Source organism: Eutrema salsugineum, unplaced genomic scaffold, assembly GCF_000478725.1.
Source record: "Eutrema salsugineum unplaced genomic scaffold, Eutsalg1_0 scaffold_11, whole genome shotgun sequence".
NCBI classification, from domain to species: Eukaryota; Viridiplantae; Streptophyta; class Magnoliopsida; order Brassicales; family Brassicaceae; genus Eutrema; species Eutrema salsugineum.
The window spans coordinates 797,535-924,594 of NW_006256901.1; the positions used below are offsets into that span (position 1 = coordinate 797,535).

The 127,060-nt window shown below is 34.8% G+C and overlaps 15 protein-coding genes, 1 long non-coding RNA gene and 1 other non-coding gene across 22 annotated transcripts; 7 read left to right on the plus strand and 10 right to left on the minus strand.

Moving 5' to 3' along the window:
- The first annotated feature begins 34,972 nt into the window (after positions 1 to 34,972).
- On the plus strand, positions 34,973 to 35,046 carry TRNAN-GUU. The gene has a single exon. It is a non-coding gene; the product is annotated as a tRNA-Asn (tRNA).
- A 2,109-nt stretch (positions 35,047 to 37,155) lies between these two features.
- Positions 37,156 to 40,989, minus strand: LOC112089947. The gene is made up of 3 exons (XR_002901315.1): positions 40,856 to 40,989; positions 37,576 to 37,807; positions 37,156 to 37,497 (listed from the first exon to the last, which is right to left on the minus strand). It is a non-coding gene; the product is annotated as an uncharacterized LOC112089947 (long non-coding RNA).
- On the plus strand, positions 37,211 to 39,211 carry LOC18026384 (transcription factor HBI1). The gene is made up of 6 exons (XM_006409107.2): positions 37,211 to 37,832; positions 37,913 to 38,131; positions 38,215 to 38,349; positions 38,440 to 38,511; positions 38,602 to 38,745; positions 38,846 to 39,211. The coding sequence occupies exons 1-6, from the start codon at positions 37,443 to 37,445 to the stop codon at positions 38,912 to 38,914; spliced, it is 1,029 nt and encodes a 342-aa protein (XP_006409170.1). The 5' UTR covers positions 37,211 to 37,442; the 3' UTR covers positions 38,915 to 39,211.
- A 3,379-nt stretch (positions 40,990 to 44,368) lies between the features above and the next one.
- On the plus strand, positions 44,369 to 46,201 carry LOC18026385 (anaphase-promoting complex subunit 10). 2 transcript variants are annotated; one of them, XM_024160636.1, is made up of 6 exons: positions 44,369 to 44,710; positions 44,798 to 44,858; positions 44,967 to 45,032; positions 45,116 to 45,186; positions 45,605 to 45,709; positions 45,806 to 46,201. In XM_024160636.1, exons 1-6 carry the CDS (start codon positions 44,532 to 44,534, stop codon positions 45,873 to 45,875), a joined length of 552 nt encoding a protein of 183 aa, XP_024016404.1. In that variant the 5' UTR covers positions 44,369 to 44,531; the 3' UTR covers positions 45,876 to 46,201. The 2 variants fall into 2 exon arrangements, with proteins under 2 accessions (XP_024016404.1, XP_006409172.1); XM_006409109.2 differs by having other exon boundaries at positions 44,378 to 44,710; positions 44,940 to 45,032.
- On the minus strand, positions 46,176 to 48,583 carry LOC18026387 (tubby-like F-box protein 2). The gene is made up of 5 exons (XM_006409108.2): positions 48,183 to 48,583; positions 47,474 to 47,827; positions 47,311 to 47,398; positions 47,103 to 47,232; positions 46,176 to 47,027 (listed from the first exon to the last, which is right to left on the minus strand). The coding sequence occupies exons 2-5, from the start codon at positions 47,804 to 47,806 to the stop codon at positions 46,400 to 46,402; spliced, it is 1,179 nt and encodes a 392-aa protein (XP_006409171.1). The 5' UTR covers positions 47,807 to 47,827; positions 48,183 to 48,583; the 3' UTR covers positions 46,176 to 46,399.
- An 11,216-nt stretch (positions 48,584 to 59,799) lies between these two features.
- Positions 59,800 to 61,099, minus strand: LOC18026386 (syntaxin-112). The gene is made up of 3 exons (XM_006409110.2): positions 60,976 to 61,099; positions 60,832 to 60,891; positions 59,800 to 60,734 (listed from the first exon to the last, which is right to left on the minus strand). Exon 3 carries the CDS (start codon positions 60,706 to 60,708, stop codon positions 59,800 to 59,802), a length of 909 nt encoding a protein of 302 aa, XP_006409173.1. The 5' UTR covers positions 60,709 to 60,734; positions 60,832 to 60,891; positions 60,976 to 61,099.
- A 231-nt stretch (positions 61,100 to 61,330) lies between these two features.
- On the minus strand, positions 61,331 to 63,040 carry LOC18026388 (phosphopantetheine adenylyltransferase). Its single transcript, XM_006409111.2, has 6 exons — positions 62,837 to 63,040; positions 62,674 to 62,745; positions 62,111 to 62,170; positions 61,860 to 61,954; positions 61,693 to 61,762; positions 61,331 to 61,576 (listed from the first exon to the last, which is right to left on the minus strand). Exons 1-6 carry the CDS (start codon positions 62,942 to 62,944, stop codon positions 61,451 to 61,453), a joined length of 531 nt encoding a protein of 176 aa, XP_006409174.1. The 5' UTR covers positions 62,945 to 63,040; the 3' UTR covers positions 61,331 to 61,450.
- Positions 63,041 to 63,207: 167 nt separating this feature from the next.
- LOC18026389 (transmembrane protein 53) lies at positions 63,208 to 65,550 on the minus strand. Its single transcript, XM_006409112.2, has 4 exons — positions 64,849 to 65,550; positions 64,594 to 64,696; positions 63,729 to 63,922; positions 63,208 to 63,648 (listed from the first exon to the last, which is right to left on the minus strand). The coding sequence occupies exons 1-4, from the start codon at positions 65,478 to 65,480 to the stop codon at positions 63,375 to 63,377; spliced, it is 1,203 nt and encodes a 400-aa protein (XP_006409175.1). The 5' UTR covers positions 65,481 to 65,550; the 3' UTR covers positions 63,208 to 63,374.
- A 453-nt stretch (positions 65,551 to 66,003) lies between these two features.
- Positions 66,004 to 67,377, minus strand: LOC18026390 (protein RER1D). Its single transcript, XM_006409113.2, has 3 exons — positions 66,808 to 67,377; positions 66,529 to 66,709; positions 66,004 to 66,381 (listed from the first exon to the last, which is right to left on the minus strand). Exons 1-3 carry the CDS (start codon positions 67,167 to 67,169, stop codon positions 66,310 to 66,312), a joined length of 615 nt encoding a protein of 204 aa, XP_006409176.1. The 5' UTR covers positions 67,170 to 67,377; the 3' UTR covers positions 66,004 to 66,309.
- A 5,840-nt stretch (positions 67,378 to 73,217) lies between these two features.
- Positions 73,218 to 76,034, plus strand: LOC18026391 (soluble inorganic pyrophosphatase 2). Its single transcript, XM_006409114.2, has 9 exons — positions 73,218 to 73,458; positions 74,298 to 74,451; positions 74,615 to 74,643; positions 74,720 to 74,785; positions 74,993 to 75,100; positions 75,201 to 75,266; positions 75,362 to 75,482; positions 75,599 to 75,680; positions 75,781 to 76,034. Exons 2-9 carry the CDS (start codon positions 74,310 to 74,312, stop codon positions 75,821 to 75,823), a joined length of 657 nt encoding a protein of 218 aa, XP_006409177.1. The 5' UTR covers positions 73,218 to 73,458; positions 74,298 to 74,309; the 3' UTR covers positions 75,824 to 76,034.
- Positions 75,979 to 80,113, minus strand: LOC18026392 (nucleolar complex protein 2 homolog). 2 transcript variants are annotated; one of them, XM_024160656.1, is made up of 14 exons: positions 80,019 to 80,096; positions 79,879 to 79,929; positions 79,697 to 79,737; positions 79,500 to 79,607; positions 79,304 to 79,413; positions 79,142 to 79,213; positions 78,492 to 79,049; positions 78,101 to 78,403; positions 77,663 to 77,989; positions 77,369 to 77,575; positions 77,153 to 77,239; positions 76,957 to 77,051; positions 76,710 to 76,844; positions 75,979 to 76,426 (listed from the first exon to the last, which is right to left on the minus strand). In XM_024160656.1, exons 3-14 carry the CDS (start codon positions 79,707 to 79,709, stop codon positions 76,111 to 76,113), a joined length of 2,331 nt encoding a protein of 776 aa, XP_024016424.1. In that variant the 5' UTR covers positions 79,710 to 79,737; positions 79,879 to 79,929; positions 80,019 to 80,096; the 3' UTR covers positions 75,979 to 76,110. The 2 variants fall into 2 exon arrangements, with proteins under 2 accessions (XP_024016424.1, XP_006409179.1); XM_006409116.2 differs by lacking the exon at positions 79,879 to 79,929 and having other exon boundaries at positions 80,019 to 80,113.
- Positions 80,114 to 84,467: 4,354 nt separating this feature from the next.
- On the plus strand, positions 84,468 to 85,112 carry LOC18026393. Its single transcript, XM_024160816.1, has one exon. It carries the CDS (start codon positions 84,609 to 84,611, stop codon positions 84,960 to 84,962), a length of 354 nt encoding a protein of 117 aa, XP_024016584.1. The 5' UTR covers positions 84,468 to 84,608; the 3' UTR covers positions 84,963 to 85,112.
- A 9,338-nt stretch (positions 85,113 to 94,450) lies between these two features.
- LOC18026394 lies at positions 94,451 to 94,973 on the plus strand. Its single transcript, XM_006409118.2, has one exon. It carries the CDS (start codon positions 94,550 to 94,552, stop codon positions 94,910 to 94,912), a length of 363 nt encoding a protein of 120 aa, XP_006409181.1. The 5' UTR covers positions 94,451 to 94,549; the 3' UTR covers positions 94,913 to 94,973.
- A 4,185-nt stretch (positions 94,974 to 99,158) lies between these two features.
- On the minus strand, positions 99,159 to 102,816 carry LOC18026395 (DEAD-box ATP-dependent RNA helicase 56). 2 transcript variants are annotated; one of them, XM_006409119.2, is made up of 12 exons: positions 102,717 to 102,816; positions 102,420 to 102,544; positions 102,150 to 102,250; positions 101,551 to 101,723; positions 101,218 to 101,449; positions 101,006 to 101,124; positions 100,412 to 100,468; positions 100,128 to 100,312; positions 99,877 to 100,021; positions 99,696 to 99,779; positions 99,540 to 99,603; positions 99,159 to 99,452 (listed from the first exon to the last, which is right to left on the minus strand). In XM_006409119.2, the coding sequence occupies exons 2-12, from the start codon at positions 102,530 to 102,532 to the stop codon at positions 99,442 to 99,444; spliced, it is 1,284 nt and encodes a 427-aa protein (XP_006409182.1). In that variant the 5' UTR covers positions 102,533 to 102,544; positions 102,717 to 102,816; the 3' UTR covers positions 99,159 to 99,441. The 2 variants fall into 2 exon arrangements, with proteins under 2 accessions (XP_006409182.1, XP_024016556.1); XM_024160788.1 differs by lacking the exon at positions 102,717 to 102,816 and having other exon boundaries at positions 101,551 to 101,860; positions 102,420 to 102,496.
- Positions 102,817 to 103,206: 390 nt separating this feature from the next.
- On the minus strand, positions 103,207 to 109,077 carry LOC18026396 (amyrin synthase LUP2). 3 transcript variants are annotated; one of them, XM_006409120.2, is made up of 17 exons: positions 108,811 to 109,047; positions 107,003 to 107,188; positions 106,736 to 106,825; positions 106,438 to 106,635; positions 106,271 to 106,355; positions 106,035 to 106,201; positions 105,761 to 105,952; positions 105,577 to 105,690; positions 105,273 to 105,392; positions 105,066 to 105,188; positions 104,890 to 104,988; positions 104,753 to 104,809; positions 104,450 to 104,640; positions 104,180 to 104,357; positions 104,032 to 104,112; positions 103,864 to 103,947; positions 103,207 to 103,486 (listed from the first exon to the last, which is right to left on the minus strand). In XM_006409120.2, the coding sequence occupies exons 1-17, from the start codon at positions 109,012 to 109,014 to the stop codon at positions 103,340 to 103,342; spliced, it is 2,316 nt and encodes a 771-aa protein (XP_006409183.1). In that variant the 5' UTR covers positions 109,015 to 109,047; the 3' UTR covers positions 103,207 to 103,339. The 3 variants fall into 3 exon arrangements, 2 of the variants coding, with proteins under 2 accessions (XP_006409183.1, XP_006409184.1); XM_006409121.2 differs by having other exon boundaries at positions 106,035 to 106,355; positions 108,811 to 109,077; XR_002901313.1 differs by lacking the exon at positions 103,207 to 103,486 and having other exon boundaries at positions 104,180 to 104,367; positions 106,035 to 106,355; positions 108,811 to 109,077.
- A 507-nt stretch (positions 109,078 to 109,584) lies between these two features.
- LOC18026346 (50S ribosomal protein L9, chloroplastic) lies at positions 109,585 to 111,059 on the minus strand. The gene is made up of 7 exons (XM_006409122.2): positions 110,883 to 111,059; positions 110,715 to 110,762; positions 110,448 to 110,563; positions 110,331 to 110,376; positions 110,096 to 110,193; positions 109,964 to 110,011; positions 109,585 to 109,833 (listed from the first exon to the last, which is right to left on the minus strand). The coding sequence occupies exons 1-7, from the start codon at positions 111,057 to 111,059 to the stop codon at positions 109,755 to 109,757; spliced, it is 612 nt and encodes a 203-aa protein (XP_006409185.2). The 3' UTR covers positions 109,585 to 109,754.
- A 5,481-nt stretch (positions 111,060 to 116,540) lies between these two features.
- On the plus strand, positions 116,541 to 118,430 carry LOC18026348 (AAA-ATPase At2g18193). Its single transcript, XM_024160835.1, is given in 3 exon segments — positions 116,541 to 117,486; positions 117,489 to 117,613; positions 117,711 to 118,430. Coding segments are annotated over 3 exon segments (1,488 nt in total). The 5' UTR covers positions 116,541 to 116,639; the 3' UTR covers positions 118,227 to 118,430.
- Positions 118,431 to 127,060: the final 8,630 nt, after the last annotated feature.

Below are 127,060 nucleotides of genomic sequence, written 5' to 3' on the forward strand. Positions count from 1 at the left end.
CTACCCAAACAAAAGCGTCATAATTTTTTGAATTCGAATCGTTAATTAGTATATATATGCGGAGTAAATATTAACCATAATTTTTTTATTCAAATATGCAAATATAATATATATAAATACAGTTATAAAAATGTTAGCTGATATTTATAATTGCAAATATATATGATGATTGTGCAATTATAAATAATGATCAAAATTATCTTTATTTTATAATACAATTGCATGAATGCTAGATAATTATTGATTTTATTATTAATTTTAGTATTATTTTTTATATTAATAAAATTACACATTAAATTTACTAAATTAGATTTATATGTTCTATCTAACCGGTCTAACATCAGACTAAAATACTTCGCTTTGATATAAAAAAATATGAATGATAATATGTATGAAAAAATTTAGAGTTTATTATTATTAAATAAATAATATGATTATTTTTAACAAAATTAAGATTAAAGAAAGATAAGATAAGAAAATAATGTTTAGTAACATAAGTAATATTATATATGAAATTATTATAAATATGTTGATAAAAAATAGAAAGGGAGAGAGAATATTTTTACAAATTAAATGTTTGAGTATTAAATATATATTTGATATAAACTAATTTTTAACCAAATTAATGTTAATGACATATGATGTAATTAATCTAGTAAGTTGAGTCTAATTTCAAAAATACTTGAGAAGCTCTCTGAGATTGACACATCAGCATGGCAAAATTGTTAATAACACATTATATAAAGGTTATTTTTTAAGTGTCCTTCTCAAATAATAATAGAAGATTTTATCTCTAAATTTACATTTTATATAGGGCAGATCTGCTTTCGTATATACAAATTTTGATTTGGATGTGGGTATTATGGTGTAACTTAAAGATCAAAATATACCATGTTATATTTTTTTGGGATTGAAACATAGAATTTATAGTTTATTCACTTATTTTTAGAACTTTTTTTTTATTCACAAGTTTCGACTAGAAAAACCCTAAAACAATATTGTATCTTCAACCTTTTTATAAATTTCTCTTTGTCTTTATGTATAATTAATTGTTCACTTCGATTGTTTCATATCATTACTTTATATCGTTACGTAACTAATTAATTTGTATAGTTATTTCCTTTTAATCGTTGAGTCATGCTTTTGAAAATTTTTTATTGTATTTTATGCAATGTTTTTATCATGTCTCATTGATATATATGTATTTTTTTGTGAAATAATTTTTTTTAACAAAGTATGGATATTTTTATTTTTATATTAATATATTATATATAAATTTATTAAGTTAATGACACGTGATTGACCCGACTCGACCCCAATCGACCCAATAACCCGGTGATCTGGATGGTATTCCGGTTTGCTTTCTGGGTCAGGTTTAAAAACATTGGATATATATGTTATACTTATATATTAAAAATGTGTGTAAACTATTTTCTATTCAAAGAAGTTTACGTATATTTGAAAAATGACTCTGTGGAGAATGAATATCTCAACCATATCGAGTTAGCTAGTCAGTAAGCTGAAGAAATCACTGAAGATAGCATGAAGAACGGACCTTCAGTGGAAGAGAAGATCAAGCTAACTCGATTCTGATCTATTTTGCGTGAAAACAAGATACTTTCCTTGTATGTTATATCTACAGGTATAACAGGAGAAGGTAGAAACTCTAAACCCTACAAAAAAAACATGTCAAATTTTGACCTTTTTTTGTTCAAAAACTATATCTACATATTTTTGACTAATAAAAGATTGATAATGAATGGGTCGACAGTTGGTCGAACCAAAATATATAGTTGATATTTTATGAAAGCTTTTTGATTATTTTGTGACTTTTTACTGAAACAGTTAAATATAGGTCAAAAATTAATTAAATCATAAATTTTTTAACCAATTTAAATGGTCATAAATAAAATTTTGACCAAACTAGTTGGTCATAGATTTTTGACTAAATTAGTTGGTCTAAATTTTTTGAACAATTTTGACTAAAAACCGTTTTCCACTATGATTTGGATAACTCTAGGTCGAAATATAGTCAAAACACTGTTTTTAACTAAATTATAAATATCGTCAGAAATCGATATATTTTCTTATAGTAAGTTAAAATATTTCAGAGAGTCTAGAAGACTAAAGGCTGCAAAAAATTTCCTTTTGTTTATCTTCGTTTTTGATTAAAACAGTATAGTCTATTATTTTTGTGTATCTTATACTTTCTTGTTCTGTTAGTTTTTTAACCCTAGAATATCAAGGCTGTCAAACATATTTATAAGCTTTTTGCAGCATTGTATACACAATTTTTACCATATTATCAACAAAGAACAGCCGTTTTTGTCACAAAGCCCTTTTGCGTGCTGATTTCCTCTAGATCATAACATATTTACAGTATTAGAGACCTTTTTAATCATCTAGTGCCATTGTTCCACCATCACGTCCATTATCCAATTCGACAAAAGAAAGCGGAGGCCAACTTGTTCGATCCAACACTTCCTTAGAAGCCTCACGTTTGGATCTTATATCATAAATTGAAGCTTATAACTATTAATTAATAAAACAAAGAAAAAAAACTATCAATAAAAATATTTTTACTATACACAAAAGATTTTAAGGATACTACTAATAATTGAAAAGAGGGTACAAACAATTTCATACGGCTCTACAATCGGTAAACATCCCAGAAATAGAAGATAGGAAAGTGCAGTCAAAATGTAACAAATCAAGGATGATCTAATTCCACTTCATTTGAATTTTTAAAATAATAATACTTTCTATCACATCTTAATTTGCTCACAAAAATTATTTTCTTCATATTTTATGATAATTGTATATTTGAAGTCTTCTTTTTTCGACCAAAAAAATCCAACCCATATCTAGTTACGTAGACTATACTGAGAATGCAATCTTTATTCAATAGGTATCCATTCTAATATAAGGTATAGAATTGTGGTTAAAATAAACATAAATAAATTTCACTTCATATGAGTAACAAAAGATTTTCATATTCATTATTAAAAACATCTTAGATCCATTTATACTCTAACTTAGGCACCTCTTTACCATGTGTGAAGTAAATCCCATCTTCTCTAGCATCCCAATAGTTTCTTTTACCATGATCAAATGCGCCACTACTACCTTCATACGCTCTAATCATTGCATGAGGTCCAGGTTTCTGGTATAAGCTACAATCAATTATGTTCTTCAAACTGTATGTACCATGAAACCTAAATTCCTCGGTGTTTCCTGGTTTCACAAAAAAGATGCCTAAATCTCTTTTGTTGAAGGTACAATTAATTTTGAGATCGTTTGTTGGACCAAGAGAGTTCTTAAAATATAAGCGGTTTGGCGCAAATGGCTTTGCGTTACCCAACTCAACACATAGTACCATGACAAACAAAATGCATAAGAGATGATTCATCGTTTTAATGAATCGATGTATCTTTTTTTCTTTTGGTTAGGGATACTCTGTCTTTTAAAAATAAGATTTGCTGATTTATAACAATGGTGTGCTTATATATACGGGGGTGGATCTCTAGTCAATTTCCAGTTAAGGTAATTACGTAAAGTCCATGCAAGTGCATACAGTTTTAGCCTTGGTCAACAAAAAAAAGTGCATCCAATAAAAATTTGGTAATAAATGTATTTAAAGATTTAATTAGTGTCCCACTGTCCCCACAATGAAATCTGTTTTCTACTCATCGCTTTTAAAACCACAATCTTATAATATAATTGAGAGAAAAAACCATGTCAGGGATATTTATAGATAAGATTAATGATTTATCTATCAAAAATTAATTAAAATGCCACATAATTTTTTTTTTAAATAACATATAAGAAAATCATCATGAAAACGACACATCAAATTTTTGACCTCACAAATAATAGTATAAATAGATTTTGACCAATTAATTTTTGGTCAAAAACTATATCAACGAATTTTTGACGGAAAAACGGCTAATACATACCTCAATTATCCCAAATGGTGCAAATACCTACCTGAGAAATTTACTTGCCCAAATTCATACCCGAACTTTTAAATTTTGGACAATTCATACTTCAACTATCTGATTTCTGGCGAATACATATATTGACCCGTTTCCTGTTAGTCAACGGTTTTATTCCGTTAACAGAGAAGAATCCCGTGCCACGTCGACTGTACAGTTGTCACCAGAACTTAAAACAACTTCGTTTTGGCTAATATTTTTTTTGGTCGCCTTAGCCAAAACGACATCGTTTTGGTTATTTTTTTTTTGTTCGCATTAGCCAAAACGACGTCGTTTTAGCTAAATTTTTTTTGGTCGCCTTAGCCAAAACGACGTCGTTTTGGTTATTTTTTTGTTCTAATTAATCAAAACGACGTCGTTTAGGCTAAAGCGAACAAAAAAAAATTAGCCAAAACGACGTCGTTTTGACTAATGAGAACAAAAAAAGAAATAACCAAAACAACGTCGTTTTGGCTAAGGTGACCAAAAAAAATAAATTAGCCAAACGACGTCGTTTTGGCTAAGGCGAACAAATAAAAAAAACCCAAAACGACGTCGTTTTAAGTTCCGGTGACAACTGTACAGTCGACGTGGCACAGAATTCTTCTCCGTTAACGGAATAGAACCGTTGACTAACGGGAAACGGGTTAATGTATGTATTCGCCAGACATCAGATAGTTAAGATATGAATTGTCCAGAATTTTAAAGTTCGGGAATGAATTCGGGCAAGTAAATTTCTCAGGTAGGTATTTGCATCATTTAGGATAGTTGAGGTATGTATTAGCCGTTTCCCCCATTTTTGACTAATAAATGATTGATAATGAATCGGTCGACAGTTGGTAGAACCAAAATATATAATTGATATTTGGTGAAAGATTTTTGACTGTTTATTGAAACAGTCAAATATGGGTCAAAAATTAATTAAACCCATAGAATTTTTGATCAATTTAAATGGTTATAAATAAATTTTCGATCAAATCAATTGGTCATAGATTTTTGATCAAATCAGTTGGTCAAAAAATTTGACCAAATTTTGACTAAAAACGGTTTTTGATCATCGATTTTGATAACTGCGTTTTGATTGAAATATAGTCAAAACAGCTGTTTTGACCAAATTATACCTATACTTTTCGTCAGAAATCGATACGTTTTCTTGTAGTAAAATGTTTGAGAGGGTCTAGAAGACTAAAGACTGCGAAAAAAGTTTCCTTTTAGTTGAACAATTTTTTCTATGTTTATCTTCGTTTTTTGTTAAAACAATATAGTCTTTTGTGTATCTTATACTTTCTTGTTCTGTTAGTTTTTTACCCTAGAAGATCAAGGCTGTCAAACATATTTATGAGCTTTTTGCATCATTGTGTACACAATTTTTACCATATTATCAACAAAGAGCAGCCGTTTTTGTCACAAAACCTTTTTGCCTTATTAAAAAAAAATGTGCTTTGCTTTTTGTGTGCTGATTTCCTCTGGATCGTAACATATTTACAGTATTAGAGACCTTTTTTTTTAATCATTTTTGTGGTGCCATTGTTACACCATCACGTCCATTCATCCGATCCAACAAAAGAAAGCGGAGGCCAACTTGTTCGATCCATGACCTCCTTAGAAGCCACACGTTTAGATCTTTTATCATAAATAGAAGCTTATAACTTGATAGAGAGCAGAAGCTATATAACAAGGTCTTAGGCGATATCTCCAGGAGACCTCGCAAACGAACTCAGTTGTTGCCTTAGTCGAAGCTGTCGTCAAAGACAATAAGTTAAGAGTACTCTTCTTAGTGCTTGAAAAGCTCTGATTAATTTCAATATCAAATCCCAGGTATCTTACAAACGTAGAAAGCAAACATATTTATAACTAAAGCTAGAAGATCCTAATCCTATCGCTAAAAGATTTGTGATTATCCTAAAGTTAATAAATAAAACGAAACCTAGTAATGTATTATCCTAACTTGAAACGAACACGTCAAAAGCCCACGAGTCGTGTTCGTTGCGGAGGCCCAAGCTTGACGATATGGGCTGCATCAGGTCCCCCCAGGTGGAGAAGGATTCGAACACGAATCTGGAGCGTCATTGTCGCCGTGAAAAGGAGTCAGGTGCTTGACATTGAACATGTCACTGGTGCGCTAATGAGATGGCAAACGAACACGGTACGCATTAGCATTGATACATTCAATGACTTCAACGGGTCCGATCTTCCGAGACTGAAGCTTGTTATACTCCCGAGAAGGATAACTGTCCTTAGTTAAAACCACCCAGACAAAGTCGCCAGGCTCAAAAATGACCTCCCTGCGCTTGACATCGGCGGCCACTTTATACTTCAACACAGACTTCTCCAAATTGGCCTTCATCGCACGGTGAACCTCTTGTAAATCCTCCAAAAAGTCAACGACCTCACCGTGATGGCGTGTATGATCTGGTAGAGTAGTCAAATCCAATGGACAGCAAGGGACCAAACCATAAACCACACGAAATAGAGAGAATCCTGTACTGCGATTCAAAGCATGATTGTGTGCAAACTCTGCTTGACACAACTTAGAATCCCACGACTTAATGTTATCACCCACCAAACAACGCAGCAAATTACCAAGTAAACAATTCGTAACCTCCGTCTGACCGTCCGACTAAGGGTGATAAGCTGAACTCATGTCGAGTCTAGTCTTAAGAAGCTTCCAAGTGATCTCCAAAAATGGCTAAGAAATCTCGTATCACGGTCAGAGACGATAGACATGGCAGACCATGTAAACGGTATATCTCCCAAAAGAACAAAATTGCCACACTCATTGCATCAGTCGTCTTTTTACATGGAACAAAGTGAGTCATTTTTGAAAAACGATCAACAACGACGAAGATTGAATCAAAACCTCGTTGTGTACGAGGAAGGCCCAGCACAAAATCCATACTCACGTCGGTCCAAGGCTAAGTAAGAACTGGTAAAGGTAGGTACAGTCCAGCATTTGACGCCTTCCCTTTACCCTGGTGACAGATACGACATCTCTCGACAAAACGAGACACATCACGATGGACCGACGGATTAAAGTAAAATTCTAAAACAAGCTCCAACGTCCTATCCCTACCAACATGCCCTCGTTATGCAGCTCACAGATGATCTGCAGTCGCAAACTGCACTCTGAAACGCAGAGCTGAGGACCGCGAAAGAGAAAGCCATCTTGAATCGTGTAGTTGCCTGTGATCCCACGCTTAACGTCCGCAAAAATACGAGCAAAGAATGGGTCAGTGGCATATAGATCAGCAAAAAAAGCAAAACCATGGACATAATTATGCATCGTGGTGAGAAAGCTGTGACGTCGACTCAGCACAATAGCCACACGATTTGTCTTGCCTGACTGATGGCGAATAGAAAACATGAACTGTTGCAGGTGCTATCCATGTAGCGTGACGCGATGAAACCTTCGATTGGCTGTCTAGGTGACTATATCTGTGAAAAGAACAAATTCGCGATGAATCAAGTAATGTCGCCAGTGCTTGATAGCCTGTACAACCGCGTAAAACTCTACATCGTAGGTGCTGTAGCGACCGCGAGAATCATTCAACTTCTCACTGTAATAGGCGATAAATTGACTTTGTTGACTTAATACTGCCTCAATACCTAACTTTGAAGCATTAAATGGAGTTTGAATGGCAATGCAAAGTCCGGAAGAACCAACATCAGAGCTGTCGTGAGTTTTTTATGAGTTCAAAAGCTCGAGTTGCCTTTGGAGTCCACACAAACTTTCCTTCCTTTATGCAACTAGTAATGGGGGCCATAATCAAACTAAAATGGCTCACAAACCAACGATAAAATGACGCAAGACCATGAAAGGTGCGTATCTCAGAAATTGTAGTCGTAATCGGCCAGGAACGAACTGCTTCAATTTTGGAGGAGTCGACGGACAGCCCTTTATCAGAAACAACATAACCCAAGAACAGAACCTCAGAAACGCCAAACTCACACTTCTGCTTTGCGGCGAACAGCTTCTCGGCTCGTAACACCAACAATACATCGCTTAAGTGAGCTGAATGCTCTGTCAAGGACGAGCTAAAGATCAGGATATCATCAAAAGAAACAACCACGAACTTTGCCTATTAAAGGACGCAGGACCTGGTTCATGACTCTAATGTACGTGCTTGGTGCATTGGACAGTCCGACAGGCATGACCAGTCACTCAAAAAGGCCTTCGCGAGTCTTGAAAGCTGTCTTCCATTCGTTCCCAGGGCAAATATGAATCTGATGATAGCCACTCTTCAAGTCAATCTTTGAAAACACCTTCGCGGAGCCAATCTGACCCAGAAAATCATCTAGACGGGGAATAGGAAAATAGTAACGAACAGTGCTCTTGTTAATTGCATGACTTTCAATGCACATCCTCCAAGTCCCATCTTTTTGGTATAAGTAATGCCGGAACAGCACACAGACTTAAACTCTCTCGAATATGACCTTTGCAGAGAAGTTCTTTGACCTGACGACGAAGCTCTTTGTGTTCCTGCATACTCATCCTATAATGGTGACGTTTGGGCAAAGTTTCACACAGTGCGAGGTCAATTTGATGTTGGATATCGCGCAATGGTGGTAATCCCTGTGGAAGCTCCGCAGGAAACACATCAACAAACTCCTGTAACATTGCTGTAAGCTCCAGAGCAACCGCGGACGTAAGAGCGAGATCCGGTAACGCAGGTAGTAACGCCAAAGCAAACCCTTCGCTCTGTAGTTCTGAAAGAAACGTGTAGTAAGAACATAGCAAAGTAGAGTGCCTTGCAGTCGGAGACTGAACTAGAGAAGCAAATTCCAGTGGCGGAGATGGCGGTGCGGGCAGGGACGTTACACGAGAAGGCAACAACGTGATTTGATGTGTTTCCCAGATGAACTGATATGTGTTATGATCACCATCATGTATGATTTTACGATCAAACTTCTAAGGTCTTCCCAAGAGGAGGTGACAAACATCCATTGGAGCTATGTCACAGTATTACGGGCCAAGAGAGAAAGAAACCAGTGAGTGTTGAGTGATCCTAACGCTTACACCTTCGCGTAATCATCCAAGTGTGTAAGATGCGAGATGTTCCTCTCGCGGCAGACCCAGGTTTTCAAGAACTGCATCTGCGATCACATTCCGAAAACTCGCGGAATCGATGATGAAACGGCAAACACGACCACGAATCGTGCAAGTGAAGCGAAAGATATTGGTGAGGAGCCATTACGTGTCCTGCCGTTGAGGTGTCACACATGTGCGATGTAGCACCATAATTTGTCTCGTATCTCCCTGCGTGCGCACAATGTGATCCTCGCATGTATCATCATCACCGTCGTCTTGAGAGTCGTACACAGCTTCATGATCACTTGACGCATCATCAGCAACAAGACCTCGACGCGATTGGTGTGGACATGCCGTATGTCTGTGTCCATGTTCTCCACATGCGTAGCAGCGTAATGCATATGGTCGACTAGAACGTCACAGTGATTACTCCTCTGACGGAGCTACTCCACGAGACGACTTTACGACGATCTTCCCACTTTCCTTAGTTAGTGTCGCTCCATTGTTCACATCCGGAGCTCTGTTTCTGGTTGCAGCAGAGGTCCAGCTGGAGGAACAAAGCTGTTGCTCAAACAAGGAGGCACGACGAATGCCAAGCTAACTTACTGCAGTTGGATCAAATTGAGTCATAGTCGACTGCAGTTGAGGTCGCAAACCTCCGATGAACCAAGACACGAGCTGAATTTTGCTGTCATAGAGCTCGTTTCGAGTGAGCAAAACAGAAAATTCCTTGGCGTCTTCTTCAACACTGCGATTGCCTTGCCGTAAATTTTGATGTCGAGTGTACATCACACGGTCGTAATTGTGCGGTAAGAACGCTTTCTTCAAGTGCTTCTTCAACTTTTCCCAATAATGAATTGGTTCTTTTCCGGTACGTCTTCTCGTCGACTTAAGCTGCTTCCACCACGAAGTCGCGTGACCACGAAAACGCATGGCTACCAGAGGAACACGTCGATCATCAGGAACCTGTTTAAAATCAAGGATTTCCTCCACCGTAACTATCCAGTCGAGGAGGTCATCACCTCGAATTCTGCCTTGAAACTCTGGAATATCAACCTTAAAGCCTACTTCCCACTTGATGTCGCGGCCGTATCCAATGTTACTTCGATGACGAACTCTCGGGTGCTGCTCATCTTCCACCACGTCGTCATCATTGTGGCGATCAGAAAACGGATGTTCCCCTCTGCCACGACCGGGTGCTTGTGCTGGCATTCGAGCATCCAAACGGGTCATCAACATCTCACCCATTTTGTGAATGGACGCGTGAATTTTTACCTGCATGTTTTCCTGCATCACCAGGAGTTGTGTACGAAATTCAGTTCAATCTGCTGCGGGATTTTGATTGTCACTGACGTTGTTGTTGTTGTTCTTCTTCGGAGGCATTGTCGAGGACGTCCAAAAACGAAACCCACAAGAACATGCTGAGTCTGATACCAACTGATAGGGAGCAGAAGCTATATAACAAGGTCTTAAGCGATATCTCTCAGAGAACTCGCAAACAAACTCGATTCTCGCCTTAGTCGAAGCTGTCGTCGAAGGCAGTAGATTAAGAGTACTCCTCTTAGTGCTTGAAAAGCTATGATTAATTTCAATATCAAATCAAAGGTATCTTACAAACGTAGAAAGCAAACATATTTATAACTAAAGCTAGAAGATCCTAATCTTATCACTAAAAGATTTGTGATTATCCTAAAGTTAATGAATAAAACGAAACCTAGTAATGTATTATCCTAATTTGAAACGAATATGTCAAAAGTCCACGAGTCGTGTTCGTTGTGCAGGCCCAAGCTTGACGATATGTGCTGCATCATAACTATTAATAAAAACATAATTTACTATACACAAAAGATTTTAAGAATAATACTAATTGAAAAGTGGGTACAAACAATTTGATACGGCTCTACAATCATTAAACATCCCAGAAATAGAAGATAGGAAAGTGCAGCCAAAATATCAAATAAATCAAGGATGATCTAATTCCACTTCATTTATATTTTTAAAATATTAATACTTTTTATCACATCTTAATTTGCTCACAAAAAATATTTTCTTCATATTTTATGATAATTGTGTATTTGAAGTCTTGTTCTTAATAAAAGCATTTCTAAATCCACACATCTATAGTCACGTAGACTATACTGAGATTGCAATCTTTTATTCAATAGGTATCCATTCGAATACAAGATATAGAATTGTGGTTAAAATAAACATAAATAAATTCCACTTCATATGAGTAACAAAAGATTTTATATTCATTATTAAAAACATCTTAGATAATCCATTTATACTCTAACTTAGGCACTTCTTTACCATGTGTGAAGTAAATCCCATCTTCTCTAGCATCCCAATAGTTTCTTTTACCATGATCAAATGCTCCACTACTACTTTTAAATGCCCTAATCATTGCATGAGGTCCAGGTTTCTGGTATAAGCTACAATCAATTATGTTTTTCAAACTGAATGTACCATGAAACCTAAATTCCTCGGTGTTTCCTGGTTTCACAAAAAAGATGCCTAGATCTCTTTTGTTGAAGGTACAATGAATTTTGAGATCGTTTGTTGGACCAAGAGAGTTTTTAAAATATAAGCGGTTCGGCGCAAACGGCTTTGCGTTACCCAACTCGACACATAATACCATGACAAACAAAATGCATGAGAGATGATTCATCATTTTGATGAATCAATGTATATATATATTTTTTTGGTTAAGGATACTCTGTCTTTTAAAAATAAGATTTGCTGATTTAGTACAATGATGCATATATAGATAGGGATGGATCTCTAGTCAATTTCCAGTTAAGGTAATTAAGTAAACTCCATGCAAGTGCATACAGTTTTAGCCTTTGGTCAACAAAAAAAAAGTGCATCCAGTGACAATTTGGTAACAAGTGTAATTAAAGATTTAATTAGTATTCCCACAATGAAATCTGTTTTGTACTCATTGCTTTTAAAACCACAATCTTAAAATTTTAATATTTTAATATGTAAAGTCATGAAAAAAAACACAACTGGATTATTTAATTAAATGCTTATTTTTTCTTTATAAACAAACTTTTTTTTACTCCCTTTGAATTATTTGATGTTTTAGAGGTTTTTTTATTCTTAAATAATTAATGATCTCATTTTTCAATACAAAATTAAATGACTTTCTATTTTTTTTGATATTTTATATTTTGCAGATTGTTTTTTTATTGGCCGAATTTAATTTAAATGAATAATAAATGATATTTTTGGTATAGAGAAAAAAATAAAATTAAACGAATCTCTAATATGTGTATAAAAACCTTAAACATCAATTAATTAAGAGCCGAGGGAGTAGTTTCAAACGATTTTGTATATTTAAAATATTATTAAATTGTACATATATATAAACATAAATTGGTAAATAAATGTAGTATTTATATCTCCCAATGCATATCAAAATTTTGTATTTTATTAGGAATGGTATCTCCTAATCATTAAAATTTGTGTCAAAAATAGTCATGATGAAACAGTCTGAAAAACATAAAAACCAAGAACACTTTCATCACCAAAACCAGAACCAAAACAAGTTTAATGAGAAAAACACAACCAGAACCAAAATATTGAATGCAGTAATAGAACCAAACATGAACACATGTAAAACAGAAAACCGAATCATTCAAATTAGCAGAAACAAATTAATAATTGGATCATACCTCCTCAATTGCTTCTTGTGTCTTCTTCATCTTTTCTTTGGATGTGTCTAACAACTAGCTGCATTGTGGCTTACTTAACCACATTTTGAACAACAAATAATATGAACAACCCTTCCTAGCTAGTTTTCGATTTCCTTTTTTTTTCTTTTTTGGTGACTCGTGTTTGTGTTATATTTTAGGGAACTTAGCTTTCTTTCGAGAACTTAGTTTTTTTTCTTCTTTTAGGGAACTTAGTTTGATTAGCGGTTAAATGATATGTCTTTTCGTTGATTAGCTCTGTCGAAGCCTTTATTTATTTCACTTCTCTCGCATGTCTATAACAAGAATAGAATGAAAATGCAAATAAGGCTGGAGCAGCACGTGTAGCAGTCCAACTAGCTCTGGAATTGATACGGGAAAACTTGCAAAGCAATCTACACACGTGGAGGTGAGTTGGAAACTGAGCTGGAGCTGCAGGACGTGCTGGACACTTCAAGAGACGAGAGGCTGACGTGGATAGGAAGCTTGGAGTATCTTGGAGGATCTTTGAAGAAAATATCAAGTTTTTTCTATCTTAAGAGAAGATAAGGAAGGTGAAGATTCTCATGGAGATTTGGAGAAATCGCAAGGAGAGTCTGGGCTAGGGTTGGCTGCAAGTCCTATCTTGTATAAATAGGCATGTGAAAATCTTGTAGGGTTTTTAACACAACTGAGAAAATTCTTAGCAAAGGGTGAGCGAAATTCTGTGAGAGTTTTTGTGAGCTAGTGTGCTAAGGGATTTGGGTGAGAGGTTCTTGAATCACGTATCGATTCAAGAACAGGTGAGGCTAATGTAACAAATCAAGGTGTGTCTTGAGGTTGCTCTAAATCGGGTTCTGTATACTTGTAAGTTATAAACAGATTTACTAGTGAAATATTCTTGAAGAGAAAATCTCTGTGTTGTGTTCTGTTCTAGTTCTCGTATTACTACTCTTGCATTTTCATTTGGTATCAGAGCGGTCATCTGTGTGTATTACAAACATGTGAGATCCCTGCAGAGAAAATGGAGAGCTATAAGTAGATGGTGAACAACTCCAGGATCATCCTGGATGCTGGGAACTACGGGTTTTGGAAAGCTAGGATCAGATCCATGATCAAAGGAATCGATCCATTGGCATGGAAGGCAGTAATTAAAAAATGGGAAGAACCAATGGCAGCTGATGCAGGCGGAGTCTTCCATCCAAAACCAGAGGAAAGTTAGACTGAAGAGGAGTCGAAAAGGGCGAAGTACAGCTCAAGGGCCTTGACTACTATTCATACCAACATATCGAGAAAGGCGTTCGAGCTGATTCAGGGGGTTGGGACTGCCAAGGAAGCATGGGACATACTTCAGATGCAGTTTGAAGGAACTAAGAAGGTTCAAAGCTCGAGAAAAGATATGATTGCTTCTCGCTTCGAAAATCTGAGAATGGAAGAGGATGAGACCGTTGCTGATTTCAGTTCAAAGCTGAGTGCTCTTGCACAAGAGGCAGCTGTGCTAGGCAAAAAATACAAAGATAAGAAGCTGGTGAAGAAATTCTTGAGGTGTCTACCATCAAGGTTTATGGGATACAAGTCTGCACTCAGTGTGTCAAGCAGCACAGAGAACATGCCGTTCAGTGAACTTGTGGGTATGCTGCAAACCCATGAGATGGAGTTAGACAATCTAGAGAAACCAAAAAGTCTAGCTCTAAAGTGCGAAAACCGCACTACCGAAGATGAGGAAGACGATCCTATAAGTCTCCTTGTTCGAAGATTTGATCGTGCCCTACGAAAAGCTGGAAAGCCACAGAGAAAGGTCACCTCTTTCAAAAAGACAACCGAGGGGGACAAGTCAAACAGGAAGAGTGAAGTGCAATGTCACGAGTGCAAGAGATATGGACATTTCAAGAATAAATTGTCCAACCATCAAACGACAGGAGATTCACTGTTATGGTTGCAAAGGATATGGACACACTCAACTGAAATGTGTCAATGATCAGAATCGAAGAAAGGACAAGCCAATGATGGCAGAGGAAGAATCTGACGATGACTCAGATGATGACTCAATTGAAGAGACAAACAACTTTGTCACGTTTGTCGGGATCGCCGAGATTGAGGAGGGACAGGAAGAGTCAGAGTCAGAGCCTGAAGAAGAAAAAGAGGATGATCTCATAAGCAGCTATAAGGAAGTACGCCAGGTCCTGGTCAGCATCAGCAAGGAAAACAATGAATTGAAGAAAGAAAACCCGAGACTGTCCGTGCTAGCAGACAAGCTCAGCAAAGATCTCGAAGCAGCAAAAATGCTTGGTCAGGGAAGTGTCAGCCTGATCAAGGAGAAACTGGAATTAGCAAACAAAGCTGAAATTCTGAGGCAGCATGTAAAAGGAGAAAAGCAAATATCGGAAAAGCTGGAGTCAGATCTAGATCAGCTGAAGAAGCAGATTCAGATGTTCGCAGGGACCAAGCAACTAGACAAGATTCAAAGCTATGGACGCCAAGCCAACGCAAAGCACGGATTGGGATACAGTGAATGGGAACAGAAGAACTCAGATGAAATCAAATTTATCTCATCCGGATACAACCAACCTGAAGGACAGAGATCTGCCACCAAAACTCGGAGAGGCCGGGAATGTTACTACTGCAGCAAGGTCGGACACATCAAGGCGTACTGCTACAGTAGATGGAACAGGGTACAGAAACTGATAAAGCAAGGGAAGTTCAGCTGGAATGGATTCAAGAATCAAATATGGGTCAGGAAGGAGGACCTGAGGTATGAACCAAAGGGACGACTAAAGAAGAATTCCACGATGCCGAGGGAATTCATCGTCAAAAAAATCCTCAAGAGCTGATCCAATGTCAATGATGTGGTATGGATTCAAGTGCAACATGGCACGCGTTGAAAGTGATGAGGACGAGTCAGATCCATGGTACTTTGACAGTGGCTGCTCACATCACATGACTGGGAACAGGAGCTACCTCCGAAATGTCAAGAAAATTAAGGGAGGAAGAGTGACGTTTGGTGATGGAAGTGTCGGTGCTATACAAGGAAAGGGTATTACAAAAGACGAAGATCAACCTGATCTAGTCAATGTATACCTGGTACAGGGACTTAAGGCAAATCTCATCAGCATAAGTCAACTGTGCGATGAAGATCTGATTGTGATATTCACCAACAAAAGGTGCAGAGCAGTGAATGATGATGGACAGATTATCCTCGCTGGAGAGAGATCTGGCAACAATTACTACATGTGGAACAAGTCAGGGTTTGTTATGAGCTGTTTTAGTGCCTGTGACGATCTCCAGCAGTGGCACCAACGACTTGGACACTAAACATCAGGAATCTCAACGATCTCATCTCAAAGGAGAGCATAACAGGAGTTCCAAAGATTAAGGGAGGAGATAAATTTGTGTGCGGAGCGTGCAATCAAGGCAAGCAAGTCAAAGTCCAACACAAACGAGTTCTTGATGTACAATCCAAAGCACCGCTTGATCTAGTTCACATGGATTTGATGGGTCCTGTGCAGACAGAGAGCTTAAGAGGAAAAAAGTATGTGTTTGTGCTAGTTGACGACTTCACCAGATTCACATGGGTCAGGTTTCTCTGAGAAAATTCCAACACGGCAGACAGCTTCAGAATCTAGGCATTACAACTTATGAATGAACGGGGCTCCATCAAACGAGTAAGGAGTGACCATGGTGGAGAGTTTCAGAACGAGTTCATGAAGCTGTTTTGTGAGAGTCATGGGATAGCCCATCAGTTTGCTGCACCTAGAACCCCACAGCAAAACGGTGTAGTAGAACGAAAGAATCGAACACTTCAGGAGATGGCACGTGCAATGATCCATGGAAACCAAGTTCCCAAGCGATTTTGGGCAGAAGCAGTCAGCACCGGATGCTACATAATAAACCGGGTGTACATGCGAAAGGGAACATCAAAAACCCCTTATGAATTATGGAAAGAAAAGACACCTAACGTAAGTTACTTTCATGTATTTGGGTGCAGGTGCTACATCTTGAATGACAAGGATCATCTTGGGAAGTTTGACTCATGGAGTGATGAAAGTATCTTTCTGGGTTACTCAGGTCATAGCTCAGCCTTTCGAATATTCAACATAAGGACAAAGGTTCTGGTTGAGTCAGTCAATGTGGTGTTCGATGACTATGCTCATATGGAATGGGAGAAGCCTCTGATCGGGAGTGACTCTGAAAGTGATGAAGTGGACCGAGTAACACAGGCTGCAGAAGTGATGCAACAGCCGTCTGTGACAACCGAAGAACCTCAGAACGTGACTCAAGAGACAAACAAGCAGGTCCATCAGAATCATTCAGCCTCAGATATTATTGGCAAGGTGAATGAAGGGAGGAAGACTCGTGGCATCCAGCTGGATTTCAAGAGGATGGTTGGGAATTTCTCTGAAATGGTGCTATATTCGTGCTTTGTGTCAGTGATTAAACCAAAAGATCACAGACAGGCACTGCTGGACGAGTTCTGGATCATTGCCATGGAACAAGAACTGGAGCAGTTTGTTCAAAATGACGTATGGGAACTAGTGCCATGACCAATGGATTGCAACGTTGTAGGAACCAAGTGGATCTTTAAGAACAAGATTGATGAGAATGGAGCTGTGGTACGAAACAAAGCTCGTCTGGTGGCTCAGGGTTACTCTCAAGTAGAAGGGGTGGATTTTGAAGAGACATTCGCACCTGTAGCACGGCTTGAGTCAATCAGACTCTTTCTGGGCATGGCATGCATACTCAACTTCAGGGTATATCAGATGGATGTCAAGAGTGCTTTCCTGAACGGTCTGATTCAGGAGAATGTGTATGTGGAGCAGCCGAAAGAGTTTGAAGATGCAGGTAACCCGAGTCATGTCTACAAGCTCAAGAAGGCGTTGTATGGACTGAAGCAGGCACTCCGAGCTTGGTATGAACGATTAACGAGCTTCCTAGTTCAAGAAGGATACATGAGAGGAAGTGTGGACAAAACCTTGTTCTCTGGAGCAGAAAGATAAGATAATGATTGTCTAGATCTATGTGGACGACGTAATCTTTGGAGGAACTTCTCAAGAGCTAGTTGATGCATTTGTTGCGAGCATGACTAGTGAATTTGAGATGAGTATGGTGGGTGAGCTTAAGTACTTTTTGGGACTTCAGATTACTCAATCAGAGGAAGGTGTCTTTATCTCATAAAGCACCTATGCCAGAAATCTCTTGAAACGGTTCAAGCTTAACTCGGCCAAAGAAGCAAATACTACAATGAGCACAAGCACCAGTCTCACACGAGATGATGAGGGAACAAGTGTTGATCCAACCTTGTATAGAGGAATGATAGGGAGTCTCCTCTACCTCACAGCGAGCAGGCCTGATCTGTGCTTAATTGTGGGCATCTGTACTAGGTACCAAGCTAAACCAAAGCAGTCTCACTTTGAGGCTGTAAAGAGGATCATCAAGTACGTCAAGGGCACAGTTGATCTAGGTATCTGGTACTCAAAAGGGTCGAATCAGAACCTAGTAGGATACTATGATGCGGATTGGGCATAAAGTGCTGATCACAGAAAAAACACCAGTGGTGGATGTTTCTTCCTCGGGAACAACCTCATCTCGTGGCTCAGCAAGAAGCAAAATTCAGTGTCCCTCTCCACTGCAGAAGCAGAATACATTGCCATGGGAAGCTGTTGTAGCAAACTACTGTGGATGAAGCAGATGTCCGTTGACTATGGAATGGATTCAGGTCCACTTCTTGTGTACTGTGACAACAAGAGTGCTATAAGCATCTCCAAGAACCCTGTGCAACACTCAAGAACAAAGCCCATCGACATAAGAAACCACTTTATCTGTGAATTAGTGGAAGAAAAACAGGCAGTGATCGATCATGTTGTCACTGAATCTCAACTGGCTGATTTATTCACAAAACCATTGGAGTTTAACCGTTTTGTCACTTTGAGAAATGCGATTGGTGTTTGTGGAATCTAACAAGTGTTTTGAGATGTGCAGAACTGATGCAGGTACAGACTCAGGGTGAACATAAAGTTTCGATTCAGTTTTGAGGGTTAAAGGTCGGAAGAAAAGAGTTACCTATCTTGTCGTCATGTCTCGACATCAGTACAGGTTTCACAGAGAGAACCAAACAACCTGGAAGGAATGTAAGTCAGTCTTTGAGAAGTCAAAGTGATAAGGCTGAGTTACAGATCAATCAGTGCTGCTGAGACATGCTCTACATTAAAAAGGGAAACCTGTCTGAGCTAAAGGAAAACCCAAGGTAGAAAAAGAAAGGAAGCTACCAGATCAAAGAAAAAACTCAAGGCAGAAAAAGAAAGGAAGCTGCCAAGTCACGGTGTATCTCATCCAGAAGAAAATACACCGTGACAATGAACCAGGTTTCTCTCTCTGAATAAAGGTTGAAAACTGATGAAGAGCATGATAAAGACAAGGTAGTGTGAAAGCTAGTCTCAGTATCAACCCTGACAAGGCACAATGAATCAAGAAGAAGCTGAGTGATCATTCGAGTCATGTGCTGAGTCAGTTTATGCATCATCTGTGAATCTGGGTAAACAATCTAAACTTAAAATTATTTTCAAAAGCCAGTTGAGGAGTGATGGTGTGAACGATTGTTAATCATGTCAGTAACCATGAATTCGTCGGATTAAATGTGTCAATGATTGTCGTGTTCTATGTGGTGTACTAACGGGTTCCTTTTAGACAAATTTGTCATGGTTGAACAGGAAGTGGGCCGTGGACAAATTATGCTCATGCAGGTCGGCCCAACAGCAGCCCATGAAGAAAAAGGAAAATTAAAACAGAGGAGAGGGAAATTGAAGTTGCTATATTTGCGGGAGAGGAAGAGGAAGAGACACAACGCTGAATTGAGCCAAAATCCTAGGTGCCGAGAACTTGTGTGACGCAATTCAGAGCATCTCAGTCTAGATCCGTGCATAAAATGGTGTCTGCAACACGAAGAGGGCTCATCAGAAAAAAATCGAAATCAAAGATGGTACATGCAACAGGTGATGCTTCGTCTCCTCATCTAATCGACGGATCGAGTGGAGAATAACATAATCCGCCGGTGATTCAGAGTGAGGGAAGGTCTGAAGCAAGGAAGGAGGCCAAAAGCGAGAGCGAATCATTCGCTACTGCAGACGAGGGCGGAAACTCATCAGCCAAATCATCGGATGATCTAGAAGAAGAGAATCCGCTTCCCGACGAAGCCCAGGCTGAATCGATGGCACAGGAGGAGCTAAACGATGTTGTGAATGAGCCCGAAGCAGAAAAGAAAGAAAGCTCAGAAGCCGAGACTGAATCCCGAGGAATGGATCAGTTGAGGGAGGACAGAGAGTCAGCGGCGGAAACTCAAACAGAGACTGAGCCCAAGGTCAAAGAAGGGGCGTTTCCTGGAGATGAAGAAGGAAGAAGTCTACCATCTGAGACAGACGAACGACCAGAGGAGGTGTCGGTTCAGGAGCAAATCGACGAGGTCAAAAGAAAGGAAAACTTGGCAATGGTGACAGCTCATGCTGCAAAGCGAGTTCGGAAGGAGAAGAGAGGAACCACACCCGCAAATACCTCAGAGCCAAGAACCGAACCAACTCCAACCGCTCCTTGCACAGAAGCTGAGTCAAGCCATAACAAGAAACAGAAAAAGAAGAAGGCAAACCTCCGAAGCAAAAAGAGAGCGGTGGCTGATGAATGGATCCAGCTGTTCAACGATCGTCACATCTGGTGTGAATGAGTCGTAGATGTGGACGAAGAAGATGAGTGGAAGTACCATGAGGTACTGCGTGAGAGCGGAATGCGATGGACAGTGACAGAGCTCGAGCCATACATGAGCAAGGTGGTGCGAGAGTTCTATGCAGGACTGCCGTCTGATTCACCGAGTGACCCATCACAAGTGTTCGTAGTGAGAATCAGGGGAGCAAAGGTCTGAATCTCTCCAGGAATCATCAACGAGACTCTACGCCATGAGCCTTTGTCTGAAGCAGATAGAAAAGAAGAGGCAGAGGCAGATCTTGTGCCAATCTCTGAGGTATCACGGTATCTGTCACAGGGGCATCAATCGGCGTGGTCTGAACTAACGTCGAGGGATTTTCCGCCGAGGATAGCTGCTCTGATGGTCATCGCATCCTACAACTGGGTCCCATCGACAAACAAGCATCATATCTTCGAGGAACGGGCAAGATTGGTCTACAAGCTGGCCAACGGAATCAATGTTGACATTGGCCGGATGATCTTCCAGCAGATGCTTGATCTGAGAAAGGTCATCAAAGGAGATCGGCGATGGTTGATGTTCCCCTACCTCATCAGCAAAGTCATCAAGAGGCAACTCATTCTGCAGCTTGAAGAAGGAGAAATGTGGATCTTCCCAACCAAATACAAGAAGGATCCACGAAGTGGGGAAACGTTTCTCAAAAAGGAAGCAGCAGCTACAGTTAACGAGGAAAAGGCTAAGGGGAAACAGAAGAAAGAGGCTCGGAAGAAGACTGGATCAGCATCGACATCACATCCACCAAAATCGAACATGCATCCTATGACAGCTGCCCAGCCAGACACATCAACTGGGGGAATCAACAACATGAATCTGGGAGTGGTTCGAGTACCTGAGGCTCCAGCCAGTGCAGATGGAATCAAGACAGCCCTTGAAAACGTGGCATCTGTTCTTGAGCAATTGGGGGTAGTAACGGCTATGCTACGCGCTGCTGTCATAAGTAAGTCCACCTAGACCCTATTTGAACTTACACATATGTTTGCTCATCGATTATTTTTAACATATGTGCTCATAATCAGGGTGAGAAGATTGAAATCGATGGATGCATGAATTATGGGGGAGTCTTTTGGGTGTTTGGGGTTTTAGAATTCTAGGGGAGTAAGGAGAGTTTTTTTTAAGACATTGTGTTTTGGATGTTTTTTTAAAAAAAAATCTCTTTGAACTCGTTGATGTTAAGACTTGATACTCCATTGGTTTCTTGGAGTTCGTTTGATTAGTCGGAATTACCTCAGAATTATGTGTGGCTTGTAGTGCTTTGGTGTGTTGTTTGTGGTCTCAATTTCTTGGACAGGTACTTGTGAAGCACATATGCTAAAAAGGGGGAGATTGAAGATGCAAACAAGGCTGGAGCAGCACGTGTAGCAGTCCGACTAGCTCTGGAACTGACACGGGAAGACTTGCGAAGCAATCTACACACGTGGAGGTGAGCTGGAAGCTGAGCTGGAGCTGCAGGACGTGCTGGACACTTCAAGAGACGAGAAGCTGACGTGGATAGGAAGCTTGGAGTATCTTGGAGGATCTTTGAAGAAAATATCAAGTTTTCTCTATCTTAGGAGAAGATAAGGAAGGTGAAGATTCTCATGGAGATTTGGAAAAATCGCAAGGAGAGTCAGGGCTAGGGTTGGCTGCAAGTCCTATCTTGTATAAATAGGCGTGTGAAAACCTTGTAGGGTTTTTAACACAACTGAGAAAATTCTTAGCAAAAAGTGAGCGAAATTCTGTGAGAGTTTTAGTGAAGTAGTGTGCTAAGGGATTTGGGTGAGAGGTTCTTGAATCACGTATCGATTCAAGAACAGGTGAGGCTAATGTAGCAAATCAATGTGTGTCTTGAGGTTGCTCTAAATCGGGTTCTATATACTTGTAAGTTACAAACAAATTTACTAATAAAATATTTTTGAAAAGAAAATTTATGTGTTCTGTTCTAATACTACTCTTACATTTTCATAGAATATTACCATTATTGCCTTATTGGTCTCAAGCTTCATGAGAAACTTCAGGTAATACTACATTTACTGGCTTATATTGAGCATCTATAGAAATAAATGGACGACTTTTTTCGTGAATAATATTAAACCATGTTCTACATCCGATACTTTAGCTAGTCGGTGTAAGTGTACGTCAGAATATGATTCCAATTATTAGACAATAAGACAAATCTCAGACGACACACAGTACTAATATTATGTACTTTGGCATAATCAGAGATTTTAACACTCTAAAACCGTGGGTGCCACGGAATAACAATCTTGCACAATTAAGGTTCTATATTCATATTAAAGAGAAAAAAAAAACAGGATGAATCCTCATCAAGGAAAGTAGGAAACCATAATTTTTATTTTGTGTTATCTAGACTAGTTCTTCTTACGTTAGCTCTTTGATATCTTGGGGTTTTGTTCTGGCACTAACTTAATGGAAATGAGATATGGGAAAAGCAACACATATTTAGGAATATTCAGGTGTTCCTGTCTTCTTTATTTCTCCTTTGAACATGATTAAAGAATCGGACAAATTCCAAATCTTGGGATCTTATCATCGTGAGATCTTCTGCGCCTTTTCTACGCTTGTTGTGTTCCTTTGTTTTGTGTTTACGAGAAATGAAATCTTTACCCAAACAAAGCGTCCTTTTCCAGATTCGATTTGGGTTTACCTTGATTTTTACATTGTATTTTACGGGTCTTACGGTAGATCTGCGTTCGTATATAATTTGATCCAGATTTGTTTTTTTTTTTTTTTGTAAATGTAAAGATAAAAATATCAGGATCTGTTATATAAATATATATATATATATAATGTCTACATGCGTAATAATGTATACATTATATGTAATAATAGACGATTAAATTAAAATATCACCAAATAAACTTTGATATTTATTTCAACAAGCCGTAACTACTTTCAAAATGGACCACCAATGTTTTATTGATGAAAGCATGTATTTTTGTAGCCTGTAAACAATAGAGTGACTTGAAAACAAGTTTAGTAACAATATTTATGTTTACAAATATCTTTGAAATATCTACTACTAAATATTTGTTAATGAAAACCATGGGCGGACCCATGTAAAGCAAAGCAAATATGGTATCATATGACACCCCTTAAATATTTAATATTTTCTTGAAAGAATTTGCTTGTTGCCTCCATGATTTAAGTAACGTCTTTCACATCCCTCACCATGATATATATTATGTTTAGTTATTGTTCTAGTGATGTCTAGAATGGAAGTTTCTTGGAAGTAACGAATTCCGATAGGTTCAGAAGGACTTGCCATGTTACGGTTATAACTTATAAGAGGTACAATATGTACCAACACATCTTGTAAGCCTGTTAGTAGGTTCGTAGCTCCATTGTCAGAATTTGTTATGTAGACTTCTTAGTTTTCCGATGCTCTTAAACAGCCTTCGTTGGTAAAGATCCATCCTTGCTAGTATTTATTTTACAGCTAATATAGATGTTACTGGTTGTTTCTTGAACAAATGATTAAATATGCAAACCAATCATGTTTCTGAGTTTGATAATTATTATGATTTTAGAAAGAAACTATTAATGTATTGACACAATGTAACTACAGTAAAACCTCTATAAATTAATAATGTTGAGACCATGATATTTTATTAATTTATTGTGATATTAATTTATCTATAAATTAATAATTATTAATTTACAGAAAAAATTGCTTTCTGCATATAATTTTTTAAAAATATTATATTTTAAAATTTGAACAAATCACATAATAGAAATTATGATTAAAAAAGTCATAACTATCACAATAAAATAGTTTTTTACCATATTGGATTGTCCATAAAAATATATATGTTCATAAGTTTAAAATTTAGAAAAAAAAAACTATGACTACTATCAGTATTATTGATGATAAAATTGAAGATAGCACTATAATATATTTAAAAACATTTACATGTAAGAAAATCAATTATCACATCAAAAAATCATCACAAATTTTGAATGTACTAGGTGTTTAGCCCGCACCTTGTGCGGGCGGAAATGTTTCATTGAAAATACTTATTCAAAATCGTTAATTTATTCGAAAGATTTGCTCAAAATCGCGTTGCGCGGGCGGGAACATCATCTTTTCTTTCAATTTCTTTTCGTCTTGTTCTTTCGATTTTTTTTTTCTTCCTATTGTTCTTTATATAGTCTGTATTTTCCAATTTCTTATTCTTCTACATAAAATATTAAATAAACAGACTTTTTATTTTTATTTTTCTTCTTATTTTAGTTTTATTCCTTCTTCGTATTTTTTCTACTATTTATTTTTGGAAGTTTGGAAGTTTTCTATATTTTTCACATCTTTTATAGGCTTGACTATCTTTGTATAAACGATAAGTTTTAAAAAATCTTGCGGAGTGAAGCACAAAGATAACATAGACACATATTATCCGAGTATTCTAATATGAACTCTCCTCTTAAAACAAAGATGAAATATAGTTTGGAAGCTGAAACGAAGTCATTCTTAAAGTTGTTATTCTTTATTGCCTAAAAATAATCCCAAAATTATATATAAATCAAACAATTAAAACATGTTTTAATTTTTAATCATAAAAATTAGAACTGTATTCACTTCTTATATTTCGTTGAAAGAATAATCTTCACATAATAAATTATTTATTATTCGAGACATATATTCTTCCAATTATTTTCTTAGAAAATATTAGATTCTTAAACAATTATACTTAATGAGATGACTCTCTCATAGGAGTTACTCACTTTCCCTTTGATCGTTATGTAAGGTACCTACTGGTATTATCTTGATTATTTTCTGGTTTTTGAAACTTTACCAATGTACTCTGTTATTGATATTTTAATGAGATTATTTTTTCTATAAGGCGTTGAAAGAAGTAAAAATCTTTTAATTAGTGGAGTGATGTTATAGGTTTTTTTAGGGGGGAAAATATATTTTTTATTTATCTTAACCAATAGCTTCTCAATACTATAACCTTACAATTTTTCACATGTCCCTCTGAATTGTAAACCGAATACTTGGTATGATCCTTAATTTGGAAAATACCACTTGCAATAAACCATACGGTTTTTTGCACCAATAATATAAATCTGAAGCTGAAAGATCTCTCACTTACCACTTGGATCTTTCTTAGACCCTTGTCAACCTTTGTCATTTGAAAGAAGATCTAGAGTCTGTTGATTTGTGCTCTCATTGTGTTCCACATCAGCAAGACCATTCTCCAAAGCTTTCACGTGTTTTTCGAAGTAGGTTTGGTTACTTTAGTCAAATGAAATCATTGAAACTTTTGGATGGTTCATTAGTTCCATAGACAAACTGTTCCAACTACATCTCTGCACAATGATGAAGCCTCTCCAAACCAGCTCGGGCTTCCCCTTGCAAATACTCGAAAAAGTTGTGTCTTTGCATGTTCATGATGAGCAAGGTAGTATCCATATGCAAATGTCCATTTCAAGACCCTCCTACATTCCATTATCTAATCCTAAAATCAACCACATAAATACCTTGATCCGTTTAAAAAAAAATGTTGTAACAAAAGTCTCATTACTAATATTCCTAAATTAGCATGATTGCAAGATTTTACCAATAACAGTCTTTAGTGAAATCACACTTTCTGTTCAACGATTCCACAAGATTTAACATGAAAAATATAATTTTAAAACCCTGATTGGTCTAGTTTTGTTTAAATTTAATCAATAATTTCCCATTTATATTCCATTATGCATGATTCTGGTTCACCTTGAATAACCATGTATTTCGCACGACCAAGAAAGTCTGGTTGGGGAAAGAGTCATGGGCTCATCGAAATCTTTATTCCAACGATTTCTTCAGCTTTTACTATAATTAGAGTGAAGAAGCAGAGCGATCAATTCGACTTGGCTTATAGAGAGAACAGTAGAAACTCGTTCAATATGGTCTCTTTTATGCTTGTGAATATTTTGTTTTGTTTTGCTACGATTTTATGCTTGTGATTATATTCTTCACTATAACTGGACATCACAATTTACAACGCTAAATCAGTATGATTAGCATCACTTTGATTCCTCAAAATTTAACTGAGATGAATAAACCCTAAACATGAAATCCAAACAGAATCTCAAGTCCGAAGCAAAATTATTTTTGGATAAACCAGACACATTCCAAAAACAGAAACAAAGTTGAGATGGAGGAGCATAAACAGTATGGGATCCGATCGGTCATAGACTTATAGAGCAATGTCGATGGAAATTAATCGCAAAGCTTAAATACTCAATCCTCCTCATTCATCATGAACACAAACCCAAAGTTTTGAAACAAAAAAACTCTAATTCAAAAATTATAATAAAGCAATACAACTCAAACGTCAAAACACAGAAACCACCGGTTGAAGAAGAAGCTCTGACTAATCGGAGATTATGGCTAAAGTGAGAGCCTTGGGGTTTTCATATACAAAACCATATAATTTTATAGCACTAAAAGATCCAATATTAACTTAATGGTAACAAAATTTGGTATAGTTAATTATTAATAAAACTTACTTTTAACCAATTAAAGGATATTAGTGATCTTTTAGTAAGGAACACAAAAATAATTAACCATGCTGAGATTGAATGATAGGTCGTTAAAGCTAAAATTCACTTTGCTTTTAATATATACTACTATGATGATTAGTCACCTAAATCGAATAAGAGAGCTTATATCGAAAAATTTTACTTCACATATAGTATATATGATATGATTTTAATGTTTTTTTTATATTCCAATTTTTAATAATTTTTAAAAATTTAAATGTTTTTTTATTAAATTCCGATTTATCATAATTTTTTATTAATTTACAATTTTTAATAATTTTTTTTATAAAATTCCGATTTTTTATATTTTTTGTTAGTTTACGATTTTTAATAATTTTTTTAATTATTTTTCGATTTTTAATAATTTTTTATTAAATTTTATTTTAAAAATATAAGGAGGGGTAAAGGGTAATTAACCACTCTGAAATTGAATGAGAGAGCTTTAACTCAAAATTGTACTTTGCTTATAATATATATGATCTTTTAGTAAGGAACACAAAAATAATTAACCACGCTGAGATTGAATGAGAGGTATTTAAAGCTAAAATTCACTTTGCTTTTAATATATATTACTATAATGATTATTCACCTAAATTGAATAAGAGAGTTTATATCGAAAAATTTTACTTCGCATATAGTATATATGATATGATTTTAATGTTTTTTTATTATATTCCAATTTTTAATAATTTTTAAAAATTTAAATATTTTTTTGATTAAATTCCAATTTATCATAAATTTTTTATTAATTTACAATTTTTAGTAATTCTTTATTTAATTTTTTTATTAAATTCCGATTTTTAATATTTTTTGTTAGTATACGATTTTTAATAAATTTTTTTTATTAATTTTCGATTTTTAATATTTTTTATTAAATTTATTTTAAAAAAATATAAGGAAGGGTAAAGGGTAATTAGTCACTCTGAAATTGAATGAGAGAGCTTTAACTCAAAATTTTACTTTGCTTATAATATATATGATGATATAGTAAAAAAGCAATAGGAGCTACTGATATAATAATTAGAGAGATGAAAACCAATGAGATTTCAACTTTAACTAAAAACAAACACGTTAGTCATATTTTAAAATATTAAATTTGCATAAATTTATATAATTATTAATTTATGTTTTTATTGTAACCATATATTTATATAAAAGTTTAAAAAAATTATTATTTTATTATCTTATCGAATTTGATGTATTTTTACATTGGCCCGACTTGGAATCAACAAAATTTATTAATTTATAGTAATTATTAATTTATCGAATATTAATTTATAGAAGTTCTACAGTATCTCGTGCCATGTATACCTTGTACCACCACGAAATCAGACAAGATCCCTTTAAAAGCTGCATGAACCAAAATAGAAAGTATATCATAATATTAAACTGCTAATTTGTACAACTAATTTACGGCGATGACGTTTTTGACCTTGCAGTAGTCATTTATCGCCTAGTAAATTATTGCATCGATTCACCTCTTAGATATACAAATATAGTTTTAACACTTTGCATGGCTATCGAACCACGATGATCTCAACTATAATTCTGTTAATATTTTACTATTTTTGATCATTGTATGTTACTTTTTGCTCATTTTCTGCTCATTTTGTGTTACTAAATAATGATTTTTCGTGCTCACAAAGTTAAAGTGCATCTTAACTTAGATTAATATTCAATAAAATTCCATACAAACTCTAGAATCTAAGTTTGTGATAAACCTCTTCGTGGCCCGAAACCCACTCGTTGATGCCTAATAAAGAAAATTTATCCCTATCAATGTATAAAAGTTCCCAAATACAAATGTGTACCTCATCAATCAAAATAATTTTTAATAAGTGTTAATTTTTCATATCCGAACACTCATATGCAACTTCAGTTACACGTAGGGTGCACTTAGGATTTGAGGTTAATAGAGTGTAGCGGTCCAATTCAAAAATTCAGACTTTTTGTGCTAAACTATATTCTATATACCATATATACCATATGTGGTCCAAAAAAAAGACAGTTTTTTTTAAAACGTTGAAACGCCTATAATCTATTGTAATAGAATAACTAGATTCTATCCTGTGCATCCGCACGGAAACTATTTATAATTTATCAAATTTTGTATTTTATGTTTATAATTTATCAAATTTTGTAATTTGTATTTATAATTTATCAAATTTTGTAAATTTGTAATTTATGTTTTTGTTTTTGTTTAGATATATTTTTTTAATAAATGATACATTTTTTTGTTTCTGTTTATATATAATTCATTTCTATTGATTTATTTTTTCTAGTATATATATAACCATGATTAGAAAAATATTGTTCTAACCTGTCTGTTTATATTAATCCAAAAATAGAACGATTATAAAAATGTCATTATTACATATTCATTTATATTAATTCGAAAAGAACTGTGATTATTAAAATATAATTATAACCCGTTCATACATATTATTTGTATATTTTAAATATTTTTTAAGTTTGAATATTAAAAATTTTAGACTTATTTAATAAAATATAAAATAATATTTTATTTTTTATCTTTGTCATTAAAAATATTACTTAAATTTGAATATTTCAATTAAATCTAAATTAATATCAGATTAACTATTTTTAAAAAAATATAATAATAACTTATTTTCTGATTTTTGAAAAATAAATAACCTATATTTAAAGAAATCTATAACAAATCAAATTCAAATTAAAATTTTTGAATTTATTTTAAAATATAAATTAAAATATATTATTTTATTAATCTTACATTAAATTGATTTGTTTGATAACATAAATAGGAGTTATCCAAAAACAGAATAATAGAAAACTAAGTAAAATCTGTGTGGACACAAAACATGCTTCTGTTTTAATAGTATAGATAGAAGAGTATTTCGAAGAAAAAAATGATGTAAACATATTTGATAAATTTATTGACATTATTCACTATTCACAGACTCTAAACAAAACTGCATGTTTAGTCTGCATTGCAATTACGATCATAATACTAGATAGTGAAAACACTCGATTACAGATCATGACTCTAAGACTATAGTGTTCAAAAGAGTAAACATATTGTCTTTGCACTAACAAAATAAATACTAAATATCGTGCACATTTTACTAAGTCCACCTCGTCGTGTGCCACTCGATCTGGCTATTGGTTATTGCTGTTGACTCCGTCTGTAGCCCTATATCGGGCCAAATTCGCTCTGATAAAGTAAGATTTTTATATTTTTATGTGATCAGAATCCAATCTTTACATGATCCCTTTGAAAATGTCCCACATTCGACGTTGTGAAGATGCTCCCTCGTACTCGTCTGGCCACAGGAAATTTTCATAACATTCAATTTTATATGGGAAAAAAACTTGAATTACTGAGTACATTTTTCAAGTTCGATATCTTTCTGCGAGATTCTCAAGTATATGAAAAAGAAAATTTGATATTGTAGCCAGAATTTAATTTGATATTACTAATTATTATTTTTTCATTTTTCTTCAAATATCTTAGTATGTGTTAACAATAGCTACTAAATCCATTAAAAAATATTCTACATATAGTAGTAGTTTTTATTTTTGATCGACTAATGAATTTAATAGTTACTGTTAACAGATAATAAAAAAATCGTGAGCGTTATAGTTTTTGGGTAATTGGATTTTCTGTACCAAAATGAAATATTGAGATGTAATAAATTTAATAAAGTAGAAAAAACTGTACCACACCTTTTTTTTTTTTTCATCTACCCAACTAATACATCACGTGTGGCTAACTAGAGGTGTGGTCTGGGGCTCATCCTCGACTAGCTCGGTATAATAGATGTGGGAAAAGGTAAAAACCTCTAGCTCGGGTTCCTTTTGCAAGACTATCCGCCCGGATATTTTGACTCTTGGGAATATGAGATAGAGTAAATTCCAAAAAGCTTTCTCGAAAGATACGGAAGGTTTCCAGCTCTGACATGAAGGATAACCAATCCGCAGGAATTTCAGACATGCTTACAAGATCCGAACAGTCGGTCTAAAAAAAACTGAGGAAAATTGCCTTTCTCTCAAACATGACATAGCCCATAAGAGGCAATCCATCTCAGCGTGAAGAGCGGAGAGGCTTCTACGGCATATCCTTGTTGTCCATAAATCTCTTTTCCCATGCCGTTCACAATGCTCCACCTGAGACCGCTAACCGGTCCGTGGTCAATCCAAGAGGCATCAATCCGGCAAATCGGGATCCGTAAAACCTCAGGTGGAGATGTCTGGGACAGAGGGGAAGCCGAGGTCCCACCAATTCCGTCTTCGTCATCTTCGGCTTGATTTGCGATTCTCCAACTTAGCGTGGAGCAGCGTATTTTCCGGGGAAATTTCTTTCCCGTTGAAGATCTTGTCGTTCCTTGCTTTCCAAATAAACTATAGGATCCAAGGATATACATCCTTTTGTGGATCTGTCATTCCTAACTCTTTTGTTTTCCAAAAGAGAAAACTCATATTTTGGTAAATAGAGATACTCAAGAAGAAACCCGGAAGGGACGGAAAGTCCAATAGCGCCCAGACTTGTAAGGCCGGGGGACATAGAAACAACAGATGATTGATAGACTCCTCAGGATCTCCACAGCGGGGACACCGCTTGTCAGAACCCATATGTCGATATGTGAGATTTTGGCATGTAGCAACGCACCCTGTCAAGGATTGCCACATAAAGTGTTTCATCTTTCCAGGAGTACGAATTCTCCATACATGCCTTCGGAGGGCCGTAATACTTGGTTCCAGCACCGCTCCAGCTTTCCGGTCTAGCTTTGTCCTTCTGAACAGGTCATATCCCGACTTAACTGAGTAAAGTCCTGATTTTGAGTGGTGCCATGCATATCCATCCAAGGTTCGGGTCCGGCTAGGTCTCAACCCAAGGATAAGGGAAACATCCTCAGGTTGGAAAAATTGATTCAAAAGGGGAATATCCCATTGTTTCGTGTCTTGACGGATAAAGGAGTAAACCAATAATCATGGGTCTCGGTATCCTATATGCTGGGCGGCTCTTGCCGGACGAACTCTAATATCGGGAATCCACGGTTCACACCACACTCTCGTGTTTAGACCCGATCCAATCGCCTTCTTCAGGCCCATCTTCAAAATAGTTTTGCGGCCATAATACTTCGCCACCCACCCATACGATGGTGAATAGACTTTCCGATCCTCTAAAAGGTCAGATTGTCGATAGTACCTACCTCTTAAAACTCGGGCCATAATTATTTGAGCAAATTTTATTTGAGCAAATTTGAGCAAATTTTATTTTTATTTCTTGACAAAATACCCTAGGAATCAAAGTATCAAACACAAGTTTTAATGGTATTGGAGCTGTGATACTGACTCTGGAGTGTGGGCACAATAAGTTCTGCAACTTTTTTGGAACTGCAAAGGAATTTGCATTAATTCATTACCATATCAGGTCCAGAATCCCATTCATTCCAACCTTTTTATTTTAAAATATAAACTAATTCACTATAGAAAACGGAATTATCCGCTGAGAGGAGTGTGACTACTTTGTGTCTATTTTTATAGAAATGTCATTTAGATAAGTATGTTTACTTTATCGTTTTAACTTGTAATTAAAAATCATGAATCAAGTGTTTCTTCGATTTGTTGGAAGTGGTTTTACACCACCTAATAATCAAATAATCGTGGACTGAACGATTTGAATGTTTTCAAGTCTCGGACATCACAGCTTCAAAGAGGAGCTAGCTGCGAAATCTGAAATCTTAATCTTCATTTCCTATACAATAGACCTAGATGGGGTTAATTTCATCGATTGTAAAGTTTATATCTTCACTGAGTTTGGAAAATCTATATATGAATGAAAGAAGGATTAGTTTTAAATAAACCTGAGTAAATAGAATTGGATTTCCACTTGAAATCAAATTTTTTAGGATTGCACTAGAAATTTGAAAATAAAAATCTCATGGATTGATATAAAGTGTCTCATAGTCATAACGTCTGTAAGCATTAATTTCTTTTGTCTTCGGAACAAAATAGTACCAATCATTTTGCTTGAATAGAGGATTTGGGTTCGTGATCAAGATATGCATGGCTCGTCTTTGTAGATATCTATAGTTGTTAATTGTTATGAAACCACTCTTGTATTTCTCGATCTTGTTAACAGAACGTCCCAACTCGTACTAACCGGACGAGTCATAGTGATGTTGCGCCAGATGTAATCTGCTGAATTGGTTCTAGTTTGTCTTGGACCTGATATCATTTACACTTGGGTTTTAATGCCGTCTTAAACTTTTATGCCCAATTAGATAATTGACACTTAGTTGTTTAACTTGTTTTAAGTCATGTTTGGTCGCTTACCTTGGGCCTTCAAATGGAATCCCTTTCCGCTTGCAACCACATTTGTAGTGAGATAAGGCCCAAAATCATAGGGAAGAGACTTTGTTTCGGATTATTTTGTCAACAAATGTTAGTTGATAACTCTTAGTTGATCAATCGAATTGTTAGATGGCACTTCAGGGTTTAGGGTTTAGTTGATCAATTAAATAAATCATCGCATAGCCAATTACCGGGGGAAAAGACAGTATTTGAAAGTTAGTTTTCATTTTTTTTATTAAACTAAATTTGGTCTATGATATACGGATAAAGATTAATTATATTAAACCTTAAAATTGATAACTCGCATTTATATGATCTGTATAATTGTATTCTAAATGAAGCTTCATCTAATCATATAAAAAATATGTTTTATAATCCAAAATTAAGATATTATTCATATTGTATCTGTAAACATGGTAAACATTCTCTCTAACCGAAACCATGCTAGTTCATGTTGTTGCTATATCACCGTCAACCGTAAGATCAAAACATACTAACTCATGAATGAAAAAGGTTCCAAAGACAATTTTCAAATCTTATTTTTTAGTTTTTTTCTGAGTTTTTTTTCATTTGATTTTTATTAAAAAATTATCAAACATGATAACAAATTGTTGTTAATCTAATTTTACATAAATTATATTTTACATTTTTATTTTGTAGTTTCTATTTTTTCTTTTCTTTTATTTTTATTTTGTTATTCTCTATTCAAGTAAAACATATATTTTTCCTTTTTGTTATTTTGTTTTTTAAATTCATTTTTTTCTTGGCTTTCAGTTTTAATATATATCATGATCTTTATTAACAACAACATATATGGCGATCTCATGAATAAAATTATCTTACACTTACATAGATGCATTCAGTTTTAAATAATAAAAAAGAATTTCCAATATTCCAACCAGAATAAAAAGAATTATGATTTGACAAGTGATCCGGTCGGATAATGGGTTTATGTGAAGTTATAAGTTTTTGAAGTTATTTTTTAGATTAAAGAGTGTAAAAAATTATTATGGTGTTTAGGAAATAACTGAACCATAATAATAGGTCGCGGATCCACGTCTTATAATATTTCATAGAAACATAACATCATTACATTATTTTCTAGATTCGAAAACATAGTTTAAAATACAAACAATATCCGGATGTTACATTTTATTTAACAAATCAACGGGCCACCGGCTAGTTATATTAAATATACAATGAAAGATGTATAAATTTGGATTTGGGTAAAAATAAAACCTCAATATATATAAAATCTACGGTGAACAGAAAGGGACATTGAATGATGAGTCGGTATAGGAACCAACTCTCTGATCAAAAGTAATGGTCTCCTACCTTCCAATCACTTATCTTTAAACCCATTGTTTTCCTCTATATTTTAGTTTAAATATATTTTTATGTCCCTTTTAATTATTAACATGTCATGTTATATAAATTAATTTATAATATATTCAATGGTTGGTGGTATACTGTTACTTGTTGTCTTGCTGTATTATCTACTCATGGATTTTCATTTGATTCATTTATGGAAGACCCAAGATGACAATATCTTTACCATGATTTTAATGTCTTTGTTTTGGATTGTTCCAAAAAAAAAAATATATATATATATATATATTATATCTGTTTTGGAAATACGTGATAAACCAAATATATATTATATATAACTTAAACATGATATAAACAATCAGCTGGAGTAGCTCAGTTGGTTAGAGCGTGTGGCTGTTAACCACAAGGTCAGAGGTTCGACCCCTCTCTCTAGCGTTTTGTTTTTACCATCTTCAATTTTCTTAATCATTTTTTATTTATTTTTTTTTAGTTACGGAATCAAAATAGTTAGGTATACTGCTTATGAGTTATGATGATTTTCACTCTTAAAGTTGAAAACGTATAATTTCACATTCTTTTTTTTTTTAAAAAGGTATAACTTATAATTTCACATTCCCAACCTTTTTCCACACTCAATAAGATCAGAAATATGTTCGATTCGGTTCACTTTCAAAAAAATATTTTTGTAGAATTATACACAAACCGGAAATCGAAAAAATACAAATTGCTAGATAGCCGAATTTTTGAGATTTATTTATAAAACAATACAATGACAAAGTTTTAAACAAGAAAAGTATTGATTTCGTATGTGTTTTAAAAAAATAACACATTATTTTATACAATGACATCACATTATTTATTCAAAACACACATGAAATCAAACATTTCTCTATTTACGATTTTGCAACTCCGTCAAATAAACCTATAAAAATTTTTCTATTTAATAAAATTTAAAAATTTATATCTCATAATTTTAGACGAAATTGCAGAAAAATTTATAACAAATCATAAAAAAAATCTCTAAATTCAGAATTTATATATGCATTAGAAACGTTCTATTTAGTAAGATGATAACCTGTGTATGCAGAATGCAAATGAGGTATTTTAGTCAAATATTTTAAAGTAAAAAACTATTCCTTAGTTACCGTTTTATCACTTGGTTATTTACCTAAATAAATAAAGATTTATGGTTATTTAGCTAATTTACCCACTATATATATATATATATATAACTTATTCCATTGATCCAATTAATTTAGTTTGTAATGGTTTGCTTTGTGAGCTTAAGGTTTTATAGAACCAATCTATATTTAAAATTTTTGGTTTGATCTTAAATTCGATTGAATTGACTACCTTATAGTCAAGCATCCAACCCAAATACCATAAGTGTTAAGGTCTCTTTCATCGTTTATTTTCCAAATAAGCTCCTCTCATCAACTTGAAAGGGCAAAAAAGAAAAGAAAAAAAAGGAGAAAAAAAAAATAGACACACGAGAAGGGATAAAGAACCTCTAAATTTAGTGTTCGTAAGGACATGCCCACATGGTGTGGGTTATGTCACTTAGACCCCACACCTTCTCCTCTCACCTTCTTTGCTCCCAACCTTTACTTTTATCAATTTATGTCCCAATCTTCCCTTAGATACCGAATCTTTACTACTATTTTTATGCAATTTGTTCTTGGGGTCTTTTTTCTCGTAGTCACAGTCATGTCTAAACGCTGGACCCGATTTATCCACCAACACTAACTCTTAATCTGTTTTAACTGTCAACGTTCATTAAGAAAATGACATGATTATAATTTGGAAGGGTATTCAATATAAATGCATCGTAACTGATACAAGGCTATGACTTTGTGGTCATAGAGTTTATGAAAGTTGATTAGAGACGAGTGATGAACAAACACATTGGCTACATTTGATACAAAGCTAAAGAGAAAAGGTAGAGAGTTTAGGACTAGCTCACAGATTCGAATTACATATAATTTTACTATTGACTAAAAAATATACTCATTCTGATCCATAAACGTTTTAATTAAACTATATTTTTGTTTCACAATAAATATTGTTTTACGATTTTAATGTATATGTTGGAGATAAATTATTCAACTTGTTAACTTTTTTATTTGTAAAACAGAATACAAATCCAAGAATGACTTTCTTTTCAAAGGTATATATAATAGGAAATTTACATTATTTTTAATTTGTGTAAAAGTGTTAAAACTGTACTTATATATGAATAGAGGTGGTATAATTTTTCTATCTATTTGATTTACCTGTTTATCTCGATGACCCTATGACTATGATCTAACAACGGCCGCAAATGCATTACAATACAATTTACTACTAGTACGTCGAACAACTAGACAAAAAAGTTACCGGTTTTTGCTGAATATTTTTTCGGTGTACGTAAAAAAAAAAATGGTGGTACCATTTGGAGTTGGTAAGGGAGTATTTATGTATCGAGAGCTAACAAATAAGTAAATGAAATTCATCTTTTTATAAGGAAAATAGAAAACATAAGAAGTAGGGGACCAATGTATGTGGGTCAATGTTGATTTCTATTTAAAGCTAAGAAGAATGATATCAATGGATTAGTTTTTCCCACCTCTTTCATCTTTTCTAAGCAACCTACCCAAACAACATTACATAAACCTAAATCTCTCCTACTGCATACATTTATAGCAAATCCTCTTTTGCTTTAACCCACCCAAAAAAAGAAAAAATATATTCAGAGCTTTTGTTCCACCATATTCTATTCTATTTGTACTTTTGGTCTGACTTTAAAGATCATATACATATATAGAAGTTACGAGATTTCTGCAGAGAACAATATGCTGGAAGGTCTTGTCTCTCCAGATAGCTTATCCTTAAGCTCCATGGACATGTCTGTACTTGAAAGGGTTAAATGGCTGCAAAAGCAACAGCAACAAGAACAAGTTGTGTCTCAGAGCAGTAATAATTCACCTGAACTTTTTCAGATACTTCAATTCCACGGAAGCAACAATGATGAGTTGCTGCAGAGTACTTTCCACCATTTTCAAATGCTTGGATCTGATTTTGGACCAAACTATAACATGGGTTTTGGTCCTAATGAAGCTATGGATGGCTGCATTTCAAGAACAAGTAGCTGCCAGATGGATCAAGTGGATACAATGGGCATTATGTTGAAGAGCAGTGATGAAGACAGAGCCGTTGCCTTGAAAAACAAGAGAAAATCAGAGGTTTGTAGATCCAAAACAAGATCAAATTAAAGTAAATTTTTGAAACATAGGTTTTGATTATCTTTTTAACTATATCTCAGATTAAGACAAAGGAAGAAGAAAAGACAGAGAAGAAGATCAAAGTAGAGGTTGAGACAGAGTCAAACATGAAAGGAAAATCAAACATGGGTAACACGGAAGCATCTTCAGACACTTCAAAGGAAATATCGAAGGGAGCTTCAGAGAGCCAGAAATTAGATTATATACACGTGAGAGCTCGTCGAGGTCAAGCCACAGACAGACACAGTTTAGCAGAGAGGGTAATAAAAATTGTTTCAAATAAGTTTCTTTCGTTACAAGGTACAAGATAGTTCTAGGGTTTGTAAAGGATTTGGATTTACAGGCGAGAAGAGAAAAGATCAGCAAGAAGATGAAATATCTGCAAGATCTTGTTCCTGGATGCAACAAAGTTACTGGAAAAGCCGGTATGCTTGATGAGATCATCAATTATGTTCAATCTCTCCAGAGACAAGTAGAGGTAAGTAATATATATGAAAACATTGATTCTCTGTTTCACCAAATAATCAAAGAAGAAGTCTAAATCTCTCAAGTGACAAAACTTTTGCAGTTCTTGTCGATGAAACTCGCTGTCCTAAACCCAGAACTCGAGCTAGCCGTGGAAGATTTATCAGTAAAACAGGTGAAAACACACACTCTCTAGACACTCAAGATCAAATTCTCTATTACTCAAGACCTTATCATAATTATCTAGGGGTTATGAAAATTTCAGTTTCAGGCTTACTTTACAAATCTTCCAGTAGTAGTTGATTCAAAGCCACCAATAATGGTTGATGTGCCATTGTTTCCGCTAGATCAGCAAGGATCTCTAGATTTATCTGTTATAAACCCGAACCAAACAACATCTATTGAAGCTGTAAGCACATTTTATCAATCCTGAAAACTTATACCGATTATTTCTGAGTTCTTGGTACTTGTATGGAAAGTAACCTGTCTCTTGTATCTTTCTGTTTCAGCCATCTGCAAGCTGGGAAACTCAGTCACAGAGTCTCTACAATCCATCTACCATTGGTTTTCAGTACTAAGACAGATTCATTGAAGCAACATTGTTGAAGTTATCATGAGAATCAGAACCAGATTTCATTATATTTGCTCATCAAAGGGACAATTTCACAATTTAATTCTTTGGAAAGACAAAAAATTACAGCTTTTGTTCTTATCCTCTGATCCTTGTTTTCTGATATTTAAACCAGAAGAACTGGAGAATAGCAATTAAATGGTCTTGTCACCATCAATCTTTTTGTATAAATTTTGTTTTATAAGATAATATATACTAGATTCTAACCCCGTGCATCCGCACGGGAATATTTTTTATTGTTTAACGAATTTTGTAATATAATTTGTGTTTTTGAGTTTAGATATAATTATTTTTATAAATATATTTTTTAATAAGTGAAAATATTGATTTTTGTGTTTAGATATATTTTTATAGTATTAAAATTAATTATGATTATAAAAATATAATTTTAATCCGTTCGCTAATATTAATTCAAAATGAACTATTATAAAAACATAATTCTAACTTTTCCGTTCATATAACCGTATAATATAAATATTTGTTAAAAGTTTGAGATGTATTAACAGTATTATTTAGCATTATAGTTTTCTAAAATTTAATCAACGAAAGGAGTTTACAACTGGTTTTTCAAACCACATTATAGTGTATGCAATAATTTTTATTTTTTTATGTTTTCATTTTGTATGAAAAATATATTTTCGATATACATGTATAATTCAAAATTAGTGATTTTAGTTACCAAAATATTTTTAACCCGGTTTTTATATATATTTTTAGTTCTATGAAATTTAAAAATATATTTTTAATTTTTAAATTATACATTTGAATTTTACCTAATATTTTATTATTAATTTGTAAATAAATCATAATCGTAAATATATTATATAAGCAACATAAATATCATATCATTTACATCATTTATAAATATTTTATATTTCAAATATGATCATTATTTTTCATATATGAATTATTTTTTTTTTCAAAAATTCTAGATATTTTTGATAAAAATGTTTAATAGTATAGAAATTATTTAAATTAGAATTTTTAAATCAAATCTAAATTAATATCTGATTTATTATTTTTAATCAAATCAAATCATATCATATCTAAATTATCTATATTTAAGGAACTCTAAAAATATTTAAATTAATAACTAATTTCGAAATTAAATATAAATAATTATTAAAATTATTTTTAAACACTTAAAAAAAATTAGAAGTGTTTGGAAGCAAGTACTAAATGTGCTTCTGTTTTAATATAATAGATTTATAGAAAGAGAGAAAGAGAATAGATAAATGTGTTATAGAGGACTTTGTTATGTAGTAGAAGAAAGAGAAAAACTCTTGTGGTGAATTCCTGTAACCTTGTTGCCTTGTTGTATATATATATATATATATATCATAATAATATCCAAGTAAATTATCTATCAAATTTCTTGTTTATTTCTTTATTTAGAGCAACTTATAAATTCCAATCTTAGTAAGATCCCGTTGTCAACGACATATATCCATCAATACGTTCGCATTCGAATGGTACAACTATGAGAGATCGCCATGATTTTATAAAAATCAGTGAAAAATGGGGATCGAGTATTATTTCTAAATATATATTTTACTCATTTTTGTTTTTTGCCACCAGTATATTTTTCACTCATCTATTCTATTAAAACAGAAGCACATTTAGGGGGTGTTATTCAATCTGTATGTTGAAATCAACTCCACTAGATTAGAGTATATCAGATTTTAAATTTTTTAATTCATATAGAATCTAATGTATATGAGTTGTTTAAAATTTTAAATTACTTAGCAGTGTATTTAGAAAGTCACATGCAATCATTTAAAATCTAATAGAATAGAATTCTCAATAAATTTTGGATTTGAAAAGATTAAAGAAAAAAAACAATCTAAAACCACAAATCAGAACGATTGTTAATCCAGAAATATATTACCTTTTCTTTGATGATTTATGGAGATAGAGAGAGAAGAAAGAGAGATGTGTGCTAAGGAAAAGAGAGAATAGTGTGAAATTGAGTTTTCATAATAATAAATCGCTTGATGAGAGAAGGGAGAGAAAGAAGGGAGAGAGAAATGGAGGAAGAAAAAAAAAGACGTATGAAGAATGAAAAGACAAAATGAAGGAAAAAGAAAAAAAATTTTGGAGGGATGAGAGAATGATATATTTGATCGACTAATACCTGGAGAGAAGAAAAAAAAAACAAAAACTAATAATTATTTGTGTTGAATTTTATAATTATCAAAATCTGAGGGTAAAAGGTTAGATTTTGATTGCTACATTTAACACATAAAAATAGGTTCAAATTCAGTTAAAATCTTTCACTTAAAATCAGTTGTAAAAATCTGTTAAACATGAATAACATAAGATTTTAAATTGACTTATTCAACTCTTTAATTGAATAACAATGGATTTCAAACTCTATTAATAAAGAGGTTGTAAATACATGAACCAATAACATTTGATTTTGAAAGAGAAATTAAAATCAATTATTGAATAACAATGGATTGTGGATGGATTTAGACTCTATTAAAAACCATGGTTGAATAACATCTCCTTAGTGCCTGCATCCAAACATTCATAAAGTTTTTCTTATAATATTTTATTTTATTTTTATATTTAATTTCCAAAAATTAGTTATTAATTTAGATATTTTAGATTTCCTAAAATCTAGGTCATCTTTAATTTAAATGTCAAATTATTAGAAATTTAATTAAATTTAGTTACAAAAATTTGCATTCAATTTAATTTAAATTCAAAAAATTCAAAAAAATTATAATTAAATTTATTACGAAAATTTAAATAATAATTTTAATACTTTAAAATTTCTTAAATACAGGAGAGATTTAATTTAAAATTTTAAATTTAAATAATATTTTTATAAAAATGCATAGTAAATAAATATTTTATTGTATTTTATCATAATCAATTGGTCTAAAATATCAAATATTTGAGATTAATAAATATTTATATTATACAATAATATGATCGAGCTGATTATAGTTATATATATATATATATATATTTAAGGTCTATGAGTTAATTTATTAAAACATGTAAGATATTAATATGATTTGAGACAATTAAACTAACAGGTTAGCCAGTTTATATATATATATATATATATATATTTTTTAATAGCACAAATAATAAATAAATATCTTATTATATTTTTTCATAATCAATTGGTCCAAATATTCCATATTAGTAAATATTTATAGGGTTATACAATTATAATTATAGTCTTATACGGGTTAGTTTGTCAAAACATGTAAGATATTAAAAATGATTTAAGACTACTAAACGGATGGATGACAACTAAACGGATGGATTAGTAAATTCATAGATATATAGATTTTTTATGTGTAAATCTAAATTCACATAATAACAAAGTTTATAATTAACATTAGATCAATGTATACTTAATTAACGCATACTCTTATTCTACTAATATACAAATTTTACTGTTTAAAATTAAATTATGATAACAATTTTTTGATTTTAAAAAATAAATAACAAAAATAAATTATATCTAAACAAAAAAATATAAATGCAACTTATATTAGAAATAAAAAATAAAACATTCTCGTGCGGACGGGGTTAAAATCGAGTTAATATATGAAAAGTAGATAAGTGATAAAAACGAACAAAATCGGAGATTAATCACCAAAAGATGGTATTATCATATATGCGGATATGAATCAAATAGATATTTTAGGAAATTATAAAATATGAGTTATGTATGCGAATAGGAATAAAATAGATATTTTAGCTATCCACAGAACAACTTTTTTGGTATATTTCTTAAACACTTCATGCATTTAGATAAGTGAAAATGATTTAAAATAGAAGATAGTTATGTGTTTTTAACTTTTTTTTTTTGCAGTTGGCTTGATAAATTCAAATGTTTAAACATTTAAGTATATCATACAGATCTAGTATGTATTCATTTTGAAGGTACCAGATTAATTTGTTCGGGAATCACAATAATTGAATATATTTTTTCTGGGGATATAATCATATATGTGGAACCAATTACAAAAAAGAAAAATTGAATATGAATTATAAAATTTGATACCCGAATAAGCTTCTCAGACAGTCACAGAATTCTCAGATTTCTTTTCTAACTTCTATTACCTTAATTAATTCTGATTCTAAGTTTATGTTTAGAGAGGCAGACCATTTTGATAATGGTGTGAGAGCATTTTGATAATGAATCTTTGTGTTTGTATGCTTTAAACTTGGTTTATAGATTAATATATAAATTAAAATGTGTTTCAAAAAAAAAATCGTTTGAGTTAAAATGAAAAATAAACATTTCAAAAATTTTGGATGTTCGTCTTGAGCAACGAGTCTACTTCGAATATATGATCAAACATGACATGAATTATTTAGCATTTCAAAACAAACAAATTCTTCAGCTTACTATTTTCTTTTCCTACTTGATCAATAATGTACTATCTTTAAATCTATTACGATACTAGTATAGTGATATGTATAATTTTACTGATGCTGACACAATTTCTCTCTAAATATATGTCATAATATGTTTTCTAAAAGTAGCTTTCAAGGTAACAAGTGGGTCAATGTTCTTTTCTCATATCAATTTTCCAACAAATGATCTAATCCATGAACTGTCTGATTTTGACAAGATCTATGACAAAATATTATCCATAGCCAAAATTTAAAGATTGGAGGTAGTTTTTGAAGAAAGAGATCGTAGTTCAGAGATTTGAGAGGATCGCAAGGATGAAGAATGAGAACCACAAAGAGTGGGCATCATTGTGGTTGCAGAGATTTTTAACCAAAGTGGACCTTCTTTTGTTCTTTCGGTTCCTATGAGAGATTTTATTTTTCTTTCTCTTCTTTCATTTATTGGAAATCCCTTATATATATCGTCTATACTATTATTTGAAACTCCAAAAACAAAATCAATGAGATGTCGTTATCGGGGAAGAATAGGGACCTTTTTTTTTCTTTGTAAAATACATAAACTTTCATTCACTCAATCTCTATTGAAGTAATTATTATTGCATACCTAATCTTAATTTTGTAAACATTTATTATATCTTATATTATTTATTTTATACATATACAATGAGATTAATATTTTTCAAAAACTATATATTAAATTTTGAACAAAACTATAAAAAAGTTTTAGCGGGAATGAATGAGATAATGACAGAATAGTAAGAAATGCGAAAAAAAATGATTATACTATTTTTGATAATTAGAATTTCGAGTTTTCGACTGTCTTTTTGATTAGTAACAAAATGATCGGCAACTCCTTACTTTTGCGATAAGAGATTACAAATTAAAACCTTTAAAGAAAAGAAAAAATCTCATCTAAGTTATGACTGTCAGTTTTGAGTCATTCCAATTTCCAAATGTTTGCTGTTCTCTTAACACAGAAAGTAAAGCATCATGTCGTTTCCGTTCAACTGAAAAAAAACTCATGTCGTTTTAAGCGTTCCTTAACGACACGGCGTTTATTTATGAGCCACGCCCCAAGGCGAATTCAAAACCTCGTTGGAAGGGTTTTAGCGGAAAGTACTGTTAGAAATCTCTGATATCGAATCTCGGATCTCGTTTCACTGACATCGGAGATAGATATGGCGACGGAATCATCGGAATCGGAGGAAGAAGGGAAGATTAGAGGAGGAAACGAGAAGCTAATCGTAGAAGACGATCTAAGAGAGATGGGGAAGAACGCCGCTTGGAGCGTTAGCTCTTGCAAGCCCGGCAATGGCGTCAACACTCTCCGCGACGACAATCTCGAGACCTATTGGCAGTTAACAGAAAAAAACCCTAAATCCCATCTCTTTTCTCTAAGTTTTCTCTGTATCTCGCTAAAATCGGGAGTTTTCTTCATTTGCAGATCAGATGGTTTACAACCACATCTGATTAACATTCAGTTCCAGAAGAAAGTGAAATTGCAGGTATGATTATAATTATGGGGAAAAAGGAATCATATCTTCCGATTTTCGTTATTAATTTTGATTCCTTTTTGATTTAAAAAGCTAGTGTTTCTGTACGTTGACTTTAAGCTCGACGAGAGCTATACACCAAGTAAAATCTCAATTCGAGCTGGTGATGGTTTTCATAATTTAAAGGTAAAACTTTTATTTAAAGAATGGATTCTCTACTTCCATGGATAGATAATTCCTTTTGTGTCTCATTCTCTACAATTGTTTAGGAGATTAAAAGTGTGGAGCTTGTAAAGCCAACTGGTTGGGTTTGCCTATCTCTGTCTGGAACCGATCCACGGTATGTGCGCTGCGCCGTTTTTGTTTCTTATGGTTTTGTGGTGGTTTCTTACAAGAATATCGTTTCTTCTTTCGGCTTTGAGAAACTATCTAGATAGCTTCTGATAAGATGAGCAGAGTGTTTGCTATACATTGTTAGTTCTATGATCAGCTTTTGGCTCTGTTTTCTCACTTGTTAAGACTGTCTTCTTCAGAGAAGGCCTGTAACTATTGCTTAGATGTGTCTTTAGCTAGCAAGTTTCCACTCTTTGAGATATGTTGGGTTTCAATATCAGCTTTTGAGCCATTGGGTTTGAGGTTTTTTACTAAGTGTCTAAACTAACTTCTGTTGTCTCGAGTTGTTTTGCATGAATGCCTTGTTTCTGTAGGTAACTAAGCTTAAAGCTGATAAGTTTAAAACCGTTGTTTTCTATTCACAGGGAAACTTTTGTCAATACATTCATGTTGCAAATAGCCATTTTGTCGAATCACCTCAATGGGAGAGATACTCATATCCGCCAGATCAAAGTTTACGGCCCTAGACCGTGCGTCTCCATCTCTCCTTCACTGACTTAAACTGCACATTATATACTGTGATTTTGACGTTATGATTGCCTTTGCTCGACTCTTCGTGACTGCAGGAATCCTATTCCGCGCCAAACATTTCAGTTTACTTCAATGGAGTTTCTCACTTATTCCACACTGAGATGAGAACTTTGTGCAAGGAGAAGTTTGAAGACCATGGATTGTGAAAGATCAATGCTAACTTTGGGCAGGAGAAGTTTGACAACACGGACTGTGAAAGATCGCTGCTATTGGATCCCCTGGAAGAGTCTATTCTCACATTAGGTTTTAAAGCTCAGAGTATCATATGTTGTGTAATGGCTGCTGTTTAAATATTACACTGGATGTAACCATCATAACTTCATTAAGCTTATATTAGATAAGCTTATGTTTTAAAGCTCAGAGTTTCATATGTTGTGTAATGGCTTCTGTTTATATATTACATTGGATATAACAATCATAACTTCATTAAACTTATCCACCAAGAGCCCAATCAAATTTTTTTGGTCACAGTGAATTAGGAGAGGCGGTTTTAAAGCATAGTGCAAAGAGCTACAACAATCTACATACAAAGAGAGCTTCTCATGGCTTGATGATATATCAAAATCTGAAGATCAGAAAAGCCTTCTATGATGACTTGCGCAGAAATGAATTTTACTCGTGAATTTACTTTACCCTTCACACGCCGGTTTGGTGTCAAAGCTGCTGATGCATATAGCAAAGGCTTGAAAAGCAGAGAGAGGATAGCGATAATCCATGGTGAAAATATCCTTGCCGATTTTTCCAAACTGTAAGATGACTCTGTCATGTTCTTCAGGCGGCGCATTTAGAGAAGGGTCAATGTCTGCCACAAGCTGGAAATTCTTAACCGAAGCAACGGTTACTCTCCCCTTGAAGTTAAGGCACCAGCACTGCAATTGCTCGTGCCATCTTGGAGATTTGTTTTTCAGAACCAGCGGCTGGTCCATCAAGCTTGGAGAAACATCAGTGATTTCCCTGTCTGTTGAGCTGGCTTCTCCTTTTGGCGAAGGTGAGACTTCCTCTTTACTGCCTTTAACTACTAATGGTGCAGCAAGAACAGAAGAGAGGAGTATAGATTCCATAACGCAATGCATTCTTCTAGGTCCTCTTGTGCGAAGAACATTGAGCTCGTAGGTTATGTTTCCTGCGGTATAACTTGTAGCAGGTAACTTAGGGGATGCTTGCTTGGAGTGAAGTCTTCGGTTAGGTTGCGCTTGTGCTGTGGATGATGCTGTCTGGTTGTCATATATTGTGAAATTGGTTCCCAGAAAACCAGACCTACACCACACTAGACAGTTTACAACAAGGAGCTTTTGATGGCTAAACCACAGTCAAATCAATACAATTGCTTACCTTAGTTTGCCAACGTAAGTGCTGCTTCTCCGAGAGAAGTTTTTCACAGACAGTGAGATTATAAAATCCGTGCACGTCGCTCTTCTAACCCTTCTTGCTGCTAACAACAGTTTATCGTTCTCCGTCTCAGCTGAAATTCAAAAAAAGGATCATCGTTAGAACAACTGTTGAATGGCAATTTCATGAGCTCTAAATATGGATCACTCACAAGGCATCAAGCCATAGTAGAGAAGATATGTCCCTGTTGCTCTGTTCCTCTTGATAAAGCATTGAATAGGAGAGTCTCGCGGCCCTGGCTGCTCACATAATCAAGTAAAGGACTGAGAGCTTTGAACATGATGATGAACAAAAACCGGTGAAATTTTCTTTACCTGTTTCAATGAGATTGGAAAAGTGAGCTTCCCACAGTGCTCAGGGACTCTCACAATCTCCATTGTGATTCCTCTCCATGATTTACAGACAGAAGCACAAGAGACAACGGCTGCTCGAGCTGGCCAAGCGGTCTCACTCTCTTCAACTCTCCGGATTATGTCATGAAGCAACTCAGGCGGCAAAGAAGCCCACGGGCTCTGAGGGATGTTTTCCGGTGGTGGAGTCGTTTGATCAGGAGCAATGTGAGACGACTTTGACCAGCTTCGCTTCGAGATCCCTCCAAGTCCATCCCTTACTTCCTTCAGATCACGAAGGATGCTTTTCAAAGACATCTCTTTTCCAGCATACCAAAACTGAAATCAGAAAATCCACTCAAAGTTCATGTTTTAATAATCTGATCAAAACCAAGCTCCACACTTTCCACAGAGAAAATCTTCGAGTTTTCACATCTTTATTAAATGGGTAGATTCGAGTAACATCTTGAAAAACAGAGCTCTCAATAAGTTCTTCTCAGATTCATCAGACCCAATCTATCAAAATCTCAGATTTACATTACTTCCAACATATTATCCGTTGAGATTTCTCAAAAAACCAATCTTTAATTCCAACAAAAAGTGCAACATGAGGAAGAAGAAGAACCTTCTTCTCCAAATGTGAAACGAAAATGAAGTGAAAATCAAAAAGTAGAAAATGCAAAAAAAAACCAACCTCGATGAAATCGACGGATCAAACGACAAAAACTGAAAATCTCTGGACCAAAGACGAGCTACAAGATTCGATCGGCGGGGGAGCTTCTTCTTCACCGGATCCGAGAGACAAGATCGGAGAGAGTAAACGAAGAAACAGATATAACCATAGCTGATTCCTTTCGGATTCTTCCGACGCTCGTCGTCTCCGGGAAGAAAGACGGGTATCGCCGGTGACTACCTTTGCATGATTTCACCGACTGAATCGCCGTCGTGTAACTCCGCCGCCGATCTCAACGAGGCAAAAGGAGTGGTCCACCAACGAACCTCTCTCTTATTACAAAAAAAGGGATCCGAAGTCTCTGCTTTTTCTTATAGTTTTCAAAGAAAACGTTAAAGGCAGAGAGAGATCAAAGAAAAAAAAATTGATTTTCTTAATATTGAAAAAATAGTTTTGGTCGGGAAAAAAGATTAACTCTCACTTAGTCAAATAATTAATTGCCTCTATGGTGTATGGAACGACCTGATTGGTGATGACTTACTGCATGTGGCAATAACATATTTGGTCGGTAATAATGTTATGTTATATTTAGAAATTATAGATAGTACTCAAAGACAACTTTACGGAACTTTAAAAAAATTTGATTTTATAAGAAAATATAAATTTGTTTTTTACACGATACCTGTCTTTATCAAAAAAATTGTTTTTTTTTTCGTCTATCAAATATTGTTTTTATGTCAAACAAAAAAGTAACAGCGATATTTAAAAAAAAAAGAACAATACGTGTCTAGTTTTTTGTATTTACGTGATATACAAATTATTAAGTGTCTTACATTGATGTCGAAAAATATTAGTTCGTATTAGTTTATAACTAATTTATAATTAACTGAGATAGTACTTCAATTAAAACTCATTTAGTGTTTTTCCAAAATTTTCATCATCTTTTATTACTTGTCTACGAATATTTTATTTCAGTTTTCAACTCTAGGAATTAAGAAAACAGGACCTGTATACTTTTCTCCGTTAATTTATTAGTCTTAAATTTTGGTTGAATATAACATCTAGTGAACCTCTTAAATAAGTATTGAGATTTGATTCTTAGGTTTTAAAAGAATTTTATTTCATCTTCATGATTTATGTTTTTTAAAAGACAATAATTACTCTAGCTTTCATCTTAAGGCTTAAACTAATCCAATCCATATCTAAAATATATACTGGTTAATAAGATACAAATTCTCGCGCTAAGTGCAATATTCTACTAGTATTAGTTTTTAATCTATTTGGTTCCCTTCAAACAATACTTATGAACAGTGTTCTAAGATCTAGGCGGTCACCTAAGCACTAAGCGTTCATAGACCGTCCGCCTAGGTGTTAGGCGTTCATATACTGTGACAATTACTTTCTAAGCGTTTTATATTTGATATTTATAAGATTTATTTTATTTTTTATGTGTAATTTAAATTTAAAATATATATTTAAAATTTATAATATGCAAACTTTATTATTTATAAACAAACTATGTAATTTTATATATGACATTCTATAAAAATATATAATAAATTAATTTATTTTGTAAACGTTTAAAATGCATAAAAATCGCCTAAACTTCAATTAAGCGTTTTAGGCGCTAGGCGTTGTATCACCGTCCGCCTAATGGCTACCTCTTAAACACTGCTTATGAAGCGTTTTGCTAGGATTTTTTTTAATAAAAGTTTGAGATTTTTGGTAAAAATGAGTTAACTGTATTTTTTTTTTTTTACTATTTTGTTTCTGAAAACACAGTTCTTATATTCTTGAAAAGTGTCGCAATCGAGTTATACGGAGAGGTAAAGACAATAGTTAGTCAAACTTTTCTTCATCTTAAGACTTAACTTAGTCTCTAATCCGTATCTAAAGAAAGAGCTCTTTAGTAAAGGTACGTAGTCTTAAGCTAAGTATACAATACTAATCTACAATATGTTCCAAATAACATTAATCTATTGTTATGCTTTTGGACATACGTCATTTTGTTTAGATATCACATCTGTTTTGTAAACTATAAAGTTAATTGTCTGTTTTATGAAACTTATTATCAGATATTTTTGTATCTAAATAAAAGTTAATAGATTTTTGTTGTCTAACGTTTTCATAAATTTGTTTCCATTTATATGAAAATCGCAATCATGAAGTACATTCAAATAGAAAATACATAGTCTCAGGTGTGGAACTGTCGGGGCTTGGGACAGCGCCTCACAGTTCGACGTCTGAAGGAGATGCAGCGGCTGTATCATCCAGACTTGCTGTTCCTGGTGGAGACAAAACAAAGAAATGATTATGTTAGAGATATTGGGGTGCTTCTGGGTTATGATGATTGTTGTATTGTAGCGCCTCAGGGGTTAAGTGGAGGTTTAGTAGTATTTTGGAAAAAGCATGTTTCAGTTAGTTGTATATCCGCAGATGCAAGACTTCTAGATCTTGTTGTTGAATATAAATCATTCCAATTCTATTTGTCTTGTGTCTACGGTGATCCTGTTCCAAAGATGAGAAATTACTTATGGGAAAAGTTACAGAGATTGGCTGTTTCACGAACAGGACCATGGATGATGTTTGGTGATTTTAATGAAATCACTAAACAGACTGAAAAGAAAGGAGGAAGACTTCGTAATGCTAAAAGTTTTCACGACTTCACAACGATGATGAAAGTATGTGATATGGAAGATCTCAAACATAAGGGTAATCAGTTTAGCTGGGTGGGTAAACGAAGGAATGAAGTGGTGGAATGCTGCTTAGACAGAGTGATTGTAAATTCACATTGGAAATCCTTGTATCCGGAATCTGAAGCTGAGTTTTTGGAGCTAGCGGAATCAGACCATAGACCTCTTCTAGTGTCTATTGCTTATGAACCGCAAACACGAAAAGGACAGTTCAGATATGATAAGAGATTGTTCCTCCAAGAAGGATTTGCAGAGACAGTAAGAGATCAATAGGAACGAACTGACTCAAATATCATAATGCTGACAAAAAAACTTAAGGTCTGTCGAAGAACTATGGCACAATGGAAACGAAGAAACAAGACTAACTCGGCCGAGAGAATCCAAATTCTGCGGATACAAATTGATAATGCACTTCGAGATCCCACTATATCTGCAGAAGAAATACACAAGATGAGAAAAGATCTTAACAGTGCATACCGAGACGAAGAGGAATATTGGAAGCTCAAAAGTAGGAATTCATGGCTCAAGGTTGGTGATCGCAATACCAGATTTTTTCATGGTTTAACACGAGCTCGTAAACCGTATAATTGCATAAAACAAATCAAGGATGATAATGGTATGATACACAAACGAGATGATGCAATTGCTGTGGTAGCACAAGATTATTTCCAACAAATGTTTACGTCTTCAAATCCTGATTTGTTGGAAGATGTTTTTGATGCGGTTCAAACAAAGGTAACAGAGGATATGAACAGAGCCCTAACACAACCAGTAACAGATCATGAGATTAAAGCAGCAGTTTTTTTAATTGGCCCTGATAAAGCACCTGGTCATGATGGATTTACGGCTGCTTTCTATCAACAATTTTGGGAAAACGTTGGAGCAGATGTATGTACTATGGTCAGAAAGTTTTTTGATACAGGTGAAATGGAGGAAGGCATCAATCACACTAATTTGTGTCTGTTACCAAAGATATCCGACGCAATTAAAATATCAGACTTCAGGCCAATAAGTCTGTGCACAGTCAACTACAAGATCATATCAAAGATTTTGGTAATGAGATTACAGAAGTGTCTATCGCATCTGATATCTGAATCGCAAACAGCTTTTGTTCCAGGTCGGAACATAACGGATAATGTGCTAATAGCACATGAACTCCTGCATGGTTTAAAATCGAAAAAGGATTGTGCAGAGGCGTATATAGCAATTAAAACTGATATAAGCAAGGCTTATGATAGGGTTGAATGGAGTTTTCTGGAACAAGTAATGAAGAAATTTGGTTTTACAGAGAAATGGATAACATGGATTATGAAGTGTGTAAAGACAGCCTCTTTCTCAGTATTGATCAATGGTGTTGCATATGGTGATATAAAACCTACTCGTGGAATTAGACAGGGAGATCCCCTTTCTCCTTACTTATTCCTTATTTGTGCAGAAGTTATGAGTCAAATGCTAGATACTGCAGAAAAAAACAAAAGATTTCAAGGGATGAGATTAGCAAAAAATTGCCCTACGGTAACACATCTCCTATTCGCAGATGATTCCCTTTTCTTTTGCAGAGCAACAAAGTCTGATTGTGAGGTGATGGCAAAAATCATAGGAGATTATGAGCGTATATCGGGACAAAAGGTTAATTATGAGAAGTCTTCGATTATATTTGGTATGAGATTAGAGGTACATAGAAGACAATTGATTCAGTCTATACTTGGTATTCAGAGTGTTGGTGGAGGAGGTAAGTACCTCGGATTACCAGAACAGTTTGGTAGAAACAAAACGGAGGCTTTTGATTTTGTATTAAAGAAAATCCGAGAAAGGAGAACTGGTTGGTATCATCAATTCTTGACACCTGCAGGGAAAGAGATTCTCATTAAAACAGTTCTACAAGCAATGCCAATATATTCCATGAACTGTTTTCTTATACCCAAAACAGTTTGTGATGAGATTAATAGTATTTTGACTGATTTTTGGTGGAGTAAAGAAAATGGTGCAAGAAAGATTTCATGGGTGGCTTGGAAACGGATGTCATTACCAAAGAAAGAGGGAGGTCTTGGGTTTAGAGATCTTCATCAGTTCAACCGGGCTCTTCTTGCTAAACAAGCATGGAGAATCTTAAGTGATCCGAATTTTTTGCTCGCTCGTATATATAAAGGCAGGTATCATCACTCGTCGATGTTCTTACAATCTTCGTGTGGTGGACAACCATCTTTTGGCTGGAGATCAATCCAAGCCGGGAAAGACCTATTAAAGCAAGGTCTACAAGTTCAAATCGGTAATGGGAGAGATATTAAAGTAGGATGTGATCCATGGCTTCCCACTTTACCACCTCGTGCAGCAAGAGGAAATAACATTGATCCAACAATGTGTGTTGCAGATCTCATGATACAAGGACAAAGAGAATGGGATGAAGCAGCAATACATCAGGTACTAGATATAGCAGATGCAGAGATAGTTCGACGGATAATTTTATCCAAGCATGCAGTACGGGATAAATATATTTGGCCTTACTCTAAAGATACCATATATTCAGTGAAGTCAGGCTACTGGTTTGCAACTCACCAAGCAATGACGGAGGAACCAATAGAACCACCACCTGGTTCAATTGACTTAAAGATGAAGATTTGGAAAATGAAGTTACTTCCAAAAATACAACATTTCTTGTGGAAAGTACTCTCTGGAGCGTTACCGACATCAACTAGATTACGTACTAGAGGAGTTAATGCAAACCCGATTTGTCAAAGATGTTGTTTGGAGGAGGAAACAATAAACCATATACTGTTTGAGTGTCATTATACACAGGCAGTGTGGAGATGCTCTAATGTCCAAGATTTTGATAATCCATCTTCGAATCTCGAAGAGAATTTCCAAAGAATGATTGACATTTATGCGAATATTGATCTATCTATGGAAGTAAGATTGCTACCATTCTGGATAGTATGGACAATATGGAAATCAAGGAATGAATACATTTTCCAGCAAAAAGACTCAACTCCCGTGGAAGTTGCAAATAAAGGTATACAAGGATCACAAGAATGGGTCGCAGTAACCACAACAGAGGGGTTCTATGGAACAGAGGGTAATGATGATCAATTAGTTAAAAGTTCTGCTTGGGAGCCGCCTCCTCAAGGTTGGTTAAAATGTAATTTTGATAGTACTCATGTGAACAATGGTTTACATACAGGAGTGGGATGGATCTTGCGGGATCATAAAGGAACTCACGTCATTTCAGGATTAGCCAAATTATCACAAGCACAGAATTCACTTCAGGTAGAAGCACTTGGGTTTCTACATGTTGTACAAACTATTTGGAGTCAAGGATGGCGAAAAGTATGGTTTGAAGGGGATAACAAGACTTTAACTCGGATCATTAACACAAATGGAGAAAGCACAGAAATTGGAAATATCTTAACAGATATAAGATGGTGGATTGCAAAGCTTCCTCTATGTTCTTTAGACAATGTTAACAGGAAAAGGAACCAGATTGCAGACCTTTTAGCAAAAAAAGCTGGAGAGCAACATGTATTATCTTTTATTTATAGCACTCCACCTGTTTGGATTCGAAACTTATTGTATGCTCCTTTTACAATCTGATTAATATAATAGATGTTACAAAAAAAAAGAAAATACATAGTCTCATCCATATCAACAAATTATATTTCGTTAATAAGAGCTTGGTACCCATATTCTTGTACACAACACAACTAAATTTTACAATCTTTTTTTGTCTACCACCTAAATTTTACAATTCTAACATATTAAATACCTTCCAAATTGAACATACGTACTTCCTTTTTTCATTTTTTTTTTTTGACCTTATCCAAAAATAAGACATATCCTAAAAAATATACACATCACATATGTATGATATGATGTATCAGTACTTAATTAAACTTCAAAATCTCTGTCAAAACCGCCCATTTTGACAACATATTTATTGTATATAACATTTATAACTTTATATGGGAGGAGGTCTGGGTTCAAATCCAGGTGGTTTAGATCAAACTTTAGCAAGTGATATTTTATATAATCCTATAGATTTGGGAAACAATTTATCCCACTGATTCAAATTTTCATACATCTGTAGGTACCAAATATCAAAAATCATCAAAACTTTAATGATTCATTTCATTTATACTGATGTATATTTAGTTGTTCATCTTATTCACTACATATCACCATTAAACGATAAAGGTTGAAATGAGTAAAGAACCTGTGATAGATACTAAACAAATAACTTTTTATTAAAGATGAGAATAATTTAATTTTAAAGCTAACAAAATGAATAATTGCAATTTACAGTCAGGAGAGCTGTTTAAAATGGTTCTGTTTGGTATGTGGACCACAATTGTATCCTATATATATATATATACATATATACACTTATAAATGTATCGGTACACAGATATTATGTAATGCACAAATGCATATGTTAGTTATGTGTATGGATCCATAAAACAAGCAGAAAAGCATGATGGGTATTGATTCCAGTTTGAGTGTCTGTCCATTGGGATTGATAAATTTTTGATAAGATTGGGAGCAATATGTTTTTGCCAGCTTACACATGTCAATTTTCACACAATGACCCCATCACGCTTTCTATTCAATGTCCTCGAATCTTGTAGCCAATTGAAAAATCGTTACTCACTTTACAACCAATTACTATATATGGGGTATAGTCGGATTTAATCTCTGGGTTTACTAACTTAACTAAGATGTGTTGATTGGTTCATCCGCTATCACCCGTAAATGCAGCGTTTATGGTTGGTAGCGGTTAGTGGCATTTTATCATAATTTTTAAAATTGTTGTAAACTGTTCTGTATCATTTTATACCGTTGAAATTTAAAAGCTACTTCCCGCCAGTATTTGTGATTGCGGACGGTAACAATTAAATAAAAACAAATTAAATAAAATAAAATAAAGCTAGAAAAGAAAATAAAAGATCACATTAAATACAATTATAAAACCCTAATCCTATTAATTTTCTCATATATATATAAACCCTAATCTCTCACTTTTTCTATCAAGTTCTAATCTCTAATCATGGTTTTCATATCAGTTGAAAAAAATTAAGATACAAATATAAGTGTCATAATACTTTGGTTTAATTCATTTATATTAATGGTTCTGTTTCTACTTTTAAAGTAAGAAATTATAAATATGTATCTTATTAATTATAAAATTAGTTTGTTATAATTCTTTTTTTTTGTTCTTCAGAAAGTTACATGAACAAATGAGATGACATATGCGTTACTTCAACGGATCATTGTGAAAAAAACAAACTCAAGACAAATATCCTAGATTTTTTAGTGCACTCTAGAAAGAACGTATTTTGAAGAATACTAATGAGCAATTTGGAGTTGATTTGAGTTAGGGTCGTGCAAAAATCAATTTGATCAATTGAAAAAATTTTACATCATGCATAAGACAAATCCAGAAGATCTACATATTGGAGCAAATTTTTTCCAGTCTATTACATTACTAGACACAATTTTGGGTGATATTCAAAATAATTGAAATAAAATATATTATTATTAAATTTATTAGTTTTTAAAATAATTATTTAGTATTTATTTATAATTTTTATGAATTATTTTGAACTAGTGATTTTGATATTAATCATAATAATATAGCTTTTCTGTTATATATGATATTTATTTTAGTAATTTTATGTTTAGCCGCTAAAACAACCGCTGGTTTGCCAGTCAAAAATGTTCTACAAACGGACCTGTCTTAAAAAATTTAACCAGTCGTACAAACCGCTAAATAACGCTCAAAACCACAATCGTTTGCTTCCGCAAACTCCCGCACTCGCAACCGCAACCACTGCGTTTAAACCAATCAAATCCTAATATGATTTGTATTGACTAAATTAATGAGATTTGACCCAAAAAAATATCTCACGGATTTGAGAATATGTAGGGGAATCCCTTCTTTTTCCACCTCATATATTGTATACTATAGCAAAAATTCTTGTTATCCGATTATACATACATCAATAAAATTTTGAATTTTTTTTTTCAAATCTTATATTATTAATTGACAAAAACATTTAAATAAATTTTGTTGGTCTTATATGTAACATTTACATGAGTGCTGAGGTATCAATCTCAAAAAGATTCTCATATTTTGTTTGAAATTATGTTCAACTTACTAAATTAACTAATATTCGGTAATTTACATACTCTTGCCTTATTTATATTAATTAATTTAGATGTTTAAAATAAACATATGCTATGTTACACATTGGATTTTGAAAAATGAAAGTTCATAATATCGCAGCTAGCAAATGTTTACCAAGAATAGTATATCCAAAATATATTATATGGTTCATGATTTTTTTTTTTTGATAAATAATAATCCTGATTTCAGAGTCAACCATGATTATATTACCAAAAAATTATTATTCTTTTTTTTTTGTTTAATCCTACTGTGTGGTATATCTATTTTATCACTAAAATAATATAACGACTTACAACATAATTACTGGTTATGTTTTTTTTATGATATTATGTATTTGTTTTTTTACAATAAACCAAACGTATGTTATTATTTAATTAATTTAGATGACATGTGAATATAATATAACTATATGATTTAATAATTTATAGAGAATAAAAAAAATTGGAATATTATATATGTCACACATTGATTTAATAAACCGTTATCACAATTATTATATAATTTACACTAAAATTTTTTTTTTTAATATTATGATTTAAACAACAAATCTTCTAAAAAAATTTCGATAAATCTCACCTTACACAGAGTGCAGGTTATTATATAGTTATATAATATTTTATATGTTTGCTTGTTTATATTTCAAAAATTCCTCGTACTAAAGCTTCTTACCAATAAATTAGATTAATATTATGGGATCGAATCTTGCATCCAAAGTTATCCAAAGCAGCTAAGACAATTTCAACCTCCTCAAACCAGTCATTGCCATCTCTGATAAGACATCTAAAAATATGCAGATCAATATTTCCCTTTTTTGCTTTCATTGAACTCACTAATCAGTTATTTCAAAAATTCTAAGACAACAATAAAAATGAAAAAAACGAAAGAGATTTTGTATGATCAGCTGTAATACTTGCAGCAGTAGTTGGTCTTGAACCCTCATCCCATCTTGGTTTGAGCCAGTTCTTCTTTTTTTTTTCTATCAAATTGAAAAATCACAAAGAAGAAAGCAACAAAAACAACTACATATAGAGCCCATATTGCAAGTGTATCACTGGAATAATGCACTAAAACTAGAAGGATCACAATCATTATACCGTACACAGCTCAAAAAAAATCTTTCGTGTCTATAAACATTTATCAAAGAAAAAAAGAACAAGTTAAATATACCATTAGATGGTATTTTCCAGTAAAAACAGGCCAGTAACGAATGTATTTCATCTTTCGTGTCTTGGAAATTTCTACAAAGTTTGCTAATCATTGAAACAACGATTCGTTGAAACAAACACACACTACAATGACAATGCTCTTGATAATTGTCAAAGTTGTTTGAAGCAAACAAAGTAAAACACCAAAAACTGTTAGAAGTAGAAAATCTTATTCAAACAAAAAAACTCATAGAAAGTTTGTTAATCTTTCAAACAGGATGTTTAAAAATAAGATTGCACAAAATTTGTGCAGCTTTTAATTTGTTTTTCTTGCTTGTAGCACCTTTCGATCTAACTCTGATGATTGATAAAGTATTTTGTTGACTTAGTGGTTAATGCAAATAAATAATGAGATAGTAATTGATCAGTCAATCATCTAAACTACATCAACTAACAATCAACACTTAAAAAGTTTTATAAATCAATTGTAAATATCTAATATATTTATTTTATATAATAACTATAATTGTTAATTACCAAAATAAATGATCAACTTAAATCAGTTTAACAATTAAATAACCCTTTGAGTTAAAATTTTATTCAATCAAGTCTAAGACTTGTATCACTATATATAAGGACAAACAACTATGGCTGGCTTTCAAATTCCTTGACTGACACAGCCACGATGCCAGAATTGAATTAGCTTCTGAGATAGAGAGATCAGATGCTCTTCTTCTATGTGCAATTTCAATTGAATATTTTGAAAAAGATCTTCCTTACATTCCAAACACAGGGCGTTACTTGCCTCACTCTTGATGTTGTTGAAATTAATTGGTAAGGTGTTTTTCAGAATTCTTCTTTTCAGTTTACATAAATTTTGTGTATTTATTCAATATGAATTGATTGACTTTGTATGTGTTTAGGGATCATTACTACGATTAATTGGTTGATTATTAATTAATCAAGATTTGTTTCTCTTAAGCCAAGTTTGGTATATTCTATATTTTTCTAATTTTCTTTTAGTCATAAATATATATAGCCTCAAAAAAAACCAAAAAAAGGAAATGTTGATAAAAAAAAAAACTTAAACAGAACCTGAAAATTCCTGATACACGTCGTGAAAATTTCCAATGGATAGAAGTAGAAATGCAATATCCTTTTTTCAACTACTAAGTTTGACACAATAAAAAAAGAACAACAGAAGTCTTTGTTACCTTTCATTTTCATTTGCTTCTTTGTTCTAGATTGTTTGTATCACATATTTGTCAATCTCACCAGATTTTGTTTGATTCTCGTTGAATCTCTACTAGTCAATTCATTACTATAATCTTGTCTGGATTCAGAATCTTCATGTAAGTACTAGTCCAATAGAACAATCTCAAAACATAATATCGTGTACTTGTTTCTCTTAATCTAATTAAGTTTGCGATATGACATTTTCGTTTGGTTAAGAAAAAAAAAACTAAAAGTACGATAAAGATTCAACAAACAAAACCTGAAAATTCCTGATGCACAATCATGAATATATCTAATGGAACCATAGAACAAATCTACTAAGTTTGGATCGAGAGTAATCAAAAGAAGAAACAAATCATCCTCCCAAACTACGAATCAGAAAACACTCAACGAGAAGCAATCATGGAGATCAAACACACAAGAAGAATGATCACACCCAAAACCGAAACCCAAACAACCAATTTGTTCCTCTTCTTCTTCATCTGATTAGCATAGAACAAACTGTTGGTCCCTCCACTCACAAAGCTCCCTGCATTAGCCACATTAGCTTCAATGTCATCAATCCGATCTCCTTGAGTCTCAACAAGAACAGCCATGTCGAGAAACACTTGATGAAGCCTATTAAGACTCCTCTTAATGTCATTCACCGCTTCATGTCTCTCTTTCGTCTTCAAATCCATCTCTGGTTTCACTTCAAACGTCTTCACAAACCCAGATTCTCCAGACCCTCCAGAGATCATCTTCTCCATGTCTTCGTTACTCGGTTCTTCACCAGTCGCTAAAAAGTACTTCCTTTTAAGATCTTCTCTGTAACCAGCGTAGATTCTCTCCCTCAATCGGTGAAACTCGCTCATCGTCTCTCTCAGTTTCGCTCTAACACCGTTGGTTAACGAGACCCGTGTCCTGTCCACGCAAGATCCTTCCTTGAAACTCGTCCGATTCGTGACGTTCCTCTTGTCGAGAGACTCGATTAGGGTTTTGACTGTGTTGGCCTTTCGAGAGATTGCGACGATGTTCGATTCCATCCTGTCTCTAAGCCCGCGAAGGATCTTGGTGCTGTGTGTGGATTTGGTCTCTTCGTTTAGGTTCTGGAGATCGAGTAAGAGATGAGTGATCTCTTCGATTAGGGTTCTGATGGATTCGATCTCTTGGAAGAAACCAGAGAGGTTTTCTTCATCCGCTGGGCTGAAATTGAATTCGCCTTTCTCAACGTCGTACTCCGATTCCATATCGTTCTTCGCTTGTTTCTTCAATTCGACATAACTTAAGAACGATTTCGTCATCAGATCATTCATCTTTTTGCAGATAAGAGAGTGAAACCCTAGAAACAAGAATTTGGGGGAAGAAGAAAGAAACTGAGAATCGTTTACAGAAACAGAGTAATTGAAGAATCGAACATAGAAGAGAGATGAATTTACAGTGTAAGGTTTTGTGAAATCAGAGTAAGGATCTTCGTTTCTGTTCTCCGGGAAAAAGAACTGCAAAAGAGAGAAAAAATCGACTTCAACAATGAAACTAAAGAAACCCTAAGATTACGAGAAAGAAGAAGATGCAATTATTACCCAGCGAAAATGCTTGCTTCACAAGGAACGACTCTTCTCGAGTTCGCTTCTTTCACTCTCTCTCCTCTTTTCTCGTTCTTACTCTTTCTCTGCGATTTCTCTGTGATCAGTAAAGAGAATGATTCGAATTTTGAAAGAGATGAAAGAGAATGGGGAAGTTATAAAGAAGATCTACAAGAATCCGATTATTCAGTTTCACAGATAAATTTCAAAAACTCATTTTAATCACAAATATAGCCGTTGCTTTGAAAACGCTTCTGTTCCGATTAGGCCTCTACAAGTTAATTCCTTTCTCCAAAAACGCCATCGTTTTATGACATACAACACTAGAACGACACCGTTTACGCTAAAGGAGTGCAAAGAGTCAACCTTTATTGATTGTTTCAGCCAACAATATACAGCATTAATGGCGAGGCAAAGACTGGTTCTGATGATTACAAACAAATATGATATTACAAATGACTTGTTCCCGAGTTCATGATGCTTCTTCTTTTGCGGGTTGTTTTTGTTTCTCGGCTTTCTCGGCTTCCAATTTCCTCAGAGTACTCGAACTTATCTTGTTTCCACTTGATCCATCTGAAACTATCTCCACAACCTCGACCTGCACAAGTATGTCCAAGAAAGATTGGTCAAAGAAAGGATTTAGGTTTGATGCTCGAAGCTTAAAATGCGCAGCAGAAGGTCAACCAGATAAGGCTGGAGGATAAAAAGACGAACCTTAAGTTGAGAAAGCCCTCTTTCTGCTCTTTTTCTGTTAACTGACAAGCCACCGGGTAACGTCTCTTTGCTACAGATTATGAGTAGTTAAAGCTCTCTTGAAGCACGGATGTGAATAGAAAGCAAGGAACATGTGAAAAGAGATTTAATGAGATGTAAAGTGAGACCTGACAACAATAGCTTCCAAAGTTTCATCGACAATTGAAGGACCATATGGATCAGTAATGGGTTCGGCGTGTACAACCAGCTCGGGCTTAATAGACTACATAAGAACACGAAGAAAAGTCAATAAGAAAAACTCTACGTCATCTTTTGTTACTCATTTCACGTTAATTAGTTCACATGTCATGGCAGTAAGAAGACTGTGTGAGTACATAAAAAAAAACTGATGAGAAATTCCACTTTCTGCTGTAATTACCTTGACATAGGTCTCCACATTACGCATCCTTTCTTCAATGGGTTGTATCATTTCAGAGAACTATAACACAAAAAGAGTGAAATGAGGAGAAATAAGACCTCAACAAAGCGTGTAACAGTTTCAGCTTTAAATCACAGAAAAATCCAGTACAAATACGATCAGAGAGTATTCTTTTGCCTTGAGATCAGAAGGATATCATTGCAAGTTTGCAACTCATGATAAGAACTCCCACTGAACTAAGTAGACTTCAATCTCACATAAGTTGTGAAATTGAACAAAATTTGTCAGATTTCTCGTTCTGGAGTTATTTGCTAAATCAAACTCTTTAATGCTTCAAATAAAAACGTAAAAAGTTGACATAGCTCATCAGCAAAGCATAAAAGTTTCAGCTTTGAATCACAAAAAAAAAAAAAAAAAAAATCAGTACAGGGTCAAGTATTGAACTCGAAGTTATTAAATTGAACAGAGTTTGCCAAAATTGGAATGATTTGGTAAATCAAATACTAAACTGGTCTAGGCAAAAAGGAGAAATCGAGAAGAGATTTGAGGGCGTGATTGCTTACTTGCTTGTTCGTCAACATTGGGCCATCACATACTCCAACCACTAATCGGTCCCTGGCCAGCTCCGCCGCCGCCTGAATTTTCCATCCCACCACATAAAAAAAAAATCGATAATTACTCAAAAATGGTAAAACCCGAAACATAAACAGAGAAAAACCGATTTACCTTGAGGAAAGTTCGATGCCCATCGTGCAATCGATCAAACGTACCGCCGAGAACGACAGCACCGAACGAATTCGCCGGAGAAATTTCTGAATCTCTCGCAGCTGCCATTTCCGAATATCAGGGAACGAATCTACCAATTTATGAAATTGTCACAAATCTACGTTTACTTCACCTACACAGGTCAATGATTCATGTCAGAAGTGTGAATAAAGAACCTTGGTTAATTCAACAATGAGAAATGATAAACCGGCCGGTTCAACTTTACATCAGTGATTTTTCCAGCGTTAATCTGGTTTGCTCGGTTCTCGGTTTATTATTGGGCAAAATCTTAACCCATTGAACCGAAAAAAATTTGGTTCCAAGTCGGTTTGTTCGGTTCGGTTTTAAGTATAATTGTACCATACATTCTTTAGGAGTAGATTAGAAACAGTCCGACAGTCTGGGTCTGGGTAATAAGAATCATTAACTATTTTGGACCCAAAAAAACAATAAACCCGATACAAAGATTCTGCTAAAAAAGATGTATATATGTTCCAAGTCATAGAGCTTTTTGCTGTTTTGTTGGAGTGAAGCACTCTTGCAAGAAGTTGTGAAGCTGTGAGGAGTACAAGTCACGAAAATTCCGGTAGTGATCGACATGAGGAGACGACTTGAAATTGAAAGAATGTATGCTTCTTCCCATCTTCTGTTGTTCTTTGATCCGTTGCTCTACGGAATGAGACGGAACAACTTTGTCCCCAGAGCTGTAAAGATAGAGCTGAGGACATGGAGGATGGTTCTCATAGAGTTTCTTGATGATTTTCTTTAGCCTCCTGCAAGATAAACAAAAATAACCTCAGATGAATCAAACGAAAAGCGCAGATGGATGTCTACTGTTTAGAGTGAAGCTTACATGTTGACATCTGGGAGGTTTAAGACGATGGGGAAGAGTTTCTCTAGTGATGATAGCATCATGTTTTCGAGTCCTAGAGGTTCCTTCTTTTGTGGGTTTGAAGCATCGTCTTCGTTTATGGGACTGATTGGTTCTGTGTTTATGGTGGAGCTACGCTTTTTCAATATGGCAGCGGTAAACCCAGCTGCCCAAATCTGCATGAGAATATTGACCAGAAGTTATACTCATTGATAATCAAATGCCAGTTAATTGATTAAGATGTGTTAAAGAACTATGCGACGATTTTGTACACAGAAACAAGTTTCAACATAAGTGAATCTAGAGCCATGAGATGATCATATTGAACATTAGGATCATATCTTCCTTCACATGCCTAAAACATCAAATCTCGCAAGTGAACTAGATCGCCTTTGCAAAATATTTAGACCAATGTACCATTACCCTGTGAATAATGGCTAAATAACGAAAAGATATCAGCGTTTTAACTCATGGCTACAGTCTTTTCAAGTTACTAAGTTATCTATTTACAGAGCTTATTGCTTAATTATCAAAGCCAAAACTCCCCTGGTCATAGTTCGGTATATGCATGTATCAATCTAGAATGCTTCAACATAGAATTCAATTAGTAAAGCTTTCACAATCGCGTGAATCATAATCCAAAAAACGATAGCTCAAAAAAAATATATATATCACTCTCTGGAAAGCAAAGAAACCTAGAAACCTAGAAACAATATTGGCCTTTTCTACTTCAATTTCCTTACTTGGGATATCTTCTACTTCCAAAGTTCCAATATAAGACAATGAAGCCATGGAGAAAACTTGACAAGCACATGCTTAAGAGTCTTGGTTCCATGAAAGAACAAACCTTGGTATCTAGAGGATCTGCTCCTCCCGAATCGATGATACAAGCCTTAATCTTTTCTATTAACTCTTGTCTGCCCACAAAGCTCTCGAGCAAAGCACCATAGCTGCCAAAACGAAATCACTAATGAGCTTAAAATTCCAAATCAACACTAACTTCTTCATCAGCACTTATTAGGAGATCAGAATCACAGTGAAGTGTAGCGAAGAGAGTATTATAGTACTATATTGATGAAGGAATTTGCTTTCATCAACCTACACAAGCCAACCAGTGTTACTGAAACTGTGGAACACCAAACATTTTTCTCTACCATCGTCTTCTTTCTCCGATACCCAATTGACCAATTCGTTCCCAAACTCAGCAATCCGTCGTTCAAGCCGCCGGCCAAGATCTAACCGGAGCAAATCCCTAACGTCAACGGTGAAAGTAACGGCGTTAATTCCTCTGGAATTGTACCACTCCACGTATCTCCTTAGGTGTTTTGCTTTCGCTCCTAACCAACCCAGGAGAACCACCGTCGTCTCTTTCCCGTTCCCGCCGAACGTCGTCGCGTTTCCTACTCCGTTCACGCTCCGTGGAGCTCTGTTCCAGACGGCGACGCCGTCGTTAGGTTCGGATCGGAATGGGTTGGCGTGAACGGCGGAGTTCTCGAGACGGAAATGTGACGTTAGCGAGAAGAGGGATTTGAAGGGCTTCGCATTCGGGGGGCGGGAAGAGCACCGTATACGAGCGGCGGAGATAGAGGATTCCCGGGAAACGGCACTGTGAAAGGGAGAACAGAGCTGATTTGTGTATTTGATCGAACGGGTTTCTAGATTTACATTTATCTTGGTGAGAAGGAGACGACGATTGAGAGCAGAAGTACTGAAAATTCTTGCTGTTGCTTCCATGGCCGATTTCGAACGATTCGGAAAATGAGATTAGACAAAGGAAAAAAAAAAAGATTTCTCTCGCAAAATTTCGTGGACTAGCTACTGAAACGGAAAGCTCACGACTCCATGAATAAAAATATCTGAAAAAAGGGAAATGGAGATACTCTGCCTAGCCCAGCGGGTTCGTTTTATCTGGTCAGATATTTTTTTTTTTTCAGAAGAAATAAGTGAGGTTGAGCTTCAATGCCAAAACGGTGTAAGCATTTGGAAATGACAAAGTTTACTATGTGGTTCAACGAGAAAGCATCCATAAGAAAATGAATTTGGTGTATTAGGAGCTGCTGTCTCAATCTCTTTCTCTCCAAGACTTCGAATTGTTCTCTAATTTGGCTTAAACCAGCTTCTTTTCATCGCATAATTGGACAAAAGGCTACACAATGTTCCCGAGTTGATCAAGATTTAACCTGCTTGGATTCAGATGGGAGTGATAAAGCACTTATAGAGTATAATGTTGGACAGGACAGAACAAGTTCTTGCACATACGAAACTCTTCTGTAAAATTTGCAGGCCAAAGAAACTGTCAAATGTATGTTTACTTCCTCTCACTAAACTCTGAAATATTGATCCTTCTCTACATAAAATACATTTGTTACCCTTTACAAAGAAACTTTAAGAACATAAGAGAGGTTCCTCACTTCTGTTAAGCTTCAAGAACTTTTGTTTTTCCGTTTACACCACAGCATGCTATTACAATCTACTTGATCTTTGTTCTCTTAGTTTGTAATCTTTTCTCACTTAAGGCCTATCACTACCTTGAACATGTACAGATCAGTACCATGTCTATGCTTCACGTCTGAGCCGTTTTGTCATCTCCCTGAGATGAATTACTGGTACTAGGCTTATCATTTCCACCGTGCCTCTGTCAAAACAAAACCATCACAATCTATTCTTCAGGACTCTTACTTGTTTTAAGCAAAGACTCAGGCCAAAACGAATACAAAACCACATAGTAACAAGAACTGATAAGGTCAGGGAAAGTGTACACGAGAACCTTGAGTTGCTTTACCTTCTTTCTAAAATCGAAAGGAACGTATCTGAACTTGATCATGTGCACGATTTGGCGTTTCATAGTGAGAAAATACAGAAACAACCAGTAACACAACAAGATTGGCCAGAACACAGGCACATCCAAGAAGGAGAAGAAGGTCATGACAAATGCAACAACAAAAGCTTTAGTTGCTGCATACCTGAATCAGATAAGCAAAAATAAAAACTTTTATGAGAAGTCAAACATAAAACAGATCAATCAATCGAATTTTCGTCACAGGTAAAAGAGAAATTTTACCAGAACTTGAACTCGGGAAGACGACGAACAAAGGGCTTGAACTCATCAGAATCTCGTCTGGACACAGAAGCACCATCTACAGCTTCAAGCTCTGGATCGACTTTGGGAGAGAGAAAACCGATCAAGAGGTTCAAGATGTAAGTAGCGAGGCCATAGGAGATGACGAAGAATCCATACGCATAGTAAACTCTGAAGATATAAATCACAGCAGCGACTAAAGTCACTAGCCATCTTCGAACAAGGTGAGGAGCCGATCTGTCGAGGTAATTCTGAAATGACTTTGAGAATTCGATTCTCCATCTCGCAAGCGGTGAATCGATCACTGTATCTCCGTCTCCTTCATTTCCTGGTTCGTCCTCCATGAAATTGTAGCGAAACAGAAATGGCTAAACCCTAACACACCAAGTCAATGATCTCCAAAATTGAACAGAGGAAAAGGGAGACAACCCGAATCAAAATGCAATTCGTAAAGAGAATCGACTCTGAATCGATGATTTTGAACGAATCAAATTGAATTTTTCTCAGTTCCGTTTTGACGGAAGGTAAAGTGATCTTAAAGTCGTCTCAAGTCTGCTTGGTTTCTTGGAAAGAAGGAGAGAAGAGGAAACTGAATGACGTGGAGGAGTATACTCGACACGTGTCTCGATTTTAAGAGCCTCTCTGTGGAAAGAAAAGGCTTTATACTATTGTTTAGCATGTTGGGCTTCATAAGAATTCTGTAATCCCACTTTACATTCGGCAAAGCTGTGAGAAAACTAATTACTAGTTAAATTATTAAACTAGATTACTGTAGTTCAAAACAAATACTATTAAAATTTCCTTACGTTTGATTCTAGACTTCTATTTAATGACCACCAAGAAATCACTGCTCACAGTGAAATCTACCACATCAGTGGAATCAAATCCACTTTAGAAACAAAATTCTGATGACGTGGAATTATTATTTTTAGAAAACACTAAACCTTTTTGGGAAAAACCAAAAAACTTCTCTAGAAAAAAATTAAAAAATGCTTTTCAGTTCTGCTGGTATATGCGTCAATAAAATTAGGAAACTCCAAATACATATATCAAATCTTAAGCCGGTTTGATCTGAGTCCGTCCACTCGATATAGGGTAAGGCCAGACAAGATCTTGAAAAATCCAAAACCGAATATTTTCATTCTTCCGGATCCTAAACCGAATATTATAGTTATTTGTTTTGAATCATACGTTTGATTCTAGACTTCTATTTGACGACCACCAAGAAATCACTGCTCACAATAAGACACATGGGGTTAGGCATGTTCATTTTTATTCTACCGTAACAAAAAAAAAAACTCAATAATATGTCCAAAAATGAAAATTACTTGATTTGATTTTTAACTTGCTTTTATTTTAGAAAGAGATAATTATGGCTTATTTTCAGAATATTTAACTCTATAGCTCTTTTGTTTGAAGTAGCACTTTCAAACATCTTTGTCCTGCGAAAAGACAGTTTAATCCTGTCATTCATTTATTATTAACCAAACCAAAATTAACTATCTTAAACCAAAAAAATAATTCAAACCAATTCAATTACTTATATCTCTTTTCTCTCTCTCCTACACGTGAAAATATTGTATCTCACTCCCACTTTATGAATCTTCTTCTTCCTACGAGTATCTTCCTCTCTTCCCTCTTACAAATAGTATTCTTTATGTGTATGTCTCTACAGATTCTGGGATTAAAAAGAGCTTAACCATGAAATTAATTTATCAATTCATCTGTTTTTTTTTTAATCTAGCTTGTTCTTTTCTAGATCTGTTTTGCTGTTTTCGCTTTGAATAGCGATATGTCCACGCCCACTTGTCCATGTACACATTCCCTATTTGTTCTCTTCTATACGTAGGGACTATAATGCTCAAAAACTTATGTAAAAGATATGTCCATATGGACATGTACAAGTAGATGTTATTAAAAAATTATATATTTTTTGCTTAGTGTGAACATAATATGGTCACAGATTTTTTTTATCTGGTTTTGGATGTTGAGAACCAGATTGACGTGGACAGTGAGTCTATATACATATCCATATTTAAGATGCAATATGACCAATAAATCATTGACAGATTATCATAGTATCCGCTGAGGACGTAGAAGATGAGAACCAGATGGACGTGGATGGTGAATCTATATACATATCCATATTTGAGATATAATATAACCCATAAATCGTGGACATGGTCATCATAGCATCCGCTGAGGACGTGGATGGTGAGAACCAGATGGATCTAGATTGTGAGTATATATACATATCCATATTTGAGATGCAATGTGACAAATAAATCATGGACGCAACCATATGTGACCAATAAATCATGGACGTGACCATCATGGTCGGTGGATACATCCAGATTAGGTGGAGTCTGATGCTAATTTTTCTAAAACGAGATATCGGATGAATTTGTGGATTTGTCCATAATCTCAACATAGAAGATATGGACAGGTCTATATGGACACCATTAATGTATATGGTTTATTGAACAACAACAACAACCATAACACCAAGTTACTCACATTTTTACTCACACCAGATTGAGCAACATTCTACAAGCGTCCATATTATCTTACTTATTCACTTATATTAAAACATGAGAGCTTTCTCTCTAAAACTTTCAAGATGAATATCTTGTCTATATAAAGATAACCATATGGAACATAGTTAATGGTCAAGTCTCAACAAGCAAATTAAAACAAGAAACAATATACAATACCGTAGGGTTGTTGTCCAATGGTCGTTTTTTAAATATAATTTATGTCCACTGTGGTAAGAACACATGGAGACGAACAAATAAGGATTGTGTGGTGTACAAGTTTACATGGACAATTAATTTTAATTGTCTGCAACTATCCAGATCTGGAGAAATACGAGTTTTGGCATGCTCATCTGGTGTTGTCGAGTTATCTCTGGGTTTAACAGCTGAAGATGAAGAGTGGTGGTGGGAAAATTTGTGGCCACCGTTAATTAAAGAAGAAGAAGAAGAGAACAAAATGGTTAAGAGGAAGAAGAGAGATCTGAGAAAGAGAAAGAGAGATTCGAAAGGAAGAGAAAAAATAGAGAAGAGGAAAAATAGAGATTTGATAGAGAGAAATCTGAGAGAAAAAGAACATGCTGGAGAAAAGGAAGAAGATGATTTGAGTGAGAAAGAAAAAACAGGTGTGGAGAAAAAATGAGAAGTTGAACCGGTTTATGTTACAAAAAGTAAACCAATATATGCTCATTTAGAATGGGTAAGGACAGCAAAATAATTTTCTTCTTCTAAACTTAAAGAAAGAGCTACTTCAAATTAAAATGCTATAATATGTAAATAAAAACTCAAAAAGAGCCATATAGTGTAAACGACTCTTTTAGAAATCTAATAACTGTAACATTATGACACAAACTTGTGACTAGACGTTTAGCTAAAAAGTCATATTAATTTTTTTTAAGAAAAGGGAAATTAGGTGGAAGAGCATAAGTCAGACACCAAATTGACACTATTATTTTATTTTGTTTAATAAGTGAGAAATTATTCAGTACTCTACCCTCACCTTTTATCAATGTTAGTCAATAATATTCAATAGCAGTCCATACTTTTTATATCTGAAAACATATTACTTTTTCGTAGGAATTCGGTCTACATTATTTACTCATTCTCTTTCTTCAAGTTTGAAATTTAAATTGGACATTATTTTCCCCTCTCACTCTCTATTCTCTCTCAATTTATTGTTTTTCACATCCACTTTGTTGCTGTCCGTCGCTGTGTCTAGATTAATCCACCGCCGCAGAAACAAGTTGACAGGTTAGCTTTTGAATCTAATATTTTTTTCGTTTCTCACTCTCTGCTTTCTAGCCAACTCGTTACCACTAAGAACATAATCACATCAACTCTTGTTTTGTGTTTTCTCGTTTTTATCGTTTCCCTGCAAAAACGCTTGTTCGTTATGTTAGATCTAGCTTTACAGAACCCTTATAGTTCGAATATCCATATAACAACTATATTGTATTTTTAATCTAGGTTTTCTTCGTTTTCTCAGCTTGCTATAAATTAAAAACATGAATCTTGTGATCTCATTTTACTTGTTTTCTCGTTTTTCCGCAAAATCACTTGTTTGTAATGCTAGATCTAGCTTTGCAGAATACTTAATAGTTAGAATATGAACAACTATATAGTATTCAACTACCAAGTAGTTCTATCGTTTCATAAATATTTCCCTGACTATTAATAGTTGACTACCTTCATGTGCTTCTAAATATATTGTGATCAACTTAGATCTTACTTGTTGTCTATTAGTAGTTATCTACTTTAGTTTGTTCATTTCGCTTAGATCTGATTTACAAATATGTCTTCTCAGATTTACGTTTTCAAATAAATTGTGGTCAACTAAAATTATATAGTAGTGTCAAATCTTCATTTTTTTATATACGTCCATTACGAAGTATTGTTATATCTGTCTATTTTATGTTAACATTGCTAATCAACTACAATAGTGAAACCAAAGACAAATCCTATGTTATTTATTGTCTACTAATAGTTGTCAACTTTATATTTATTTATTATAATGGATATCCATCTACTAATAGTTGTCTACTTTATATTTATTTATCAGAATGGACAACCTCCACTAACTAAAGACACATCTACTTCTGAACATCTCAACGTCTCGGCAGAAGGTCTTCGAGTCAGCCATCAAATCTGCTATTCTCCTCTTCTTCTCTTTGCTTACCTTCCTCATGGTTCTTCTCTTCTTGAGTTAGACCAAGAGAAAAATCTGGATGATCGTATATTACTGGATTCAATTGTACTTAACAGTAATCGATTATGGTTAAAATATAGTCAACTACATACTGAATTTATAAACTGTAATATATATTTAAGATTTGTAAACATATACTACAATAAGAGATAAAAATAGACAACTATTAAAATTCGATTACGTATGTGTTCTTTAGCTACTTCATAATTTGGATTAGGGAGGCCAACATTCTCATCGGTAACCTAAATGATCAAAAGAAATGTGAGACATAGTCGAATATATATATATCACTTAGATAGACAACTATTAATTGATGAATACAAACCTGTCTTTTGTCTAATTCGGAATTCGGATCTGGGATGTCTGCATTTCATGGGTGGACTAAACAGTAACACAAGATAAGTGAAAATAATCGATTATGAAATAAACGCCTACTAATAGGTGAATACGAACTTGATCTTTAGCGGGTTCGACATTCGGATCTGGGAGGTTTGAAACTCTTCGGTTACCTGAACATTAACATATCACCCATGAAATAAATTGATTATATAGTAGATGTCTACTAATAGATAGATACGAACTTTGACCTGTGCAGGCTCTGAATTCGGATGTAGGAGGTCTGCATTTTCGTAGGTGGTCTAAACAATAACACAAGATAAGTAAAAATAATCGATTATAAAGTAGACAGCTACTAATAAGTGAATACGAACTTGATCTTTAGCGGGTTCGAAATTTGGATATGAGAGTCTGAAACTCCTCGGTTGCCTGAACATTAACACATCATCTATGAAATAAATTGATTATATAGTAGATGTCTACTAATAGATAGATGTGAACCTTGACCTTTGCAGGCTCTGAATTTGGATCTGGGAGGTCTGTATTTTCGTGGTTGGTCTAAACAATAACACAAGATAAGTGAAAATAATCGATTATAAAGTAGACAACTTCTAATAGATGAATACGAACTTGATCTTTAGCAGACTCGACATTCGGATCTAGAGGTCTGAAACTCCTTGGTTGCCTGAACATTAACACATCATCCATGCAATAAATTGAGTATATAGTAGATGTTTTGGTTGCCTGAACATTAACACATCATCCATGAAATAAATTGAGTATATAGTAGATGTCTACTAATAGATAGTTACGAACTTTGACATTTGTGGACTCCACTACACTCCAATCGATGTGTAAAAGTTCACACTGCTATTGTTCAAAAATTAAGAATAATGTCTTAAACTTTACAAAAATTATGTATCATTTTTGTGTCAGAGAAAAGCAATGTGTAAGATAAAGGAATAAGGGGTTTATGATATTTTCCCACCTTTTATAAAGTTGATTTTGTTAACTGACCCATCTTCTATGATATTGTCATAATTGTCAAACATAAAAGTATTATTTCTGCAATTTACCCTTAAGAAACGGAAAATAATTATTAACGAACGGAAGGAAAGCGCCTAATCTCAAGACACGTGTCATGTATCGATTTGCTAATCGGATGCCTTTTGGTAACATCAATGTCGTCCTTTTTCTTTTCCTTCAATTAAAAGGTACACACATAAAAGCCAATTTATAGAAAACAATTAAAATCCTAGAGAAAAACGAAATTTATAGAATCACGTCCGTCGGATCCTATATTTTTCAAATTCAACGTACACGATTCATCGGAAAATTGATGATGAACAGCAACCAAGAAATTGGTGACGTCAGCGTCGCCTTCCTCCAACGTCCATAAAGAAGCGCCATAAGCACCACACTCACACACCAATACTCTACTGTAACTACTCTACATATATAAATAAACAAGCGGCACAATAAAGAGAGAAGAAAGATAAGAAAAAAAACGTTACGGAATCTCTTCTTCGGTTGCGTGATTGAAAGCTTGATATCGCATCTGTAAGGTCATCTTCTTCCTTTTTTTCCTTCTGTTTCATTCGAAATCCGCCGATTAGTTCGTTTGCGTTTACTTTCTTCCGTTAGTGGTGCTTGATTTTCGTTCCTGCTTGCTGAATCGGAGCGGTTTCGCCGATTTTTCGTTTTTTATGTCCGTTTTCTTTTCGTTTTGAGAACTTGGATTGTTGCGCGTATATGATCGATCCGTGGATTTACTAAGAAATGCATCAGTAGACTTGTTTTGTTGGGTTACTGCTATCAGATTTTCGGATTTGTTAAGTGTTGCCGATTAATAGCTACAGGTTAGAATAGGTGATGATTTTGAGTGTTTAGGTACATGAAATCGAGGATGGATCTACGTTTGTTCGATATCTCTGTTACTTTCAGTCCCTCGTGTTGTAAGATGACACGGAGTTGCATTAGCACAGTGAATATCGTAGATTGGTATGTGTGCTCCGATTTGAAACGGGATGTAGAATTTGAAATTTGAAACGCGATGTGGAGTTTGAACGAGGATTTGTTATTTTGGATTCTGATGGAAAGTAGAAGGATTCGTTGCTTTTTTGCTCTGGTTGTACAAGTTGTAAGAATAATTTACAGTATATGGCTTGTTTTGAGTTTAGTATGCTTGAATGAATCTATCGCTAGCGCTTTTGGTTTTTCTTTTTCAAGTTTATGGTTTAGAAGATTGAATTCTATTGGAATGTAGACGAATTTGGCTGTTTTATCCTCTGGTTATTGCACAAATTGTTCAGTTGTAAGAATTTGTTTCATGGCTTGTTTTGAGTTTGGTATGCTTGGATGACTCTCCTGCGGCTTATGGTGTTTGTTTGACGTTACAGTGAAGATTCGATATGGCTGATAACAACAATGAAGGAAGTGCCAAGAGCTATGCTTCCCCACTCAGGAACCCTAATGTTACTCTTAACGAGAGGAATTTTGCTGCCTTCACCCACAGATCAGCTGCTGCTCATCCTTGGCATGACTTGGAGATTGGTATGCTTATCTTGTGATACATGAAGTATCTTTGTTCTTGTATCCTTGTCCTAGTTAATTTACATAGAGTCATGTAATTCTAGTCATTTGCTGCGATACATTGAGAGTTTTTGGTTGGGTTGTTCATTCTTTTATGGGAATGTTTGTTTGCTGAATTTTGCAGGTCCGGAAGCTCCTGCTGTTTTCAACTGTGTAAGCTTTATCTCCTTTTGCGTTGCAGAAGATTAGATAAATTCAAGAGTGTAATGAATTTGAAATTCTATATCAGGTTGTTGAAATTAGCAAAGGCGGCAAGGTTAAGTACGAGCTAGACAAGAACAGTGGCCTTATTAAGGTAAAGTGCATTTACCCGATTGAGTATAAATTATCTTCTGATTCCTCATGTTCTTGTCTAATTCTACGGTTATATACATCATATATACACAAGTCTTCCTTGCCGGATGTATCAGAAGTCACAGTTATGCATTCGAACCAAAGATTCTTCATTATAAGATATGAAAAGTAGACGAAAGTCTGATCACTGAATGTTTTTCCGCTCTAGGTTGATCGTGTTCTCTACTCATCCATTGTGTACCCCCACAACTACGGTTTCATTCCTCGAACCATTTGTGAAGACAGTGATCCAATAGATGTCTTAGTACTGATGCAGGTGCGTTCTCTCACCTCTTCTTAGCGTTCATGTTCATGCAAACTTGACATAAACAGACACTGAAATAAATAACTTGAGATGGTTGATACCTATTGCGCAGGAGCCTGTTCTAACTGGATCGTTCCTCCGTGCACGTGCTATTGGTTTAATGCCCATGATTGATCAGGTAACAATCCTCAGACCCAAAATTATATCTTTTCCTTTCTTCGTGATGTACTAATTAGTGAGAAACCATAATTCACCTTGTTTTGAAACTTGCAGGGTGAAAAAGACGACAAGATAATTGCAGTATGTGCTGATGATCCCGAGTTTCGTCACTACAGAGACATCAAAGAGCTTCCTCCTCACCGTCTAGCTGAAATCCGACGCTTCTTCGAGGATTGTATCCACAAAATCACACCGCATTTCTTTTCAGTTTTCACTGAACACAACAAAACAGTCTGTTTTTGGTTTGGCTTATTTTTTTATATCAGTTTTCACTTAACACAAAACTTTTAGACAAGAAGAACGAGAACAAGAAAGTCGCTGTTGAAGGTTTCCTCCCAGCTCAAGCTGCCATAGACGCAATTAAGGACTCCATGTAAGTTTGTTTTCTCCAAAACACCAAAAGTATTTAGTACACTTTTTACTCTATTATCGTAGTTAAAACAAACAATGTATGGTTTTGATTTGAAATACAGGGATCTTTACGCAGCTTACATCAAAGCTGGCCTGCAGCGTTAATGAACAAACCAGTCCAGTCCGGTTCCTCCCGGTTTGGTTTGCTTTGATTTCACTAGCATTGAAGCCTTCTTCTTATACTACATGCATATTAAACCATTTTCGCAATGTACATCGAAAAACTTTGTCGACTCCAAAGCTTTCTGATGATGACGATAAAAAATTCCAGTTTTAATCATTAAATTTGGAGATATATTAGCTTCTTTTCCCAAAATTTTGTTTAATGCTGTTTCGCAAACATCCCAAAAAAAGAAGTAATTTCACAACATTTAAGAAGAAGAAGAAAAGAACTAAGCTGCTCGTGGCTTCTTCTTCTTTGTCTTCTTGTAGTTCTTATGCCAGGTCTTATAAGTACCCTTAACCTTCTTCGAGTTCTTGGTAGATGTCTTGGTCTCAGCATCTGCAATTTCATCTGTTGCATCATCATCCTCATCATTGTCTCCTCCAATATCAAACAGATCATCCTCTTCTTCATCAGAACTCAACACAAAATCCTCCACAACATCATCTTCTGCTCCGCCTTCCTCATCCTGTTTCTTCTGCTCTGTTTTGCTCTTCCTCTTCCTTTTCTTCTTCTTGATCTTCTCTTCTTCCACCTCTTTTTCTCTGCCAATTATACAAGCCGGTGAGGTTAAGACATTAAAGGCAAAGGAGACAACCCCTATCTAGATTCACCAAATTCACCGAGCAACCTGTAACTATCCAAAGTACTGAAAATAACTTTAAATTGAGACCCAACCCGACCCATCCAAGATTTGTATATGAGGATTGATTTCTGCTTACTGAACCACTACTAACTTATACACGGTTTTACCCATAATCTACCACACCATTTACAATATTATGAAACACCGAAATGAGCGCATTTTAAAGAGGAAGAGAGACATACTTGGAGTCACTTCCAGGTAACCAGGAGGAACTGAAAGCTGCAGCACCCTTTTCGATCCTATCTGCTTCATCTTCTTCCTCATCGCTGCTTGGTGCATTTTTCCCAAAGACAGCCGAGTTCTCTCCCACAATGACACTAAATAAACCAGACGGATTATATTGTCAGCAGTCAAATAAACACAACGGACCACAAGGCCAAGATTAAAGAAAACACAAGTCTCGATTTTAGAGGGATGTATGTAACTCACTCTGATTCCACCAGCGATTCATTTCTTTGCTGGGCTCTTTGGCGGATAATCTTTGCATATTGCGATAGAGGGCTTTTCCCTGCCTTCTTATCATCCTGAACAGTAAATACCGCGTAAAAACGTTCAGAAAAAGTATGTATAAAGAAAGAAACTACTTAACGAATTCAAGTAGATCAAGAGAAACGAGTTACTATACCTCAAGGAAAAATTTAGCAGCAGGCTCATTGGGTACAAAATTAATCGACGCTCTCTTCTTGTTGACAAAATCTGAGTTAGCTTCAATCTGAAAAGCAAAAAATACACAAAAAGTAAATGACAAAGAAACCAAAAGAGTCATTAAAACACAACTCATAGTTGCAAGTACAATATATACATTAAGTAAAAAGACCATTTCTCTTCTTTACTAAGGTACCTGGCTAATGAGTTGCTTCATTTCTTTCCTAAACCTCTCAGCTTTAGTGGTTTTGTAAAAGCTACGAAGCCTTATGGTCGGAATAAATGACAGTTCTAAGAACGCAACGGAATAACTCCACTGAGACAAATGCTCCACAAGCTCCTCCACTACAGAATAAACACATGCCTCCTGAAACGCTCTCGTCTTCACTGCCGGTTTACTTACCTAGAACAGAATTTTTAGCAATCAAAATGTTTGCAGGTTCAAATTTCATTCTAGTATCTTCGTTTCTAACCCAAATAATTATTTTACCTTGAGTAGCGTGCGTAAATCAACACCTTTGCCAACACCTCCAGAGGGAGGTCTATTGAGCTCTTTCATGTCTAACATGTCCATAAGAAGCATTGAGACGGGTATAAAGGTACCAGTTGAAGAAGCAATCCGGTTTAGCATACTAACGCATCTTAGTCTAAGGGGAATATAGCGAGCAGTGGGAACAAGTCGTGCTACACCAGATATTATTTGGGCTAGTGGATAAGCAACTGGTCTGAGTTCAGACTTGCTGTAGGCACATACAGCTCCTGTCCAAAGCTCAAGACAATGGATGAACTTCCATTGATACACTTTCCGAAATGCTTCCTGTAAAAACAACCAAAATGTAAATAGAGAGTTAAAGCAACTTTTCACAACATGCAAGTGTAGTGTTTAACCAGAACAACTCAATTTCTAATATCTTATTATAAACGTTACTTTTGTTTTTGTGTTAAGTGCTTCACGCAGGATCATTGCCAATTGCCTTATGAAGACAAACGCATGCTGATACGAAGCAGAGATATCAGTGCCGAGAAACTCGATGACGGAGTTGCCAAGAAACGATATGTGCTGCAGTTTAGCAGCATTTACAAACTGGCAATTCAACACATACGCTTTGTACATTCCCTTGATGCAGTCATCTATACAGTCAGTTCCAATGCGTATGCACATATCTCTCAGGAACAACAGCGAAACAACAGAGATGGCGCTAGTGCCGGTTCCCCAGAAATGAAGTGCAACCTAGATGGAGGAAGAGCAAAATGAACAAACAAAGGAGACAAAAACCAATAGGTTAAGTTGAACAGAATGATGTTTTGCTCTAACACACCTTTATATATTTCCTTGAGAGGCTTGGAAAAGCAGATAGAAAAACCGATGAGTGTTTTAGGCGACGCAGAGTAAAAGTTATCATTCCTGTGTCGGTCATCTGATTAAGAACATGAAGGGAATTCCCAAGATATGATTTGACCAAGTGATTATAGTTCTTCCAAGGCCTTGTGTTTGTCACCTCCACTATAGTATCTTTCATTCCTCCAGTTTCAGGAAGCCTTAACAGCTTACGAAGAATCCCATCCATTTCACTTAGAACAAATATCATTATCTTGTTAAACACAGCGCTCGACATAACACTGAACTTTGCAGACTGATCGTCCCCGGTATCATCACCATAGTGACAGGCAGTTCTATAAGCTCTCAAGATAGAACGCACTGCACCTAGCTTCGCGTCTTCTCGGATTGATTTACACCATGAATCAACCATGGCTGCTGTAATAGTTTTCTGCTCGTTAACTTTCTTTGCAATTTCAAGTTTCGGTGTTTCATCAACACTTTGCTTTTCAGTGTCTTCCACGTCGGTATCAGCATCAGCTTCAACATCAGCATCATCCTAACCAAATTGTTCAAAAAGAGAAGATAAAAGCTTCAAACACAATTTGCGTTAAGGTGGCAAAGTCAACAAATTCAAATCTACTGACTCACCTGAAATTCGGCAGCATCAAACTTTAGAAGCTCTTCATCATGCTCTTTCATATACTCATAAAAATCAGCTTGCTGCAGAAAGAAATCATCTTTAAGTTAAAAAATCTAGTATCCACCATATGATTACAATAAAAAGAACCAGCATTTTACAAGATGACTCACTGTTTCTTGAAGCCTCTTAAGCTGTTCTTCATGCTCCTCAGCTTCCGCTTTCTTAGATTTCACTTTCTTTCCACGCTTTTTAGCACTCATCTGATCCGGTTCTATATCATCTACTTCCAATAAACCATTCATAATTTCAAATCTACGAAACTCAAATAAAAGTACAAACCCTTTCTTTGATGCATAAAATATTCACCTTTGGTACCCATCTTAAGCTGTTCTTCATGCTCCTCAGCTTCCGCTTTCTTAGATTTCACTTTCTTTCCACGCTTTTTGGCACTCATCTGATCCGTTTCTATATCATCTACAGTCATCCAATAAACCATTCATTAATCTCAAATCTACGAAACTCCAATAAAAGTACAAACTTTTTTTTATGCATAAAATAGCCACCTTTGGTACCCATTTCCAAATTCAACACTCAGGTTAATCGCCTACAATAAAAGAAAAAAACCATCAATGGTTAGAAAAAGTGATCAAAACAAAAGTCGAAATCAGTACGGAGACTTGGAACAAACAGGAAAACGCAAATAAGAAGAAACTATGGTTTTAGGAGAAGATTTTGATTACCGTACCCTATCTCTATTATCTACCGAACAATTCGAATTGTTTCCAACTTCTCAGAACTTGGAAAAAACAGGATGAATCGTTCACGAAGAATTTAACAGAATAAGAAAAATAGAGCTCCCAAATTAGATAAAACAGAGGCATGTACCTGCGATTATAAGAAGAAGTCGACGAGAAAAGAGGAGAATAAACAAAGAAGCTGTTGTCGTGGTCGCCGAGACTGCCGTCTGAAGAGAAGTGAAGAGGTTTAGTTAGGGTTTATCTTTGTTAGTTAACAAACTTCTTTCCCAGCTAGAAGGTTTAAGTTTGACCCGTCAACCAATCGGTTAAACCAAAACTCCAATTTATGGGTGTTAACCAAATTATTTAAGATTTAACCGGATCGTGAGTTCTAGCCGGATCTTATTCGGATCAAAAAAACATTTCACAATGCGATTGCACCCACACAAAAAAAAGGATATTTTACAATGCTGGAAAAAAGGTAATCATCAATGGCCAAAATAAATAAATAAAGGAGGAATTGCTAAAAATAAGCCACAATTTGAATGTAAATGCAAAAGTATACCTCAAATTCAACCTATTGCAAAAATAGGTTAAAAGGTAGAAAAATTACTATTATCTCATACATGAGTAAACAAAAAAACGGAGGGCAGTATTACAGTTTTAACCCTGCGAAGTCTGCAAATATTAATGAAATCTGCAGACTTATAAGAAATCTGCTATATTATTAAATTTTATATTTAAAATTTAAAATTATATAAAAAATAATTTAAACTGAAATTTGTTTCTATAAATCAAATGTCAACAAGTATGATCTATATAAATTATAATTTAATAAAAATAAATCATTTTAAACCATCTAAGATAAACATCAAAAGTGAATAATTTTAAAGTAGGATTGTAGACTTCTTTATAAGTCTCCTCAAACCGTAAACGAAATTAAAATAAAATATTGATTTAAACCGGAAATAATTAACCTAACCAGATATAACCGGATATTTTTGCTCTATTATATAAATGAGATTTTACCCTAAATCAGAAACTCTCCACTTTGATCCCTCTCTCCAAAAACGGCGCTGCATTTTCTTTGTTGCTGTAATCCTCTTTCTTGCTGCTCTCCATTTTTTATATGTTCTTCATTCACTTGAGTTCGGTTATGCAATCATCTACAACAAGGACCAAGCTTGGGACGACCACGTAAGAATCTGTCCCATTTAATTATTTTACAAATTTTTGTTGATTTCATCTTTTTCTAATGCTATTTTGGTCGTTTTCTTTGTTATTGCAGTGGATTTTCTGGGTGGGACTATTCGTTGGTGCAGCTCTTATGGCTCTCTACCAACAGCTTGTCATCAGAGCAATTCCATTTATGACCACAAGCTGATTTCTTTCTTAGATTAGTCCCTTTCTTTTTTAAGTTTTTTGTTTTTTTTTTCATAGAGGCTTTTTCCAGTGTATTGTTCTCATCCTTTTCCTATTTTATTAATTTTCTTTCTCTCGGATCCATTGTCTGTAACCCATGTTCTAAAAAGCGGCCGCCAAGACCGATTAGTCGTTTAAGACTTGAAATCAAATTCTTTGAAAATTCTTTTTTTTTTCTTCGTTTAAGACTTGAAATCAATATATGTATGCCAGATCTATAAGATTTAGGTGTGAATAATAAGAATAATGCAAAAAACTGACTGATTCTGTGAAAAAATTGGCTTGCAGCCGCGAAAAAGAGTTGCAGAACTCGAAAAACCTAGATAGAAGACGAAAACAAAATTACAATTATGCCATTTTAAAAACAAAAAGAATAACCAAAATTGGAAGCATAATGGTTCGAACCCACGTACTTTGGGCAACAAGTGGGTTTGTTTCCACCAGACCACAAGAGTTTGTTAACGTTGTATGCGTTAATAAAGTAATTTATATACTATCAAGACCGTAAATGCAAGAATAACTGATTTTTCAAACTTATACAAATGCAAGAACTAACAAATAAAAATAATTGAAAGGAAGTAAACTTCTAAACTTCTTTAGAAGTCTGCAAAAATAGATAAATCAAACAAGAAAATTCATTACTTTGTAATTATAACACATAACAACGTCAAACTCATATAGATGCAACACAAAAAAACAAAAAAACATGTCAAAACAAGAAAATCATTTTTACAAGTAACAAATATTTCAAAAATGATTTTTTAAGAAAAATAATTAGGCAGACTTCTTATGCAGTCTGCTATGATATGCTAATATGTAACAGTAGACTTCATCTACAGACTTTTTTAGAAGTCTGCTTAGATGTGCTAATTACCTTTCAAACCAAAAAAATTCATAACTTTATAATTATAACACATAAACACACCAAACTCATACAGGTGCAAGAATCATACATAAAATGCATTTACAATTTAAAATTAAAAAAAAACATTACAAATACTTTATTAAATGCATTTTAAAAATTTTAAAAAATACAGACATCCGTTCAAAATCCGCCGGGGAAATTTCACGTTGAAGTCTTCTAAAAAAAGGTTATTTTGCATTTGACCAAATATTTGACTTTTCGTAGTAGACTTCTTTTTGCAGTCTGCGAGAAGAAAATGTTATTTTTGCAATTGACCAAAAGTTTGACTTTTAGAGCAGACTTCTTAAGAAATATGTTGACGAGTAAAAGAAGTCTGCTATAGTAAAGAAGTCTGCTTATGAAGTCTACTCTACAACATAAGTTTACTCAAGGTTATTTTTGCAATTGACCAAAAGGTTGACTTTCGAAGCTCGAAGTCTGCTAGGCGCAGACTTATTTAACAGTCTGCTTGTAGGTCAGATTTGCATTTGACCGAATCTTAATTAAATAAATAGCAGACTTCTAAAATAAGTTTGTTATTTAGTTTTTTGTAGCAGACTTCAATTGAAGTCTGCTATAAAAGTCAAAAGTAGTCAAAATCTTGGTCAATTGCAAAAATAACCTCTCGAGTCAAATTACAAAATAGCAGTAGAAGTCTGCTATAAAAGTCAAATTAAAGTTCTTCAATTTTTGTGGTCAAATGCAAAAATAACATTTTCTTCTCGCAGACTGCAAAAGAAGTCTACATGATTTTTTTTGTTTCCAAAGGACAATTTGTTTTAAGTCTGCTTACACAAATATTAAAAAAAAGTCAATTGCAAATCTAACATCTGCGTTGACTAGCAGACTGAAAAAGAAGTCTGCTTTCGCGAAACAGAGATAAATGTTAAAGAAAATGAAGTAGATGTTTACCTACTTCCAATTTAAACTCGATTAACTTTGACAAACACCTAGAATTTTGTATAGCACCGATAACAAACTAGCTAAGTCGTTGTGCAAGAATCTCCAAAAATAGATGATTTATGAAATTTGAATTTATAAAAATGAGCATGAAAGAGTTTTTTAGATGAAATTGGAGAGAAATTTGTAGGTAAAATGAAGTTATAAGCGACACAATAAGCATTTAGAGCTTCAAAATTGGTTGGGCAAACATTTAGAGCTTCAAAACTGGTTGGTAATGGTGGTTGGCAAATTGAAAAAGATGGCATTTTCGTAAATAAATGATATATTTTAGTATGGTTGTGTCTTTTTAGTATTTTTAAGAAAAAACAAAAATTAAAAACATAATGGCATTTTTGTGAATATATGTAGTTGTAAGGAGATAGTAGAGAGAAAGTGGCATTTATTAAAGAGGGAAAAAAAGAGGTTACTTTTGCATTTGACTTCAAATTGTAGGTTATTTGTGCAAGTACCTCATAAATAAAAAACTCAAGAATTCAATAACTGACGGTCTGATTCCAAATAATGTATTTCATGGCACATTTTCTTAATTGGATAAATTTATATTCAAAATCCCCTATTATTGCTTTCGAATTATACGTATGTTTTGTCATTTCACTACTTAACAATACTTGCAGGATAAAGAATTTAGGAAATCTTTTAAACTTTGACCAGTTGTTGAGCGAGTTTATTTATATTTTTCTTTTTTCACTGAAAATTGAAATAATTTTTTTTGTGTAAATGTTTTTTTAATGTAAATGTTAATATGGTGAAAAGAAAAAACCATGTTAATTTTTTTAATCATTCAAATTCTTTTGGATGGAGCTAAACCACATGTTATAATCAAACCTCTTCATTTCGTGATTAAAACCCCTAAGAAAGAATCAAAGCTTACAATCAAAAACTATTCGATTCTTCTTCTTTCTCGACTGCATGTAAAGACTCTTTGAGTTAGTGAGTTACAATTATTTGGTTAAGGGATATTAATGAAAACCCATCACCCATGTGGTTTTTTAGCCTTTTATTTTGTTAGTTTAATATTGATATACCATACGTACGTGTTATCTACACTCCCTGTAATAAGTCTAGTGTTTATTCTATTGTTAACGCAACGTTTATCATGAAATGCGAGTCCTAGTCTTTGTTTAGATATTTTTTTTTGTCTTTCTTTAGTTTAATTAAGGAAAGAGATAGGAATAGAGGATACGACCGATGAAAGTTTGAATTTTCAAAACCGGCAACCTAATTTAATTAATGCACGATCAATATGCTTACAATTTTTTTATAATATCAACTATATAAAAGACATCAAGCACTCTCTCTTTACATAACCACAATTTACAAACAACATTACTTCTCTTTACTTCTCTCTCTCTCTCTCATAAACTTCATAACTTCTCTGTCCCAAGAAATTTAAACTTTTTCAAGTTTGATACACCGACAAAAAAAAAAAAAAAACTAATCATAATAAAGATGCAAATGCTAAGAACCCTGAGCACGAGGTCAAGGAGCCGTCGCAGCGGATACGAGCTTGTAGGTGATAGTTATCTCGGAGCAAAGCTAAGGAGGTCGACGAGCGTCCCATACTATGCTCCATCGATAAGGCTTGGTGGAGGTTTACCGGCGGCGATCTTGGAAGAGCTTCCACGACAAAAGTCAAAGAAGACGGTGGTGACAAGCAAATCTAGTCATCCAATCTTTAGTTTATTTCACCGTAGCAAGAAGAAAGCGACGGCTAAACCAGAGTTTTCTAGGTATGCTGAGTACCTTAGAGAAGGTGGAATGTGGGATTTGAGAACTAATACTCCTGTTATCTACTTTAAGTAGATGTTTTGTGTATATCTGTTTTGGTTACTGTTCATTTATTATTTCATTTGCGATATCGTTGTTAATTATAAGAATTTTCTTTGAAGGTTTTTTTCCAAGATCAAGTGGGATGAACTAGCTAAAGCTTATATATATCACCAAAAGTAATTTTCTTTGAGTCTGTACTAAATCGTGTTACATCTTGTAAGGTGTGTTAACAGATTTACTAGCAATAAAGTTAAAGTTGAAAGAAAAATCCTGTGTTAAGTTGTGTTGTTGTTCTTGATAAGTGGCTCTTGCGTTTTCAATTGGTATCAGAGCAGTCATCTGTATTTTGCAAACAGGTGAGATCCTGCGGTGATGGAGAGCTATCAAGAACTTGTGAACCATTCAAAAGTGATTTTGAATGCTGGAAACTACGGCTTCTGGAAGGCAAGGATGAGATCGCTCATTAGAGGAATTGATCCTTTGGCATGGAAGTCTGTCTTGGTTAAGTGGGAAGAGCCAGAACAGAAGAATGACTCTGGAGCTGATGAGCCTAAACCTGAAGAGAATTGGATGGAAGACGAAAGGAAGAAGTTCAAGTACAACTCAAAAGCACTGACTGCTATTCACTGTAGCATATCAGCTGAGACGTTCAATCTGATTCAGGGGTGTGAGACAGCCAAGGAAGCTTGGGACATACTACAGATACAGTTTGAAGGAACCGCCAAAGTGCAGAACTCAAAAAAGGACATGCTAGCTTCGCGTTTTGAAAACCTGAAGATGGAAGAGCATGAAACCATTGCTGACTTCAGTTCCAAGCTGAGTGCTCTGACTCAGGAGGCTGCTACTCTGGGAAAGCATTACAAAGACAAGAAACTTGTGAAGAAGTTTCTAAGGTGTCTTCCTTCCAAGTTCATGGGGTACAAGTCAGCTCTGAGTGTGAATCAGGACACTGAATCTCTAAGCTTCGCAGAGATTGTTGGGATGCTTCAGTCTCACGAGATGGAACTGAACGGCGAAAAGAAGCAAAAAGGGTTGGCACTGTCATCGGTCCTCGAGACAAAGTCATCAGAAGAAGAGAAGTGTGAGGATGCACTAGGATTGCTGGTGAAGAGGTTTGACAAAGCACTACGACGGGTTGAGAAGACATATGATTAGAAGAAGACTGTACCTGCAAGACGGACAAAAGAAAGCAGTGAAAGAAGGGGTGATGTTCAGTGTTACGAATGCAAAGGTGTTGGGCATTTCAAAACTGAGTGTCCTACACTTAAGAGAAGGGAAATTCAGTGCTTTGGATGCAAAGGTTTTGGTCACACACAACTGGAATGTGTTAATGATCAAAATCGAAGAAAGGAGAAATCCATGCTGGCCGAGGAGGATACCGGAGATGACAGTAGTGAAGGCACTGTGGAGGAAGTTAACAACTTCGTCTCATTCATAGGTATTGCTGAAATTGATGAGAATATGGCTGTGACAGATGCTGAGTCGGAAGTTGGGGCTGATGATGAGCTAAGTGAAAGCTACAGAGAGGTTCGTGAGACTCTGATCAAGATCGGAAAAGAGAATGCTGATCTGAAGAAGGAGAATCTTCAACTTAAAGAGAAGGTGGAAGAGTTGCAGAGAGAACTGGAAGCAGCTCAGAAACTGAGTCAAGAGAGTGTTGCATTGATCAAAGACAAACTGAACCTGGCAAAGAAGGCTGAACAACTGGAGCAAGATCTGAGTCAGGAGAAAGGTATCTCAAACAACCTGATGGGAGAGCTTGTCGAGCAGCGCAAAAAGATTCACATGTTTGCTGGAACGAAGCAACTCGATCAGATCTTGAGCTATGGGAGAAGGTCTGACACTCGTAGAGGACTGGGGTACAATGCTCGAACCATGGTTGAAACAGGTACTACAAAGTTTGTGTCAGGTGGTACTACTCGATCATAAGAGATGGGCAACAGGGCACAAACTACCACAGTTAAGAGCAACGTTGCTGCGTCAACCTCAAGAAACGAAGGTCTGCCAATGAGATTGAGTGGATGCTTCTACTGTGGAAAACCAGGGCATATTAGAAATCATTGCTACAGGTTCTGGAAGCAAGTGAGGAAGCTGAAGGAACTCGGGAGATTTACCTGGAATGGTTTCAGAAACCAGATTTGGGTCAGGAAAGGTGATCTGAGACAGGCAACTCCAAGACAACCTCAGAGGAGAGTACCTACGCAGAACACGAACCCAGGAGTGGGGTTTAAGTGCAACATGGCCCTTTTAACAAAGGATGATGATCAATCTGCGACATGGTATTTCGATAGTGGATGCTCACGACACATGACTGGTACCAAAGGGTTTCTTCAGAATCTGAAAAAGATCAAAGGAGGAAAGGTCACGTTTGGTGATGGAAGCATTGGTGCAATCCAAGGAAAAGGAAGGACAAGAGTAATCGGGCAACCTCAGCTAGCAAATGTGTATCTGGTTCATGGACTACAAGCAAATCTGATCAGCATAAGCCAACTGTGTGATGAGGGACTGACTGTCGTATTCACCAAAACAGACTGCAGAGCTGTGGATGGGTTCGGAAAGATCATTCTGCAAGGAATTAAATCTAGAAACAACTGTTACATGTGGAATTCCTCTTGTAGAGAAGAGAAGTGCTTCACAGCACGCGATGACCTACATCTATGGCATCAACGGTTGGGTCACATGAATGTTAGGAGTCTTGCCAATCTGGTTGACAAGGAAATTGTCAGAGGGGTGCCAAAAGTCAAGGGAGTCGATAAATCAGTCTGTGGACCGTGCACTCAAGGCAAGCAAGTCAAAGTTCAACACAAGAGGGTCCCTGATGTACAGTCTAAGGCAGTTCTTGATCTGGTTCACATGGATCTGATGGGACCAGTTCAAACTGAGAGCTTGGGAGGCAAACGCTATGTGTTCGTCCTTGTGGATGATTTTTCTCGGTACACCTGGGTCAGATTTCTGCGTGAAAAAACTGAGACAGCTGAAAGTTTCAGAATATGGGCTCTGCAACTTCTGAATCAGCGTGGTGGCATAAGAGGCATTCGGAGTGATCATGGTGGTGAGTTTCAGAATGAATCCATGAAACTCTTCTGTGAAAGCCACGGCATTGCTCATCAGTTTTCAGCGCCCAGGACCCCACAACAGAATGGGGTGGTGGAGAGAAAGAACAGAACACTACAAGAGATGGCACGAGCAATGATACATGGGAACAAAGTATCAAAGAAGTTCTGGGCTGAAGCAGTCAACACCGCTTGTTACATCTTAAATCGAGTCTACGTCAGAAAGGGAACTAGTAAGACACCTTATGAAATGTGGAAAGGAAAAACCCCTAACTTGAGTTACTTTCATGTCTTTGGCTGCAAGTGTTACATCCTTAACGACAAAGACTATCTCAGAAAGTTTGACTCAAGAAGCGATGAAGGAATATTTCTGGGGTACTCGGGAAACAGCACTGCATTCAGGGTATTCAACATCAGGTCTAAAGTGCTGATCGAGTCAGTGAATGTGGTGTTTGATGACTATGCTTGCACTAAGTGGGAAGGAACTGCAACATGCAGTGACTCAGACGAAGAGAAAGAAGACTCATCAGTAGCTCACACTAAGGAAGGTGACCAGGCAGCTGTGATCCCACCATCTGAGGTTCAGCAAGTTCACCGAAATCACTCATCTTCTGATCTCATTGGCGATGTGAATGAAGGAAGAAGGACTCGGGGGGTTCAGTTGGACTTCAAGAAGATGGTTGGAAAGTTCTCAGAGATGGTCTTGTTTGCATGCTTTGTCTCAGTGATTGAGCCTCGAGACGTGAGACAGGCCCTTGGTGATGAGTTCTGGATCATAGCTATGGAACAAGAACTAGAGCAGTTTGTGCGAAATGACGTGTGGGAGCTGGTTCCAAGACCTCCTGAAGGCAATGTTGTGGGAACCAAGTGGATCTTTAAGAACAAGATCGATGAAAACGGAGTGGTGGTGCGTAACAAAGCAAGACTGGTCGCTCAAGGGTTTTCACAAGTCGAGGGAGTTGATTTCGAGGAGACTTTTGCCCCTGTAGCAAGACTTGAGTCGATCAGACTATTCTTGGGGATGGCGTGTATCCTAAACTTTAGGGTGTATCAGATGGATGTCAAGAGTGCGTTCCTCAATGGAGTGCTTCAAGAAGAGGTGTATGTGGAACAGCCTAAAGGGTTCGAAGATGCTCAATATCCACAACACGTGTATAAGTTGAAGAAGGCACTGTATGGGTTGAAGCAGGCTCCACGCGCATGGTATGAAAGGCTCACTGGTTTCCTCGTGAAACAAGGGTATGTTAGAGGAAGTGTGGACAAGACCCTGTTCATCTATGAGCAAAACAAGCAGATTATGATTGTGCAAATCTATGTGGATGACATTATCTTCGGTGGAACTGCTCAGTCACTTGTGGATCGATTTGTCACAAGCATGACTCAAGAGTTTGAAATGAGCATGGTAGGTGAACTGAGGTACTTTCTGGGTCTGCAAATAACTCAGTCTGATGATGGGGTGTTTATCTCTCAAAGCACCTATGCGAAGAACTTACTTACACGATTCAAGCTTGATCAGTGTAAGGAAGCCAACACCCCCATGAGTATTACAGCCAAGCTCACTCGGGATAAAGATGGAACAGATGTTGACCCCACGGTGTATCGGGGGATGATTGGAAGCTTGTTGTACCTCACAGCAAGTAGACCTGACTTGTCCTTGAGTGTGGGCATTTGTGCTAGATACCAGGCGAAACCCAAGCAGTCACATCTTGAAGCAGTTAAGAGAATCATCAAGTACGTCAAGGGAACGGTCGAATTGGGGATCTGGTACTCCAAAGGATCAAACAAGCACTTGGTAGGATACTGTGACGCCGACTGGGCAGGGAGTGCAGATGATCGGAAAAGCACCAGCGGAGGCTGTTTCTTTCTTGGAAACAATCTAATCTCGTGGTTGAGTAAGAAACAGAACTCTGTCTCACTGTCTACTGCAGAGGCGGAATACATAGCGATGGGGAGCTGTTGCAGTCAGCTGATGTGGATGAAGCAAATGTCCGCAGACTATGGGATGGACTCTGGACCACTACTGGTTCACTGTGACAGCAAAAGTGCTATCAGTATTTCAAAGAATCCCGTGCAGCATTCCAGGACCAAGCACATCGATATAAGGCACCACTTTATTCGTGAGCTAGTGGAAGAGAAACAGGTAGTGATCGAACACATTGACACTGATTTGCAACTGGCCGATTTATTCACAAAACCTCTGGATTTTAATCGTTTTGTCACCTTAAGAAACTCGATCAGAGTTTGTGGTATGTGATTGTGTGTGAAGTGTGCAGGACTGATACAGAAACTGACTCAAGGGGACACTCAAGGTTTGGATTCAGTCTGGAGTTCTGATGCGAGTGGAAAAGAGCTGCCTCAATTTCCGTCGTACCTGGACACCAGTACAGGTTTCATGTAGTAGAAGAGAAGCTGAGCTAGTTTCGGAGAAGTCAAGTGATGAAACTAGCTCATTGCACTTGAACCAAAAAAAAAAAAAAAAAAAAAAAAAAGGGAGGCTCCGTACACAAAAAAAAGGGAATCTCTTTGCCTCCTCAAAATACACTCCTCTTTGGTTCCAAAAGCTTCTTTCTCTCTCATGGATAAAGGTTGAAAACTGGTGAAAGGGGTCGATAAAGGCAGTTGAGTGTGAAAGCTAGCCCATGTGTTGGGATGGCCAGACGCTATGAATCAGAACAAGCTAAAGGTGTCTCGTGAGTCAGAGGCTGTGTTTCGTCCCAATGCACTTCAAAGAACCTGGTAAAAATTGTGCAAGTTTTTTTTCTATAAAAAAAGGAGAGGCCAGGTGCATCGGTGATAGTTCATGTGTCACTATTTGTTCTTCATCTTTGGTTTATGAGTGAATGTGCCCGTGAATATTGATGGTCTAATGCATGCATTCTTGATTCAGTATGTGTCCCAGTGTTGTTGTCATATGTGAAACAGGATAGTGGGTTGGGATTCACAAAGTCCTATGTGTGTGTGGAAGCAATTGTGAAATGGGCTTGCTGTAAAGGAACAGGCCCATTGAAACCCCTGGAAGTTGAGAAGACGTGTGAACATGGAGAGTGGGGGAGTTAAGTTCAAGAAGTGGGCATCCGAGAAATCCGCACCACTCTCTGCTGTAAACCCTAAATCTTCTCGCATTCAAAAAGGCGACTCACCGAGAAAGACATCAATGGTGAGAGGAACTCGCAGAGGGCTAATTGGTAACCGATCCAAGGCTAAGATGACGCATGCAGATGGTGATGCTCAAAGGCCTCATCTCATCGATGAGCACAGCGGTGATGACTCGAAATCCACTGAAGCAGTCCCTGACCAGACTCTTGTCGCAGGTGCTGATACGGCGGATAGTGCTGGTTCTTTTGCCACAGCAGATGATGGCGATGCTCGGAGTGGTTCGTCGGCGAATTCTTCGAAGCAGGTCGGTGACGGAGGAAACAAGAATGTTTCGGAGGCTACCCAGAAGATTGACAGTGACGAAGGCGAAGCTGATGGTGCTGAGAGCAAACAGTCGCTTGAAGCAACTCATTCTGTCCCACAACATGCACCGACTCCAACAGATGCTCCGATTCTGGTCGGAACGGCTCAAGAAGAGGGAACAGCCTCTGCTGCTGAGGCATCTCCTACCTCGATCTCCGTAAGCGCGCAAGCAGCAAAGGTGGAACGCAAACGAAAGACGCTGCGTGCTTTGGGACTTCCAGCTCCGAAGAAACGCAGACGAGATTCGTCCCCTGTTCCAGAAGCAGAACCGGAGCCTGCAACAGAGTCCGTACCACCACAACGGACCAAAAAGACTCGGTCTCGGAAAGCACAGGCATCTCCTGATCAGGCGAGGTCTGTCCACTTTGCTACACGACAACTTTGGTGTGAAAGGACTGTTGATGTAGGTGAAGCTGATGAATGGGGGTACCTTAAGATCATTCGAGACAGCGGTTTGGAATCGACGGTTGTGGGACTCACTCCGTACGTCCCACAGGTGATTCAGGAATTCTATGCTGGGCTTCCGGGTGAGCTAGTCTCTGATCTTGATCGGGAGATTCGAGTTAAGCTAAGGGGTTTTGAGTACTGCTTTTCTGCTGATTGGATCAATCGGGTACTCAATCTGACTCCACTCACTGAGGCCGAGGTTCACGAAGAATCGGTTGCTGACGCAGTCTCCCTGTCTGAAGTTGCCAAGCACTTGTCGAAGGGAGGAAGTGGTTGGAGTGGTTTGAGCACGAGGAATCTTCCACCGGTCTTTGCAGCGCTGATTGTCATTGCTGCATACAACTGGATTCTCTCCACCAACAAGCATCACATCTCTGAGGAGCGAGCTCGGTTGTTGTACAAGCTGAGTCATGGTGTAAGGGTGGACTTTGGAAGACTTGCTTTCAGACAGATTCTTCTCATGAGCAAGATCATCAAGAAGGACACTCGGTGGTTGCTGTTTCCGTGTCTGATACAGAGGATTCTGAACATTCAGCACGAACCTCAGATTGGTCAGGGGGAGACTCACATTGTACATGCTCGTTACAAGAAGGACTCCCGCAGTGGTGAGGAATTTGTTAAGAAAGAGGCTGCAGCTGCTAAGAAGGATAAAAGAAAAGGGAAGCAAAAGGCGGGTGTGTCGAAATCTCCAACTCCGCCACCCAAGTCGCCTCAGCAACAACCTGCATCATCACCAGGTGTACCCCTTCGGTCATTTCGTGGGCCACCTCCTGACGCATCCTTCCGGCCATCCGATTCTGCACCAGGTCGAACTCAGAGTGCTCCTCTCGGAGTAATTCGGGTTCCGTTGGCACCAGCCAATGCGAATGAGGTCACCTTGGCCCTGCGTGATGTGAGTCGCGCGCTGAACCATCTTCACGGGATAGTCAACATGGTGATTGACTCGTTTGCAAGTAAGTTTTCTGACTCCTTCTTGTATCTTTCTTTGGATATTCATCTTTGTTTTTACCTTCGGTGCTCACAAGCAGGGGGAGAAAACAGGTGGGAAGAAATTTCAAGAGATGAGGCAGGAGATGATGTGGGTGCTTAGTTTGTGGGGGAGCATGTGTGTTTTTGCTCTAAAAACTTCTGTTGGTTTGCTTGTTTTAAAGACTATGTGACTTTGACGTTTCTTTTATGGAATGCGTTTTGGTACTTGTCTTGGTACTTGTTTTGTTTGTGGTTGTTTGCGTGGTATGTTTTTGAAACAGGTGCTTGTGAGGCACACGAAGCTAAAAAGGGGGAGATTGAAGATGTAGCTGTGCTTGATGCAGTTGCTGTACCAGATGAAGTGAAGAATGAACTGCCACAAGCATAGAGTACGTGACGAGTGAAGTTCTCGAAACGAGGAATCAGATGAGCAGCTGAGTTGGACTAGAAGAAATGGAAGTCTTGAAGAAAAAGCAAAGCTGAATGGAAATGATGGAGCGGATCAGGAAGAATGGAAGATTTCCTTAAACAAGCAAAAGTTTAAGGAAATAGGAAATATACATCAAGCAACAAAATGGAAGCTGGGATGTAGGGTTTTTGGCATGTAGAGCCGCTGAGTTTACTAGGTATAAGTAGACGTGTTGAAGCCTTGTAGAAGCTTAACACAACTACTAGAGAGCACTTAGCATAAGGGTGTGAGATTAAGAAGAGAGAGTCTGCATCAAGGGTTAAGGGGTTTTTTAGGGGTGTTCTGAGATCAAGTATCGATCGAAGAACAGAGTGAGCTAGGGAGACAGATCAAGGCGTGTCTTGAGTCTGTACTAAATCGTGTTACATCTTGTAAGGTGTGTTAACAGATTTACTAGCAATAAAGTTAAAGTTGAAAGAAAAATCCTGTGTTAAGTTGTGTTGTTGTTCTTGATAAGTGGCTCTTGCGTTTTCACAGGTCGATGCTCCATCTACAATTACATAATAGATGTTTGTTAAGGGATAATAGTTTTCTACTCGTTTTTATTACAAATTCAACATAGCTGGTTTAGATAATATTTCGACCAATTGCTTGAGCTAGAGCTGATTATGGAAGTCGAAAGAACAATAACAAAGCCGTTTTGTAGCATGTGATACTCGATTGTAAGAAATCTACTTTTTTAGTTGATAAACACTTCTCCTGCATTGAGTAATTGCAAATGTACGTGATATTTATTTGTTTATTATGTTAACTGTTCTGTATATGACATATTCAATTCATAAAAATGCTAAAGATGCTTTTGTTGTAAGAAAATAATAGTCTAATCATCTAGTTGAGCACTCTAAATCATTTCGGTTATGCATTACTTCTTTTGTTTATTCAATATCAACACGAGCGAGTTTACGTATATCTACGTGGAAGTTTCCTTGAAGTCAAAAAGTACTCAAGTCTCAAGTCGTAAGAGGCCAACAAGAGACTCCAACCAAATATTCAAATAAACTAAACACAACGTTTAGCACTCGGTTCAACTTTTATTAATGTACAATCATTAAATTAATCATATAACACATCATTTATATAAAGGCATCAACAAAACACTCTCACTTCACAATTAACACAAACAACAACAATCTCAACCTCTTCATCTTCTTATCATCTCCCTCCAAGAAACCACTTTTCAACTTCGTTACTTCAACACACCAAAAAAAAAGATAATCCAAGAAATGGAGATGCTAAGAAGCCTAAGCACGAGGAAAATAAGCCGTCCTGGTGTATACGATGAGTCAACGTTTAGTTTACTCGGAGCAAAGTTGAAGAGGTCAACGAGCGTTCCTTACTACGCACCGTCGATAAGGCTTGGAGGAGGAGGTCCGGCGATTTTGGAAGAGCTTCCGCGCCAGAAGTCAAAGAAAACTACGGCGACGGGAAAGTTTAGCCACCCAATATTTAGTTTATTCGACGGTCGCCGCCGCAACAACAAGAAGAAAGCGACGGCTAAACCGGAGTTCTCTAGGTATGCTGAGTACCTTAGAGAAGGTGGTATGTGGGATTCAAGATCTAATACTCCTATCATCTACTTCAAGTAGATCTAGTTTTTTTATATGTTGTTCTTTCAATTGTTTGAGTTGTAATTTCATAAAATTTTATATCAATATATATATATATATATATAATCATTCGTTCTTTTATATTTAGAAATCTTATTGGTGAGATGACTAATGATTGTTAGAACAATGTTATGACTATTTTATTTGAACATTGATTTGGGATAACAAGTCTATTTTTTGTACTATTATTTGATATATTAGACGACGGTCTCTCCACTTGCAAATATGAGGTATACAGTATATCGTATACTTGACCCATGTAGTAACGTATTTCATAAAATTTTATATCAATATATAATCATGGGACATTTATTACAATAATCCTAAAAATATGAGAAATAGCTTAAATAACCTATAAAAAATTAACATATTTTTAAGACATTTTTCCTAAATTACCCTTATAATAAGTTACTTATTACAAATGTACCAACACTTATAACTAAACGAATTAATATATCTAACTAAAAGAAAAAAACGGAAAATAAATTAAAAAAGAAAATCCAATCAACTAAAATAAAATTTACATTAAAAAAAAAATCAAAACACTAATATAAAAGGAAAACATCCTTTTTTTTAAAAAAAAAAGGAAATCCACTTTTGAAAAACCCTTCTGATGGTTTCATCTTCTTCATGAGCCCTTTTATAATTTAACTATTAAATCTACTAAACAACAAAGGTATCAACAATCAAACTTATTACTCTCCAACTAAAATCATAAATTAACTTGTATTTTTTTTTTCTGTGTCAGGATTGATTATGTTTCTAGGTTTCTCAAATTGTGTATTTTATTTCTAATACTATTTTTTTTTTTGTAGGTACTCACTTTAAATCTTACAAACCATGGTTAAAAAGGAACAAAATCATCATCTCCTCAGTTTTTAGAATTCAAAGTTCATGAAGATTTTTAGAATTCAAAGTTCATGAAGATTTATGTAACTAAAACCATCTTTGTAGAAGATGAAACACATGTGAACTCTACCACGTTTTAGCAGACTTGATCTACATATTTTGATAGATTTCATAAGTAGACTTAAGTAAAGTTTATAAACAATCTGTAGACTTGCATAAAATCCACAAGTTTTTTGGCAGACTTCTATAGCCAATTTTGCAGACTCATATTTAGTCCTTGGACACTCGCAGATTCATATGAAGTCTACACAAGTTTTGGGTAGACTTTAAAATCTGATCCTGCAGACTGATTACAAGTTTGTCGACACTTGACAGACATTCGTGAAGTTTACATGTTTTCATAAGACTTCAAAAGCCCATCCCGCAGACTTACTTTTGGTTTGCTGAAGATCGGCAGACTTGCGTAGAGTCTATGTAATTTGAACAGACTTTAAAGCTCGGGTCGGCAGACTTGCATAATGTTCTCATGGTTTTGGTAGATTTAAAAGTTCTCTCTGCAAACTTGCGAGCAGTCTGGTTGATAGGATCTTTAAATATGCTAAAAATGTGCAGGCTATAGGAAAGTCTATCGAATTTTTGCAGACTAACTACAAGTCTATTGAATTTTTGCAGACTAACTACAAGTCTGCCAGCTCGGATTTTAAAGTCTGGCAAAAACATGTAGATTTCACGCAAGTCTACCGAGCATTTCCAGATTCAAAGTAAGTTTGTCTGATTGGTTTTTGTAGTCAGCCAAATATGTGTAGACTTCACGCATGTCAGCTGAGTGTTTTGCAGGCTTCTAATATATCTGTTAAAATTCGATTTTGAAGTCTACTGAAAACATTTAGACTTCATATAAGTCTACCAATTTTTTTTGCAGACAAAACATATTGGGTATTGTCATCTACCGAGAACCTGTGGACTTTATATGTCGGCGGACAAAATATGAGTCTGCCAAATCGTTATCTAAAGTCTGCCAAATAATTGTATAGGGAAAAACCCCAAAAAATACACCAATTATATAAAATTCGGAAGAAAAATACACAAACTATTTTGACTCCTTAAAAAATACATGAACTATTAATTGTTGTATGTTTAATACTCAAATTATTCATCACTTGTTCTTTAATACGTAAACTATTAAATTTCGTGTATCTTACACAATTTTTATGTGAAAATACAGTTTTACCCTCTTTTAATTTCAAAATTCGATTTTCCTCTTTAATTTATTTATTTTTTATCAGAAATTCTTTATTTTATTTAATAATAATTTTTTTTTTAAAACAAGAACAAAAAAAAATATCCTTCGTCTTTCTCCTCCGTCGAAACCCCTTCTTCTTCCCTCTCCTCCTTCAAATCCATCAACAATTGAGACCATATCTCTCACTATTTTCTACTCTCTTCCAAATGGGTCTTCTAAATTTGCCTTCCATTTCTTCTTCTTCGCCACCACACCATCGAATCTCCTCTCCAGCTTCCCACTTGCGACAAATTCGACCGGTCATGCGCCCGCGACAGGCTGTATTTGTTTCTCGACATAATTGACAACGAGATTATGTCCAATCCGAAAGAATTGAGTTTTTTCTTCGTAGAGAAACTGGGATTATGGGTCCGATGATTGGCAGAGCTAAAATCGAGTTTCTGGAAGACGAAATCACGGTTGTGATTCGGAGCCTACGGAGTCGGTGATTCACGAGTTTTTATCTTTCACACATTATACCATGTTTTTGTTATTCGGGTTTGAAGATGAATCAGAGTAAAGGAATCGACAACACGAAGAAGCAATTGGGAAGGTTTCATTGCGATTTGCGACCGAAGCTTTCATATCAGCAGTTCAATTTACATGAACGCCACCATAAACAACCCGTTATTCACTCATGTTCTTCTTTGCCAACTGTATTTCGTCGTCGGAGATTCCGAATCAGCGTAGCGTATTTGTTGAAGCCGGTGACGACCAGATCAATATTCTGTCAATACGTCTAAATTAATCTATTTTTATTTTATTTCATAAACTATTAATTTTTTCTAAACAATATAAATTGAATTTAAAAAATAAAGGAGGATAAAGTTGGATTTTTATAATATAAATGTTGTCACAACGTGTAAAATACACGAAATTTAATAGTTCGTGTATTAAAGAAAAAGTGATGAATAATTTGCGTATTAAACATACAACGATTAATAGTTCATGTATTATTTAGGGAGTCAAAATAATTTGTGTATTTTTCTTCCAAATTTTTAATAATTGGTGTATTTTTCGGATTTTTTCCCTAATTGTATATTTTATGCTATTCTCATTTGTTTTTTTATGGTTTACTATTTTGCTGGAAATTGGTGAAGTTCATTAAAAAAAAGGAACCCTTGATGAAACTAGTGCAGATGAGGAAAAAACTGGTACTATTCTGATTCTTCATAAATCTCAGCCGCAGCAAGTTCATGGCACTATCAATTGACATCTAAATAAGAACAAGTTTTTAAGATATTAAAATTCTATTGAAAACATGAATATAAAGTACATATCAAACGTAGCAATAATAGCCAGTCTTGTGGAGTTCGAATAACTTTAAAAAAACTCTACATCATTGTTCTGGGAGCCAATTGAATATTCCCTGAATAGATACATTATATAACTAAAAATCTATTTATTATCAGGACTAGTGACTGGAAAAATTAGAAACAAATAACTTACTCGTCTAATTGCAACCAATCGTCCAAATCTTAATTTTCTGCACAATCATGAAGCGAATGGATCGTAACTTTGCAAATATTATATTTAATTTAGGGTTTAACTTAGAGATATCATTAATTCCTTTTTTGAAAAAATATGATTTGATTTTCAATATTAAAACGAATTTGCAATTAAATAATAATGATAATGATAAAGGTAATTTAAGAGTTACAATCATTTAAAATTGATTAGTAGGTTATCTGGATAAAAAAATATATCATGGATTATTCTACCCATTATTTAAGAAAAAAATAGGTTATTTTAAGTAATTTTTTCTATAATCATTCGTTCTTTTATTTCGAGAAATCTTGTTGGCGAGATGACTAATGATTGTTAGAACAATGTAATATCTATTTTATTTTGAACATTCCTTGGGGATAAACTAGACTAAGTTTTGTTCTAGTTCTATTTGATCTATTAGTCGACAGTCTCTCCACTTGCTATGGGGTAATATAGTAGTATACCGTACACCCATGTAGTTGAATGTACATGATCGTTTGTCTCGGATTAGTTTCATTTTAATCATTTTTCCCTTTTTGTCTGCAATGTAGAATATGAGGGAGAAAAAGAGAGAAAAAAACATTACAGTTAACTTAGAAAGACAACAAATAGAAAAGCGCACTACGCTTTAAGATACGGAACACAAGTCAAAGCCTGAATCCTGACATAAAAAGCAACGTATTCGCTTGTACACAAAGCTGACGAATTCAAGATGAGTGCAATCTAGGAATCTCTCTCTCTCTCTTTCCTTTTTAAAAGGATACAAACAGTCTAAATATCAAAAACAAGGGGGGGCTAAGATGGTAAAAAGGCACAAAGGGGAGGGAGATGATTGCAAACTTTCCATATGACCTTTTCCCGATCACAAGGACGTAATCTGAAGCTGGTTTTAGGACGGCACTGGCACAACGAAGAGAAAGAAGAACCATCGTCAGTATCAAAACCAGACAAAACTTATGCGTAGTTGGTACAAAGGTTCACACTTACTGTATGTAGAAGTATCAAGCTGCTCAGGAAGTTCCTTAATATCAACCTCAAACCTCTCTTGTACCTGTCCACATTTACAATTGGCACTTTAGTTAATATACCCTTATCAAGCAGAGGATGGATGTGTATGGACTTCAATTAAATTAAACTCCAAACCTGATTAAGAACGTCTGAATCTGAGGTTGACGCCACAAAGGTGATTGCAAGACCCTTTGTTCCAAATCTACCAGCTCTTCCAACCTATTTTTATATACAGGGTGCAAAAGTTCACGATCATGAGAATCAATAATCTATGTCCGATATCAGGATTTTATCTATGAGTAAGAAGAATACTTACCCTGTGAAGATATGTATCAGCAGAGTCTGGCATGTCGTAGTTGATAACAATGTTGACACGCTCAATGTCAATGCCTCTTCCTACCAAGTCCGTAGCCACCAGAATTCTCTTGTGCCCCTCCTTGAAACTTTTGTAGTGAGTCAACCTGCATATTCGATCATAGTATTCTTTAAAATTGGTATCTATGCGGAGGCTTTAAGAGCAAATTCAGGGTGTTTCAGTAGGATAATGTTTTGAAAAATTATACAAACCTCTCTTCCTGAGACATGCCAGAGTGAATGCATATAGAGGGAAAATTGCACTCAACAAGCAACTTGTTCAGCTCCTTAGCTCTGTTCACGCTCTTCACAAATATGACAACTTGATTAAAGTCTAATGCATCGAGAAGGTCATTCAACTTGCGGTTTTTCTCCAACTCATTCAGTTTGATGTAGTGCTGTGAACAACGAAAAGACATAAAAATGTTCAAGCAGTCAATAATAATAACTCATATAAACCAATATGAAAGATAAGAAGATATCACACTCGTAAATACCTGGACAAGCCCATGAAGAGTCAATTTGGCTTCATCATCAACATATATTTCCATTGGCTGAAAGGAAGAGATCACAGAATAAAGTGTATTAGCAAGGCTTCCTCAGGCAATGATTTCCAGTACAAAATTGACGACGGATGAAGGACCCCCGACTGAGATCCTCGTCCACCAGGTTTGCATCCTCAAAGATGTGAGTTTCTTCATGAAACATTGAAACATCAATATCGCTCGGGAACATAAGGCCCGACAAACTGAGTACGATGAAACCTTGAGACCTCACTACGCCCCGACTCAAAACTCACCCCAGCACTGTTAGCAATCCAAGTAAAAAGAAAAACACAATGGTGATAGAAGATCCCACTACATCACTGAACCACACCAAAGCTAATTTACATCTTCAAAGTCACCCAATTTTCCAAACCCCAACAAACTACCTAAGGCTTTAATGGACTGATACCGTGCATCCAGGGATCAAATGACAGGTTTCCAGGACCAGAAGGTGCTTAAATAATCTACGATCTTCCGAAGAAGGCTAGAAATAATTAAAGACTATAGGACTTGTAAACCGAGATAGTATTGGCCGTGGGACATTACATCTTGCATAAATTTCTTGCAGACAGGGCGTATCTCTTTGCTGAGCGTTGCTGAGAACATCATAACTTGTTTGTCGTGAGGAGTCATCTTGAAAATCTCTTGAACATCCCTCCGCATGTCTGTTAGAGAAGAGTCACAAATGTTAAAACAGGCAATAATTTCAGAGGCAGGTAAAACGTCTTTATACACAAGGATGTTAGAGATCCACATACCAAGCGACTCGAGCATTTTATCACACTCGTCAAGAATAAAATGCCTCACATTCTTCAAGGAGAGATATTTTTCCCTGGCGAGTGCAAGCACCCGACCAGGTGTTCCAACAACAATGTGAGGACATTCATTCTTCAGCAAGTCTTTGTGCACTTTAATGTTGACTCCACCGTAGAACACCGAAACCTTTGTATCAGGCAGATAGGTACTGAATCGCATGAACTCATTGCAGATCTGCAAGTAATTTTCAGGGTCAAGGCGTGAGAAAACGTGGGGACAGACAACATAACTATCAGAGCCGAGAACCTGACTTGAAGAAAATTAAAAGGAAATACCTGGTAAGCTAACTCTCTTGTATGGCACAAGACAAGTGCAGAAACTTGTCCAGGAGATGGTTCGATCTGTTGCAGAGTAGACAGAACAAACACAGCAGTCTTTCCCATACCAGATTTTGCTTGGCAGATAACATCCATTCCCAAGATAGCTTGAGGGATACATTCATGTTGCACTGGTGGAGAAGCAAAGAAAATCGCAGCGAAGGAAGCCTTTATAAGTAGAATACAACCTCCATATGTTTTTTAATTGGTGGCTAAACCAAATGCTAAGCTCACTCCAAATCAACAGATTGAAATAGCGTTTATTTACCTGGAAAAATCAACCAGTGAAATGTCAATTGACATAGCAATTATAACAAAAACAAAAAATATCTCTAGCCACCTAAACAGGACAGCAAATCTGTGTTCAAACTTAGTGGGGTGATTAAATTCCAACAACAGATGTACAACAATAAAGCTTGTAAGAGACAAAGGTACCACACGAAGTGTTACAATTTTGAGTGTAATATTATGCTATATCAAGTTAATCACCATTAGAGTATGCAATATCAACAAAAACAAGTCAAGCTAAAAGCTCAGAAACAAAGAAATGTACTTGCCTTCAGATGGATGCTCAAATCCTGAGTCAACAATAGCTCGAAGAAGCTCCGGTTTCAAAAGGAAGTCTCTGAATCCAGAACTGTGTATTCCCACGTATCCTCTGAGACAAAGAAAAATAAAACAATTAGTTTATAGCAGCTTTTGCAATAAAGAACCCAACATATTACTACACGACTAATTAATTAAACCTTGGTAATCACACAACAACCTTAAATTTAAACAGCCAGTGTTGTCATGAAACAGATCGAGAAAACAAAAATAAGACTCACTTCTTGACGGCTTCGCCGTTAACTTTAGTTGCAGAATCAAGGACCTTCTCGTCCTCTTCCTCATAGTCCAGAAGCTCCTCCTCATAGGCTTCGTTGTCTCTAGCGTCTCCCATACTTGACAAGTTCTAGAACAAAAGAAAAAAAAATTCAGATCAAGTTCGTAATCCAAATCACAAAACCCTTAGGGTTAGGGGAGAAACTTGAATAGTTATTTGCAAATAGCGTTCTCAAACCCTAAGCATGCATAATTTGCTAAGAATCAGTGAGATCTGACGGATTTAGAGTGAGAGGAGATACCTGAGAACTGAACGGAGTTGGCTAGATCGCAATATCGAATTAGGGTTACCAAATCTCTGATTGTAGAAGACAACTAAAGAAAGAGGAAAATATCAGAGCTACGGTATATGTAGTGGGACTGGATAGGGTTGAACCGAGTATAAACTGGGCTTTATTAATATGGGCCTACACATCAATGAAGCCTGGCCCAACCCATTCAAATCATTTCCATTTTGTGAAATGGACAGAGAGGACATTTCAGTCAGAGCTTCCTTTTGAAACCAAGATTGCAAGTACTGTATTACCGACGTGAGTAAATACTGCTTTAATTTTTGGTTGCAAGTTTCTTGAACACAATGTTGTCAGTGTACTCACGTATTCTAAGAAACATTCTCAAATCTTCATAAATAAACTCTTAGTTTTAGATATGAATAATAATCATATGATACATGGTACATATAGTATGGTTACTGAAACATTATTAAAGTATGGTGCTCTTGGATAGATGTGGAGAAAACAGAAAATTTGATTCATCTAATAGTATCAGAGTGATGCACATTTTTCATATTTCTGTATCCTGAAAATAGTAGTAGTTTGTGACTGTGAAGGAATGTAAGTGCAGCTCTTATTTTGTTAAATTAAGTTCATGTGTGATTTATTTTTGCGTGAATGTGATCTCCATGAGTAGCGAACGTAGCTTTCCTGTATTCTGCAAGTGCCCACAATGGGAAGGTGTTTCTGTATGTAGCATAGTGTAGCATGCAATTATTCATGAACGCTCCTGTCATCTCCTGCACACACACATGACAGAAAGAGAGAAATAAACACACGGTTAATTATCCATTCATTAAGCTTGTTATAGTGGAGAAAAGTGATTAACACTAACAAAGATAAAAAGAAAATATTTTGTATAAATTAACAGTAACATAGATAGCTTGAACTGATTTTGTTATAGAGTGTGAACTGGTTTATAAGCATTAACAGAGAGACAAAATCAAAGATCTTAGACCCTTGGTGATACTGTTTGTAGAGCACTCTAAATTTGTTTAATTATTTACTACTTGAGTTAACTTATTGAAAGACAAAAACCTAATATCAACTAAGACCAACAGTGCAAGAAAGGAAACAGAGATTAGTATCTCTATCAATGAAAACGTCAGAAACTAACCTGTTGTGGAAAATCCCCATTTTCCATTTGCGAAGTGATGATAAATTTCGCAGCACGGTGAAGAGGTATAAAATCTCTCTCAGCCTGTTGTGTATATCACAAACAATAGGTTTCAAGACTGAAAATTGAGAAAAAAAAAAAATGCAAATGTAAGATTGAAAAGTGAACCTGTCCCCCGTGAATCAAACCCATCATAGCCCATGCGGTTTGCACTATGTTTGATCCATTCCTTTCTAGTGGTATGTATCTCTGCATATAAACCATATTAAAAAGATGAAAACTTATTCAAAATTTTTGTGTTGAATCATAAAAATACCTGTTCGGGGCATGAGAGATAGCTCTCCCCCCAGCCTCCATCTTCATTCTGTATTGTAAGCAGAAAATCTACACCGTTGCAAATAGATAAACAGTTGTTGTACGTTTTACCAATCGCTGCTAGGCCGCTAAGAGCAAACCATGTGCCATAAATGAAACAAATACCCCAGTTTCCGTACCTACCCATTACTCAAAACGAAAACTATTTTGTTAGAGCTTTTTGGGACCACGTTTATTAAACGTTTCTTTAATTTACAATAAACTAGCATACCATGAACCATCTGGCATTTGTTTGCTTTCTATGAATTGCACCGCTTTCTTGATCGACTTGATGACCTCTTTTTCCCTGTGATCCGGATACAGTTGTTTGAACATAACAAAAGCTTGTATAACAGCTGAGGTACATTCCACGCACTCACCCTCGACCATAACGTTAGCAAAAAAATCTGTGGGATTCAGCAACTGCGACACCAATTTAAAATGTTACATTTTAGAAGGATTCTCTTCTTGAACAACTTTCAACTTTGCAACAATTAATTAAAAAAACATCCAACATATATGTTTTAGCTCTTACTTCCAACCATTCAGGTGCGCTGGCCGGTTCCCATGCAGTCAAGCCTCCATTTTCACTCTATATCAAATGAAGCCATATTTAGTTACTTAAGAGAAAGTAAATTTTTGAAAACATTAGGCTTGTATATATGAACTCACCTGTAAAGATAACAAGAGATTAACAGAATCGTATAGATGTTCAGGATCTATTTTCTGGCCAACGAGATCAGCTGGCATCATTGAGAGCAACATGCAACACTACAAAACCAGATAGGTACATGTGAAATCTTGGGACAAATCTTGTGGAAACTTCAACAACTAATTTGGTTAATTACCTTCAGAGCTTCAGCTGTACAATCTGAAACTTGCCATCCATGATCTCGATCAGAAAAAGTCCATGCTCCTTTGGAAATATGGCGATGCATTGTCTTAAAGTCACCTGAAGGGTTCTCTCTAACCTACAAAGTTTTTTGATTTAAAAACATTCAATTGCTCCATAAAGTAATTCAAGATAAAAGACTATCTGAACAAGGATATCAAACCTGAGATCTTTTTATGTAAGTGTGTCCTCTCCTGAGCACCTCATAGGTTTCATCACCGAGATCACTGGCAAGTAAAGCCTGAATTGCAAACCCTGTCTCCCAAAGCTGACTTCCAAAGCTCTGCGTAAATTTGAATTGCTTTATAAATTGCCTTATCAAATCTCTTGGAGATACACCTACTTTTAACTTTTAAGCTAGCTTTTGCGGTGAGTTCTACTCCTAGGTCTTTTATCAGGCTTTGGTTAAGGACCTAGTATAGGATAGGTTCGTATCAGGATTTACTTAAATATCTTATTTAATTTACCTGCATTTTTAGCCCATCTTCAGCTACCCACATGTAGTCCGAAAGTCTAGAGAGATGTTTCTTGAAGTGATCCCCAACCGGGTTTTCAACCCAGCAAGCAAGCATGCACAGAACCTGCATAGAATTTTCAACATGTAAACGTTTTCCAAAGTACAGTTTTAAAAAAGTTTGCTAAATGTTTTACCTTCTCAATACATCCAATGGTGATATAGTGGCTATTTTCGTCCTCATAATGTATGTGATTCATAGCCACCCGGAGAGCCTTTTCTCTGACAAGCTTGTTTAACGGCCATCTTGTAAGGAAAGGCTCCACGAACATGTGGAGAGTGTCCCATATCAAATCTTGAACCAGAGGATGTGGATAATATGTGTCTTCCTGAAATGGTTAAATGATGTAAAGTTTACAGATTCTATCCATGGTAGAGAAATTTAAAGCTTAAAAAAACGGTCAAACATGCCTTTCCACATAAACGCCGCGCTTTATTCCAGTTAATTTCTTCATAAGGTTGTAAATGGAGTTCTTCACGCAATTGCATGATAAGAGGTGTAACTGGACCAACAAATCTTTTGCCATATAGATAAGACATGGGCATATAAACCATCCTCGTATAGCACAAAAGCTTTCCTGCATTTTTCGCGTCAAGGCAGAAAAATTTACAACAATAATCTACAAACACAAAGGTACAGAACACACCTAGATGTAGTGGAAGGAAAGAAGGTAGCAACCACATCTCGGGAGGCATTGGGTTGGTTCCAGACCAATCATAGATTCCAAGTATCTACATATATAAAGAAAAAAATGTTGATGAGTAATGTTCAAACATATCTCAGCTAAATTAACATATGATCCATTAGCTTTACCGAGAGCCAAACTTTTCCCCAAGAAGGAATATAAGTCACACCACCATGGTTAAGAATCCATTCCCTAGCCCGTTTACACGAGTTTTCTCTTCCTCCATCGAGACCTACTCCGAGCATACGCAAGCATATGTAATTCAGAGCGGTGCTGAACATGACGCTCTTGCTCTCAATGTGTAATCCCCATCCACCATCTTCGTTCTGCAGATTAATTAAGACACAGAGTCTCAAGATTTCTATAACTAAAGATCACTAAGTCAAGGCTTTTCTGTGAAATCCAAAAAGCCTAGCTGAAAAGTACCTGGTGACAATAGATATATCGAAGAATCTCTTTGCGATGCTCTGCATCGAACACCTCTTCCAAGTGTCCTGTGATGTATAAACAAAACACCTGCAGAAAATCGTCTCCGTTTCATTTCTTCCTCTTCGTACTTATCCCTTTATTGCACACAATTTCTCCTTATTTTCTATTTCTAGGTGTCCTAAATCTCTGAATCTAACCCTACGAGTATTCATCGATAGACATAACAGAAGGAAGAAATTTGATAGTATCGAGAAAGGCACTTACCAACGGAGGGAGGAAGAAGAGAGGTCCGGCGATTTCTGCTGGCCAGTGGCCGTCGGAGGATTGCAAAGCCGAGAAGAAAGCGACGCCTCTCCGTAAAGCATTCGTCGTTTTTACGTATGTGATACTTTCGCCGTCGTCGAACTTCACCGGCGGAATCACTTGCTCGAATTTCGCCTCTTTTAAAAACTGTGCGTATACAATTAAACCCAAATGAAAAATGCCAGACAAATATGTATAAAAAAAACATATTATTTTGTAGATGAAATTTTTAATATCTAGTCAATATCTAGTACTTTTTTATTCAAAAAAAAAAAATATTGTATTTTGTATTCTCCTGCAGAGATATTTGCGTTGGGACATCACTTTTTCAAAGTTTCAATTATCATTTGACACTATTCTTTTGTTTTTTGCCCGTATTCGGCATAAATACTATTTTGCTCCCCTTTCTACGTACCTGTATACACAGACATACATAGTATTTTGTACAAAGGCAAAATGGTTCCAGATAAATAATATTTGGTTTTCTTGTACAAAATGTCTGATTTTGATGAAATTTTTAAAAGGATTTTTTTAAACTAAGTTTTTTTTTAAATTTTTACCAAAGTTGGTAATCCCTCTAGACACAAAATATTAGTTTCGTCACAAACCTAACTCGATTATGTGCATTTGTAAGACCATATCTCTAATTAAAGTAAGTTTCACATTATTTATGCATTTGCAAGACCACATTTCTAACTTTGCGCCTAATTCCACTGCAAATGGAATAATAGAGTAAAATATCTCATATTTCAATTTGCGTAACGTTGTTAATATCTATTATATTAAAATATAAGCATTTTTAGTATTTGTTTCCAAACATTCTTAAAGTTTTTTTAAAAATATTTATATATATATATAAATTTAATTCCGAAAATTATATATTGATTTAGATACCTAAAAATTTCCTTAAATATAGGTTATATCTATAATCTATAGATATTAATTTACATAGACTTCCTTAAATATATGTTAGATTTAATTTAACATTTGAAATTTAAATAAGATTTTCAAAATAACACATATGATTAACAAATATCTTATTATATTTTTTCAATCATATTCTATCAGATTAAAATTTCACATATTGAAAATAGATAAATATTAATATTATATAATAATTTGATGGGATAAGTTAAGTTTTTTTTTTATAATTATGCTCTTATGCGTGTTAGGTTATCAAACCATGCAAGATATTAGGAGAATATTATTTCAAAATTAGTAAATATTTATATTATAAAGGGTGGGTTAGAATTATGATTTCATAATCATGGTCTTTTTCGGATTAATAAAATGAACGAGTTAGAAATATATTTTTATAATAACTGTCACTTTTTGATTAATAAAATAACTGGTTTAAATTATGTTTTTATGATCATGGTAGTCATAATAATACTGGAAAAAAAGAAAAAAAATTATATCTGAACACAAATTTTTTTATATCACTTATTAAAAAATTATATTTACAAAGAAAATATAAATTAGATTATAAATTTTGATTAAAACAAAATTTCTGTGCGGATGCACGGGTTAAAATCTAGTTCCTATTTAAAAGTTAAACTGTACACAAATTATGAATGTCTTCTTTTTTTTTTGGCTAAAGTTAACTTAGTATAGATAAGTATCCATGACTGAAAATCAATATTAAAAAACTATAAATTTAGACAAGGTGGAGAACCACTATATATATTACAATCTATTTAGATTTTCAGGCGTTATCTTTGTCACGATTAGTAAATAAAGCTCAATGGTGAAAGAAAGAAAAAACTTACTTGCATTCGCCACAAGAGATCACTAGAAGCTTTAACACGAGAACGGTTGTCATAGAAACTCCGGCGAGCTTCCTCTACAGCGGCTCGTTCCTCCGGTGTGCCAGCTTTGGGATCAAACTCCCATATTTGACGTCCGGTGAAGTTGTTGCTGCTGAATAAATACGGATCTTCTCCATTTCCCTCTCCTGTCTTCAACTTCCACATAACAAAGATCCTATATATGCATATATACTGAGTTTAAAACTTTCATGCAAATGTTGTGTAATGATAGATAATACGTAGTGTTGTTTACATGAGTTAAGGTATACACTATACAGTATATATATAAATCAAGGTTACATATATTATGATTTTATATTTTTGTATACTAAAATTAAAGAGCCCTCTTGTAATAAAGAAGAAATAAAGAGCTAGATAGAGAGAGGGAGGGGAGGCTACTTCTCTTGGGTCGATAGTTGTTGGGCAGTAGACGATTTAGAGCATAATTAATGCAAGAACCTATAGGAGGTTCTTAATCGATTTTTAATTATTAAATATAGATTAAGAACTCTTAATAAGAAACTCATGTTTTCTATGCTCCAATGGTAGAATCCATTAGGGGTTTTTAAAAAAACAAAAATTTGATTGTGAAGTATTTATTTGTAGGTAAATTCTCATATATTGATTGGATCATCGAAGAAGTGGAATGAGCTTATCTGTTCTCGATTTACGTTGGATATTACTTATTTACGATTTGTTAGAAGCCAACAATCAGAAAACACATCTGTGGCCCCCTTTTTCGTCTAAAAGATTACATTTTTTCAAAACTTGTCATACATGAATACAAATATATACTAAAGTATCATGAAAAAAAGAAACAGATGTAGCAAAACATATGAGATACAAAAAGAGAACAAATATAAAGCAATTCGAAGAATACAATTTGAAGATCCTTAATTCGTGTTTTAGGATAAAAAGAAAGCATTCTTACAAGCATCTCTGGAGCAGTCATACAAATCTTCATAACCTAAAAAATCAAAAGACCTCCACGGTAGAAGAATCAGAACCAACACGCAGAGAAGACGAGAAAACCACATTAGGTTCTTTATAAACACACAGAAACCCAAATGCATACTGATCTAACTCAACCGCATTTTGTTCTTTATTATGTTACCTTTGGAGCTGTGCCTTGATGATGTCGACGAGGTCTTGTGCTGTCACACTGCATGGGAATTTAAAGTTAAGAAGAGGATAGACATGTTTTCCAAGATCATTTAAAATCTGGATTTGCTTAAACATGACTTACGATCCAAATATTTGTTTGCCTTTACCACCCTTGCGTTTAACCTTGAAAGCCCCAACGGTTTCAAATATCATTGCCAGTTGTTGGGCCTCTTCTTTCACCTGAAAAATGGTTTCACGCAAAAGAAAAGAAACAACATACAAAAGTTCTCAGGTAAAACTCTATAACCAAGTAAGCGAGATTTTGGTGAATGATGAGCAAAACAAATTAAACAATCAATGCATTCATCTCAGATTACCCTTTGCTTTTCTGCCTCTATCCGTTCGTCTTCCATCTTCATTTCCCTGGAAAATACAACAAAAAACGTTGAATTTACAAAATGAAGCATTAGTTGTTGATCTCATAACAGTATAACAGAATCAGAGTCATGAGCTGAGCCTTTCTCGTAGGCAACAGGAAGTTTCTGAAAAAACCGGCTTTCACTTCCAGTAGTTGCCCTTGCTTACCCAAGTTTGACACATCCTCTTTCAAGATTACAAACAAGATTTACTCCATTACAAAACTTCCGACCAGAAATCAAATAAACACACTAGGAATCAACCAATCCTTTGTTATTATCTTGGAGCTATTCTCGAGTAACAAAGGTTTCTACTTTGAAATTCCAATCTCTTACAAATTGTACCTTAACATTCAATCTGTGACCGCCAGTTCCAGGCTTTAGATGTTCCACCTTCACAAACACCCAAAATTGCGAATGAATCAAAAGAAACAAAAAAAAAAACCGACGAGTCAGAAAAACAACCTTCAATTCCAAACAAAAAACACTATTTAGAAGAAAAACCCATCTAACCTGAGCGGCTTTCTCGGCGATATTGAGCCCTTCAATTCCAGCTTTGGGCTTGACAGACACGGCCTTGCACACAACATCGGTACACCTCTTGCTCTGTCTATTGAACGCGAGAGCAGCCGGGAGAAAATCGCAAGGAGAAGATACAGAGAAAAGAAAGAACCTCAAGCTCTGATTCATCTTTTCTCTTTGAGTTCACAAAGAGAGCGGATACAGAGAAGAGATTGATTCCCCTCAGCGGCCGGAAGAGATGCAAATCGACGGAGACATCCATGAGTCGAAAAAAAAATTTTGCTCAAAGAAGAAACAACAACAAAATTTTCTTCTCAATTTATTGCTCCAATAACACAATAACACGTGCCCCGTAAAAGTCAAGTCTTAAATAAAAACCGTTTCTTACGTATTCTTTTAGTTTTGATTTAATTTTTACCTAAAAAACCTTTAAAACCCCTTTTAAGATCTCGCGTTGAGGATGGTCATATATAGCGTACTAACTACTGTTTGTGTAAAGCTTTTCTCAAAACAAACAAACAACTACTGTTTGTACTGATGATGTTTGGAAATTTAAAGTCACATAAAGCTGTATATTAACTTGACATGTATTTTTAAGTATTTATACTTTAACTTGCAGTTAAAGCCGAGTATTTGTAAGTCTTCATATGTCTCAAATACTCCCAAAAAATGGTAATGATGTCCCACCTGTCTTGTTCTCCACTCAACTTACAATAATGATGCGAATAGACTCTTTTTTCGTCGGTGAATTTTGCCACAGATTGTAGAGACCACTCAAATCAATGAACATCGTTGCTGATTTTCTTAGGGCTTCACTGCGTTTAGGATGCAGTGGCTGTTTTATAGCCATATTCTTTTTCTATGGTCCTAAATGTACTATAATATCATGATGTACATATATTTTAATTTTCCAAAAGAATTTATTCGGTAGACACGGAGAAAATTGACATTAAGTAGTAGACTAATTAGTAATTATGTGGCCTTACTGGCTAGTGCTATCAAACGGTTTGAACATTTCTACAATCTTCGTCGTTACCGTACCATTACATGAAATTCAACTTGTTATTTTATTGGTCGTGTCGTTAAAATATATATACATTTGGTATTCATATAACTGCATATATATACCACTATATACCACAACAACTGATAATAGAGAACTCCAAATAATATAGATCGCACGGTTATTTATGATAGAAATATAAAATATATTGGAAAAATACCACGTTCTGCATACAGTTAAGTATAAAAGTTAAGAGCATAGCAACAGAGGTATTAGTCCGTTTTCCATCGATGCTTATCCCAAAAAAAATATGTAAATAAACTGAAGAAACGATGCTTATTTGAGACCCATAAGCATTGATGCTTGGAGTATTTAATAATATTTAATAGCTAAGCATTCCAAAATGGGTTGCTCCATTGCTGATGCTCTAAGGCCAAGTAAGGGGGTAACCTCATCCAAAGCCACATTTGGAAATGGTACTAATTATTTATGGTAAAGAAGTTTGTGAATCTTTCCTTCACCAAAGACATACATATCAAGTTATCAACAAATACTTACAAAGACAGTGAATTGAAGATAATTTACCAAAACTGTAAGACATGACATGCGACAGAACATTTGTGTTCTGTTTTTTTATTTAAAATGTGGCAGCTTCGGCCATAGTTTTCCCGTATCGGGAGTCAGTCTTTAGATAAAATTTTCGTTTAGATAACTCTTTTGCCAGAGAAAAATTGAATATGAAACACACAAAAGAAGAAACAACTAACCTGTACTACTGTTGAGATCACCACCATTTGGTTATGAGAATGCATGGTTTTGAAATTAAGGACTTGACAAATGGGAGCTATTACAGACGACTTCTCGACTATGTTTGTTTTGTCTTTAATATATATATTCCACATTTTTTGAAGAAATTAGGTGGGAATGTTATTGTTGTAACATTATATCGTGATGAGACATTAGATAGACATATTTCTTAGACTGTTACCATCCAATAACCACAAACACGTCGTAAATACCATCCACAAAATATATAGTACAATCTGGTTGAGTTCTTTAATCATTTGTCTTTCGCATGGCCAAAAATATAAAGAAAACAAAGCTTAAAAGAAGAAAAATGGTGCTAGAATTGATCTAGAAAGAAAGAATCAACAGGGAAATCTAGAAAATAAGAGTCCAAGGAAATTGCACTCTCTACATAATCCACTTCACCAAAAAAAAAAAAGAAAAAAAAAAAGCAAAAACGTTGCCAAAACGAAAGAAGAGTGATGACGAAACTGATTTAAGTCCTAAGGCATCCTCTAATTAAGAGAAGGAAGTCTGTTAAACCGAAAAAGAAGTAATCCTCAGCTCTTTAATAAATTCACATAAAAATAACAACCTAAGTGTTATCCGTCATAATCTAAGTGTATCCAATAATACTCAACTTTACGTTTCGACTGGTAACCACTAACCACAAAAAAAAAATTGCATTCATTGGGAATTGTCCTTTATCACAAAAATCCAAATGTCTTCCCATGAAGCATTGAAATGAATATATTGTGTAAGAGATCATTCGTCATGTATCAATCAATCAAAAACAAATCTGTTTCTTTCTTTCCTTGTAAATTGCTGGAAGAGATCATCTACCATCAATCAAACAACAACAAATTTAGTAAGTATATATTTAATTGATGTTGCTTTTTATAGAATTGTTTTGATTATATTTACTGGTGGTATTCGTGTGGATAGTCTATCTTGGTTCTTTCTAATCGTGAGTATATATGTCATTTGGGCTCGTACTTATGCAAGGGCTGGACTCAAATATAATACAAAACATTAGATACGATTATAAGAATGTCTAATATTGGTTTCAAAATGTCTTTGGTAAATATATTATAACTTATATATGGGCTCTGAGTGATAATTGCGGATTAGTCATAAGTATTGTACATGGAGAGCTTACTTGCTTAGCAAGCCAACTACCAACCACTTTTCTACAAACTCATGCATGCATGTGATTGGTTTCATCATTCTGCAACTGGCACGTGAAAATCATCAAGAGGATGATTGGTTTCAAATTTCATATTTTTCTTGTAACTATCAATGATATAGATCAAGATCGGCTTGGGGTCTAGCTAGGATTAGAATCTGACTTAATCTCAGTTAGCCAGTTGATAAAAACCATCCGACTAGACGGACTAATCCATAAATAGGTCCATCGAGAAAATCTTGTCTACCAGATTTTCAACTGAGTGATCTAATGTGTAAGTGCGTTTGCAAGGATCTAGGCATGACCATGGTGAGGCGGCTACGGGATTTTAACCGTTGATTATGGTCAATGCCGTAACAACATTTTTTTTTGTCACTAACCCATCTATTTAAACTAAATTTTGACCGGTAGAATAATGGTCCCGTGCCAACACATTTAAAGGCCTAAACAATAAAAAAATTGTGGCCAAACTACCATTTCAAACTTGAACCCATAAATGAACACAAAGTTTTAAAAAATACACACCGACAAAACCCTTGAGCTTTGACCAACTCAACTAATATTATTACCAAACCAAATGGTATAAGTTCAAAAGTTACCACTATAAATGTGGCCTAAGGTCCTTGCTTTTATGCAACTAAAGGAGCTGCCGCTCTGATTTTTTTCCGGGCAAAACAAACTTATTGATTTCAATACCAGGTTACAAAGTCTTTATACATAATTTTTAAAAATAAAAATTATTGATACACAGATAGATAGAAGTAAGTCCCTTCTCCATCCTTGCTACGTACTGAATAGATTCAAGAAATTTGAAAATTTTCTTTGATGGATAGTGCGCTCAAGGCAGCGATGGCTTCATAGTCCGTAGTGTAGTTGATCTGCTGATGACACTTCAAGTGATAATGGAGAGATTAGGCTAGTGAGGATTCAGAACTGCGAAGCCACCACTGCCTAAAGCAAACTATCTCCTAATGGAGATTGGGCTACGACCTAATCAGTTCCAGTTAGGGCCCATTTTTTCAATGGATTGGATCATTAGATAATCAGGATTAAGTTTAATGGGGTTTGAAGCCGAACTCCTTTTAAAGTAGAACTATATTTTATCCTGTGTATTCGCACGAGAAATTTATCAAATTTTGTAATGTAATTTATGATTTTTGGTAGATATAAATTTTTTAATAAGTAATAAAGATTCATTTTTTTTTATAAATATAATTTATATTTAAATTTTTCTGTTAATATTATTATGACTGCGAACATAAAAACATAGTTATAACTCGATCATTCTAATAATTGAAGAAAGACAGTTATTTTAATTCATTTATTTTATTAATCTGAAAAGGACTGTAGTTATAAAAACATAATTCTTACATGTTTATATTACTATATAATAACATATTTACTAATTTTAAAATATTTTTAACTTAATATATTAATATATTGCATGTTTTGATAACTTGACCCACATAAGACCACAATTATAAAAAAATCTAACATGTCCAATCAAATTACCGTATAATATAAATATTTATCAGTCTTCAATATGTAAATTTTTTGACTGATTGATTATGATTAGAAAAACACAATAACATATTTGTTAATCATATGTTTATTATAAAAATATTATTTAAATTTCAAATGTTAAATTAAATCTAAACTATATTTAAAAAAGTTTAAAGTAATTTAATTTAATATCTAACTTTTTATACTATTTAATTGCAGTTTTTAAATATTTTAAATTTTAAATTAAATATAACTTATATTAAGAAAATCTTTAGTTATCTAATTTGATATCTTATTTTCGGAATTATATTTTTATATAAAAGAAAATATATTTTTAAAAATAATATCGCAACAAAATAGAATAATTTTAAAACAGATTTCAAATAATTGTTTTAAATATTAAAAATGTAATTATTAAAAATAATTTTGTTTTAATATAATAGATGGACACTCTTTATATTATTTTCGAATGGATTGGATAATTTACAAATGTCACCAAACATCAACATACTGTACTCTAATCATTATTGACGCGTGTCTTAGCATGTTTTACAATATTAATAAAATCATATCACGACAATTGCATAAAAACTTCTTCTCCATAATTGTACCCTTTTTTTTTTACCATGATTATATAATTTTCTTTTTAACATGGTCATGGACTTCTCTTTTAAGCTTTTAATTTGGGTTATAACTTAACTGAAACCTAATTGTTTGTTTGGGCTAATGGAGATATTATCCAACACTATGTTCTGACATGAAGAAGCTTCAAAGAACCATGGAACTCGCATTTTTTTTTTCTTTACTTGGGAAAGTTTTATTTTCGATTCTTAATTCTTATAAAAAAAACATTACAATAATACTACTTTTTTTATTTGATTTATTTGTTCTTCATTGACGGACCAAATCAAAGATAAAAGAGCAAGTGAAATCGAGACACGTGTCTCTTCTCGTTGACGTCTGACGTGTACACGGAGCATCTCCTTGCAACGCAAGCTTCCTTTCTCTGCAAGTTTCTTTTTTTTTTTCCCTTCCCTTCGAGAAGACCTTTCACATTAAGGAAAAAAATTAATAAATCAAGGAAATAAAAAAAGAGAGAAAAATGTGATGAAAAGTATTTGACATGTGCGTCTATAAAACAATCGTCTTCGCCTAACAATTTTAACTCATCCATCGCTTCTAAAACCCCTTTCTTGAATCTCTAGGTCATCGGAGATTTCGCCGGAGATACTTTTTTTTGGCAGATTGATTGATCGATTATCCAGCGGAGATGTTTCCTTCATCCGATTTCTCTTTCTCACCATCGACGCTGTTCTCAGCGTACGCATCCATAACCGGATTCTTGATGCTCTTTAGATCGATGCTCCACGATTTCGTTCCGGAGCAGCTCCGATCGTACTTCTCCGGCTTATTCGACCGGTTATTCACTCCGAAATCGAAGAATCTCACGGTGATTATCGACGAGAACTTTGGATTGAACAGGAACCAAGTCTTCGACGCGGCAGAGATGTACCTCCGGAACAAAATCGGCCCCGAGACGGAGCGTTTACGCGTCGGGAAAACCCCGAAGCAGAAGCATTTCACAATCTCGATCGAGAAAGGAGAAGAGATCTTCGATTCGTTCGAGAACTCCCAGGTGAAATGGAGCTATGTTCAGTCGGAGAACGAGAAAGGGGATAAAGTGAAAAGGTACTACGAGCTCACATTCGAGAAGAAGCTGAGAGATAAAGTCATGGGGTCTTATTTGAGCCACGTTGTTGCGGAATCAGAAGAGATCAAGAGGAATCTGAGAGTGGTGAAACTCTATAGCCAAGATGTGTACGCGAACGACGACGACGATGGATGTGCCGGTGGGAATTGGGGATGTATCAGTCTCGAGCATCCTTCGACGTTCGATACATTGGCGATGGATCCTGGAGCGAAGAAGAAGATCATCGATGATTTGGAGAGGTTTCTCAAGAGGAGAGAGTTTTACAAGAGAGTTGGTAAAGCCTGGAAAAGAGGCTACTTGTTGTATGGACCTCCAGGCACTGGTAAATCGAGCTTGATTGCTGCAATGGCTAATTATCTGAAGTTCGATGTGTTTGATCTTGAGCTTAGTAGTATTTATGACAATGGGAATTGAAGAGGATTTTGTTATCCACGACGAACCGTTCGATTTTGGTGATTGAGGATATTGATTGCAATGCTGAGGTGAGAGACAGGGAAGCTGAGGATAAAGAAGATGAAAAAATAAGAGGAAAGGTGAGATCTTTCGAAATCTGTGATTTTGGGAAGTTTGTGTTTTTGATATTGGGAGAGAATCTATATGGTGCTTATTGTGTGATGTTGTCTTGAGCAGGTGACATTATCAGGGATTCTAAATTTCATTGATGGGTTATGGTCGAGTTTTGGGGATGAGAGAATCATCGTGTTCACGACTAACCACAAGGAACGGCTTGATCCTGCATTGCTACGTCCTGGAAGAATGGATATGCATATCCACATGTCGTATTGTACAGGCTTAGGATTTAGGACATTGGTTTCTAATTACCTCGGTTTAGATGGCGTGAACCATCCTCTTTGTGAGGAAATCGAGAGGCTGATTGATTCTACAGAGGTTACGCCGGCTGAGTTAGCTGAAGAGTTGATGCAGGACGACGATACTGATGTTGTTCTCCGCGGAGTAGTTAGCTTTGTTGAGAAGAGGAAGGCAGAGAGAAGCAAGACCAAGGAGCAGGTTTCTATTTGTAAAGAAGTTGTGATTAAGGCACATGATGATGACGAAAAACAGAATAGTTCTACCAATGGTATGAAGAAGAAGAAGAAGAAAGCTGGTAAACGAAAAGGAAAAGCTCAAAACTTTAGTAAGTTATGAGTAAATTATCAATATAGAGAAATTTGTACAGTAGATCTATTGTGTTGTATTATGGCAAGTGTAAGCTTGTAATATATATTGAATCAACAACAAATAAAGCTTTTCTATGGGGGAATTGACATAACAATGTGTGAAAGAGAAAATCAATGGTTGGTCAAGAAGAAAAAAAAAATGTTGGAATGCTTTCTCCTGACACTCTTGAAATCGAGTATCCAAAAGAAATATTACGAGAGATTTTTGGAGTGTTTTCATCCTCGTTTTTTTTTTATCTCTCACCATCTTCTCATTTTCTCTTTGCAGAGTTAAATTATCCAATTTTTTCCAAGAAAACCAAACAAATGTGGTCTGACATGCTCCGATGTTGAAAGGAGTTTGGTGCTGACACAGTTATGGAGGAATTCATGGAGTTTCATGTATTTAGGACGGTGCATTGTCATTGGAAAACTATCTCTTTACACTTTTTTCTTGCTTTGTTACCTCTTAGGAATTTGAATTCGAAGAAATAGATGAAGTGTTGAAATAATACCCTCAAGGTCACCACAGCGTCGACAAGGAAGGAAGACCTTTGTACATTGAGAGGCTAGGTCTATTAGACTCTACAAAGTTGATGCAAGTTACAACAGAAAAGATATATGCAAGTATCCAAACACCTTTTGCTATCCCTTCTGGCTGTTCTGAATGAAATAAAATTTAAAGTAATTAAGCTCATTTATGAAGGTGAATGGCTCTTCTTCTGCTATCTACAAGAACTTTCTCAATAAAAATCTAGCTGATTCTCACCATTGACTTACAGAGGGTGAACAATGGTGATCAAAATGCTCAAAGAGATCTCAAGCAGAAAATGCTGCAGAGAAAACTATCTTTAAGGAAGACATAGTGCACTCCAAGGTCTTGCTTGTTTTGAGGTAATCTATATGCTGCGCCAATAATCTTTATTTTGACAAATAACAAACTTTTGAGTTGATTTTGAGTTGATTACAACACTCTAGACTGTTAGGCCAACAACAATTTGATCTTCTTTTTTTTTGCAAAGTCTTATGATATTCACCTTTATCTTATAAATATTTTTCAAAATTTGAAATCAGAGAGTTGGAAAAAAGGATTATGGGAAACAAAGATTATGCATTTAGTCAAAATTGCTATTTAAACAAAATTATGAGTAAAATGTTATGGAATAAATTTTTATTATATTGAGATTAATCGTAAGAATTCCAAATTATGTTATATATATTTTCAAAAATTTAATTTTTTAAAAAATAATCAGTTATAAATAGAAATAAATGCAAAATATGTTTGATAACTCGATTAGGTAACAACCAAATTTCATCTAACTTATATTTTTTTTATCTTTCAAATCTCAAATTATCGCATATAGAAGTGAAAAACTTTTGTGGAGGTGACACATCAGCATGACAAACTTGTTAATAACACATGAAATAAATTTTATTTTTAAAGTGTGCTTGTCAAATAATGATATAAGATATATGATTTTCCAGGGAAATGATTTGGTTATCAATAAGATATTATAACAAGATAAAACATACACCAAGTTAACAAAATCTATCCTTGTTACAAAAAAAACAGGTTAACAAAATATTTAATTAACTAATAACCCGTGCTTTGCGTGGAATGAGATAACAATTTTTTTTTTAATATCTAAGTTTAAAATAAAAATATAGACAATAAAATATTAAAAATCTGAAATAAATATATTATATTGGTACAATCTATATTGTTATATAATATATATATAAACAAAACATTTTGATAACAGTATAGAGATAAAATTGTAATATATAATGTTATATATAGTGTCTTTCATTATTAGAATAATTAAATTAATTCTAACAGTAATAAAAATAATATTATACTAGTGTTTGGTCCGCACCCTGTGTGGACTCAAGTTGTTATTTAATATGTTTTCATTAGTATTTTGTTGTTGTTTTCTTGTATAAAGTTTATACGTATGTTTCTGCTATGACATGATTATTAGTGTTATAATTTGATAATTATGTTTGCTTTCAAAATACATCTATAGCTTGTGAAGTTTCATACTTTGGTAGTTATACTCTTGTCTGCTAATGTTCAATAGCTGCAGAAAAAAAGTTAAAGTTCATATTGGTATAGTTGTTTTTCAGCCTTAACCTTAGTCTTTGATCCCAATTTCCTTGTAAAGATTATATGTTAAATTTTGTTTGTTCAAATAAATAGCATTCATTAGTAAGTGCCAACCAATTTCTATTAAACAAAGAAATATGTAAAAGAGTGCAACGAATGACTTTAATTAAGAAATCAATATAAAAACGACAAGTATCTCTAAGTAGAAATCGCTATAAAGAATGAAAACAAAAAATGATGTTCTTCTAGTTTTTGTAAACATGTCGATTAAGCACTCAATTTTAGCATAAACTTCCTTATAGACAATATTCATTATTTTCCTTAGTGATAATCCTTTCTTGTCAGTAATAAGTATTTTCAAACATTTTCTAGATGTTACTCTTTAAACTGCAACGTAGAGCTGACAGTGAGAGAATACAAGTTTGGGTAAATACAACCCAACTCTCTCAAACGTTTGACTTTGACTATTTTTATTGTCATTACAAAAGTAAGTGTTATGGGGAACTGTCTAAGACGCATACAGAAGGGAAAGCGTGCATATACCGGTGTTACAAACATCATTGGTATTAATACACACTCATCAACGTTATTGTCATAATTTCCTGTAATCATCCTAGCCTCGATAACATGATTTTCCAAATTAGTCATTATCAATCTTGTACAATTGTACAATTCACTCTTAGAGTCAATGTTTTGTAGTAACATTATCGGAGCTCCCACCATCGAGAATACTTCGTGATTAGGCATACCTGAAATCTTAATGTTATTCAAAAACCCTTGCATATATACGATGACGTCAGCATCACTTGTGTCTGAAGGTTCAATACTATCTGCACTTAGATATCTTTTTTCTTCACCTGAATATTAAACAATTTCAAACATTACATATAACAGAATATTAATTTTAGTATCATTTTTAATAATCATTCTCTATTAATTTGAAAGATGAATGTATAAACATTTAATGTGAATATTGCTCGTGACTAAGTCCATATTGTTGTTAAAATATGTCTCCATATTTTAAATTTATTGGCCGAATGAATGATATCAAAATTATCTTAAAATTTTGAAAAATACCTCGTAACTTTGATAGCATATATTGGTTTATGATATCCACATCCACATTCCTAGGATTTAATATAGCTATATCTGTAGCTCTATCTCTGAAGAACTGTGCATCCGTATTGGTGGCAAACCGATTCATCGTAAATCTCCCGAACAATCGATCGTACAAGATCGTCGCAATCAAAAATTAGCAAATCTTCTTGTATCTCAATTTCGACTTCTCCAATATAAGGCTTGTTTATTTTCTCATCACCAATATCCAATATCCACTTTGAGAATGCTTTAGGATCTTCAGCATCGTCATCAGTCAGACCTGCGTGTAATCTCATATTTCGTGTAAGTTGTAAAACTTTACACTTGCGCCAAAGCCCTGATGAATTTAAAGCGGCCATCACGGTTTGAGAGCTTGTTGCATCTGGTATTACTGGAAAAACCTGTCTAAAATCACTGCCAAATACAATCACCTTATCACCAAACGGTTCCTGATACTTTAATATATCACACATGCTTCTATGCAATGTCTCGAAGCAGAGTTTGCCCATCATGGGGGCCTCATCCCATATTATAACCCAAGTCTCTTTGATTAACTCTGCCAAATACGAACCAGACATGTCTGATCATTAACATTTATAAGAATGCCAAATCTAGAATGTACCATTCTACCACCTTGCAATAGTAGTGACACAATCCCACTAGACGCTATATTTAGAACTACTTCACCTTTTGATCTCAAAGCAGTTCCTATAATACTCCAAAGGAAAATTTTCCCAGTACCACCAAAACCGTAAACAAAAAAAGACTCTACCAGCATCGCGGTTCACTGCGTCTAATATCTCTGTGTAAATCCCAAGTTGTTCATCAGTTATCTTCGACATGAGCTCTATATGTTTTTCTTGCAGTTTGTTTCGATTATAACTCTTCTCGTCACATATTAGAGTATTTTTGTATTTGTCGATCTCGATGTCATCCGGACAAGACATCTTAAAACAATAGAACACGAACAGGGCTACCTGTTTTATCATTAAATAAATTTTGATCAAATCCAAGACTTTGAAATCATGTTAGGAGGAAAAAACGACTTACTTGGGTTTTCATTTATCTTATTTTGCTGGTGTAAATATCATCAGATAACATTTCCCAAGTTGCGTTACAGACATTTAGGATGATCCAATTCTATTCGATAGCAACATTATAACAAATCGTTTATGTAGAAACCGTCTAGATCCCCGATAACCATGGCTTCTTTAATTGCTCTGATATAGTCTTTGTCATCATCCAACAATCCTAATGCAAAGCAAAATTCTTGGAAAGTATGTAGCATAGAGCACACCGTTTACTGTTCTAGTATCTTCAAAACACGTAGGTCCTTTCACGAGGTTAAGTAAAACTTGTAGATAATATACTTCGCTTAATGTAAGCGGCACATATGTGACCTATAGTTTTTCGTGGCTCCCAAATTCTTACCTTGACATGCCAAGCAAACTTAGTTGGGAAATCAGCATAAGTGAGCTCCTTAGCTTCTGGATACATATTATTGCATTCCATTTATGCTAAGAATTTAGACCGGCTAACAAACATACGATTTAACACATCTTCAACAGGGTCATCTTCATTATACACGAGAAGTTGTTGATGAGGATGATGGAACGAAAGCTTCTCAACTGCTACCGTACGAAACTGAATAACAGATGCCAATATATGCCATGCTGCCTCACAAGCGGACACATATGTATATATTATATTGACTTTGAAAACCAAAAAAAAAGTTAATTGTTAGACTAAAGAATTTAACATCATAGAGGAATGGATTATAGCTTCATTATGGTTATCTTTTTCCATATTTATCATATCTTATACGATTGTTTTCCTTTTCACTTCTTTTAACAAATATTTACTAAAACTTTAAAAAGTTTGGGTTGTAATGAAAAATAACTTAAAACAATAGTTAAGAAAATTAAATTTTAACATGCAACTATAATGCTCTTTTGTTTCAATTTCACCAACTCCAGCTCGTACGTAGTCAGGAGCTTTGGTTATGTATTTGAACAAATACTTAATAGAGCATGATTGGTTTCACCATTTGACATTGATGTGGGCTCGAAATGGAATCAATGGATCACGATTGTATGGAATAACATAAGAGTTATCACATTTAACTCCCTTCTTATTAATTGTTCTACCATCTTTCCGCCTCCGATATTTCAGGTAACCAGGTTTATCAATAGTTGTTTCTAGATTAAAGACCTTGGGGAAGAACTTTGAACATTTTCCAACCTACCATACAAGGACTGCGTTGATTGTTTGTGCCACATGGTCTATGTAACATGACCTCACCAACAATCTTGTATAGAAGGAGATTTTCATCTTTATCAGGAATCTCAGCACTAATAAACTTGTTGATGTCCTCACCAAGAACTAAGAAACTAAGACAAAGAACTATATGCGCATGCAGTAATCCTTTTTTCTAACTCTATTGTGTATATTGCTGCATTCATGAGTCAATAAATTAGTGCGTTTTAAAAGAAGATAAGTGTTAAGAAAATTACTATGTACTTGAACTAATGCATGTGTCAAGCTTTGCCTAAACAATAATTCCACAGAGGAATAACAAACAAAAGGGGGAAAAATTGGAGGACGACCTCGTTTGGTAATGTACAGCTGCATGAATTATAGGGTTAGGGGTTATGAAAAATGGTTTTATATATAGATAATAAGAAGTAGGATTTTTTACTTTTTGGTATATTTATCTGCTTATTTTTTTTTTTGTTAAACTTACAGTTAAGATATTTAGATGGAAGTATTAGAAAATGTTTTTGGGTATATTTTACTTTTTTTTATTTGATTCAGTTTGTCAAATTAACTATTTTGATATGCATAAAATTGCTCTTTTGTGGAAGGAGATGTTTGTTTTTTTTTTTGGTTTTTATATGTGTTTATTATCTTTTTATATCCTAAATATGGGGCATAATAGTATTACCGATTGTACGTTTTTTTGTAAATCTTACTTTTTGTTTTAGTTTAGTTAAACTAACTTCTTACAACAAACAAATTTTATCCTTCGAATAACGAATGAGGTTAAATATCAGAATCTAATCGTGAAATAATTACGCTATACCAAAATTTAAGCAATCAAATTAATACAAAAATTCTATTAGTTAATTGAAACATTAGTGGAAGCCCCCTTAGCTTACTGGTTAATGGGTTTATTAATGCTTTTACACCAGGAAATTTGGGGTTCGAGTCCCAAAAAGTACGATTTATTATTAATTTGCAGGTTAAAGGAGGCAAGCTTACAAGAGGTTTTCAACGTAGTGCATGGAGATCCGTTTGACGTGTATGCAGACAGGAAACTTGTCTGTAGTAGAATTGTCGATGTAATAATTTTCATAAATTTGTCATAGAATAATAGATCAGTGTTAAAAAAAAATTGAAACATTAAAACCATACCGGAATAATTTTGATTTTGTGGGATTTTTTATCAAAAAAATGGTTAATCTCGAATTCGATCGTTTTTCTTCAATCAAATCGATAATTAAACTTATATTGAAAACCAGTTGGTAAGTTGTAATTAGACAAAATCAGAATTCGTTTAGTCAGGTAAACCATTCGAAATCATTTTAAAAAATCTCGGTATATTCAAAATCAGATTCTCGGTTTGATTTAAATGAAAATTCTCGGTTGATTTAAACGAAAATTCTCGTTTTGATTTAAGTGAAAATGACACGTAATCAAGTTAAACGAATAATAATAAGACACATCATTATTTTTTCCAAGAATCGCTATGAGCATGACACATCAGATTAAGACTTGACATATAATATAATGACTAGATTTTGCATCCACGCTACGCGTGGATAGTTTTTTTTAATGCTATCATATTGATAGAAATCATATTTATGCAGCTAAATTTATTTAGATGTTATTTTATTGTAAAAAAATTTATCAAAAGTAATTCAGTTTTAATCTCAAAATTTATATATAGATTTTGAGGTTTCAACGATCTTTTTTGTATTTATATATGTGTCGTTGAAAAAGCATATTATTTGTTGAACGCTTAACATTTTATATACCAAAATTAATCCAAAATATAACAAACTAATTATATAGTACTTAGTTAGTATTAACACGAAGATAAAGTACTATACATCACTTATTAATCAAAAAAATAAGTTTTTTTTCATTAGTTGCATCCTTGTTATGTATGCTTTTTATGAAAATAAAAATGATAAAAATTAAAATTATTCTTTTTCCCTAGCTAGTTTAGTCAATACAAATTTATGATTTATTCTAAATTTAAAATAAACTAATAAACACAATTTTTGCTTTCATATATTTTCAGTAAATAAATATAAAATAAAATTTCAAACTAATTTCAAATCACAAAGATTGATAAATTCAATATAAATTTTAGTCAACTTTATCTTAAATTGTTAAATACTAAACGTTTTGTCGAGTACATATTGTGTGTGATAACTTTTAAATGATTTTTGTATTGACAACCAAAAAGGCAAAACATTTCTCCTTATTTTACTGTTTTAATGAGTACAAAGTATACTTGATAGCATTTAATTACCTTTCAATAAACTATTTAGTTAAAATTTTTGATATATATTAAAATAGATTTCACAAACTTATTAATTATTATCACCCTTAATTATGTTTAAACCACCAATTATCTCCACATATTAATATATGTGTTGTTTTTTTATGTTATAGTAAATATTATTTTATTTTGTTTTATAATTTCAACTTATATAAATATTTTTAAATTCTTCTAATGTTTGTAGGTTAGTATACTTAAAAGATAACTTAAAACAATAACAAAATAATTAATTATTATTTTATAAAAATAATATTGACACGAAAAATTATTATATATTTTTTTATCTAATAAAAGAAAATAATATATTTCATCATCTTCAATTTCATTCTTTTTATATCAGTTTTATAAGAAAACTGGAAAATAATTTTAAAATTTACGTTCCTTCTTTAATTGATTGCATATTATTTTATATCTAAGTAAATTTGTATTTTAAAAAAAATATTTTAATTTAATATTATTTTAGTTTTTTGTTGTTAATAGATATTTAATACATAATTTCTTTATTCTTTTATATATTTTTTATTAATAATAATATTAATTCGTGGAAACTTTCTTAATTTTGAATGTTGATATGGACCAATAGAATTGTCCTTTTAATCCTATGTGGACACCCTTAAATGCATTTAGCTTTAATTTTTATTAGTAAATAGGACATTAATAAGATTTTGAGTCGATTACAGCACTAAAAAAATAGGAACAATTAAAGGAAGTGAAACAAATAACAAACTTTTGAGTTGATTTTAAGTTGATTACAATATTCTAGACTGTTAGACCAACGACAACTTGATATTTAATTTTTTTTTTTGCAAAGTCTTATGATATTCACCTTTATCTTTTAAATATTTTTCAAATTTTTAAATCAGATAGTTGAAAAAAAGAATTATGGGAAACAAAGATTATGCATTAAGTCAAAATTGCTGTTTAAAAAAAAATTATGAGTAAAATGTTGTGGAATTTTTTTTTAATTATATTTAGACTAATCATAGGGATCCAAATTATGTTATATAGATTTTCGAAATTTTTTTTTTAAATAATCAGTAATAAATAG

Bases quoted from the DNA above. Each gene is read 5' to 3' on its own strand.
- LOC18026384 (XM_006409107.2), top strand. From the start codon at position 37,443: ATGCTGGAAGGTCTTGTCTCTCCAGATAGCTTATCCTTAAGCTCCATG. The intron at 38,132-38,214 runs GTAATAAAAATT...TTGGATTTACAG, and splicing joins GACACAGTTTAGCAGAGAGG to GCGAGAAGAGAAAAGATCAG. The intron at 38,350-38,439 runs GTAAGTAATATA...AAACTTTTGCAG, and splicing joins CTCTCCAGAGACAAGTAGAG to TTCTTGTCGATGAAACTCGC.
- LOC18026385 (XM_006409109.2), top strand. From the start codon at position 44,532: ATGGCGACGGAATCATCGGAATCGGAGGAAGAAGGGAAGATTAGAGGA. The intron at 45,187-45,604 runs GTATGTGCGCTG...TTCTATTCACAG, and splicing joins CTGTCTGGAACCGATCCACG to GGAAACTTTTGTCAATACAT. The intron at 45,710-45,805 runs GTGCGTCTCCAT...TCGTGACTGCAG, and splicing joins AAAGTTTACGGCCCTAGACC to GAATCCTATTCCGCGCCAAA.
- LOC18026387 (XM_006409108.2), bottom strand. From the start codon at position 47,806: ATGTCTTTGAAAAGCATCCTTCGTGATCTGAAGGAAGTAAGGGATGGA. The intron at 47,399-47,473 runs GTAAAGAAAATT...TTATGTGAGCAG, and splicing joins TTCCAATCTCATTGAAACAG to CCAGGGCCGCGAGACTCTCC. The intron at 47,233-47,310 runs GTGAGTGATCCA...TTTGAATTTCAG, and splicing joins CTACTATGGCTTGATGCCTT to CTGAGACGGAGAACGATAAA.
- LOC18026386 (XM_006409110.2), bottom strand. From the start codon at position 60,708: ATGAATGATCTGATGACGAAATCGTTCTTAAGTTATGTCGAATTGAAG.
- LOC18026388 (XM_006409111.2), bottom strand. From the start codon at position 62,944: ATGGCAGCTGCGAGAGATTCAGAAATTTCTCCGGCGAATTCGTTCGGT. The intron at 62,171-62,673 runs GTAAGCAATCAC...TTTGTGTTATAG, and splicing joins CAATGTTGACGAACAAGCAA to TTCTCTGAAATGATACAACC. The intron at 61,763-61,859 runs GTCTCACTTTAC...CATAATCTGTAG, and splicing joins TTGGAAGCTATTGTTGTCAG to CAAAGAGACGTTACCCGGTG.
- LOC18026389 (XM_006409112.2), bottom strand. From the start codon at position 65,480: ATGGAAGCAACAGCAAGAATTTTCAGTACTTCTGCTCTCAATCGTCGT. The intron at 64,697-64,848 runs GTAGGTTGATGA...TCGTTTTGGCAG, and splicing joins AGTAACACTGGTTGGCTTGT to CTATGGTGCTTTGCTCGAGA. The intron at 63,649-63,728 runs GTAAGCTTCACT...TTTATCTTGCAG, and splicing joins AACCTCCCAGATGTCAACAT to GAGGCTAAAGAAAATCATCA.
- LOC18026390 (XM_006409113.2), bottom strand. From the start codon at position 67,169: ATGGAGGACGAACCAGGAAATGAAGGAGACGGAGATACAGTGATCGAT. The intron at 66,710-66,807 runs GTAAAATTTCTC...TATCTGATTCAG, and splicing joins CTTCCCGAGTTCAAGTTCTG to GTATGCAGCAACTAAAGCTT. The intron at 66,382-66,528 runs GTAAAGCAACTC...TTGTTTTGACAG, and splicing joins CTTTCGATTTTAGAAAGAAG to AGGCACGGTGGAAATGATAA.
- LOC18026391 (XM_006409114.2), top strand. From the start codon at position 74,310: ATGGCTGATAACAACAATGAAGGAAGTGCCAAGAGCTATGCTTCCCCA. The intron at 75,267-75,361 runs GTAACAATCCTC...TGAAACTTGCAG, and splicing joins TAATGCCCATGATTGATCAG to GGTGAAAAAGACGACAAGAT. The intron at 75,483-75,598 runs GTATCCACAAAA...CAAAACTTTTAG, and splicing joins CCGACGCTTCTTCGAGGATT to ACAAGAAGAACGAGAACAAG.
- LOC18026392 (XM_006409116.2), bottom strand. The intron at 79,214-79,303 runs GTGAGTCATCTT...TTCTTTCTGCAG, and splicing joins TTAAGAGGCTTCAAGAAACA to CAAGCTGATTTTTATGAGTA. The intron at 79,050-79,141 runs GTGAGTCAGTAG...CAATTTGGTTAG, and splicing joins TTGATGCTGCCGAATTTCAG to GATGATGCTGATGTTGAAGC.
- LOC18026393 (XM_024160816.1), top strand. From the start codon at position 84,609: ATGCAAATGCTAAGAACCCTGAGCACGAGGTCAAGGAGCCGTCGCAGC.
- LOC18026394 (XM_006409118.2), top strand. From the start codon at position 94,550: ATGGAGATGCTAAGAAGCCTAAGCACGAGGAAAATAAGCCGTCCTGGT.
- LOC18026395 (XM_006409119.2), bottom strand. From the start codon at position 102,532: ATGGGAGACGCTAGAGACAACGAAGCCTATGAGGAGGAGCTTCTGGAC. The intron at 102,251-102,419 runs GTGAGTCTTATT...TCTTTGTCTCAG, and splicing joins AACGGCGAAGCCGTCAAGAA to AGGATACGTGGGAATACACA. The intron at 101,125-101,217 runs GTATGTGGATCT...CTTCTCTAACAG, and splicing joins TAAAATGCTCGAGTCGCTTG to ACATGCGGAGGGATGTTCAA.
- LOC18026396 (XM_006409121.2), bottom strand. From the start codon at position 109,014: ATGTGGAAGTTGAAGACAGGAGAGGGAAATGGAGAAGATCCGTATTTA. The intron at 107,189-108,810 runs GTAAGTTTTTTC...GTATACGCACAG, and splicing joins ATCTCTTGTGGCGAATGCAA to TTTTTAAAAGAGGCGAAATT. The intron at 105,691-105,760 runs GTAAAACATTTA...AATTCTATGCAG, and splicing joins CCATTGGATGTATTGAGAAG to GTTCTGTGCATGCTTGCTTG.
- LOC18026346 (XM_006409122.2), bottom strand. From the start codon at position 111,059: ATGAATCAGAGCTTGAGGTTCTTTCTTTTCTCTGTATCTTCTCCTTGC. The intron at 110,194-110,330 runs GTAATCTGAGAT...ACCATTTTTCAG, and splicing joins TAGAGGCAGAAAAGCAAAGG to GTGAAAGAAGAGGCCCAACA. The intron at 110,012-110,095 runs GTAAGTCATGTT...ATTCCCATGCAG, and splicing joins GGCAAACAAATATTTGGATC to TGTGACAGCACAAGACCTCG.